The sequence below is a fragment of the Scomber japonicus genome, chromosome 22, assembly GCF_027409825.1.
Source record: "Scomber japonicus isolate fScoJap1 chromosome 22, fScoJap1.pri, whole genome shotgun sequence".
In the NCBI taxonomy this organism is placed as follows: domain Eukaryota; kingdom Metazoa; phylum Chordata; class Actinopteri; order Scombriformes; family Scombridae; genus Scomber; species Scomber japonicus.
In genome coordinates, this window is record NC_070599.1 from 13,717,558 (window position 1) to 13,845,786 (window position 128,229).

Consider the following 128,229-nt stretch of genomic DNA (forward strand, 5'->3'; position numbering starts at 1 on the left):
TTTATTAATATAGTGATAACAGAAGTTATCGCAGGGCTCTTTTCACATGGAGCAGGTCTAGACGGTAATCTTTAATTAATAAAAGGCCCAAAATTCCCCCATGAGCAAGCACTTAGTGATAGCGGTAAGGAGAAACTCCCCTTAACGGGAAGGAACCTCAGACAGTAAGTAGGCAGCCATCTACCTTGATCGGTTGGGTTGAGAGAGAAAGAGGGAAGGAAAGAAAGAGACACAGAGATGCACAGCAACAACAACAATAATAATAGATATATGAATAATAATACTATTGGTAGCAGTGGACATCAAGCTGGACTAAGGGCACAGCAGGTGATCGGCAACCTCTGAGACGAGAAAACCTAAGGAGATGCCAAACCAATACATCCATATAGCCACAAATGTTCACAAAATTTCAACTTGTTAATCATGTCACTGATTATGTATCAGTATTAGATATGGGTGATGGTGATGTACCGGACTACATTATTCAAAACTGTCCCTAAGATTTGTCCCCCTGTGGACAAAATGAAGGACCAGGGCCTGAATACTAAACAAAATGAAGAATATCAACAAAAACTGGGGGGGGGGGGGGGGGAATTATAGCAGAGATGTTATATTGTGTGCATTAAATTACACAGGTGTTCCTAAAAAGTGCTTGGCCATTGCCATGACAATACAAGTAGGCTATAAATAGAAATATAAAATACACTGTAGACTATATACAATAACAACGTGGAAGTGCAACATTCTCATCATTTTCTAATTTGCGTTTGTCCTCAATAAGAAAAAAATTATCCACAAAATATTGCAGCGGGGACAACACATGTTCAAATCAAAGCACCTTCATTTTCAAAGACTCTCCCGGAAGCGTCGCACCTCAATCCGTGTGACTTGACGCTGGTTGAGTTTTGAAGGAGAGCGACTCGTCTCGGCTCCTTGAGAGAAAAGTGAGCCCGCGTTTCTTAATTAGACTGTAGCCTGTCTTTACATCAGCTCCGGGAATGCGCCTTAAAACATAGTTAATACACAGTTAAGAGTGTACTTGATATTAATAATAATTATAATAATAATACAAGGACAGAAACATTGGACGTGATTGTTTCTCCTGGATGCGCGTGAAGAAGTGCACCTGGCTCGCGCGGCTGGACTGAATTTCGTGCCTTAGCCTCTGAGAAAAAAAAAAAAAAAAAAAAAATTAACTTTGTGGAAATATGTAACTGTGACAAATGAGACTGTAACATGGATCAGTCGGCTACTCTCGACATAGAGACGCTAAAGGTAAGTATAATCACGCAAACATGTTGAAATGTCTTTAATTAGAATAAATAATTAACAGGTGGGACGGAAACTAGGCTAAGTATGCAACACGCACGCGAGGTTGAACATTGATTTCTTTTTACGTGGATACATGGATGATGTATGAGTATGTATGAACTGTTTGTGAATGACTTATTTAGCAATGGTGTTGTTTTATTCAGCAGTCCTAACTGGGCTTTCTCATGAGTCCTCTCTGCAACAGGTGCACCCACTGCTTCAATTGTTTCAGTGAAAAATCTCAGCTGATGAAATATAAATGTAAACTGTCTGCTCACTCTATGAGGCTTGCAGTGGTTGCATCTCTCTCCAGGCAGGAATGAGATGATTAATAACCACTGACCAACGCTCAAACACCTCTGAAAAGCTTGCCTGGAGTTCTTTACATATCTCACTCTTGCACTATACCTCATATTCTATGCTTCTTCCTTGAGGAATCGCAGTAATGTGACAGCCTATGAATATTCTGCCTGCATGGTTTCTCATTATCATTCCAGTCTAGCAGGGGAGGCAGTAACCTCTTGGTACAGTGTGTGCATCTCGTCTCCGTGCTGCAGTGCAAAAAAAGCAGCTTGGTGTCAGAAAAACCCACACAGCAGAGCTGCTGTTTGGCTGTGCACTCATGTCCATCCATTGGCCCACTCCACACACACACACACACACACACATACACACACACACAGCTCTGGGCTTAGTGGTTGGGTCACGCTTATCAGTGAAGAAATCACCCCTGCTCACACTGGCTCTGAACTGATCCAGCACTTCCCACTCAGGAGGGACAAGCCTGCAAGTTTTCTTCAGCTCATTTGTCACGTTTAATTGGACTTTTTTGAATTCTAGGGAGTGTACGAATCCACTCTCTCCTCTAATTGAAACAGAGGCTTTGTCTAAGATGCTTTGAGACATTATTTTTGTTGATAATGCTGTGTGCAGCCTGGCACTTCCTCTGCTCGCTCCATCGGCTGATGAATGCAAATGACGCCTATGGGGTGCTGTCCAAAATGGCCCTGTTGGCTCTCCAAGGATTTACTAGGGATTAGCAAAGGAAAGCTAGTGTACTGTGGAGAAGTGTCTGTCTGTTTACATCAGCAGTTTGTCGTCTACTTTCCTCATGCCCTAGCCTTCAGGCAGGAACTGAAAGAGCTGCAAACATTTCGAGACCAGCTCTCCACATTACTGGATGATGCAAAAGGTCAGAGTTGCAGCATGCCGATAAGGTTGGCTTGTTGCACACTTTTGTGTAGCTCTGTACAAATATTTTTCATCAAAGTGCCATCAAAAGCAGAGCCGCAAAAGGAAATTCTCTCTGAAAAAAACCTCTTCAAACAGTCTGTGATGTTCAATCTTGTTGGCTGTGTGCTCTGATTGAACAGCTGCGACCCTCCGTTGTGTCGGACATATTGGAGATCTTTTGATCCCCGCTGCTGCCGCGCTTTACAGTAGTGTTAGCTTGTTGCACCACCATCCGTCCATCCATCAAGAAAGGGCAACCGCTCTGCAAAAAAGAGGAGGCTATTGATGAGCTCTATTGTTACTCCACCAGAGATGATCGAGCCACAAAAATTGGATTTCACATCTTAGGTGGAGAAACTATTGACAGCAGCACCCTCACTTACATGTTTGATTGTCACATCAAGAAAAATGTGACATGGTTACATCTATGCATTGAGTTGTACATTTGAAAAGTCTCCGTCTCTTTGATTGAGTTTACTGTCTAACTGAAAAGCCCACAGAACCAAAATAAAGAGTTGCTTTAACACCTTATGTCAGACATGTGCCATGATTGTATTATGTCTATTGGTTTTTCCTTGTTGCTGCTGCAGCGATTGTGCGGTTCATACAGTACGCAGGCCTGATGAGTGCAGGCTTTTTCAGTCATTAGTGTATCTCAAATGTTTTCTTACCTCCTGCCGTGGCGGCCCTGTGGGACTCCTGTGGCACTGCTGAGCTAGAGAGCGCAAGCCGATTTGCTGATTAACATTATCAGGCATTAATAACATCTCATTTTCTTTCATTAGGGGCTTCCCAGCTGCATTTTGCTGCCTCTGCAGCATGTCACTGTTTGATCAAAACAGCATGTAGAAGATCACCCTCTACGCTAATTGGTGAAGATGAGGCACACTGGCAGTGGGTAGAGACTGCTGGGTAATTGCTTGCTTTGGCTGTATCCAGCTGTAATGTCTGTCGTCAAAGCTCTTAGGACTCCTTTTCTTGGCCAACCACCCCCAAGCAGAGAGGAAAGTGACACAGTCAGATCATAGCACAAGCTTAAAATGGGTTGATGGAATATCATGTGCAAACAAATATGGCCGTACAACAAATCCACAAGGACTTTCCCAGCCCAGCGCAGTGCGTGATCGACAGAGATCAGTGTTTTTATTGTACCTTTTAGAGAAGCAAGTTACTGTGTAGGTGTTTGGCTTCTATGAATAGAAACTGTATGTAATCACGACTTGGGTTGTAGGTGGTAAACCATCCGTGGCTTTGGAGTTGATCCATCTGCTCATGCTAATCTGTTGACATTTGTCTTGAGTGCACTAGAACATGTTTTGATCATTTCAACGCAGATAAATGTGAATAATTGTGCCCAAACAGGTTTGGATGAGGATTCTCAAACAGTGGGGATCAGAGTACATTTTCCAGTCCAAGCATTATTTTGAGTAGAGAGAAAATGACTCTTCTACAAAGTGCTACTTGACTGTTTTTTGGGCCTGAAAGTTTCTGCTTGTGCGCTTGTTGACATGGTTTTATGTTGTCGACTGCGTCATTTACTGTAATGAAGCTAGAGCTGCAAATATCTGTGTTACAATGCATTGATATACTCATTAATATAGTTTCCCCATTAAGGATCAGAGTGCATTTTACTTTCCACAGCAGCTTCATTCTCTCAAATATGACAAACATTGAAATGATGATGAATTATTTTAAAAGAGAGAATGCAGCTAAGGTAGAAACAAACACAAATAAATAACTCTTCATCTTGAGTAACTTTTGGAGATGTGAAAAGGAGCCCATTTGCCAAGAGGGAAAAAAACAACAGAAGAGAAAAGCAGAATTTAGCTTTTTATTATCATTCATGTGGTGACCCCTTAGTCTCATCTTGCAAGGGTCCCACCCCCACAATGTCACTTACAGGGTGTAATGTTTTTTTGTAATAAATCACTGCTTGATATTTCCTTTCGAATGTTGGCTGGTTTCTCATTTGTCCAAATTAAATACAGTTTGATCCAATTTTTATTGAAGATTTAACTAAACTCTAAAAAGGATTTTGATTTAGATTGGTTGAATGTCTAGTAAGAGCTCATTCATTAATGTAGCTGTAGCTTTCAGTTTAATTACATGGGATTTGGGTGATTTATTGAAAATTGTGACATGAGTGAATTTAAGTAGGAATTAATTGGATTTTGTTGTACAGTCTTAGACAGTTGGATCATACAACGTTAAGCAACCATCTGCTCCTACAGTGACCTTTTAATTCACCACTACTCCTGTTTTCTAATGACTATCAGGAGTGTCACCAAAGAAGTGCAAAATGATTAATTGTACAAGTTGAAATTGTTCTACCTGACTTGTGGACATGTGATTATTCAGCCTCTTTCAGCCAACTCCATTGTCTCATAATGTGTTTGCATATAAAGCTGTAACTGTCAGACCTAAACTGATAAATTGGGACCCAACATAGTGTGACATGCATGCACACAGCTTCTTTAGCAATCAATATTTTGTTTCTTAAAAGTCAAAGTTGTTTCTCACACCCGCTGCAGTCGGACACTGCCATCAGTCTAAACAGCCAGCGCGGCGTTCGTGAGAGTCAGCTGTGCCCGGCATGCTGAAACGACAGATTGACAAAACGCCAGCTACTATGCACTCCTCCATTTGCTCTGTGAATAAGCGAGCTTTAGGATGCGTGACTCGACTGGGGTAATATATGCATTGAAACTCTTGCAAAGAAATCACAGGATCCACTTGCGTCGAGAACAGCGGGGTTGCCATAGAAATTACAAGTGCTGACGTTTCCCCTAGCAACAGTGGAATTAAAACAGACTACATCTGTCCAGCAGGGGTATTTCTGTAAGCTAAACGATTGGGTTTTTTTTTTTTATGCTAATAAACTGACACAATGGTCTGTGTAAGTTAGGTGTCTCTCAGAGTGTAGTTAAGTGTAATGATGTAATGTATTGCATCTTGAGTGCTCAGTAATAACTCAGTCATTGGTTTTACTGTGTAAGACTTCTTCTTCCAACACTGTGGAAAGTAGTGAAACTTCTGTGACCCTGCACTGAGACTTTATGTTCGGCCTTTGTGTAAGCACCTCTCATAATGCCTTTCGCCCCTCAGCTGTATCACTGGTTAAATTGGAATCGCTGACATTTCTAGGCCAGCGATATGGGTCATTTGTATTTGCCGCAAAGTCGCAACATCCATTTGTGAGACATCTGCCACTGCCGGCAGATGTGACCCGAACTGCTCGTCCAAAGAAAACAGTCACTTAAGGAGTGGACTCAGTTGTGTGGCAGTGCTAAACCTGTGGGAGGACTCTTGTTAGATGCCACGTTTTAAGAGCGCCACCCTGCATTATGATAGTTCAGGTGTAATGATTGTCCAATCATACATGCTCCTCCAAGGAACACTGTGCATGATGGAAGCTACAGAAAGGATTTGGAGGCTTCAGGAAATGGCATAAATATTATATTTTGGTGGTTTTGTAAATTTAGGCAACTGAAATCTAATCTATTGACATTTTATTCTTCTAGGAGTGTTGTTGGTTACTATTATTGGTTTAATTTAATAGCCAATGGACAGAAGAATAATTGCCAACTGTTTTTGATAGTTGTTTAATCATTTCAGTGCTTGACATTCTCATATTCTAGCTTCCCAAATGGGAGGATTTGCTGCTTCTGTTTATCAAGTATCAGAGTAAACTCAATAACTTTGAGCTTTGACTTTTAGTCAGAGAAAACAAGACATTTGAAGTTTGTCACCTTGGGCTCCAGAAAGTCGTGATTGTCATTTTTTAACTAAAAGAAACTAAAGAAAATACTTCTTACTTGTAGCTGGTGATATAAATCCAAGGTTGCAACGAATGATAACATTATCATTACATTATTTTTTTTAAATTAAATAATGATGTTTAATTCATGTTTGGAACAAGTTGCTGTGATTCTGTGGCTGTTTAAACAGATATAATGTGTACTGCTTTCCCTCTGTAAGCATGCATGTACTGATAGGTTAAACAGATATCAGGATAGTTTCTTTCACTATTTAAAGCTTGGTCGAGTTATTAAGTTCCGTTATGGAAAAGTCACGAACTCAAGTGAGCTGACGAGTCTTTGCTTCCTGTGCTGCAGTTAATGAGAGCCTGTCAGGAACACATACAGTCTAATGATATCTGCCATCAGTGTGTATGCTAATGACATGCTGAATATGAAGAAAGCTTGTGGAGCATGGATCCTGACTTGACATGTGCATGCATTATACTCACTGGAGTCCCTCTGGGAAAGACTGTGCACAGGTGTGTCAATTATGGATGTATGTGTCATGCAATTAAAGCATTCTGCACTGGAACAATAAATTAGTTACTCCTGTGAAAGTATGAGACACTTTTAAATCTGATAATAGGTGGATGCCATAAAACATTCTGCAGCTGCTGGGCATTTTATCTTGGTTTGCACGACCAGGTGCTTTGCTTTATTCATTATCTATGCAGGAGAGTGGTAAGGCAGGCCGCCTCGCTATGAATTCATCCTGACAACAGCTGAGCAGAACAGTTCAGAGCTCAGCCAGCCTTGCACCCCGTGATGGGGAGTTTCACACTGTCAGCCGGCAGACACGATTGGGTGGAGAACAGCAACTGCTCGCCCTCGCCTGGACAACCACACTTGACAGACATCATCCTCTCTGATCTCAGATCAGAGCTCACATGTAGCAGGTTCTTGGAAGCTGGCAGGCACTTAGTTACCCAGTCAGGTTGGAGAACATTTTTCTGGCACCAAATTGGCCCTTTGTTTTATAATCCACCTCCAACTTTTATTAGTACTGAGTGAAAGAAAAAACGTCTGTCATTTCTTCATAATGTGGAAATTTCTTATGTGCTTTAGAGATGCCTTTCAGTTAGCAAAAAAAACATTAGTGGGTTGCCTTGGTTTTAAAGCTCGCCCATGGCAACTGTCTCCATGAGTTTTATATGTTCTGCTGGATGCAACTCCATAAAGACTGTAGTGTGCGTGGCATGTGAAATATTTTCCTGTGAAACATTGATGGGCAGTAACATTATAAAGATATCAGCCCCAAAGGAAGCAGGAAACTGGTCAGCTGCAGGATGCTGCCACAACCCAATCCAAAATGGTAAGAACTGGGTTCCCATTCAAAAATGCTGATTTCGGTTCTGCTTATCGATACCTAAATGTGAGAACTCTTTATTACTGCAAACAAAGGCACAGGGACCCAGTTTGACAAAATGTCAATAAGTAATTGGCAATGGGAGAAAAAAAGCTGATGTGTTTATTAAATCCATAAATCCATACATGATCTTAATTATAAAGAACAGATATAATCAGAAATGTCAAGGAGCTTTCCTTCCAGAACTTTAAGTTAAATTAATCACCCTAGTAACCAGATTTAGCCTCATATTTCTGTTTATTACTTTGACAAAGAATGGCTTTTCCACTCCCAGGCCAGTTATTCCCACAGCTAACTTGTAATCGATGAATCCCGACTGAATCTTGACTGATGATCTCCTATACCAATACTGGAATGAAACACACACGCTTTTTTTCCAGAATGGGCCTTCTGATCTGGTATCTCTTAATAAAATAAAGTCACCCAGATGACCTTGTCTTTTAGGCACAGAGCTTGATGGATTACTTTACTACCAGTTCAATTTCTAGAAGTATGTAGGGGCCGGTGTACCCAGGTATGTCATTACAAGAGTTGTAAACAATGAAAAATAGTAATTTCCTCTGAATAATTCTGCAACCCAGATTTTAAAAATGTTAAAAGTGGGTTCACAGTGTATTACAGATTGAAGTAGACCCTTCTCACTGCATGTAATTACCAAGCATGAATGTTTCAGCTTGTGTAATAATCAGCTTACATTCATATTTAGTAGCACTGCTTTTCAAAAAATTGTAAGATAACACAGTCATGCCTCTGCCCAGAGTCATTGTTAGTTGTGCTTTTTTTCAAGTTAATAACTACTCCTGTGTGTGTGTGTGTGTGTGTGTGTGTGTGTGTGTGTGTGTGTGTGTGTGTGTGTGTGTGTGTGTTTTTCAGATTACCCAGGAGCAGTTTATTCTTGCGTCCCAGTCGCTGCACCTCCAGCGACCAGGCTGTGATGCCGTCTACCCGGTGGGTCTGTACGGCTGGAGGAAACGATGCCTCTATTTCTTTCTGCTGCTGCTGCTGGTCACCATGATAGTTAACATGGCTCTCACTGTCTGGATCATAAAGGTCATGAATTTCTCAGTGGTGAGTACAGTGCTACATCCTCCGAGTTAATAAAGTTGAGCAGTGAGAGTGAGCAGACAGTTATGAATCTGGAATTGAACTGTGGAGACAGTTAACATCATGATACACATATTGATTAGTGAATGTGTGTTTGGCTGCTGTGTTATGAATTCATTTGAGACAACAGTTGGTGGAAGACTTTTTACAACTACTGACAATTAGACTTTTGTGGATAAAGATCCTACTAACTTTCTATAGTGACCCGCTGGCCCTTAAAAAGCCCAAGCCCAAGGTTATGCCTTAATATTTCTTAGTTTTGCTCAACCAACCATCTATAAGCCATAGATATTATATTTTCAATTAAACAGAATTGAGAAATTATGGTTGACTTATTTACTGTGAGTATCATTTAAAGATGAGTTCACTGGAATAAAAGAGGTGGTGTGTGTTTAATTTAAAAACCCTGATATAAGTTCAGTACTATAAATCGAAGAAGAAGAATTGGAATGTCAGCTTAAGCAGCATGACTTAAAGAAAAGTGAAATGCAGAAATACTGAGTCTTTAGTTGAGGTATATTGTGATCTCTTTGTTTAATCCTATTAAACTCTTACAGACTATATATAGCTTACCACTAGCCCTCTAAAGTTGCATAGTTTAAGTAATCAATAAAAAGCTTAGAAATGTGTTATTTTAGGTCCAAGTACTTTCCATCCAGTGCGCAACAAGACTTGATACCAAATTACATTTTTACTGTGTTCTTATGACAGTGTAACATGTATGTCCAAGAAGGAATAAGAATGAATGATAGTGTTAATGTGCATTTGACTACTTTACTGTCTGAAAGTTTGTCTGGAGGAAGTTTGAGTTCACATGCTACATCTTATTTCACAGTTTTCAGTTGTACGTTTAGATCTTCTTTTTTTTGTATCTTTCTCCTTAGTGTTGACTTTCAATACTAATCCTAATGTAAACCCTGGTGTGAAGACTTTTATTCACCATACAAACACCATCTCTTATATTGTGTGCTTTCACTCATCTGAATTTGATGAAGAATTAGAAAAAAACTTGGCAGCAGCAGCGGCTGACACAGGATGTGTTCATCTCCAGCAAAAACCAAACACACAGACTGCCGCGAGTCCCTGTGACATTTTCAGGGACGATGCACACAATTTACCATTTTGTCAACAAACCCTGATGGCAGCATCTCCCCCCCTGTGACGGATGCGTCCCCTGGCTATTGGCTATCACTCCTCTACTTCTTCGCCTCTCATCAATCTGTGTCACGAGCAAAAGACCTTATCAGTGCTGTTGGTGTTGCTCCACAAAATGTACTCTGCTGCTCCCCATCTCTCAGAACATGGGCAGCTCAATAAGAAAACATGTGCCAACCTATACCCCCTTCTACTGGAAGAACAGTACTGTACGTTCTGAGCTGCTGTTTGCCCTTCTGGGTTTATTTGTCACTGACAACCATTTATTGAAACTTGAAGGCTATTGGAGAGAAGTTCTCCAGATTACTGCCACAGCCAAAGACTTTTAGAAGTTAATCTGAACTCCTGGTCCTGTATACAGTAAAGATTTATGATTTAATGTCAGTGGGCAGTCAACCAATAAAAGGTCTGACCATTATCCCACAAATGGGACACCATCTTAAAGAAAAGCTGCCAGGAAACATAGATTGTCAAATTGTTGATTTAAGCAAGAGTATGACCCACATGTTGGGACACATCACACAAACATGAACCTGATGAGGGCTACTGCTACCATCTGGTGTGTCAGGTTAGGACGTCATACACCACTCTTATCAAGGTTCTTATGAAGAAGAGGCTTGTTTAAACTGTAGCTGCAGCCAAAAAAAAAGTCTGTCTGCCAAGTAAGAAGTAGTTTAAAGAGGCACTCCAGTGTTGGAAAGCTCACAAGAGTCTGCTGCTTTAATTTTTTAAGGAAAAAAATCGAAATGAAATGTCCTGACTTTTAGTCACTGCTGTAGGTCAAGCTTCCCATTATGCAACCAATATCATCTGTTTGTTAGACTCTCTGCCTGGTAAATTGCAGGTTGAAACATACACAGTCTACTACCAATCTGAAGTCTCCAGGGTTATTTCATCATACTTTAGACAGCTGTTCCAGTTTGACAGAACACATAATAAAACTGTTTTTACAGGCTGGGTACTAGTCAACATCACTAGTAAATTGAGCTTCTCCTGTAAGATCGATAGGGTTCTCCTTTGCTCAAGTCTTGTTTTCATGTTCATGGCTAAAATAAAAAAATCTTGCTAGAGTTGGAAATCGCACATAAACATTATGTCCTCCAAGGTTAGAGGAAATGTGTTCCTAGGAGTTTGAGATATCCTGCGTAGAGGACAACAAAGTAACAGTGACCGCTTAATCTCTTTGGCAGCATTTATAAATGTTGTGCTTTTCATGCCTGCCTCCCCTCCTAATTCAGCGGAGGCAGCATTCAAAGCACACACAAACATTGCTCAAATTGTACAAAAAAAGCATTTCTCATTGCCCTTCCATTGTGAACAGAATATATTTCACAAGCACGCTTAGATGCTTAACTCCACCGGTCTAAAGATAAGCCAGGTGGGTTGTTTTCATTTCTTTTTAGTTCTCCTTTTTGTCTGGGTGACATATTAAACTTGATCTCTACATGCACCATCGCTGACACCTCGTCCTCTGCTCTGGATCAAAGTGTTAGCACGCAAGTAGCTTTTTAAAGCTCAACTGTGACGAGGCGGATCCACGTCATTCAAACAATCCACAACTCGTGCGTGCTTATTGACGATGCCGGGATAACCTTGGTTGTCCTCTTCAGCTCTGCCTTTTTATTTTAAAGCCTGGAGAACAAAACCTGCCAGCTTTTTTTTTTTGTTTTGTTTTTCCACTGCGCTGCCTGCATCTGTCCATTCCTCTCGCACACTGATGCCTCATCCAGGGCCTTCAGCATGTCACGATCGGACTGTTGTAACTCCCACCTACTCGTCTGACTGACTGCAGCATGTACCTGCCTGCCTGACTCTTCACGCCCACCTCCTCACCTCCATCTCAGCACTGGAGTAACTTTAAAGTCTTGCTGCTGACATACAAAAGGCACTTCCCCACCCTCCTCCTCCTCCTCCTCGTCTTCCTCCTCCACCTCTTTGACCTTGTCCTCCTGTCTGTCCCCAGTCCATGTATGATGGAACCCTCCTTGGCCGTAGTCCGCCTCTATAATTCACTACCTCCACCGGTAGACTCCTCCAACAAGACTCTCGGGGCCCATTTGTACACACATAACCTCACAAAGCTGCCCTCAACCTTCACTTTGCTCATTGTGGTGTGGCAAGACATCATCCTGTCCAATTTCTGCTGAATTATCTACCTACAAAATCAGGTCCAGAATGAATATACCACACAGTTGTCCAGTCATGCTTCATTTTATACAGGATTTGTGATTTTACATTTCCTGAATGTGATGCATTTCCAGCTGTTAAAATGTACTAATTCTGACTGTTTCCCAAGACTGTGTGGGTGTGCAAAGACTGAGCTTGACTGACATCTTCCTCACGCTCCCGTTAAGCTTTCTTGCACCACCTGCAAGAGTGGAACAAGTTACATCTTTATAATTGGCACCTTTTTTATATTCGTTGGTGACCGCACATATTTCCTAGCATATCGCAGCTCCACCCACCTTCAACCTGAACAAAGGTTTAATCATCCACATTTAACCAACAACACATGTGAGTGTGCAGGGGTTTGAAATGGTTTTAGAGGTAGTGAAGGGTGCATAATGATGTGTTCAGGACTCGGGCTTGATGTGGGAGTTAAAGTCAAGAGTTGAGACTTTAATTTTAGTCCAGACTCAGACTCCATCTCTAAATAACTGTTGAAAGAGTTGAAAAGAGATCACGTCAAGTTAAGTGCAGTTTGAATTACACCATGTATAATATAATATATATTACAATATCTACAGTTTCTACTAGTGCTACTACAAATGTAGAAACTACCTCTAAAACTACCAATGTTTCAATATGTATGAAAATACTGCATGTATGTAAAACTACTGCTACAGGTAGTTCTACTATGACAACAAGAGTACTGTTACTAACAATACGTATACTTCTACTGATATTATGAGGACAACTTCTGCTAACAAAACAAGTAGCCTACTATTGTTGAGTAATACTGCTATCAATATCAGTGCAACTATTACTACTACAAGTGCTACTACTAACAATACAAGAACTACTAGTGGCAATGTAAGTACAACAAATACTAACAAAACAAGTATCACTACAAACTGAGTGCTTGTGCTAACAAAACAAGTATTACTACAGACTGAGTGCTAGTGCTAACAAAACAAGTATTACTACAGACTGAGTGCTAGTGCTAACAAAACAAGTATTACTACAAACCGAGTGCTAGTGCTAATAAAACAAGTATTATTACAGACTGAGTGCTAGTGCTGACAAAACAAGTATTACTACAGACTGAGTGCTAGTGCTAACAAAACAAGTATTACTACAAACCGAGTGCTAGTGCTAACAAAACAAGTATTATTACAGACTGAGTGCTAGTGCTGACAAAACAAGTATTACTACAGACTGAGTGCTAGTGCTAACAAAACAAGTATTACTACAAACTTAGTACTAGTGCTAATAAAACAAGTATTATTACAGACTGAGTGCTAGTGCTAATAAAACAAGTATTACTACAAACTTAGTACTAGTGCTAATAAAACAAGAGCACCTAAAACAAAGGGTACATGTCCTTCTACAAAACTACTAACGATACAAGTACTACTGCTAACAGACTAGTACTGGTACTGACAATGAGTACATCTAATACTCACAAACTACTACTACTAATGAGTACTGCTAAGAATGCACAGCTACAACTAATGCAAACAATACAAGTCCCACTACACTAGCAATACAAGTACTACCACTAACTATGAGTACTACTACCAACAATACAAGTACTATTTACTGAGAATTACTGCTAACAATCCGAGTACAATAGATAGAAACAGTAAAATACCTACTACAACTGCTAACAATACAAATACTCCGACTATGAGTACTACTACTATTAATACTGATTACCACTACAGGTACTAACAATGAAATACAATATAACCACTACTATTATAGTACTAACACTACAAGTACTACTAGTACTACCTCTAATAATGTTAATGATAATAATAAAAATGATGATGATGATAGAGACAGCAGCACAAAGCATCCCATATGAATCTACATGAACATCTTTCTGATACTTTCATCCTTGAATCATTTTCATGAGTCTCTCAACATTCACATCCACAGCTGCCACATTAGCCTCGCTCTCCCTCAGTCGGCCTCCCCCTGCGAGCAGCCTGTCACCCCGGCACCGCTGAATGTCTGTGCCATTGTCACCTCGATGTCATGTCCTACTTCTGCGCTGTCACTCAGTGCTGCCTGTCCACGGGCCCGTCTGGCATGCAGCAGCTCCCGCTTTGCCTAATGCAGTCCAACGACATCAGGATTACATTTTTTATGCTCTCGGGAAGCTATAAAACCTTTTCAATTAAATCAGCAATGTTGTCAAGGATGGTATTAAACTTTTGTACATCAGCACTGCACATCTCAATGTCACTGATAAGCACCCTTGATCATGTTTCAGGACGGAATGGGAAACCTTCATTTAAACCAGGACGGGATTCGCCTTGAGGGAATCTCCGAGTTTCTCCTACCTCTCTATGTGAACGAGATCCAGTCCAGAAAGGTAAGTTGCTCCCTTTGCTCCCTCTTACTAACTTTGACTTTCATGTTGGTCAATACTCTGCAGCGCTGATGTTTTAGGAATAACTACTATCGACTGAAACGCATGTGAAAAGCTCTCCTGGAGAAAGATCTTGCCACAGCAGCTGACAAGCTGGTATTGATCTCTGTGTTGAGAAAGTTATGATCAATTCATTAACAACAAAGGCCAACTTCCTTCTGAGCTGAGAATTGACGATGCTTTGATGCCGAGACACAAACACAAGGTTACAAGAGATATTACAGACTTTCCCTGTCCAGTGCTCCTCTCCTCCTCCTCCTCCTCCTCCTCCACCTCCTCCTCCTCCTCCTCATTTCCTGTCATCCTCCAGCAGCGCACTATCAGGGCCTCCCATCGGCAGGAGATAGGTAATAGGCTGCCTCTCGGCTCCTCGCAGGCTACATACAACCCTATAGGACATTACAGACGATTACAGAGGGACCAGAGTCCCCCCGCTGGATTTCCAATCAAGCCCACGAGATAAATTCCCCTCTTCCACTTCCTCTCTTCCTTTTCTCCTCTTTGATGTTTAGTAGATTAACCAACACTGCTCCAGTGCAAAGTTGATCCAAAATTCCCTCTCCCACACGAATCACAGACGCTCAGTTGGATCATCCCCTTTTCAGTGATTAGGCACGGTGCAGAAAGCAATTTCAAGCACTGGAAGCCGAGGTTCCATGTAAATTTGATTTTTGAGGGACGTCGATGGAGGAAGAGGTTTGATAGTGGGTTCAATTTGCCACACCAGATTGAGAAACAACTTGGAATTGCCCTCTCTTGCTCTTTGATGTTCTAGTTGGAGCTAAATGTTGATTTAAATATAACAGTCGTGCACTTTAAGCAAAAGCAAACACCTCAAGGCCACAGCAGACGCCCGAGCCCGAACACAAGCCAATATTTCATCCCCCAGTGCAATACCACCTGCAGACATTTTTACTGTCTTGTTTTACAGACAGGCTGTGCAGTGGCCTCCTTATCTACTGGCACCAGAGATATTTGCAGGACAAAAATCTCCGTGGGTCACTCGATATTTCTCACCTGAGGAAATATGTCAAGCACTGAGAGAGCGAGCAGGGATTATGGTTATCCAATGAGTTTACAGCACAGTGCACAGCGCTGTTTCTCAGTCAGATAACCAGCATTGATCAATAAGCCATTACCACAAACAAACTGTAGTATACCAAAGATATCTTAACTTAAGATATAGTATGATTTTTTTTTTTACAAGCTGCTGTTGAAGCTGAACTCAAAGTAGCGTTCGTTTTACTCTCTTGGATCAATAAGTGCTTTGAATCTTCATCAATAGCTGAAGCGATAATCTGTGAATACCAAGTGGAAATAGCTCCCACTACGTTTTTTTTTGGTTTTGTTTCATTTTGTTTGTTTTTTTGTTTTTTGGCAGTAACTCTGGTAGCTGGCAGCAAACAACAGGCCTAGTAGCCATTTTAAATAAGCATTCCCCGTAGCATGTTGTGAAATGAGAGCACAGAGTTAACTTTGCAAAAATTCTGTTTACGTTGGTGGCACTCGCTATCTCCCCCACTTCCAAAAACACACACACAACAAATGTATTCTGTGGAGTTTTGGATTAACACTTTGAATTTAAGTCGCTGGTCAAAAGGAAAAAAATATGGAATTGTCTTTCCCCCCGGGTGCCACACATTATCAGGATTAGCATGTTTGTTTTTATGATGCATATTATATATCCAATTTGCAGTTAAATTCTGTGTTTGTCAATAATATCAATTCAGTGCATTTCAATACTTCATGAATCGCTACAAAGGCAGCAAAATGTTTGCACTAGTTTGTCAAACAGGTCAGCAAAATGAACAGGAGAGGGGAAAAAGCTTAAAAGTTTTGTGTGACATTGATAATAAATACATTATATAGATATTAAAGCATATATAACTCTACTATAATAATCTTTATTAAATCATAGTAGTTGTATTTTTCTAGAGACTTGTCTGGAGTAATGCAAAGAGTATTGTATTAAAATTTTGTGTAGTTTTTTTTTTCTTTTTTGCTGTTTCTGATTATTTTTCTATTGATCGATTAATGTTTCATCTCCTATAATGTTGCAGCAACAGCTGTTGCAAACAATCAAGGCTGAGGGTTTTTCAACATTTTTCTATATTAGTATCAATGCAATACTTGAGTTTTGGTACCAACAAAATGATAATAATGTTACGGCTGCTGTATGTGATTATTTTCCAATAATTGTTTTGTCTATAAAATACACTGGACCCTACTTTTGGTCATTGACACTTACTTGAGAACCTGGCCAATCAATCAATTATTGGCAACTGAAGGTTGTTCCCAAATGATTTTCAGTTAATTAACAAATCAGTAAATTAGCTAATCATTACAGCTCTATTTTATACTGATACTTTATTTTTAGAAATATAAACATTCTGTTAACATTAACAGAATAAGCCTCATGTCATTCAGCTATTTCATTTTGTCGTAATACAAATGAACCGTGTGGATAATAAGCAGCCTAAAGTAAGCAAAGGAATAAGACTGTGACTCCAACCAAAGCATCCAGTGTCATTTGGATCAACAACCGGGTTTGATACTTTTAAGGTAATAATAATAAGTAAATATCCACAAAGCATCAGCACCAAGGCTTCACACAACTGCTTCTCCAAACTACTGAATTCCTAAGAGTGTGCCTCTGGCAGGTGAGAAGTTCATTTCAAACACTTAAAAATTATATTCAAAAATGAAATTATTGCTTTTGGATGTGAAATGATGAGCACTGTGTGGCACCATGTTTGAAGTTTCCACTATTGGACACTAATTGGACTATGCACTCTCCATGTTATTATAGTTCTTGGTCTCTTTTTACAGCAGCTTTCAGCCACGCCCATACTGAGGTGTCTGTCAAAGCTGACAAGCAGACGAATGGATGGAATATTCTCAACATTATTTTTTTCTCGCCCTGGGGTCTTCTCCTATGCTTGCCTGTCTATCCCTCCACCCATTTATCTATCCATCCCTCCACCTGTCAGCTTTTACAGATGGCACAGTACAGGTAGACTTGAATCACTGTGTGCAAAAAGAGGCCAGCATGAAGACCATGAAAAAGATTGCACGAGTTGGTCATAATATCAAGTGTTTGAAATGCAGTTTACAACTGAAGGTTGAAGCATATGATTTCCACTTAACAACCTTTGAAGGCCACAATGCGGCTGTAATTTCAGGCATGTGAAATCAGTTCGACACTTGAAATTTCACCCGTCTGAAAGCCACAAAACAGCTGTAATTTCAGGCTTTTTGAAATCCATGTCACACTTGAAATTACAGCTTCCAAAGGAACGTTGCATTTATAATTTCAAGTGTTTGTGAAAACAGATGTTTGAACAGGCATTTCATACCCTTTTTTACTGTCTTTACAGGCACAACAAAGTGTACATTCAAGGACAAATTTGTTACATTTGAGCCTTTAGTGTTGCTGTCACAGTTGATGGCAGAACATCTTGGTAAATGCAGTTTTTTGGCCAGCAAATTTTCATTTTGCAAAAAAAAAAAAAAGCAATAAAAATCCTTTTTCATCAAATTGATACGCACTTGTGGAGATATTGTCTGTTTCTCCGACTTGCAGAGAGAAAGTTGTCTTGGCATTCAACTGAAAAAGCTTCTCATATTGTCATACAAAGTTCTATCTTTTGTATTGTTAACAGAAGTATAATAATAGCACCTACTTCAATTTTTGAGCAGGATTTATGTGAAGTAAGAGGGAACAGGGCAGAATCCACACACACCATCTGTTTTGGTAAACGGAAGATAAATGATTCAGTACACTGTATTTCTTTTTTGCAAGTCATATTTCATCTCATTGAGCCGATGCATCATTTGGTTTTCTGGTAGATTCTCTGACTGGAAAGGTATTTCACAAAGCATACAAGTCCCTCAGTTTAGTGCTTTGTCTCGGAATTGCTCCCATTTTAAACGTGCATTAGGGTAATGTCTGGTGCTTTGTAAGGACAACCAAAGTCAGAGAGAGATTTGATGAGCAGCAGTGATATATTTTAGAAGATTGGTCAGTCCGCTTAGATTTGTTGTTTTAGCGTTTTCTTCGAGGGACTTTTTTTAACCAATGTATTCCAGTGATTTTCAAGACATGTATTTTATTTATGTGAAGAAGTACAGGACCTGCTTTCACTGATTAGTTCCTCCTCTCTATTTGAACGTGCTCAGAGAAAAAAATCAGCAGCAAGCGGTGTTTAGCCTGCAGCCTCGGTCTGCCTTTGATTCGATTGCACATGGTTAAAACCCACTGATGCAAACAGTAGGTGAACATAAAGAGGGGGCACAAGGCCAGGGTTGTAGCTACAATCTCTGTACATCTGGGGTCTCTGGATTCAGCTGGGGTCTTCTAGTATTATCACTGCTTTTCACCATATTATTGATGACACTGTGGAGGTCAGCTTTGACAACTCTGTCGCTTCTGGGCAGTAACAATCTGCTGCTTCATTAGAGAGCCACATAAAGGCCTTTGAAAGTCTGTGCATATCATACTAAATATATGCATAGTGAAAACAAAGAATATTAAGAATATAACCAAGTAAAACTGTCAATTTATGATTATTTTGACATTTAACTCTTTAATTTCTTTATATTATTCACCTCTGTGTGGCACAAGAGAATAATATAAAGAAAAGTGAAAACTGTAAAATTGCACCTTTTGCTTTAAATGTAATTGTCTGCCTCAGTCTGATAAACAATGTAGTATGAGGCAATACGGTGCCCAGATACAGTTAATCAAATTTCTGCTGTTCAGACTGTTGGCTCTCGTTATCGTCTCCGGGGACCCTGACTGATCTATAAATAGCATCGGATGCAGGTGTATCTTTACTGGAGTGAAACTTCTCCCTCACCAAGTCTCACCGACTCGTATTGGATAAGCATGACAAAGCCAGTTGAATTCAAGTCTGCAGAAGAGAGCTAAAAACCATCCACTTGTTTAATTGTGACGGTTAAAAAAAAAAAATCAAAGTGTTTCATAGAATATTGCAGCAGCAGCAGCAGCGGAGTCTCAGAGATGTGAGCATCCTTCAACCATCCTTCATTAGGTTGCACAAACCAATTTAATTTGGCTAACAGTATTACACTGAAATACTGGGGCATTTAATAATCAAAATATGGAATATGTCGGCAGCGTGTTAAAAAAGAGCGTGTAGGAGGATGGCTTGTTTGTTGTGAATTTTATATATATATGTATATATATATATATATATATATATATATATATATATATACACACACCTGAGAAAAGAAGAAAGACTTGTTTTCCTATTTCAGGGACAAACCTTTCTTGAATTCTAGTGTCTCACCCACCACCCACAGGGATTAACTGACCTTTTCAACCCTCCCAAGTTGGAGTTTTGACAGAAAAGGGGTTAAGCAGACCTACTGAAGAGGCCGTGGTTGACAAAGCTGGAGAACAGGAGAAATGACTGAAAAACAAGGCCACATTAAACAAGGACAGGAAACTCACACCCCTGTTGTAAATTTGAAGGACATTCAGTGAGCTTTCAGATCAGATCTTCAACACAGCAGGCGTAACACGGCTTTGTGATGAAGGGCTGATGCTGAATATAATAAAGAATAATAAATGAATATCTAAGATAAGCTAAAGCCTGGAGCGTACTTGACATCACTTTTTCTTTATGATGTATTATTAAGCCGTTTACCTATTAAATAAATACCTTCACATATCTAAGAAGTCGTATTACTGTGTTTCTTTGAAGCGAGAGACAGAGGTCAATGTTTAGAAAAGAACTTACGATTAATTTAAGAGCGATTAACTGATTAATTAAATGTTTTCCCCTCAGTGGAAGCGTGGAACCCCTGACGAGTGATTTAAACTATAAGTTGATAATCCTTCAAGCGTGTACCCAGCATGCAATGTGCCTGCTTGCAGTTATATTTAAAGCGGGAGAGATTGAGACACAATTATTGCTTTTTTTTTTAAGCTTGTGACATGTTTTTTTTTTCATGATATTTACAGTATGTGCTCATTTCAGTATGTAAATGAGATTCTGGCACAACAGTAAGATATAAATACGGTTTCAATTATTTTGAATGCAGATATTTGGTTGGATTAAAGTGGCTGGTTAAACCCCTAATCAGTACTCTCCTTCTTAAAAAGTCGACTTATATGCATTCATTTATTTTCCACTCACTTTCAGGAAGGTAGTAGTAGTATCACGTAAGATCTCTTTTTGTTTTTAAATAATTAAATTGAAGCAGTCTGCTGTGCTCTTTGTTTTGGCTGTGATGTTATTCATTGTATGCAGGGAAGCATCCGTTGCCTTACAGCAGCCATGGTAATTTTTCAGTCTGACGGGGCCCAGTGCACCTACAGCAACAGGCTCCATTTATGTGCGTTCACTCTGATCTGCACTTGACCTTCCTCAACAGGCGCAGTCACTAAAAAGCCTTTTATTTGATCCCAAAGAAGTGTTGAGGAATAAGCAACAGCATCTCAGTCACGGCCCCCTCAGGAAACCTGTTAAAGACCTATCAACTCTTTAAAAGGATACTTCAAATCAAAAACCTCAAATTGGTTCACGATCCTGTGCTTTCCGGTAATCCTTCTTTTCATGCTCTGTTTATTTTATATTGCGGAAAAAGAGAGCAGGGAAGGAAAAAGAAGAGAATAACCTGTTAGATAGTTCGATAGTTAGATAGTCTGCTACAATTTGATGCCTCTTGTGGGAAAGCATGAAGTTAATTAAAGCTAGACTCCATCGTAGAATACTTATTAGATATCATTGTCAAACTAAATGCTGATTAATGTAACACCAGCATTTTAAAAAGAAATGTCAAACTAAAATAAATGACTTTTAATTGAATTATGTTGATCCTTACACACATTCATGCTACTTTTGTGCAGTGAGTGAATTGTTTGCATTTTAGACGTGTGTATGGTGTAAATGAGTTCCCTTTATTAAAACTGTGTTAAAGCTGCACTCAACAATATTTTTTATGTTAACAATGGGTCAAATAAATGTCTGTGTCGCTTGTAGTTATGCACCCAGAGTGTTACTAACCATCTCCAATCAACATTATAGAGTGTTGTAGCATCTTTTAGCTCATTGTGTTATTTTTATAGCTAACAACTTTGCTGTTTCGGTTCAGTCTCATCGCTCTTATCAGCGTTGTTTCACAGACGGCAGCTGTTGTCAGTAGAAAAGCTCTGATAAACACACCGTACGTACACCAAACCAAATGGCAGGCAAATTTGGCAACTAGCTGGTGAACATAGTGGAGTGTTTAGCAGCTAAGGAGCCAGATGTTTTGCTCAGGTGCTGGTAGAGACCAAAACTGAGATAAAAAGCTGTATAATAGTGTGGATGAGTAAATAGACTTCACAGGGTGATAATATGTCAGTATTGTGTTACCAGTTTGCCCACAAGTGGCATAAACTCATCCTGTAGAGCTTTAAAACATATCTCTAACACTCTCATGACCTCATACAAGCAACCACATGATCAATAACAAACGTGATATGTATCCAAGGACAACCAGAGATATCAAGCAGAGATGCTTTAAGCAGCTTTATTTTCTCAGTTACAGATAGTGATGTTGGTTTAGTGTGTACATCATAATACTGCCACTATGCACTATTCATAATAATGGTGGTGTCACAATATCACCAAAACAAAGGAACTAATTAGACCTTAAATTTGTTCACTGCATTATGAGCTGTTTTCGCTTTGACAGAATATTACAGAAGCACTGAGAAAGCCTTTTCAATATTCACACAGCAACACTCGCACATGTGCCATCATTCAAATGTCAGACAGCCATAAACTTTCAAAATACAAAACTGCCAAAAAGCAGAACAGGTCCAGATTTAAAATGTCTGCAGTGAAGAAAACACCTACTCCTGTCACTGCTGGAAAACACATATCTACAGCTTAACCACCTTCTCTCTCTTCAAATTCGACTTACACTTCATCATTGGATCATTTTATTTTAATTTGTTCCATTTTTGTGTGTTTTTTTTAAATTCAGCTGGTTATTTCAAGGGAAAATTCACTTTTTACTGCACAGTACAATCCACTCTGTATTGATTCAGTCATACAGAGTTTGGAGATACAAGACGACTACTGAGGATGGAGATTTAAAGAAAAAATCTGTTTTAATACACCTTTTTTTTCATTGTTATAATAACATTGTACCTACTGACTAAAATGAGTTTTGAGAATGTGGCAGCAACCCTGGAGGGAGAGGAATCAAATAAACACTTCTTATTTAAAAGAGAAATTGAAGGATATTGACAGACTTATTACCCAAAACTGTCAGAGTGGCTCCCTGGTTTAACTTAAAACACTAAAAGCTGTGCTAATCAATAAATGGAGAGTGAATATGTATGCTCTTAATATATACTTCTCTGCTTGATGTGTAAATAATCATCTTGTGTTTCTTGCTCAGTCAAATTTTGTTGTAGAAATGTTTCCTTGTTCCCAGATCTCAGACATTCGGTTAGTGGAAAACAACAAATTTAGCCAAGATTGTCGCACTTAGTTCAAAATCTTTTTCTAACATTTTTTTCACCCCTCTGTCTGTATTTCTTTCTCTCTCTTTTTCTCTCTCTCTGTTGACTTCTTTTCCCATTCATGCTTCCCCTAGGACAGCTTGTTGGTTTTGCGGTCAGAAAAGAACGTGACCCTGAACGCCCGAAACAACCAAGGCCAACTAACGGGCCAGCTCACAGTGGGTGAGTCCTCAGTTCTTCCTAATATACACTTTGGCTTTGGCACTTAATCATCTGGGTAACTATATTCTGCTTTTATTTCATCTCTTGATGTACAACGTACTAGAAAGTGATCCTTTATTTAGCTTAGACAGTAAATTGCTTGATCAATCATATTTTAATAAGCAGAACTAAAGCTACAATTCATCTTTGACTTTTCTTAAATAGTCTCTGTGCCCGCAAAAGACTTTCAGACACTAACCTTTGATGCAGTTATTGAAAGGGCAATGGATTCTTCTTATTATCATCAAGTTCCACCATCAGTCAGTCCAAATTACCAAAGTCATTTACATGATTAATGACCACTAAAAAGCAAATGACCTGCTTATTAACATTAATAGCTATTGATTTTAGCCAACATAAGTTGAGAGTTGATGCTGATTTGACAAGACTGGTGATATGACACTTTTTGGTCATGCTTGACCTTCCTCCGAAAATTAGTGCCTGCTTTTGTAGAGAGTGCATTCTCTCTGAAATGAGATGAAACTTGGCGAGAATAATTAAATTCCCCAGCCGTCGCAGCTCATGGATTAATAGAAGAGAGGGGGAATAGGAGAGGGAAGAAAGGGAGACGTTAAAAGTTTCTGCGTGCACATCTGGAAAAAAACACCAAAGTCTGGAGAGCAGGAATTAATATTCTTCACCAGCGGAACAGATTACCGATTTGTCTCCATCCATTGTAAAGCATGGCTGATCCAGCTTTGTTGGGCGCTTTTCATTTGCAGAGCAAGCACTCCACAAAGTATTTCAGATTGCTAATTGTCTTACATGCCCAAAACATAGTTTCCTAAAAGCTGATTTGCAAGTGGAGAAACACATAAAGCAACGTTTATTTGACAGCGACATTTGCATAAAGAGAATTATTGTTAGCATTGCCGATTAATAAAACTTCTGTAGGGTGGAAACTGTTCTCCAGTGCATTTTAAACACATTTAACAGCATGGCTCTACTGATAACAATGTTGGTTCTGAATGAAACATTTCAACAACTATTAGCTGACTTGATAAAGCATCTTTTTACAGATATTAAAAGTCCCCAGAGGATGAACCCGACTGATTTTGGTGTTTGATTAATTGTCATGAAATTTTGTCTTATATCATCTATATCATCTTATCATATACCTCATATTGTACGGGATTCAAGAAGATGACTTCTACTAATTTTGGTGGTCTTCTTTTTTTTTTTTCTCTGGGGCCACCAATAGATAGAGTGAACTTGGTCATTAATTCATGTTAGTTATGAAATACCCTCACATTAATTCTTGGAAACGACACAGTTGGTCTAAAATAACCATAAAGTGATAGAATTCTTACCATCTAAGTCATCCAGTTTTACATCCAGTGCACTCAATAGCGTTTATTGTAGGTATTGAATGGACATCTCTTTTCAGGACCCGAGGCTGTGGAGGCCGAGTGTCAGAGGCTGGAGGTACGAAGCAGAGACGGAGGGAGACTGCTTTTCACTGCAGATGAGGATGAGATCATCATGACAACAGAAAAATTCACTGTTACAGGTAAAAATGTACTGCACTCTCAGTTGCTACGCCTTTTTAATATTAACCTGTCAATCACGGTTATCATGAGCGAACTGTGAACATCAGGGCTGGGCTAACACTTGTTTGCTTTTTCAGTACATATACTTTGAGTATTAGAAATGTGTTTTTCTATTAAACCATTGTTCAGTTGATAAAAGAACTCTTAAATATTTCATGCTGTCTAAACACAAGCAGCTGTGCAAGAACCGTGATGAAAAATTAATCTCATCATCTGTCTCATGTAAGAATGAGTCAAGAAGACTAACAGTGCCTTAACACCAGACCTGTTTGGTTTGTTTTAGCTGGTATGAAAGCAGACAATCAATAAGTGCAGTCATACCACCTGAAAAATCAGCGCACAACAGGACTGTGTGATAGCAGACTTGTGATGTTGGCATAAGTTCAAAAGATAAACTGCTATTACACCCATCTATAATATTCTTATAGACAGTCTTTTTTCTGTTTCATGTATGAGATAAGAGGTCCACTTACAGTTTTGACTAATAATGCCTCATGTCTTTATGAGCTCTTTGACCCCATTTACACCTAGCTTTAAAATGGGTGTCAAACAACCAAGTGTCACATCCTCCACAACAAAAAAAAAGATGGTAGCTATCTGTGAAGCTGGATTTTGCTCTTTTTTTCAAAGCGGGGGAAGAGGCAGACAATTGGTCTCGTCTTGTCTCCATCTACAAGTGTCTTGAATGTAGCTTTCTTGCTAGCTTTGCTGTTAGCTTACCAACTGGCCAACGGATGCTACCTCACTGGTTTGGAAGTGTCACGTCCACACATTGTTGTATGTGGATTGACAACATCCAACATCAAACACTATGTGTAAATAAGTGTAAAGACACCAAATATCCTAAATGAACACATGAGGTGTTGTAAAATGTAGCATGAATTGTTGTGTGTTGCCATGTGGCTTCACGTAGCACTGAAACTGACATTTGATGAGTTACCTGTGAGTCCGCATAACTTAATGGTTAGTAAGTTTTTTATAAGTGAGCATTAACATGAACCATCGTCAGTTCGATACCCAGCCCTAGTAAACACATCCTCTGCTGTAGTGTTGTGAATTATAAAAGTGAACTTTATCGGCAGGCTCAGAAGGCGCCGTGTTTGGACATTCAGTAGAAACTCCGCTGATCCAGGCGAGGGCTTCCGAAGACCTGAAGTAAGTTCATATTCATTGGCTTAACAGAAATTCATTAAAGCTTAATGTCACATTTTCATATCCTGTTCAATTAAAACGAAGATCTTTAAATAATGATGATAAATGTACCATGGCATTTCAAAGTCAGTGCCTGCGCTGCAAAAAACACACACATGGCAGGAACCATTACTCACCAGTATCATTATTCTCAAGCACCTTCTTGTAAACTCAAGCATCCACTGGTCGGCTCGTTATCACACAAATTTAAAACTAAATTTGACCACTATATTAATTTCACAGCTGAGGGGTGAGCTAATTTGTTAGTTATTCTCTTTAGCAGTCAAGAATTGATTAAAGCGTCAGGAGAGCATGGAGAAAGTGGGTAAGGACGGAGACGCGTATATACTCCCATGCATGTGATCCCCACTGCACACACTGCCTGAGGCTCTGAGCCCTGTGTCGGTCCATTAACGAGCTATAACGAGTGCGGTTTGTTGTCCACCTTACTGGTCCTGAAGGGAGGGCTGGGATCAAAGTTGGCAGAAAAAGCAGTGTTCTGGCAGCTAATTCCTTTTGAGTGAGTGGAATACTGATGAGGCTCACTTTAAAGCAGGCACACGTACACACACACACACACACACACACACACACACACACACACACACACTCAAACACTAAACACACACACAGAGGCTCAGCTCAGAGGTGACCATCTGCAATGTGGTCAAAATCTTAACGAGAAGCAATGGAACGAGTAACATTTAAGACACAAAATCTCCAACGTGACGTTAACTTGAATTGGATTCCTTGATTTAAATACATATTTGATCAAAGATATTTAATTTACACATTTAAAAGTTTTATTCTCTTTGACTTGCTCAATTCATGAACATATTTAGTCCTTAAAAATCAATCATTTATACAGACTGTTTCAGAAAAGCACCACCATCATGACCGGCTTCCTTCAACAAAATTACTGAATTACCTTTTATTAAATAAATGTTCCATTTATCTAAAACCCTATTTTGAGTCAAAAAGTTACATTAAAAAAAACTAAATAGCAAGATAGACTACTGTGGACCATTAATTAAATGAAATTAAGCTGTAATTTTGCTGTACTGTGATCTCAGTTGTAGGTGCCATTACTGTGTTGGTGTGTCATTTATAAACCTGGGCAATAATATTCAGGTATTTGTTATGGGTGGCATATTTTAACCACTTTTTAGCAGCATTTATATTTACACACAGGAGATCCTGTAGAACCTGCTACATGTTAAAGTATAGTCATTGCAATGCTGATGTAAAATGGTTATATGTAATCGTATAGTCTCATTTATTATACACTTAGATGTCTTCAAACTACACTCCGCACCACATTATGTTACTGGACCGCAAATAAGAGAACTGCACAGTGTTATATATTAAATGGTTTCTTATTGCAAGGGAAGAAATTATAGATTTGAAGTTTGCTGATCAATAATCATAAGCTTGCAGATGCTGAAAAGTAAAGCAGCTAGGAGGCAAGGGTTTGATCACTCCGCAGCACTTCCAAATCCATCCTGTGGAGCTCAAACACAAGCAGAGCCCTTTAAGGTTTTTTTTTCTTTTCCTTCCCCAAAAGTGATGTAACCAGTTTCATACAAGTGTTTTGAGACTGAATAACATCCACATTCCCATCAATGATTCTGCTGTAGAGGCTGATTTCTGACCACAAATAATCCAAACATCAACATTTTTTACATTCAGTGCAAATGCATTCACTTAGATGAGTGAGGAGCTTATATGCATATGTGTGTGTGTATATAGGGGATACTTGTGCAGTTCCCAGTTGGCATTAGGATTTTGTAATATTACATATATATCTCCACATATGTGTTAAGTATGAAAAAAGATGCACAAATAGTCTGTATTCCTGTTTAATCTGATTTGATATAAACACCCAGTCCAACATCATGGACCAGAAACACGAACAACTCTCTGCACTGTTTCCTTTTTAATGGAAGCAAAGCAGACGTTTTGTCATCAATCAGCCAGACAGTAAATTATGAGCCAGAATAGACTGCTGATTGATTACACGTGTAAATCTAATGTTTCACCCAATATCATGACATCATACTGTATAATTAGGGTGTCAGTGTTGGAAAAAGATTAACCGAGCCGTGTTTTTAGGCTAGGATGACGTCCTGAAAAATGAAATGTAGAAATAATTCTTCAAAATGTACTCTTTGGGTGTTACTTTTTCTCTTTTCCACTTCAGTTAGTTTTGTATGGTGTAAAGAAAATACACATATACAGATTCTTGTGGGACTTTTCATCAACTCCATACTCAGGAAACCTCCCTATCCTTCACTTGAAAGTGTGACATGTTAAACCCACCTTGCAAACTTGCACTCACCACCTCGCCAGTAAAACTCTCCAGGTGATAAAGACATGGCTTGGCTTGCGAAAGTCTCCTCTAAAGGAAGTTCTCTTTGTGATGTGTTTCATTACTCTGCAAGCCAACGGTGATCTGGGAGAAGAACAGAGCAGAGACAAAAATCAAACAAACCCACCTGAGAGCTTCCTCTTCTTGGAAGCACCTGTGCTTCTCCCCCGAGCGCTCTACCTGTGTACACTAACGCTCAAGTTTGTCTCCATTTGTCACCACCATGCTGCTTCTGAATAATTTAATATCCTGAGCAGAAATAGCTCCACTGGTATTTAATTATTATTTTACATGAGTTAGAAGATGTTTTAAAGTTTACTTGGAAGCCTCAATTGTTAATAATTGTACAGGATTGAATCCATGTTTGCTTCAAAGTATGCACAACTTATAAGACATCAAATTAATGAAAGTTAGGAGACTTCTAGATGTAGCAAAAAAAGCAGAACTCCTCTGCACAGTACTATTATTCAGTCTGGTGTTGGTCAAACGTAGGCGTAATGTGAGAGAATTAAACATTAGAAACAGGTTTGCAATATGCAGGAATTGTGCTTAAATAAATAAAACAGCGTGGGCCTTAAAATGAGTTTAAAAACTACATTTATCTTGTTTGCAAAACACTAATCTCACTACAGGGTTGATTAGTAGCTGTTCTGATCTCCCAGATAGAGTTACAGATGTTAAAACTTCATCACAATTACATTAATCTAGCTTTACATTTGTTTTCGAATAAGGATTAAATGAGTGTAAAAAAATGTCTAGAGCTAATTTTGTATGCAGCAAATCCTCAAATCAAATCAATTAAAGACATGATTGAAATAGAAATCATGTCCCTTGTTTGTTTTTTTGTGGTTTTTCAGACCTAAAGGAGAATAGCAGTATTTGTTGAGACACGTTCTGCTGAAATTTGACAATTTTTAGGTCAACAAAGTATGAAGATATGCATAAATTAATAAATACTTGAAGACTTTCCCACCAGAATTGATTCTTTGTGGAGTAGAGAACACTTTCAGACATGTTTATCATTATTATTAATGAATAAAAAATGTAATTGAATATTTGAGTTGATCAATCGTGGTAGAGTTTCCATATTAGCTACTTTTTAACAAAGTTTTCAGGCCTCTTCTTGGACTCAGCATTTCTAAAAACTGCTTCTACAATGCTGCTGAAAACTAGAGAGCATGATTGATTGTGTTGGTGTGAATTACTGAACTTTCAAAGAGAAAAGCTGAGGTCTCTAAAACAAGTGGAGGGCAGTTAAAAATGTGAAGAGATGTCTCAGTTTGTCATTTCCTGCTCTCAGCTTTGCTCAGCTCAGCTCAACGGCTTCATTAACTTCAGTCCCCAGCTGTTGTTAGGCTACGATCAGCTCCCTCTCACCTCACGGTCACCTCTGCAGTTGGAACAATTCGGTTACACTCTCAAAAAAAAAAAAAGGTCCTACGGTCAATCAAGATGAACTGTTGGATATTTGGCTCAGATTTCATGTTTTGGCTTCCACCGCTATAGCTTCCCACTCAGCTCAATGATAAGAGAAACTTGCAACTCGAAATAGAGGCCCAAATATGTAAATATTTCTGTCAATTACATAATCGGATCATTTTGTATCTCGTGGTGAAGGAGGCTGTTCTGATTCCTGATGCACATGTCCCGAATCAGTCTGAACAGGAAGGGAAGCTATGTGAATAATGCTGTGATTTTACTCCTGCAATAACCCCCCATGTGTTACTGCTGTCATCCTTTTTTGTTGAAAGTATTGTAAAGTCAGAGCATCTACTCTCTTGACATGTATGAGGCAAAGATGGCAGATGGATTTGTGATCAGCGCGACAGAAGGAGTCCAGATCTCAATCATGTCAAGAACAGACTTCTGTCTCATAGGCTATAACTAAAACTGCTGCTTAAAGGCCCTACGGGAATTTGTTGTAAGATAAATCTGAGTCAACTGAAAGCAGACCAGACAGCAATTTGAAGGTGTTTTTTTTTTTTAAAGTGCAGAAACCACATGGTGCATTTGCAAGCTTGGCATCACAAAGCAGGAAAACAAGCATTTCATTTTATTTTCTCTACAACTTCAGCTGCTCAAGCCTTCTTCTTGTTTGCAGTGCAGTCAGCAGCGTACTCCTTCTCTCTAGTTGATCTGAGCAGCTTTCAGGACAAGTCTCCGCTGTAGCTGTCCACACCAGAGTGACAGGTTCATTAAGAAGATAAAGGCAGAACAGAACATCTCTTCTTGGTCCCACTTAGCCCTAGTCAGACTGCTCTACCTCCAATTTGGTGGGCTTGAAATGTTGTTCGGCAGGGGTGTATTTTTATCATTCTGACTGCAGCAGAGAAATGTGTTGTTTCTTTGTTAGTGCAATGGTCCTATTTGGCTACGAGAGATATATCTGGACGGCAGAGAACATTATATATAGATACAGTGGAAATAATTGGAATGAAGTTTGAGAGAGAGGCTCATTTACAGTCTTACTCACTCCTCCATCTGTCATTTATAATTAAACAACATCTATCATTATTTCACAAGGTGCAAACAAAATGACAACTACCACGGCTTGAAGGGTGAAGCCAGCGTGGAAGAACCTCAGAGTGCAAAAGCATCACCATTCACTTCAATCCGAGGTAGCAACCCTCACTCCTTATGTTAAAAGGTCCTGGCTCCAAACAGCAAAGATGGCAATTGAGATTAAACACAACTCTGACATCACCTAATAAAGTTGATAGGACAAATGTGCTACTAAACAGTTACTTATTTACACATCAATTAGACATGTAGCAGCATTGGCATTAATTTGGAGTCATGTTCCTAGCTGCTTAAGTAATATTCACTCTCCTTTTAGCTTAATCTTACTCTCCACAAACCCCTGAGGGAAATATCTGGCTCTTTTTAGCTGCTAAATGCTAAACTTTGTCCATTAGCTAGATGCTAACTTCCTCTGTTGGCCATTTGGTGTCCAACAGTTGGTATACATTGGGCTTTTAGAGCTTTTTGGCTTAAAATGACTGCCCACCTGCTCAAAGTCAATAAGAGTGGTGGAAGTGAAGCAAAACAGTAAAGTTGTGAGACAAAAAACTAAAATAGTGAGCTAAAAGATGCTAAAACGCTCTGTAGAACTGAGGTGAACTTTGGAGTTGATAATTTGCTGTGGGTTTGTCACATTACGGCCATTTGATTTCAATTATCAATTGTTCATCAACAATTGACAATTAGGGCAACTTAAAATTGGCAATGGAAGCATTAGACTCTCCAGAGAAACATCTGTTTTTGTTAAATTTCGCAGAGTTGTAGGAATATGAAACTTATCTCTGTCATCTGTGAAGCCCATTGAGACACTGAACGTGATAGTGACCTATAAAAATAAACTTGACTTTCACCTCAGCAATCCTCTCAGCCAACAGAATAGATATGCAGTATTTAAACCAGCATCATCCACTGTGACATCAAGTACGGCCATCAGCACATTTGGTGCTGTGCAGCTCTTTTCTCCCCATAGCTCTGCGATACGGCGACCTTTCTGTGGATGTAAAGGTCATCCTGAATGCAGCGAGAAAAGCCGGTCAGATTTCCCAGCGAATGGGAGAGAGGCTGTCGTAAACAGCCTTTATGACTGCAAATACCACATGGGTTATCTGTAGTGAACGCTTTTCATATCAGTGTTTTCTGGATGGAGCCAGAAACTTGGAGGTATTCTGGGTACAACGAGCTCTTTGGTACTGATGAGGGTTTGCTTCATCAAACTCTGTTATGTCTGTCTAATGATCTGAAGACTGTGACATTTTACAACTAACTGAATTAGGCCCATGTCTCAAATCCTGAGCTGCAACGATTAATTGATGAACAGAAAATTAATTTACAACCATTTTGATAATCAATACATTTAGAGCAAAAATGTCTAAGCTTCCAGCGTCTCATATGTGAGGGTTTGTTGCTGTTTTTCTTATTAAATGTTGACAATAAATTGAAAATCTGAAGGTTTTGGACTGTTAGTCAAACAAAACAAGCAAATTGAAGACATCAATGTGGTCTCTAAGAAATCCTGAATGTATTTCTTTTCACAATTTTGTAACTTTTCATACACTAAATGATTAATCGAGTAAATATTTGGCAGATTTATTGATATTGAAGATAGTTGTTAGGTGCAGCCCAATTCATATCAAGTGTCTTGTTCATTTCAGTGTCCTAGTGTATAATTTCACAGCTCCTTCACAGGTCCTTTTAGGTTTCTCATCATTTCTGGGAAATGAACTGATGCATAACTGAAAATTATTACATTATTATCATTATATGGTAATTTTCTGGAAAGAAGTATGTAATTTGGCACTAATTATAGGGAGAATGTTCAGTTGGGTTTCACTTACCAATTGGTGCACTTAATAGTCTTCGAGTCAAGTCGGTGGACAGCAATTCAATTCAAAAAGTAGGATGAAGTTTCCAGTGATAAATTATAATTTACTGTGTTTTTAAGTGGATGTCTGTCAGCAGTTCTTTCTGGAGACTAACAAATGGTTATCCGGTCAACACAACTAATTTAAATACTTAAACACTCAGAAATGACATTCTAGGAAATGATGGGGCCTCTAAAATCCAGCCATACATTTTATTGGTTTGTGTTCATGAAGAATAGGAGCAAACCTACCTCACTTCACCAGTCATATGTCTTTAACACCTGAGGTAAAAAAGAAAAGAAAAGAATAGAAATAACTAATTACAACAGTGAAAAATCAGAAAAAAATGATTAGAAAATGAAAATATACATCCCAGAAGCACAACCCAAGCAAATGAGTATTGTACCTCCCAGTCAGTCCAGAAACATTCAAGGTAAATGTGTAACAAACACAATTGGGCTTCGATGGGAACATTTTGTGTTATTTCCAGAACATCTGGAGCTCCTGACACTCCCACAGCCAATGAAACTGAGCACCAGTTTCCCAATGTCTTCATTACATTTAATAGTTATCAGGAACATAAAATGATCTAAATCCTGAGCAGTAACAGCTGTAGTTTAAATGATATCTCATTAATAGTAATGGTTACTGTTTCACCACTCAGCAGTAAGCAGCACTAGAAAATACGCTCTCTGTACATGGACATGGAGGTTATCTGAGTAATAAAGCCCCATGAGACATTTTTAATTTAATTTCAATTCATTTATTGCTTTATTTTGGACCACACGAAACAAGCACTCTTGAAAATTGAGCACTTTGTCTTGTGGCAGAACTGCCCAGTCTGTATGTGTGTGTGTGGGGCGACGACAGAGCTGCTTTTGAATGGAGTGAAATATCAGAAACACATCACATATCACTAACTCCTCACTGCACAGCTCAGCACAGAGTGTTTTTAAATGGGTCTTTTAATGACTCATCCATCCAAGCCATGGATAATCAGTTGAATGCTTGAGAAAAAAATTATTGAAACATGCTAAACTGAACAGCACTCAAACACTGATTCTTTTAGCTGGCTAATGAACAACGGTTTGAGCAGGAGAACTGGTGTCTTGTGTTGCTACGGGAGATGGACCGAAGGTGTTATTCTTAAATAATTATATCATTAAATATACTTTTTACAATCAGTTTCTTGTCACTTATCATAATAACTGATCAAATGCACTCTGAAGATCAGGGCAAAAAATGCATATTGGGTATAAACATGTCCTAATAACACTAGGAACAGCTTTTAGGGAGAAAAATGAGCATGAGATGAGTTAAAAAAAAAAGAAAGAAACTGAGCAGACTTCTATCTTCTCCATTCCTGCAGGTCTAGGGCACAAACAGCCTCAGGTCAAAGGCACATTTCACAGATCCTCTGCAAACTGTATCTACTGAAAGCTGATTTAAAGTCAAAGAGGCTCTTCAAATGCAGATGAAATTCATTTGCTTTTCTTTCCCTTTTTTTTCTCCTTATTCCAATAGCGCATAATCCGAAATGTGTGTCACTTTCAGAGGGTAGGGAGATTTAAGCGATTTCAAGACGGCTTCTTGAAGTCTTCCATTTAAAATTCATTGAAAACAGATTTGTGGAAGATGAGGGGGGAGAAAATCAATTTGAAACGGTTATGAGTTATGAAAACAAATTCCATATTGATTGGCTCTTGCACTTATCTTTCCCCATGTAAACAAATAGTCCACGGGAGGAAAATGCAAATTGTGTTCGCCTCAGTGTTGCTGAAGGTCAACATCAGCTGATACAATTACGAACTGTTTAGGAGCCATGCTGGATTAGAATAATGAGAGGAGTTACTTAAACATGAACAGCACCTTCAACTATTCCACAGGTGGTGAAGTCATTTGTCTTAACTAGCAACAGAATACATTAACGTAGCAAAAGAGACATTTTGACTCAATTTTTAAATGTCTCGCTGCTGCAGGTCTGTTATGAAGCAAACAATATGATTGAATTCCATCAACCTGCCCTAAATAAGTAATTACACAGAGATATTCATAAACTATAAACTGAATAACAATCAATTTAACCTTGAATGAGTCTTGTATCCTCAGTGATGTGCTATTAAATCACACTGAAAGGCAAACTTTTAATAATGTAAACATCCGGAAATTATGACCAGAATAAATTGATGAGCTCATGCACTAAATGTCTTAGCTTCTATTCTGGTTGTTTTGTATTTCTTTGCTTTTTCAAAAATCAGGCTGGAGTCTCCAACACGGACCTTGACCATGGAGGCTCCCAGAGGGGTAGAAGTGAGCGCTGCCAATGGGCCGCTGAAAGTCAGCGGTCGAAAGGACCTCCAGCTGGAGTCCACAGAGGGAGAGGTGAGAAGGGTTCAAATGTACTCTGAGCTAAAGGTATGGCTGCAACTAATAATTTTTTTCATTATCAATTCATCAGTCAATTACTTTTCCAATCACCTAAAATGACATAGAACAGATAAATCCTCTTATTTGAGAAAGTGCTTGGCTAGTTTGCTTAATAAGTAACCAATTGAATTAATTAATTATCACAATTGCACTAATTAGTACTAATTAAAAGCTAATTTTTTATGTCCTTATTAGTTTTTATCCCGTATAAAAAAAATTTAACACTTAAAACTTACTTTCTAATAATAATTTCTGATTTGTATTTATTCAATTTGTAGTTTTTATTAATTTTACTAATATTTGTTCTATTTTCATGCAGGACGTTGTTCCTTTTCTATTTTATTGATTGATTATTTGTATAATAACAAGTATTAGGTATGAATTGACTCACTGGAGGAGGTCATGGAGAAGAGAGGAGGTATGAAACTCAGTAGCATCCTGCACAATAAGGACCACCCATTGTTTGGTGTATTTAGTGAACTGAGGAGCTCCTTTAGTATCAGATTAGTGATGCCAAGGTGCTCTACAGAAAGATTAGAAGGTCCTTTTTATACCTGGTGCAGTGAGGTTTTTAATGAACATTGCTTGATGATTGATGTTGATGTGGGGCTTAACTTGACTTAACTTGTACTGCCTGAGCCTGTATGTTTCCTTTCTGTATTTTGGCTGTTTTTGTGAGAAGGTGACCCTCAATTTCCCCCTCCAAGGGATTAATAAAGTACTTCTTATCTTATCTTATCTTAATTCATTCAACATACCATAGTATTTATAGCCTGAGCTTGTTTGCATTGTCTGTCTCTAGCTGGGGTTTAAAAGAATAACAATAAAATACATATTGAACAACACACAACACAAGACAGTCTACCCCATTAACACAATTTCTCTTTTAATTATGCTCTAAATAAAAATGTTGACTAAAAAGTTTCTAATCCTCACTCACCACATCAGTGCTGTTTCACTCCACCTGTCACGTTGTGTTTACTGATTGTGCCGCAGTCATTTATCAGTTCAAGATGGTAATACATCACTTCAGGGCACCTCTGGCAATGTTGTGTAATGACTTCCAGCATACCTGATTTTTTTTTTTTTTTATGTCTAGATTCTGTTAGATGCCAACACCATTCAGCTGGGTAGTCTCCCACTCGGCATCTACACAGCATCTCCCAGCGAGGCCTCCCGGGAACAAGCCCTCTATGAACTGTGTGTCTGCCCCAGCGGCAAGATCTACCTCTCTCCTGCAGAGAGTAGCTCCACCTGCCAGGCCATGAGCAACATCTGCCTCTGGAGTTGACCTGGGACCAGAGTCGAGGGGGCGGGGGGGCGGGGGGGCAGGACACCTTCAGCATCTGTTCTGGAGCTACTGAGTTTGAGATGGGACTCCTCGGTTGGTACATTTGACAGAGAGTGGAACTCACTGGGGCTAAGATGGATGCATCCAAGTCTTCTTCCTGCAGTGGTCTCATTGAGATCAGGACTCTTGTGCCGCTTGCAGTAATGGAGGAACGGCAGCCGGAGCAGCTCTCTGAAATCAGGAATATCTCATACGAACAGAAACATTTACACTACCTTAAATTAGAGTCAGAGGGACACACACCTTTTATTTTTCTACTCTAGGTTTATTGTAGACATGCAGCAACTGACTTCAGGATTAAGAACGAGCGGAAAAGATACATCACAGGTGCCTTCAGCTGTGAAAGAAGTGACTAATACTGAACCTCAGTGTGCCGTCAGAGCGAGATAGTCTGTGATGTTTGAAGTTATGATGGTAGAAAGTGATGTAAGCACAATTCTGTCATGTGTTTTTTCCCCCTAAAGTCCAGATTTCAGACTTTTTTTGAGTAACCTCGATAGATATTTTAGCTTTTTTTCCACTGTTAGCAAGCTGATTGATTTGAAATTAAACATGTTTTTATGTGGCACAAGTTGTACGAGTCAAACACTGTAAACATGAAGTTTTGAATGTTCAGATAAAGTTTGATGAGACTTCTCAACTTTAAGGTAAATATTCTATACTTTTTTCTTGAAGATGTTGCGAGTGCATGAAAAAAATCAAATCTCATCTGAAGGTCCATTTAGTACAGTGGTCTCCAACCCTGCTCCTGGAGAGCTACTGTCCTGCATGTTTTAGGTGTCTCTCCTCTCTAACACACCTGATTCTAATAATTAACTCGTTATCATGCAGCTGAAACTTGTCAATGGGCTTGATAACAAGTTAATAATTAGAATCAGGTGTGTTACAGTGGGGAGCTACCTAAAACATGCAGGACAGTAGCTCTCCAGGAGCACGGTTGGAGACCACTGATTTAGTAGCTCTTCCAGGTGCTTTCAACAATATCAAAAGAGCTTCATCAGGAGACTAATAGGTGGAGTTGTCATTGCAAAGCATTTATAGGACTTCCTGTCCATGTTGGCTTAAAAATAATTTAAATTTAAGGTCCATTTAGTAGCTTTTTCCATTTATTTATTTTTTTTATGTGTCTGACAACTGCAAAAACTCTCCTGAAGATCATGTGATACGATCAAAAGCCATTGAGTTTCTTCTTAACTGCTGTTTCCAAAATCAAAAATTCTTTATCTTTGGGTTTTAAAGCATGTTTATAGTTTGATTACAATTTTCTCACATAGTTGCCTGCTTGTAACATGTACGTAAACCCTTCAATCAGAGTGTGAACTGCGCTTCTCTCCGAGGTATAGATCCAGCGTGGAGTTGGACACGAGAAGCTGGCTGACCTTGGCACCGCAGCTGAGAGCAAAACAGAGAGCCAGTGTGTGTGTGTGTGTGTCAGCGGGACCTGCTGGAGTGCAAAGTCTCGTTCCTCTCTCGTCTTCCTCATCCTCCATCTTCATCAGATGGAGCAGTTTGGTAAGAGGGATGATGGTATTTTAACAAGAGGTTAGTTGCCCTGTGTGCTACCTGCTACCTGCTCACTGCATTTATCTTAAGTAGCATTGAGATTGCTTCTTTTTTTTTTAAACAGCTTCAAAGCTAGACTTGGATTTCGAATTATGACCTTCACAAAATGCTTATGTCTTAATATATTTGTGCCAAAGCTCTTAAACATTTTAGCTGTTTTACCTGTGTGTGCATATGTGTGTGTGTGTGTGCCATATTCTTTCCCTGCAGTGTGGATGTGCATCTCATACACGACAGATGCTTCAGCGTATCACCTGGTGGAGGCTGGAACATGATGAAGGCTTTCCATGGCCACAGGCAATCTGAGAAGAACTGGCCTGAGGAGACTATTTTAGACCCAGTGGTTAAGAAACACAGATATTATCATTGCCTGCTGGTGCACAGTCATGGCTGGGCAGACATAACACATTTTCTGGCTCTAATTAAGCCCAGTGTTGCTTTAAAAAAGAACTAGCTGTTTGTATTTTAATGGCGTTTTCCAAGATTGCGCGTGGTATGTCTTAGCAGCAGGTGTTTTTAAAGATAGTTTAACAGGAGTTATGAATGTTTTATACCTGTATACCTAAAATTATTTTAGCTATTTCATGTTCGCTTCTACATTTCAAGTGAAGACAGGAATTGGCTTGTGCTCGAGCCCGTGACCCTGCTACTAGTCTCACAGCAATCTGTTTTCCTCCATAACTCGGAGACTTGTGGGGCTTTTTAGAAAGTAGCATAAAATCCCTGAACTAATAACAAAGTCCCCTCCATCCATAGCAATACACAAACTCCATTTTTTAGTGAGTAAAATGTGTCATAGGTTATAAGAATCCAACCACCAGCGCACATTAGGGGGGTTGAAAGTCTTTGTTGTTTAGCTGAAGACCTCAGTTTGTGCATTTCTGATTATTTGGTTCCAAGCAGGCACCAGGTTCTTAAGACCTCAGAGTTTTGTGGCTGTTTTTTTAAGCCTTCATACACATATCAATTGAAAAAGTGAATGTGAGTAATAGCTGGTTGACTGAGTGGAGGTTGTGCCAAAGCTTGAATGTGTTTTCAGTTTGTTTTGAAAATGGAGACAGAGCTTTTCAAGTTTGACGTATTGCTGATAGATCACACTGTAGTCAGACTCCCAGAGGAGGACGACTGAGTGACGCATCAAGTCTCATTCATTAAATATAACTGCCTTAAGATACGAACTGATTGATTTTCATTTTTTTAGTGTGCAATGTACCTGATTTAATGAGATAAACAGTTGATCAGTTCTTTTTGTTGAGTTTAGTTCATTAAAATGACTCATTTGTGTCACAGTCAGTATATTTTTAATAAATCCACTGTGACCTTGAGGTATCGTTTTGACATGAGCACCAAGGTCACCTCCTCAGTGGCACTTTATTATTAGAATAAAGCATTAATGAAAGTGTATTTGGCAGATGTGGAGGAATACAGCTGTTGAGATGATTTGTTCAGGTGTAGTTTGGAAAGTTGTGTTTTTCTCAATATTTTATATCATCCTCAATCCACAGGCTGCCTCATGGTTGATGTTCCAACACATTTAAAGGTAATTCCCTAAAATGTTTAATATCTTGAATGCTTCTGATCTAGCTTTGTAAGGAATGAATGTTACAAATGCCTCCCGCCTTACTGGGACTAAAAAAAGTGATGTTTGTGTGATTGGAATTTCCCTGCAGCTTTAATCATGTAATGAGTACACACACCTGTAGTGTAAGTATGTATTACTGTTCATTACTGTGTGTCACATTAAGCTAAAGAAACCCTGCTCAATAAATTACACTGATAATGTCCATTTGTGTGATCTTGTTCCAGGAGCTGCAGAGGATGAGACTGTGTGCAGCTCAGGACTTCACATTTATATTATGGTATGTTTATATAACAATAAGTAACTTGTAGTCTAAGTTCAGTTTCCACTATATACTTTTATACAATATTTAGCTTGTGCTGCCATCTATTGGCAGATATACCTCAAAGCTACATTCGGAAAATATAATCAACTCCTACTGGTCATGATTTATTGGGAATGTATTGACCACTTTAGTATTAATTACATGATCTAATGCTGCATTGAAGTGTCAGAGTAATGTAGATACTAATTAACCAACCAGCTCCCATGTAGCAGGTTTATTGTGTAGTAATATGTTCCACACAAGCAGCTTTATGAATTCAATGAAAAAGGGGTGAGAACTAGTGTTTGTGTGCACTGTACTTGAAGACAAAATCCTGGACATGCAGAGTGGTTTAACCCTTTATTGGGCAAATAATTATATTTGGTAACTTATGTAAATATCCCAAAATATCCTTCCTTCCTTCCCTTCCTCTTTTCCTTTCTCCCTCCCTCGTTCCTTATTTCCTCCGTCCTTCCTTCCATCTGTCCTTCCTCCCTCCCTCCTTCTCTCCTCCCTTCCTTCCTTCCTCCGTCCTTCCTTCCTTCTGTTCTTCCTCCCTCCCTCCCTCCTTCTTTCCTTCCTTCCTTCCATCTGTCCTTCCTCCCTCCTTCTCTCCTCCCTTCCTTCTTTCCTTCCTCCATCCCCCTTTCTTCTTCCTTCCTTCCTTCTTTCTTCCCTTCCTCCCTCCCTCCTTCTCTCTTTCTTTCCTCCCCCCTACCTTCCTTCCCTCCTTTCAATGAGTGTCCTATAAAGGGTTAATACAGTTATGAGACAGAAACTCAGAAAATAACAGAATCTTTAATTCTTGATAAACTCCATTATCAATGAGGGCAACTCTATATAATAACAGAGGACATACCACATCATTGTCAACCTTTGACAGTATTGTAATGTTTGAGACAAATTATCTTAATGTGATTAAACAGTAATTAGTTATGCAATAATGTGTTTTAGAAAAAGGATAAGGATTCCTGCAACACTGTGCATAACTGTAATAAAAGTGGTTGCATATTCAGCATACACTTAATTGTTAAAACACGAACCTGTAATATTTGCCATGAATAATACTTGAAAAAGAAAACCACATAAACTACTTTAGATCACATTCAGTGATTAATACTTGCATTAATATTTAAAATTTGCTACCAAATTAGGATTGGCTTCTGTGGTTCATTATAAAAACATATACCGATATAACTTGAAGAGTACTGCATTTAAGTGATCTGCTTTTATTAAAGGAGGACAGTCACACCCAGGGCACCTTAAAGGCATCTGGTTTCCTTTCAGTAGCTGTAGGGGCCTCTGTAGCTAGGGACATGTCTGTAAGGGCGAAAAGGTCTCTGGTATTCACCTGCATTCCTCCTGTCAGCGTAGTCTCTTTGCCTGTAATCACAGTGTTTGGTAAATAAGATGCCATGTTATATATTAATATGAAAAACATAACCACAAACTACTTTCAAGAGTAAGTTGTCAGTCTTTATAGAATATTCTCAATTTTTCAGGTCCGTACTAAAAGACTAGTAAATATATTGTGTATTAAAGGATGTGTTCCTGATGTGCTTTCAGTGTAAGTGATGGGGAACAAAATGTGAAATCCTCCTCTGCAAAAAAATATATTTAAAAAGGTTTATCTGTAGCTTCAGGAGTGTTTAAGTATCAGTGTCCCTCTTTGAAATACTACACTTCCACTGCAGCTCAGCCAGGAAACACAAGGGATTTTTGTACTAAGAAGACTTTGAAGATATCCTGTTGATTTGAATAATTTGGATGACTGAAGCTTCATAAATGGATTTATTTTTGCATAAAACGAGGACTGAGGATTTCGTCCCTCATCAATTACAACAAAGACACATAAATGGTTCTTCTAAAAGATCGGTATGAAACGGAGGAATGACTACATCAAGCAAGACCAGTGTTCAAATGGGTACTTGACTGTTTTAAGATGGACTTGAAAAAATTATCAAGTTAACCCTTTTAAAAAAGATAAAGCTGGTGGTATTCTTGTGCAGAGCCAAACCACTAATTAACTCATCCTACTTACAAGTATTATGTGTCTCTCATCTTGACTTTGTATTACACTGAACTTTTTCTACAAAGTCTACAGGTGGTGATATTTACTACATCAAGCTAGTGAAGCTCTGTAAACTGAACCGCATTCCTTTGCGTGAATGCGGTTCAGTGACGTCTGCTGGGAAACCCTCTCCTGGTGCTCACTATCTTATCTTTATTATTTCTTTGGAGCCATTTCTGAATTATCTACAGTAGCCGTTGAGCCTCATATCACCCATTGCAACAGAGCTCTACAGCACAGACATAGATAATGTATCACACTATAGATATGAACACAATAAATGTAACTCATGTAAATGGGATGAGTTCATTGTTGGTTTGGCTCGGCACATTAAATATGGTAACAATAAGAAAGAAAATTGCTAATAGAATTACACAGTTACTACTAATTTGCTTTCTTTGTTGAGTTAGATGAGAGGATTAACTTTGTTTCTCTCTAAACCTAAAAAAACAAACATCTCTAAAACTCCCCAATTAATTAACAGGAATCTCTGTGTTGATTTTCAAAAAGGACCTGTAACCATTTCTAAGCAAACAGCTCAGTGCAGTGAATCCCTGAGTCTTGTCAGCACCGTGAGGTTGCCAGACAACCCGTGGAGACACTGCACAGAAGTGCTGAGTAGACGGCTGCTCCAGTCTGTTAATAGACGCTTAACCCCTACTGCTCCATACTGAGACACTTTCTGTGAACTCAACGGTTATAAATCACTCACCACATATTCTCATCTTGCAGGTCTTCCGCTTTGAGGGCAGATTTTGAAATGCCCATGCCGTGAGGAATCCTATCTGGGTATCTCACTGCTATCTTGATGCCCATCAGCTCAAAGCCCTGAAGAAGTAAATGAAGATCACAAACAGTATTACCAGCTGTTCAATGGAAAGTAGCTAAAGCCTACTTTGAAAAGTGGCTGCATGATGTCAGAACTAACATTATACAATATTTAAAGTCAGACTCCAACTAGATTCATCATTAGTTACTATCTCATCATTAAGACTGCAGGGAGCAAATGTATTGGCCCTGATTATTATGAATGACTAGGTAACAGGATTCATTAGGATTAGATCAGATTGGATCAATAACCAACATGTGATAGGTGATTGTCTTGACCTCACAGGACACTCTTATCACTGTAAACACCACTTACATTAAAACGTCGGATTGCTTCATCACAATCCTCTTGTTTTGTAAAGTTAACAAAGGCACATCGTTTGGAGGTCAGCAGCTTCGTACTATAGACGGCTCCAACCCTGAAAGGAGACATACGACGTTAGTGGCAAAGCAGTTATTGCGTTATGTTTTGATCACATGTTGATCTTAAATTACAGGCTAGATGATACATATGTTGTCTTACTTGTTAAACAGGTTGGTTATCATGGACTCGCTCACTTGGTGAAACAAGTTTCCCACCCAAACTGGAAACAGCTCCCTGTAGAAAGAAAACATTTGTGATAATTAGAAGACTTCTCTTGAATAAAAACAAAGTGTTCATGTGCTAGAAAACTTTTGTGGAGATTCTGATGTGATTTTGAGAGGAAACCATCACCATCATCATCATCATCATCATCATCATCATCATCATCATCATCATCATTCATATAACGCAGTCTGAAGTGCATCAAAGCATTTTATTATTTTCCACTCTCCTGGAATTTACCATTTAATTTAAAAAAAAGTGCTGCAATCCTAATTTTCCAGAAAGGATACCAATAACCATAAGTAAACTTTAAGTCAAGCACGTTTCCAATATGAGAACTGGCTGAGTGTAGTAAAAGTAATGAAACATTTTAATACAAGGTTGTGGAAGTAAGATTGCTGCTTCCTACCTTCTTACTCTCTCTTGTTTGTTATTGTTTGACGCCCACTGCTCTCTTGTTTATCCTGCATCATGTCCAAATAAGGTAGAAACTCTGGGATTTTTTTTTTTTTTTGGATGAGCAGAACATGGGAAGAAGTCAAGAGTCATATATGGCTTAGAGCCCTTAGTTTCTGTGTCTTTGTATCGTAGCTGTAATCATTTAAGCTGATAAGTTTGACCGATCACAGATCACTTCTTTGTTCCTTCAGAAACAAATTAGGTTTGTTCTTTGCTTGTTGAGATGAGCTGATGCCGATCTGATTGTACAATCATTTTTAATCTTCTACCCAGCAGTGTTTTATATATCAGTTCATATTCCTGTTTAGTGTGTTTCCGGGCTATTTCCATGACCGTATCATCCAATTAACTTTCATTTATACTTCCTAATTTGGCCCTTTGATGATGGTATCTGTGAATTTAATTCATTAATATTTTGTTAACATCTGTAAAATCTGTATTAAATTCAGTATTGCCCCACTCTGTGCTTTTGTTGCTGTGTGAATAATAGCACAGCAAGTCATACAAGTCACAGAGAGCTGGATCTGCACTGATTTCTATACAGCAGATTAGTCATACATCACAAAGTCATCGCACTGATTCAAAGGCTAACTGTCACATGGCTAGCTTGTAACCTAAGAAATAATGTATAGTTATTTTAAATCATTTAAGGTTTTGAAATGGACAATGTTATTAAGTTAAAACCAAACATTTTACAACATCAGTAAATCATTACTCCACCACAGGATCACACTGTACATCTATTAGTATGTAAGTATCAGAAATCGGGACAGTGCATGTGACTCAATATATACTCACGGTGGTGATCGTTTGTCCTCACTGCTGGTCACGGCCTGCTTGGAAATGGGCTTTGGCTCACTCGGGACATTTGACATATTCTGGACTGGGCCTAAAGGTTTATTCTTTAATGTTGTCGTCGCCTCCTTGGACTGAGGAGGAGGAGGAGTGGGAGGAGGAGGAGGAGGAGGAAAGGCAGGAGCAGGGGTTGTGTTGGCTGAAAGGACTGGAGAGGTTCCGGTGACATTGGCTACTTGAACCGGTGGAAGGGTGCCATTTTGAACAGCTCCTAAACACACAGACGGGTTGTTTACACTGGACCATCAAACACTCACTAAATGTAATGTAACCAGTGACATGCTGGCTCATCACTGACAGTGTGACATGTCAACTGAAGCTACGACATGAGTTTAGACAACATCCTCTACGCAGACGGGCCACAGCAGCATTTGAATATAACCTGTAATAATAAAATCAGACGAGATTCTCACCTGCTTGTTGCTTTAATTTGAACAGCACCTCCAGAGCTTTATTTACTGTGCCGTGAATAATTAAAGCATTTGAGCTTTGCTCCCGAGTGAAACCGTACTCCTGAAAAAGAAACAAAGACCTTCAGTTAATTATCACTACCAGCTTGTCTGATAATATTCTTCCACTTTTCTCTGCATTGTTCTGTTACTGTTGTTAATTTTCAAAATAAAAATGAGATTATACACTTAGTCTGTGTTTTTTTTCTAATGCAACACCAAATTGAACAAATGTATCCAAGGTAGTTGCACATATAACAGTGTTACTGATACACACCATTAGTTGTGTGATCTGTACTCTCATCAGTTCTTGAGCAGCTTCTGCACAGGCGCTGTCCATCTTCAGAACCTCCCTGAAGACCTTGGAAGCCTCTTCATACCTCTGCAGGAAAGAGAGAGAAAAAAAAATTATAAGCATTCCTCTATACACACACACACACACAAAAAAAAAATCAAAGGTCAGGCTTACTGGCTGCCAAAGTAGTCAGCCCTGTTTATTAAATGTTTACAGCAACAGCTAGTAAGAACAACTCTGAGTAAATAACGGGAGCCCGGGAAGGTCAGTGACACTTGGAGTTCATTCAGGCCAAAGTGATGTGACAAAGTCATTCCAACCTGAACAGTGGAAATCTGGTCAAAGGGTAGGTCAGAGAGGGGTGTCACAGTACACACAATCCACACTGATACACACCATTAGTTATGGGTCATAGCTTAATGTACAGTGAGAAAGACCAGCACTTAAAAGAAGCTCATGAGCAGTAATTCCTACTACAAAAAACACCTTGCATTTTTCATGGGAGACCATTTACCTTTAGACCAGCCAGAGCTCTGCCCTTCCTAAACAGGCCTTTAACCCAGCCTGGATACATGCTGAGGGACAGCTCCGCATCTGTCAGGGCCTTCTCATATTCTTGCATCTTTTCAAAACAGAAGGAACGATTGCCAAACAACCTGAAACAGGAAAAGACAGTTAAAATGTTACATAAAAGCAAGTAGATGGTATAAGCTTAAAAGAAAATTTGCCTCCAAGTTAAAAGGATGTGCTCTTACTTAAACTCTGTCGGGTTGTACTTAATTGCATCCGTGAAATACTTCACAGCCATATTATAATTTCCTGCACTTGCATACTGATTTCCAATAACTGCAAAGGGGGAAAAGGAGGAACTTTATTAAAAATGATCAACACAACTGAGTAAATGTGCATGAGATCAGAGAAAAACCTCACCTGCAATATCTGTGCTAATTTTTACATTATCTTCAAATGTGGGGCTGCTAGGTTCGGCAGAGTCCTGCTGAGAAAATAAAAAATACATTTATGAACAACTTCATGTAGCGGACACAGCATCAGTACGACTCAGAACATCCTCTGGTCAGAGTCACCTTTGACCCTCAGATGAGTAAATTGGACCAGGTTTGATATAGAGACAGACAGGGTCTTTCTCTTGGACAAACAAAGATCCCTTATCATTCCATGGGACAAAATCAGTCCGAATGGAATGCTTTGATCTAATTGCAAGGAGGCAATTCAATAATAATTCACTTTGTAAGAATGGGCCAGTTGTCCTCTTCCCCCATAACCCGAGGCGTGAAAAATGACCTTTTACACCCCAAACCCGGAGTGGGGGGGGCAGACTCTGGTCTTCTGACTAAGTCTCATGAGAAGTTTGTGACCCACGTGTTTAAGCCATCCTGTCTTCTATGAAGCAAAACTACATAAAAGTAACAAAAGATAGATTTTGGTCTCTCCTTCGGACGTCATAATTTATCGGAGAGACTTCTTCCATCAGACAAGAGTCACACAGACCACGGTCGTAAACTAAAAAGACACATTCCTGACTTTCCCCCATCTGTGTCTCCTGAAACCACACAGAGCATGAAAGTGAGAAAATTAGTGTTAAGAACTTAAACAAGAACATCTTACAATTACTTATATCCTTATCAATTACCTAAAGAGACCTCCACTGTAACAGCTATTACAGCGATCATAGATAAATGTGTATTTGGAGAACTGTGATTATACTTTCTTACTTACTTTAGTTTACTTACTTACTAAATTTTGGTATGAAAATGTTTGTTTAATGTGAGAAAATGTTACACTGATGTTATGCTTACATTTTGTTGATCAACAATCAATTATCTATCATGGAATAAGTAGAATAACTATGTGTTATGCTTGATCATATTAATCCTCTTCAGGTTTTAATGAATGGCAGCTTGATGAATCAAGTTGATGTCATATCAAAGCCAGAATAATACATCCTGTGTTCTGTGTCAATAGATTATAGTATGCATTTTATAATCAGGATTAAATACTGAATGAATGATGATGATGAAAAGTTTCATGATAAAAAGCTGGAAATCAGATCCTCAGAGTAGCTGTGATGAATCTGATTGGCTGACACACCAGCCCTCCCCAGGGACAAAACCCAGCTGCACCCATTCTGAAACTGTCTTAGCGGATCTGAACCGGGCTTAGCATGACCTGAACCGGGCTTAGCGGACTCAAGCAGCGCTCTGCTCTGCCCATCTTCTCTTTTCTTCACCTCACACATTCTTAACTTAATCTTTACTTATTCTCTATCTAAGTTTTCCTAAGTTTTGTAAACTTGTAACTTTCACCAGCAACGTCCAGAGAAAAGGCTCTTTAAGTAAACGCGTCATTAAGTTTTGCATTCAGCCTGTTTTTGACATTTTTGATGATTTTGACGCTGAGATCTCTCCAGAAAGAGAGCTAGTTAAATTAAACGGTTCCTCCATCTTTCATCAACCTGAGAGAACTTTTTGGGCAGACAAACGCCTGTCAACCCTACGACTCATCATAACCGAGAGGAACACAGTCTGCCAGCGGACAACGACCGGACCAGGCAGTCTGACTAACCCTAACCCATTTATTAGTAGTGTGTAGTTAATAAAACCCATAAAACCCAATCAATGGTGTATGTCTATTCTTTGAAGTGATACAGGGGATCTATTGAACCGTAGAGCCATGAACTTTAGATATTTGACTGATTCAGAAATTTATTGATTTATTAATTATTATGATTTATTGATTTATTAATTGGCTAATCAAACAACCAATTAAGTAAAAATCTTTTTCTTACGAAGGTGGTGACCCTTATTACGAGAGCTATTTTCAATATCTTTAAGATCCATAATCCATTACATTCATGTTAAAAGCACAACTGTTACTTTATAATGGTCAAACTTGGTTGTTCAAATATTCTTTTTTTCTCCAGACAATGAAAATACAATGTCTCACCTTTTTGACAGCATCCTGGTTTTCATTAGGTTTTCCAGGGACTGTTTTAGTTTCTTCTTTAAGTGCAACCTTCTTTTTCTCCTTCCTCTCAGGCCGTGACTGCTCCAATTTACGTCTGGCTATGAGAGCAGCTTTACTCACAAAAGTACTCGTCAGATCCAGCTCCTTAAAAAAGAAAAATCGAAAATCAGATAAGGAGAGACTCAATTTGTCGCCAAACCTTTCTAAATAACATCATCAAAAGTGATTAGATTTAATAAGTCAGCCAAGTACAATACAGGCAACAATTCTACATTATTTCTGTAATGCCATGATTACATTTTAGGCATACTGAATAATAATTTATGAAATGATGGATGGTTTCATTTCAACCTTTTCCATTTTAAGTGCAGTATCATCCAACTCGTATATGGGTTGAATGACACATTCCTTACCCCACCTGTGAGAGTCATAACTATTTAGATCACAGTCACATGGCTTGAGGTGTTTACACAGCTGATTTTGTGCACACTCATCCTTGTGATCGTGTCCATTTGTAACTTGGCTTAGTGCCATAAACAGGTCGGGAATAGTTATGTGTGTACTACAGGTGTTGAAGCAATTGTGTATGTGTATAACAGCAGACTGCAGTGAGCATGCAGGATGCTTGCAGTCAGGAGCATTTCTTCATGTTGGCTGAGGCGTTAACTTTCAAGTGCCTGAATAAACTAGAAGGACCACTCTCTTGTTGTCAGTCCTCTGTTTTCCAGAAATCTCACAACAACTGATAAGACCATAAACTAATCATATAAAGCAGTTGTTACCTCAGAGTCTCCTGAGTCATCCTTGTCACTATCTTTCTCACTGGATTCGTTTTCACTGCCATCGCTGCTCTCCGTATCTTTAGCTGCAGCCGGCTCTTTAACTCTGGTGCTGGCACCATCTTTAGATTTAGCGTTAACTTGTTTTCTCTTGTCTGCTTTAGACAGTTGGGGGTCATCTGTTCCCTGTAAAAACAAACAAAAAAAAAAACGATAAGTCAAAACACAAGTATTGTTGTACATTTTAAAGTGCACAGGATTCCAAGATGTCTTACGCTGAAAAGGTTTATTGAGACTTGATCAAGGAGATTGAAAGAATAATCAGTACACACTGTCCTGATGCTCTCTTCAGTTCTGGAGTTTCGGTCCTCCCGGGATATTCCCGGGATTACAGTAAACCACACAGATCATGATGCTATACTTTAACCATGCCCACATATGGGCAGATCCAACACATCTACAACATATAGAATTTAGTCTACTGGTGTACAGATAAGAACAGTGTCTAGAAACACCACTCTGCGCCCTTGTCCCCCATTCCCCAGGGTTCACAATATCCAACCTCTGACTACTGTTACCTTGTTGGAATTATTGTATACAAGTTATCTCATATTTACCCCTTTCTATAATCATTGATCTTTATAGTCTACAAGCATGCTGTTTTAAAGTTGTTTTTCAGGGCCTTTGACCAACTTGTGACCCTGCTCAGGAAGTCCTGGAAGTGTGTGTGACCACCATTGATTAACTTGTGACTCTGATCAGAAAATCTTTAAAGTGTGTGTCCACCTGAGACCAATATGTGACCGATTTGTGACCGATTTGTGACCGATTTGTGACCCCCATCCTTTAGAGCCAAAATGACTATGTAAATTAGGGAAATCCTGAAACCAATAAAAAGAAAGCGTTCGGCAAAGGTTTGCTCAGAACGGGTTGGAGATTGAAACTGAGCAGATCTCTGGCGTTCTCCTTGCAAGTAGAAACTCTAATCCTGTTGTCTTCTCTCCTTTGTTTGATATTGTAAGTGTTTTAGGTTGCCTGAACCTGACATACCTCTACTCTGTTCAGAGAGAGACAGGCAAACGTATATCTGACCTTGGCTGCTATAGCAACACTATCAGGGTGCCTCCCGTTTTTCCCCAAAGCAGCAGACCTACTGTCTACTGCTGTCTCATAGTCGAGATTTGGTACAGCCTTAAAATGACCTCAAGTTTGACCCAGTGTTTGCCAATCTACAATGTAAGTGATGGAACGTTCCCTGACAAGTATGAAACTTGATGAATTTTAGTTTAGTTGCTAAACTTTTAAAAAGATGTACAGAAATAATCTTTACCTCTTCTTTCTTCACAGGGTTCAGTTTTTCCTGGTCCAATTTCTTCTGACGTCTTCTTTCCTTCTGTTTCTGTTGCACGACAACACACACAAAGAAACTTAAAGTCACCCCTGACCTTGAAGCACACTTTGGACACAACTCCCAGGAACACTACTGATTTTTACCTGTTTCTTAAGCCGCTTCTTCTCAGCCTGTTCTTTGCTTTTTTTCTCATCTTGTAATAATTTGGCTTCTCTTTCAGTATCCTAAAAGAGGAAAGGAGTTGTAAAACTAACATTACATCGATTTCAACCATTTAAACTATGCACAATCACTAATGAAATCATGGACATGACAGAAATAACAGAAGGGAGCTTACACTCTCGTCTTCCTGAAGTTTTATGGAGGGTTGGTGATAATGGGGCTCCCAACCATAGTAGTTACAACGTGGAGACTGACAGTGAGTGCTGGATGTATGGTTCACACTTAATTCTCTATCACTGCTGTCAGGGAAATTGTTTTGACAGTGTACCCAACTGTCAGTTTCATAATCATCATCATCATCATCGTCGGTAACATCTAGATCATCTTCATATTCAATACCTGTTAGGAAAAAGAAAGATGCAACACATTTCATGAGCTAAATTCCTGCATAAATCCTTAACGCAATTTTCACACTGCAAAAAAAATGTATGTAGTGTGATATCTTCTTACCAAGAAGGCCACATCTTATTATCCTTTGCATACGAGGACGTCTCTCAAACATATCCACAACCCGTTGCTAGATAAGAGAGAAAGATAGCAATATGAATGTTAGCTCCATATAGCTGTGTACAACCTTCAGATTAGCTCGACAGCTTCAGCCTTGAAACTTATTCTGCTTATTTAGGCTCCACTTTACTCTAAACAAAAAAACCTGGTGTGTTCCCAGCAGCTGTCTAAATCTGTGTGTCAATTCCAGTACTGGCTGTGACTTGGAGTTGCAGTGAATTTATCGGAACTTTAAGTTTCACTTTCCTTTATCAAGAAAGACAGTCTGACTCACTGGGTCAATAATAAACAGGAGCTTTTTTCCTTACACTGACACATCAGTAAAAATACATGTGAAACCACCGATCTAATTTAGGTCATTGTTTTTTAGAATGAAAAAGACAAAGAAAAATAGTAGTAGCTTGCAGTTGATGAGTCAATAACAATGTGGTTTTCACATTACAGCTGCTGACAAAGCTACAAGATGAGAGAAAGCTTCAGGAAGTGAGCCAGCTGATCATGTAAACAAAGCCTGACTCATCTTTTTATTATTATTACACAGCAAATAAATAAGTTACAGAGGTATCAAATTTATTATCTAGGTTAAACCTTTTAGGAATGTGTATTGGTGTGCAGGATTTTATGTTTTTTGATTTGGCTGCACAGTAATGTGTAGTTTATCATTGGTATATGGTACTCTGGTACGCTTCCTGCAGTGATTTGAGACAAGCTGGAAGCAAACTGCAAGGGTAAAATATGGTGGGGCAGCTGTTAAAACAAAAACAAAAAAAAAAACAACAACAAAAAAAGGTAGTGTAATAGTAATTTCAACTCATTTGTAAAATACCCAACCTCCCACCTTCTCACCAAGCTATCAGACCTTTAAATTCCTTTGCATTTCTACTACCTGAGACACTCATTCAAACCTTGTGTATTTTAATTTAGGTTGTCTAGACCTCTTAATTACACACTTCAGGGGGTCAGTGCAGATACCTGCGAAAGACAAAAGAGTGGGGCTGACCCCACAGAAGCCAAAGGATGTAAATGTTCAAGTTTCCCCATGCTTGGGGTCTTTCTTCATTCAGAACTGCTCGCATGTTTTGTTGATTGACCTTTTCTTTGCAAAGTAAATAAAACCTTGTCGGCCGACATAAGTCTCTATTTCATTCTTCACCACGAGCACAGAATTTCCACGACAGTAGCAATATCCCAAATAAAGATGGCAATAGCCAAAGTAAACCATGTAACTTTTAACCAAGAAAACTGTACATTGCAAATGTTAATAAACTATTTGCCTGTAATGAAAATTGTACCTTTAAGTGTTAATGTTGTTCCTAATTGTAAAAGGGCCTGCTGCAAATCTTAAAAATGCAGTTTGTAGAAATGTCCAATGATCGATTGTTTGTCATTTCACAAAAATACCACCAACAATATTGTGATTCTTTTTATCATGGGGTTAGGTACACACACACACACACACACAGGCCTCTTAATTATTTTGCCCACCCCATTAACATACATACACATAAGAAGGTGTATCTTATTAAGAGCCCATTGAGTGTATATTTATCAGTATTATCAAACCCATATGAGTGTTAGTCATTTGGTGGAGTCACGATGATAACTCAGCTCTTTTATTGTGATAAACTGAAGTCTGAATCATTGTTTAATCTAGAAGTGATTACGTGCACCTTTTACAGTGTCTTCAAACTGGTATTAATCATAGGCACTGTGTTCAAAAGTTATTCTGATGAATCCTTAACAAACGCTCAACTTTGTAGGACTGCTGCAGCAACTTTGAGGGCATATTATATATCATGTAAGCTACGCTATAGCCTGGCAGCAAACATGTGGGCGATTCCCATGCCATGTCTCAACTTTTTCACATGTGTATCAACAGAGGATCATTTCACAGCTATACTTACCACCATTTGGATACCAGTAAACTCTGAAAGAGAGGAAGACACACAAACGTCAAATAAAACTTCACCGAAGATTTTTAAAACTCAAACTAACTTAGTGACGCTTTAGCTTTTGAGCTAAACTCGCTAACAACTTTTTACAAGAAGGAAAAAGAGATTTTCTTACCCGTGTCGTCTCTAAATATCTCCATGGTTTGAAATACACCCCATGCACCGCTTCATATAATCTTAAACTCGAGTTAGTTATACACTAATCACTAAAATTACCATCTTCACACTGCTGTTCCTACTGCTTCGTGTTGCCTCCGCGCTCTCAACAAGTGGCGCTGCCTCACATGAACCCGGATGAAACCTGGAGTTTACAGCACGCATGCGCACTGCAAGTGCCAAAGGCCCATTGCTGCCCCCTACTGGACAAAATCATAATAACAACAACAATAATTATTATTATTAATAATAATAATAACACGAATAACTCTATAATATAAAAATAATAATACATTTATTTTATAGAGTGCTTTTAACAATACAAAGAGAGTTTACAGAATCAAAGACAAATTAAAACAATAAAACCATAACAGAATAGATGAAAACAATCTATAAAAGCAATGCAGAGAAGAAGAAACAATATAGAAAAACAAAACAAATAAAAGAAAACAACAAAACAATCAAACATTAAAAGCAGATTTAAAAAGGTGGGTCTTGAGAAGAGAATTGAATTTGATGATATCATAAGTCATGGAGGGATTTGGGGAGTTATAGAGAATGGGGGCGGCAACTTTTTTTTCATTATTGTTATTGTTAATTAGTAATAGCAACAATAATATTATTATTAGAATTATTATTATTGTTATACTTACACATATATCTGTATTTCTTTTTTATACCATTTCCGTATTGGTATAATTTCATTATATTGTGCTTGCAAAGCTCTATGTAAACTTGATGTTGAAAAGCATATAAATATGAATACAGATTATTATTATTGAACAATTAATTTGTATAGCCTATTTTCCCTTGGGGGTTAAATTATTTTCTTATTTCATGTATTTCTTTGTATCATGATTATATCTGGTGAAACTATATAACTGCTGCTGTACTAATGCAGAATAAATATAATTTATGACATTATGTTATGCAGTATTAACAGTGACACAGGGAAACTAAGATCATGTTAATTCTTTAATGCATCACTCAGTTAATCAGTAGCACGCACAGGCACACTCATACATCACTTATTGAAATATTTCAGGTAAACAAAATCTGTAGTTTTAAACAAAGTACAACCATTAACGGACAGGAAAATAGTTGAATGTGCAAATGTTTCCTTTATAGCATCTATAAAGTTGGCTCATGTCTCCAGAGTTTCTTGAATGACAATCAATGTACATTAAAACCAAAATAATTTTAAACAGTATAATAGTAAATGCAAAGGTGTCCAATACAGTATGTAGTAAGGGAATGCTGTATCTAATTAATCAACATTATTCAGTGGTCAGCACATTTTCTTCCTGTAAAAACAAAATATCAAATAATTTGATAGTATATATTTTCAAGTAGCGTTAATTAAGTCATGGTTGCTCCCAGAGTCCATGTGCCTGTGAATTCCAAACATTAGCATGACAAAGCAGTCTGTGTATGTAATTTATCTTTAAAACCAACATTGAAAAAAATAAAACTTGTGCGATAAGTTACAATCTTTCAGTAACAAAAGTTTAGTTAGTCTTTGATTTAAAACTTTTATCTGGTCTAGATATTATTAATCCACATTATACAATACAATGGATATGCATCACATGGCTTCTTTCACATTTAAGTGAGTGAGAGTGTCGCTTCAGTGCAAGCAGTAGCTCCCTTTTAACTCGCGAAGCAGCCACCTTTGGTCAAGTCATGGAAAATAACCTGGCCTCATCTCTTCGCATGAGAGTTTAAAGGTCAACCCTGAGACACAAACTGTCAGACATTGTTTGTCAGTTACCACATTCTTAAGTAACAGCAACAAAAAGTCTTCATGGTAGCCAGATGTTGGCTAGAAGACTCTTGGAAATAGAAGCTGGGAGAGCCGGCATCAGTCCCTACAGCGGGATAGCTTCACTTTTCACTCTGCAGTCCTTCCGTGACGTACAGAAAAGGCAATGAATCTGTGGTAAACAGAGATGAGGAGGACGATGCTCCCTAAAACCATGCCACAGATGAGGCTGAAAGCCCAACGAGGTCCAACGAGAGTGTACACCTGCGAGACAAACACTGGGCCCAAAGTCCGCGCCCCGCTGCCTGAGGCTGTCAGCCATCCCATGTACACACCCTGCAGAAACAACATATTCAGCGTTCCCAAGCATTAGCATTTATTTTAATTATGGAGGTATCAAACCTATGATCTACTTTTCAGTCTTCTTACCTGAGGCTTGGGTCCAAGGATTTTGGAATATAGCGTGTAGGACATCACGTTGCATGCTGGGTATCCCACCCCAATGAGGACGTCAGAGGTGATGTACTGGGCCAGGTTGATGGCGGGAGTATATTGACACCAGGTCTGTTCAAACGGACAGCCTGTTGGCTCCAAAGAGCTGTTGGAGGCTATCGTAACTTCAGACGTTTGACTGACCATTGAGTTGTTTTTAAGGTCTGTGTTTTGATAAGAAAAACAAGACAAAATGCATTTAATAGTATTCTAGACGCTGCTACACTTGTTTCAATGGCAAAGAGAAGGCAAAGAATAGCCTGTGCAATTAAAACAATCCATACCTGCCCACTGGATTTTGGGGTAGTGGTTTCCCCAGGGAAGCAGAATAAAGAAGCCACAGAATATGATGGCCAAGCCTACGAGCAACACAGGACGATCCCCAACCCTAAGAGGGGAGAAAACATTCCTCCTGATAAACCAAACACAGGAAGTTGAAATACACTCTATATACAACTCAAAGGTGCATGTAAATACCTTTGAGAGGCCACTTTTACAACCAGAAACACCAGGATGGATTCAAATCCAATGCCGCAAATGATGATGCCATTGTACAACACAGCTTCCTTCCTTGTCCAGGCGAACATGTCCATGGACAAAGGGGTGGCTATTCTGAAAAAGATTATAAACATACAAAGAGGCCGGGGTGAAGTAATGATAGAATGTATTCTAGCTTCCCTGTGTCAATACGGTCGGTTATTAAATACATACGTCTCAAAAACAGCAAAGATGAACATGATGATGAAGAAGAGGGCGTTAGAAGTCAGGACCGCTACTTGGTCGATGGTTTCTTCAGTTTCTTCGTTAATGTCAACTCTATCTGCAAGAGAGGGACGAAGAGATCAAAGCCTTCAACCAAGAGAAACTTAACCAATATCCTGCAATAAGCCCGGCATATACTGCAAATTTACTTTACTACATTGATTCTATACTTCTCTAAAAAGGTATTAATACTACAGTGTAAGCACTGTCCACTGAGCTTCCTCAGTAGATAACCGATATAACCTCATTTATTTGTATAATACATCACTACCTGTTTTGATAAAACTTAATAACAGTATACGAATAAAATGTTATTTTAAACCCTTCTTCATTTGTCATTTATGTTAGAAGTCTACATCACTGCTGTGTGTGGGCGGGAAGAGGTAGTAGGAAATGTTACATGCAATTTTTTTTCACAATTTAGTACACATTTTCTATTTTAAATGTGTCTTTATTTTTTTTGTAAATACAGAAAAGGAATTATACCTTCTGATGTGTAGTTGATGGCTCGAATTTGTCTTCCATGGTCGTCAACACGGTGCTCTCTGTAAGTGAGAATCAAAACAGAAACCTCAGCCAATTAAGATCTCTTCATTTATATCAGTGCATGAATTAAAATATTATTTTGATCACTGTCCACACTGATGTATTCAAATTTAAAACATTACAAAATCAAAGATAGAAATTGTTTGTACAGTAAAGTCCAGAAATATTTGGACAGTGACACAGTTTTCATAATTTTGACTGTGTAGGACAATCAAGATGTGACTGAAGTGCAGACTTTCAACTTTAATTCAAGGAGTTGGACTAAAATATGGTTTAAAAATGTTAGGAATTGCAAGCATTTTTATATACAGTCCACTTAATTAAGGGGGCTCAAAAGTATTTGGACAAACTTTAGTATCCATAAATAAAACCTTGTCAAGAATCCTTTGCAGACAATGACTGCCTGAGGTCTGCAGCTGTCTTCAGTTGTTATTTGTTTGTGGGTCTCTCTGCCTTAAGTTTTGTCTTTAGCAAGTGACATCCATGCTCGATCAAGTTGAGATCAAGTGATTGACTCGTCCATTGCAGAATATTTCACTTCTTAGCTTTAAGAAGCTCGTGGGTTGCTTTCATAGTATGTTTTTTAGGTCATTGTCCATCTGTACTGTGAAGCGCCATCCAATCACATTTGCTGAATTTGGGTGAATCTGAGCAGACAGTATATCCCTATATATATCTCAGAACTCATCCTGCTGCTTCTGTCCCCTGTCACATCATCAATAAACACTGGTGACCTATTGCCTTTAGAAGCCATGCATGCCCAACCATCACACTGCCTCCACCATGTTTTACAGATGATGTGGTATGCTTTAGATCATGAGTCATTCCAAGGCTTGTCCACACTTTTTTTTACATCTGTCCAAAGAATGCTGTTCTTGAACTGTGCTGCAGATGTTTAGTCTAATCTGGGTTTTTTATTTTTGAGGTTTATGAATGGTTTTCTCCTTGAGATAAACCATCTGTATTTGCTCTCGTGAAGTATTCTCTTTATGGCAGACTTGAATAATGATATGTCTACCTCCTGGAGAGTGTTCTTCACTTAGCTGGAGGTTGTAAAGGGGTTTTCCTTGACCATGGAAAGGATCCTGCAATCATCCACCACTGCTGTCTTCTGTGGACGTCCAGGTCTTTCCCCCCTCAGAATGTACCAGACTGTTCATTTAGACACTCCTAATGTTCTTGGGATCTCTCTGATGAAATTTTTGTGGTATTTGCAGCTTAAGGATGACCTGTTCCACTTGCATACAGAGCTCTTTTGATTGCATAATGTAGATGTTCACAGGAGCAGCTTACAAAAGCAAAGACCACACCTGGAATCAAGTCCGGACCTTTTACCTACTTAATTGATGATGAAATAAAAGCATTTTTCCAGACCTGTCCATGAAACAGCCCTCAAAAAAAGAATGTGGTACATATTTAAGAACTGTAATTCCTAAACCCTTCCTCCAATTTGAATGTGAATAACCTCAAATCAAAGCTAAGAGTCTGCACTTTAAACCCATATTCACTATATAGCTGAAAGTAGAAGAGGTTTAGGGTAAACGGCTATATATGGATCTAACTGCCTTACCTCAGCACAAGAACTACCAGCAGGGCGTTTATGAGGCCAAAGAACGCAGCCAGTAAAGCCGGGGCAGTGTACATGTTGAGCTGTAGGTCGATGATCTTCACTGTGAAACCGTGCTCACCGACAAATGACAGGCATGCCTGCAGAGCTGACCATACACAAAGATATATAAATGTCAAAAAATAAACACATTACACACCACAGCTGCAGCACTGCTCTCTATATTGCATGTTGACCTTTTTTCTTAAATCTTTAAATAATGGGAACAATACAGGCATCTTTACCTGGTCCTAGGATGAACCCCAGGGCTTGACATGCACTCATATTTGCCATGGCATTAGTCCTCTCCTTCAGTGATGTAGCTCCAGCTACATATGACCGCACCACAGCAACATTACCTGCCATGACAACAACAGATTTAAGCCTAGGAGATATGTGTTGCAACATCAACAACAACACTGTATGTCACAACAGAGTCTAATTACACATAACAATTTAAGAGCATATAATGTACCTGCTCCGAAGCCCACAAAGGCTCTGGACATAAGCATGTGGATCTTGTTATTGGTTTTGGGCAGGTATGCATAGGCGTAGTAGATGTTGGCTGACAAATTGATGATAATGGAGCACACCAGTGGATCCCTGCGTGGTCGATAATTGGACCACAGGCCAAAAATTGGTGAGGCCACCATCTGACCGAGGCTGTAGGCTGCCACTACCCAGCCCAGGAAGGTAGCATTGGCACTATCATCAATCTACAAAAGAAAGCAAGGTTTGAAGGAAGACCCAGAAGACACAGGATACAGTTAACTTCATATGACATTATGATGAAAAGGCTACAACACAAACAAATGAGACAATTGAAAAATGTTTGGAGTCCACTTATTGCTACATACAGTTACATTTGACATTTGACACATACCCAAAATATACTATGCACTACTATTTAGACTCTAGTGTAGCACTTCTGCAAATCCAAAATTATGCCCCTGTTTGTTGTTTCTTTCACTTCCTTTTAACACAAAAAAACAAACACTCATTGTATGAAATGACTTAAGCAGGAACAGCCAACATCTTTAAACCAAGAAAATGAGACATACATACCTTTTGCAAATATGGCCACAGTGATGTGATGACAATAGTGAAACCTAAAGAGGCAAACAAACCATAGATGATTGGTGATTGATAGTGTGCATAAGTCTCAGAGCTGCTGTGTGTTTTGTTAACATTTTGAGACCCTAATGAAGTCTAAATCCACTGTAAGAAATGGACATCCCCCTCACCCACACTGCTGAGGAACATGGTGAAGTACATGACTCTGATAGACCTCCACCGACTCTTGTAATCTTCATCATGAGAGTCATCACTGCACACAGGTAAAAGGACAGGGGAAGAGAAAGTGATTTAGGGTTATTGATGTCGGCTGATACACATGACAGACTGAAAAAGAGAACACAATAAACTAATTTGAACTCATATGGCTTGCATAACGCATGACCCACACGGTACAGGGCTAGTGCAGCTCCCTGTTGAATGTTTACCTCACCTGGAAAACAGTTTCTAATTTGTTTGTTTGCTATTGAACTCTGCACTCACCTGCTTGCATCATCCCTCAGCAAAGGAGTAGTATCGTCAGAGTCAACAAGTTGAGGCATTTTCTACTTTAAAAAACAGCAACCCAGCAAAATATATGGCGTTGTTGTAGACGGTGAAGATGTAGATCAGTGTCGTTAAGCTGCCATCTAGCCGGGTCAGTGAACTAATGTTAGCTACACTTGGACCTTACGCTTACAACTCTTACGAAAAGCTATGGAAAGCTAGCAGCTAAAGATAGCAACTTAAACTATCATTGCGCATTCTTATATACGCGTTGACATAACTAATACCACACATAATGTTAAGTGGAGTCCTTTCCAGCCGACGGTGAAGTCCATATACGACAGTAAGCCCCACAAAAACTAACAAAATTGGACTATGGTATCAAAGTCAGCTCTAGACGTCACGACCGTCAGCGATATTTTCCTTTCTAGGATAGCGAAGGCATGGCCCGCCCTACTCTGCCTCTGATTGGCTTACCGTGATATTATTTCCCTAATTTTAACCAATATTACTCTTCATACCTAAACCCAACCAATGACGGTAAAGAGATATAGCCAATCAGAGGCATAATAGGGCGGGTTGTGACTTCACTGTCCTAGAAAACATAATTTGGCCCACCGTCAAGTCAAAAAAACTGGAAACAATATATTCCGGTTAATTTCTTTCTAAATAAAGTATATCAGAATTAAAAAATATGTTACATCTAACATTCCAAGAATCTCTGCTCATTTTTTAATATCTGTTTCATTGTTTTATTTATTTGGTTCGTATTTCAACAGTGTTACAATGTATTTCACATGAACAAGATAAATAACATCTTCAAACAAGCAAAGGAAAAACATTTTTGACCGAAAAAGTAAGATGAAGTTTTAGTTTAATACCTTTTGTTATCTCATACAATAACAAACAACACATAACAATAGTCCCAAAATGTCAAAATCAATTCATCACCATGCCCATGCCCCAGTTTTATATTTCTTTGCAGTTATTTTATTATTTGTTCACTTTTTATGTTATCTGTGCAGACTGTAACCAACTCTACACATTTATTTTGTAGCCGCTATCGTTCAACATCCGGGCTCGTGCTGGTGTTTAATGTTTAGCTTGACGCAACAGACTCACGTGAGATTCACAAACCTCACAACAATACTCCTGTATGTTAAAACATCTGGCGCATCTGTGTGTAATAACAGTCACCTATTTGTGACAAAAATAGGATCAGGGGTACTTTATTAAATTCCTTACTTTGAAACACCGTGTTGCAGATTTCCTGCATTAGTTAAATAGATTAAGAATAGATTTATCGTAAAAGTTATAAACATATACATTCTTCTGTAAACGTGCGGATAAAGTTTTGAAAATGCAAGGAGACCTATTTAAGGGTCAACATTTTGAAAAAGGTCTACATTTTGAGATATGCTCATAAACCCAATTCATGAGTTGTAATAATAATAATTTTACTAATTTAAAAAAGCTACATTATGGTTTTATGACTGAATACTGTTGTACATGTCTGCATGAAGGTAAATACACTTTGAAGTGCTGATGCTTTGCTATGATTGTGTGTGCAGATTATTTGCATTTTTTCACACTACCTTCTTTTCAATCTTTTAAGTTGTATCATGGTATTACAGTGTCTGTGTGTAATCGTGATTGTGATTGACAGCTTTCTAAATACAATCAATCAATTTGAGATCCTGTGGTTATTTTGGGGGGGGGGGGTGTTTCACTTTACAATCCAGTTTAAGAAAACACAGCAAAATGTCATTCACTTTAATAAGTACAGGTAGTATTTACAGTATGTACACAATAACACAATACTAATGTTCTAATCACTACTGTATACTTTTCATAGATTATTAAGTAGAAACTAGATTAAGAACTGTCTGTAACCTGAATGTAACCTGTGTGTAACCTGAATGTACAACCTAGAACTGGACAAGATCTATTGCCACCAACTTTATGATCTCAAAATGGTTCAATAGTGGTTCCAAGGCTGGAGTATTATAGAGATGAAGAGAAGGACTGAATTGTTGTTTTGAATAAATCTTTCTGTGCATATTGATGTTCACAGGAATGTATACAGGCTGAATATGTAATGCACATTTTGATACTATTATCAAAACTTTATTTACCGTAGATCTTATTGTGGGTTAGAAGGGTTTCTGTTTCTGTCTTTGTGTGTTATATTGTTGTTATGTGTATGAACGTTTGTTCATCAAGAAATTGTGATAAAAAAAAGAAAAAAAAACTGTCTGTTGTAGCCACTTCCTGAGCAGAACTGTCAGTGTTGTATGCGCCCCTTGAAAAGTGGAAGTAAAAGAAACTCTCCTCAAAAGCCTTGTGAGGATTCATTTCTTTTGTTCATGGAGAATCTACACTAAAACCAGCCCAACATGACGCCATGAGGATATAAGGATCTGGAGTTGCATTGAGAAGGTTATATTTCACCCTGGACTTGCAGCAGTATACGGGTAGGTCGAGAATTCAATGTGCGGTTTATAAATCACAAAATCAGCTTTTATTCTGCTGTTTTTATGGAAGTTGTGTTATCGTAAGCTCACTATTGCAAACCCTAGTGGGCTTTGGAGACTTTTCTGATGTTAAAGTTCATTTAACACAAATTATGAATTGTGTCATTTGTATTATTCCTCCCTTTTTATATGTGTAGGCCTACATAAGACCCACATGTGCTATGTGGTAGCTCTTTGTGCATGTCTGTATAGTTCTGTCACTGATTAGTATTCTTCATATCTGTTTTATACTTATGAGTTCCTTTATCTATTATTTTTTATATGTTTTACTCTCCATTCTCATCCTTATTAAAATCAGAATTATTATTGTTACTTTTTTGTGCCAGGCTTGATAGTAGTGCATCTTCAATTACTGCAGCATCCTGGGTTTGATGAAATATGCCAAAAATGCCAAAAGTTTGATCATTTTCTGCTTTTCCTCATCTTAAACTACAGAAAATTGAATCAGATTGTTGGTCAGACAAAACAAGACTTGATGACTTCACCTTGGAAAAATGAAAATATAATGAATTTAAACTAGGACATTGTGATGGGCATTTTTTTCACAGTTGATGCTTTACAGACCAAAGTGATGAACTCACTTTGTTGGAGCAGTCCTCCAGCTGCTTTGTACATATAAAATAAAACAATTAACAATATAGGGCACAATCATCAATAATTATAATTAAGGCTGCAAGCAGCGATGAATGGGCCCTGGCCCCCCCACGCATGTCGGGCTGTGGCTCAGTTGGAGAATGTAGCATCACCAAGGTCTTATGTCTCAGCTGAGATGATTTCAGGTGTAAATACTTACGATTATGGGAGTAATTATTGAAAGAATGAAGCAAGAGACTTCCTGTTGCCAATAGTTTGATTAAAAATGGCCGACTTCCTGTTGGTGTTAGGGTATGTGTCCAAGAGACTTTTTTGGTGCGTCTTGACATGATGAACGTGTACCGAGTTTCGTTTCTCTATGTCAATCTGTGGCGAGGGGCTCGATGCTTGATAATGTTCAATTAGCACCTGGCTGATAAGGGCACAAGGTTTGTGGTCATTTCTTTTTATGTCATGTTTAATGCCTAGCTCTAATTGTGGTGTCTGTCATAGTTTGATGCAGTTTTATGATTATGTGTTTTAGCTAACAGGAATGCCAATTAGCATCTTATCGGTTTAGATTAAAGGAGATAAAGCCAGTTATTTCATAGATTCGTTTATTAATGCAAAGATGTATTTTGTGTTTTTATATTAGCTTTAAAATATATGGTTAAAACTGCATATTTGACACAAAATGACTTCAAGATTGAACTTGATTTCAAGTTAAATATGATTGTACATACAGCGCTCTATTAGAGGTTGTCTTTAGGTTAAAATGGGTTAAAAAAATAATTGTAACAGTTAAAAATACATCATTTCATTTGGGTGAATCTTGTAAGGCTATGATATGATAAGTTCATCGTTATAAAGAAAGATAATTATTTCATTTTTGTCTTCTTCCGTAGCAGGGGGGCAAAGAAGCAGTGTCTCGGGCAGCCATCTTCAACTCATTCCACAAAGGGCCATGTGGCTGCAGGTTTTCATTCCAACCAAGCAGGAGCACACCTGGCTCAATTCATTTAATCAGCTGAACTCACTCTTCAGTCAGCTGATTGGTGTGCATGTGTGCTCCTGCTTGGTTGGAATGAAAACCTGCAGCCACATGGCCCTTTGTGGAATGAGTTGAAGATGCCTGGTCTAGGGTATGTGCTGTCTCTGGTAATGCTCTTAGCCTTCCGGATGCAGCAGGTCTGGAAGATGTCCTCTAGTCTGGGGAGCTGAGTGCCGATGATCCTCTCTGCAGTCTTGATGATGCGCTGGAGAGCTTTCCTGTTGTCTGTGGTGCAACCAGAGTACCATACTGTGATGCAGTATGTGAGGACTGACTCGATGGCTGACCTGTAAAAGCTCACCAGCAGCTGTTGTGGGAGGCATGCCCTCTTCAAGCACCTCAGGAAGTGAAGCCTTTGAAGTCCTTTCTTGGCCGTTATCGTGGTGTTGACGGTCCAGGTCAGGTCATGGCTGATGTTGACCCCAAGGTACTTGATGTTCTGCTTCTGTTTCCACCTTAAGTCCAGAATCATCTCCTTTGTCTTTGCTGCATTGAGGATTAGGTTGTTTTCTCAGCTCCACCTCACCAGGTTCTCTACTTCTGTCCTGTAGGCGGCCTCGTCATTTGACGTGATCCTGCCTACCACAATGGTGTCGTCTGCAAACTTCAAGATGGTGATGGCCACGTGGGTGGGTTTGCAGTCCAGAGTGTAGAGGTTAAAGGGGCTCAACAGACAGCCCTGTGGTGCACTGATGTTCAGGGTGATGCTAGAGGAGACCTGTCTCCCCATGTGCACAGTCTGTGGTCGGCCTGTGAGGAAGTCCAGGACCGAGCTGCTCAGGTGTGTGTTGAGGCCTAGTTGGTCCAGCTTGGTGGCCAGTTTATGGGGGGGGGGGGCTGGTCCAGGTGTGTCAGGGCGGTGTGGAGGGTTAGTGACACTGCGTCCGGTGGTGATGAAATGCTCAAAGCATTTCATCACCACCGGTGTCAGGGCCACCGGCCGATAGTAATTGGAAGTGTCAAACTCACTGTGAATGGTAAGTATCACGAAAATGGGGGAAAACCCCACAAAAGTAGATTATGTAACTGACTTTTAATCAAATATTCTTCTTTGTCCTCCTCTGTCTCTCCCCAGAAACGGGAGCTCCCTCTACTCTGTCAGTAATGTTGAAAGATAAAATGGCGAATGTGAGCTGTGACTCTGAAGGCTGGCATCCAGAGCCATGGCTGCGCTGGTCGGTCCAGAAACAGGATCTGACCCCCAAAGGCCTGCAGCACAGCCTAGATTCTTCTGATCTTCAGTCAGTCCACAGCTGGATTCTTGTCTCCGACTCCTCTGAAGTTTCCTGCTCAGAGGCAAAAGAGGCAAGACTGCTCCTGCACCTCCTCACAATGAGGGTAAAGATCATTGTTTGTATGTGTGCAATATATTGTCTTTTTTCTCTTTTTCCCCAAAAATACACTTTTTTCCTTTTTATTCAGAGTCAGGATCCTCAGCAGTGGGGGTCTGGGTGGCCTTTGGTGTCCTCATTCTCCTGATTGCTGTGTTAGCTTCACTTGGACTGTTGCACTTCAGAAAGAGAGGTAAGTGTTTGATTTTCATCAGATGGCATAATCTGCCTGGGTACATTGTATACATCATGTCAGGACCATAACAAAGCCCATATTTAAAAAAAAAATTGAAATCACCTTTAATTTTATAACATGATTGTGCCGATTATTTGTTATTCATATTTTTTTATACAATTTTCCTTTTCAATCATTTATACTATTATGTCCACAATGTAAAATTCACATTATTAGCAAAACTTACAGGAGAGAAAAGAATTTAGATCAGAGGATCTCCACACACACACACACAAAAGAAGGATTCAGGGCTTCCGTAGACATAACTATATATTTTTACCGGACCGTTTGACCTAATAACTTCATAGCAACAATAAATATACGACTAATATGGAGGAACCCATGCCAATATCCCGTCAACTCCTTATATCCGCCCCGCGGCCCCCGCCCCCCTCCCTCCTCCGTCATTCCCAATGTAGTGATGGGAACGGCAGTTCTTTTTACTGTACTGAATCTTTAGAATCCGTTCATTAAAATGATTCGTTCAAAAGATTCGTTCACCGAATCGTTCAGTGCTCTCCAACTTCCTGAACTGATAAACAGCCAAATAATCCGTCATTCAGTTCATGATTCAGCCCTGAGGTTCACGTTCACTTACTGAGGGACGGTGCGTTCAAGGACTATATTATACAATCATTCGCAGGAGACGCAGCGCTGCTTATACATGCACTAAAAATATTACACAGGGAAAGTGTCCTCTGTGCACGGTAAAATAACATAACATGATGCTACACTGATGTTAGCAACACAGTGCTAATGTTAGCAGTACATGTACTGAACGTGAATCAGCTCCTCAGCCCTCAGTGCCCTGAGTCAGTGAGTGACTGACACAGCGCCACTTTCAGCAGTTCGCGAACGTGATTCGTTCGCGAACGATTCATTGAACGACATGCTGAGGACGTGAATCTCGTTCACGTACTATGCTGAAAGTGGGCTGAATCATGAACTGAATGACGGCGAATCACGTTCGCGAACGAATTATTGAACGACATGCTGAGGACATGAATCTCGTTCACGTACTGTGCTGAAAGTGGCGCTGTGTCAGTCACTCACTGACTAAGGGACGTTCAGTACCTGTACCGCTAACTGCTATTGGCATGAAAGCGTATCCCCGCAAAGGGGAAACAGAATCACTCAGAGTCAGTCAAAGTGTTGTCGTTCACTGATTGATTCGTTCGCAGTCAACGAGTGAGTGAGTCGCGGCAGTTCCACTCCCGACCGGCAGCCATGCTCGCGGCTGAGCTCAACTGAACTGAACTGAGAAAGGAACGAATCAGTTCATGAAGTGATTCAGTTCACTTCGTTCACTCAAAAGATTCGTTCGTTCAAACGACACGTTCGCAAACGACACAACACTGTGCCACTGTCCGCGCCAGAAAGTGAAAGTAAAGATCATTTTCTGGAAAACGAGGATTAATTTAGTTTTTTTTCCCCCGTTTTTTTTAACGAAAATTAAAAATAGACGATAAGGATTCCTTTCCGTCTGCAGGACTTGATCTGGAGTTGCATTAAGGTTTTTTTTCACCCCGGACTTGAAGCAGGATATGGGTAGGCCGAGGATTCAATACGCGGTTTATGAATCACAAACTCATCTTCTATTCTGCTGTTTTTATGGTAGTTGTGTTGTTAAAGCTCAACTGCGAGCTGCAGTGGGTTTGGAGACTATCCTGACATTACATTTCATTAAACACAAATAATGAATTGCGTCATTTTTATTCCTCCTATTTTCCAGGTGGAAGTCTACAGCAGACCCACAGGTGCTTTGTGGTAGCTCTTTGTGCATTTCTGTATAGCTCTCTTCCTGGTAAGTGTTCTTCACATCTGTTTTATACTTATGAGTTCCTTTATCTGTTATTTTGTATATCTTACTCTCCATTCTCACCAGTTTTTCCCTAACATGCTGACTGTTTTTTGTGTGTGCCTGACTTCATGTTTTTCCATTAAAGAGCAACTTTGTGCTATAACTTAGCAACGTATGATTTATTGTAGGGGATCATCAAATAGTTTTCAATAAGGTCACTAGGGGGCGATATTGCATATGGTCGGCTCTACGCCTCAAATCAAAATTTTGGAAGTTGAGAAAGCATTTTAATATACTCACAAAATTAATATACATTACATGTTGACAAAATAATCTGCAGTAGCGGAAAAATCCGCCGAAAAAGGGACACATACGATAGCCTACAGTGTAGGCTTCCCTCTCATCTCTCTGTCCCTCTGCTGTGCGTGTATTCGCAGGCTGCCCTGCTCAGACACACACCCGCACACACCCCTCAGCCCCCAGTAAACATCCAATCACTGTTGCATTATGCAAATGAGCCAAGACGTACCCTGACAGTTTGTGTCAGGTCTCAGCACTGCCACGGAGTGGGTTAACCCTCCTGTTGTGCTCAGGTCAAGGAAGGAACGAACAAAATGAGGAAGGAACGAAGGAAGGGAGGAAAGAGGAAGGAAGGAAGCGGTGAAAAAAGGAAATGTGGAATGAAGGAAGTAACGAAGGAAGGAAGGAGAAAAAGAGGAAGGAAGTAAGGAGAGGAAAGAAGGAATGAGGAAGGAAGGAAGGACGGAAGGAGAGAAGGAAGGAAGGAAGGAAGGAAGGAACAGTCAAAAGAGATAGGGTCAATTTGACCCGGGAGCACAACAGGAGGGTTAAGGGGACTTTGAAGGAGCAGCAGCATTACAAGCATAGAGATGAGTGTCCACGTCCACTTCATGTGACAAACTAAAGACAAGTGACTTGTGTCTGACCGACCCTTTATACAGTCTATGGACGGACCCCTACGTAAAGCCCCGCCCCAGGCTGTAGGTCTGTACTGTTTTTTTAATAATCACAGCAGCTAGTAATACTGTACCTTTAGCATCAGCAAGCACTGATTCACTGATTCTCCCTCTATCCCCTCAACAAGTGCTCCCCCAAAGCAGCCTGTTAAGCTGCCAACAAAAAAAACCCAAACAAACAAAAAAGTTCTGCTGTATATCTGTTGTGTTTTATAAAATAGTTTGAGAAGATTTTTTACTATTATTCATAAGACTACCTTTCAGTTTTGTAAATATTAACTAGTGTGTGAAGTCCTACTTTAGGTTAAAATTTATTTGAGAATTAGGCCATCCAGTTAAGGGAAATGTTATGTTGGTTGATAAAATCTGGATGAAGGATGTCTTATTTTATTTTATTTTATTTTTATTTTTCAGTTTCCCCCCTTGTGGGATTGCCACCTTATTGTGGTCAGGGGGTTTACATGCCTCAGTTAGTCTTCAGGTGGGATACCCAAGTTGGACAGGTCTGACAGTAGAGGCCTGACAAAGTGCAATCCACTTCTCCAGGTTGGGGTTGTTACTATAAGCACAGAAAAAAAGTGCTGGAGCATGATGTGTACACATGATGCCCCCTTCACATTTCTGACTACCCCCTCATATATGCCTGCCTAGAACTGGCCCTGGCCAAATATTTGTTGGTTTCAGGTTGTAAAATGTGATCATTTTCTGCTTTTCCTCATCTTAAACTACAGTAAACTAATCAGATTGTTAGTTAGACAAAACAAGACTTGATGACTTTGCCTTGGAAAAATGAAAGTGTAATGAAATGAAACTAGGATATTGTGATTGACATTTTTTCACAGATGTTTTACAGATAATGAACTGAATACAAGTTGGTGGATAATTGTTTGTCTTATCTGAGATTTGATTTGAATTGTCACTAAAACATGAACTAAAATGAATATTTCACTGTTTTATAGTTTCAAGTAATTTGGTGGTCTTGACGAAGACTGCAGTCTCAGCGGACAGCAGCCATGCAATTACATTACCATGCTGGCTCAATCCATCACAAAGTGCAGAGAATCTGGAGGTACGTTGGTACCTTGGTGATAACTTTGATGCCCCAATCATGTTCTACCGGGCAAAACAGTTTGAAGTGACACCGTACCAGGGCAGAGTGGAGTTTGGCTTAAAGGATGCTGCATCTGGCGGGCTGAAGACAGGTGATGTGAGCCTGAAACTGTTAAGTGCCACACTTAAGGACGAAGGAGACTACACTTGTTACGTCAGCGGCGATCAGGGTTATGACAATGCAAAGGTCAAACTCACTGTGACTAGTGAGTATCATGAAAGTGAAAAAAATACCCAAAAGTAGATTATATATCCAACTTTTAATCAAATGCTCTTCATCTTCCTCCTCCATCCCTCTTACTCTCCTCAGAAACGGGAGACCCCCCTATTCTGTCAGTAGTGAAGGAAGGTAAAATGGCGAATGTGAGCTGTGACTCTGAAGGCTGGCATCCAGAGCCACGGCTGCGCTGGTCGGTCCAAAAACAGGATCTGACCCCCAAAGGCCTGCAGCACAGCCTAGGTTCTTCAGGTCTTCAGTCAGTCCACAGCTGGATTCTTGTCCCCTACTCCTCTGACGTTTCCTGCTTAGTAGGACTCTCTGATGAAGGGGCAAAAGAGGCAAGACTGCTCCTGGTACCTCCTCAGGAAGAGGGTAAAGATAATTGTTTGTATGTATGCATTATATTGTCTTTTTTCTCTTTTTTTCCCTACAAATTTTTTTTTCTTTTTTATTCAGAGCCAGGATCCTCAGTAGTGGGGGGCTGGGTGGCCTTTGGTGTTGTCCTGATTCTCCTGATTGCTGTGTTAGCTTCACTTGGACTGTTGTACTTCAGAAAGAGAAGTAAGTGTTTGATTTTCTTTAGATGGCATAATCTGCCTGGGTACATTACGTACATCATCTCAGGACCATAATAAAGTCCAAAATTTAAAAAAATCAAGATTGATATATCTCAAAAATATGAACTCTTAATAAAAAATAAATAGTTAATAGAATAAATGGTTGTTTCTGTGGTGTTTAAGGTAGGTGTGCAACTAACAATTATTCCCATTCTTGTTTAATTTGCTGTTTATTCTTTTTATTAAGCAATGATCCTTTAGTCTATAAAAATTTCCTAAGGCCAAAAACGATCAATTCACTCTCATATATGAGAAAAGACTACAGTAGATCTTCATGCTTGAAGAAATACATGAAGAATTGATTGACTATAAAAACATTTTGTAATATCTGTTGATTCATCCACTTTTTAATTTCAGTTCTGTTTTTGGGAAAGACAGACAAACCAGGGAGTGATGAAGGTGAGAAAGACCACATGGTCACATTGAGTACACTGTTTATGATTAATAAGTGTAATAAAATAAAATGAATGTGTTACAATTTTCTGTATTTTCTTTCCAGAGAATCGGGAACTTCTACCAAAAGGTAAGGATGAACTCACTCTGTCATTGTTCATATGATCAAAGCACATCACTATCAGTGCACTGAAGCACAAAACTACAGTTATACATTTTAATAGGAACAGACACTTGTTATAGCTTGGAGTGTAATATGTCTTATATATATCTTTACTTTGTCTTTATCACAGATGTGGTCCAGTCAACAGATCTGTCAAGATTTATCAATTCTTATGGTAATAACTTGATATTGTTGAGAATCACACTTAATTACTTGAATGTTGTTCTAACCTGACTTTTTTAAAAATGTTATTCTCATCTCATTTTCAACAGTAAATGTTAAACTTGAGGGGACAGGAAGCCCATATCTCACAATCAAGGATGGTAAACTGAGAGACGTAACGGGTAAATTTCCTGCTGAACAAAAGGTTACCTGTCTCACTGCAATTAAAGGAACACCTGGCTTTTCTTCTGGACAGAAGTACTGGGAGGTTTCTTTGGGGAACAATGAAGTGGGGACTAAAAAGTCCTGGTGGGTCGGGGTTACAAGTGCTGCTAACATCCCTCGTGAGCCTGAAGTTCCCATAACTGCATCTAATGGTTTCTGGTTCCTGTCCTCTTCTCCTGACAGAGAAGACAGCTTGCAGATTAGTGCAGAAACAAATGTATTGGTCCTGGTCTCTTCGAGACCTCAGACGGTTGGCGTGTTTGTGAATTATGACAGCGGAGAGCTTTCCTTTTATGATGTGGAACGTCAGTGTCTCATTGCCAGTGTAACAACTTCATTCAGAGGTGAAGTCTTTCCCTTTTTCAATCCTGGTATAGGTGACGCAGCACCTATGGAGATACTGCAGAAACCAGTACCGCATCAATCTAGTGACATGACAAACTCTGGATGAAACACCACTTTCTTAAAACACTATGGAAAGGCAGTAAGATGATAACAATCAGGATCTGTTGTTTATTTCAGCTCTGTACTTTTATCCTGTGCTGAGGGAGAAAAAACGTTCCAAATTTAGCCTTTACATTATTCTGTTCAAGAAAATTAATCACCCACCCATCGTTTATAAAATATCAGTAGTTACGTTAAAGCTAAAATGTTAATGGTGACACTATCTCAAACTCCATACCAATGCATGATCAGGTCATTTGAAACTCAATTGCTGTAGATCTACTATTAAGTGTATTTTAGACAGTCTTGACATCATAACTACAATCCTAATATTAACATAATTTTATTGTCATTTAGCCTTTATTGTAATTGTACTTTTGCTTTGTAATTGTTATTTGAACTCAATTTGATTTGAGTCAAATTGAGTCTGATTGAGTTTGAGCCAATTGATTTTCTTATTTGTATTTCACTAAAAGTTTAATTTTTATGCCACTACAAGTAAACATGCACTGACATTTACACATATATTGTTTAAACACTAATTATAAGGGGTTGATCATATAAACACTAATTACAATGGGTTTATCATATAAAGCCATAATTGATTGTATTGTTACCTCCATGTACTGAGCATATATCAGTGGTCAGCTGTGTGTCCTGTTGGTGCTATTATTATTATCGTCTGAATTTCTGTTGCCAACTTTAAAAACAAACGCAACACAACAAAACGCTCCAATGCAGTACAAGTTGGTAAGACCAAGTATCCAGAACACTACTACAAAAGCGAAATTCTGGTTTCATGACTGAATATTGTACGTCTGCGTGAAGGTAGATATACTTTGAAGTGTTGATGTGTTGTATTTGACTTTTTATTTGTAATCACCTTTGCTATGATTGTGTGTGCAGATTATTTGTATTTCTTCACTATTTTCCCTGTCAATCCTTTAAGCTATAAAATGGTTTTACAGTGTCTGTGTGTAATTATTATGATTGACAGCTTTCTCAATAAAATCAATCAATTTGAGATCCTGTGTTTGGGGTGTGTGTGTGTGTGTGTGTGTGTGTTTGGGGGGGTAGGGTTCTCTATTTTCTTTGCAAGTCTGTGTCCACAATGTAAAATTCACTTTACAATCCAGTTTAAGAAAACACAGCAAAATGTCATTCACTTTAATAAGTACAGGTAGTATTTACAGTATGTACACAATAACACAATACTAATGTTCTAATCACTACTGTATACTTTTCATAGATTAAGTATTTACACTGTGAATAAGACCATATTGTTGACTCTGAAATAATGTTTTTTTTTCCCATTCTGATACACAATAAATTCAAGTAAGCGTGCCTTGATACATACTAGTCTGACTATGATCATGGTATAGAGGTACGAAAGAACCCCTTCACAGGTGTATCATGGTCCATAGTCCAGAGTTCAGATGACATTTAGTCTCTCTGTGGGGATTTTTAAGAATTTGGACGCATTAGTTCCTTCCTCCAAAAAGCTTTACTTTACTTTACTGTTCATGTTTGGTCATCAGCTTTCAGTGGAAGTGAACACTAGATTAGGAACTGTCTGTTGTAGCCACTTCCTGAGCAGAACTGTCATTGTTGTATGGGCCCCTTGAAAAGTGGAAGTAAAAGAAACTCTCCACAAAAGCCTTGTGAGGATTCATTTCTTTTGTTCCAAGTCCTCGGAGAATCTACACTAAAACCAGCCCAACATGACGCCATGAGGATATAAGGAGTTGCATTGAAAAGGTTATATTTCACCCTGGACTTGCAGCAGTGTACGGGTAGGTCGAGAATTCAATGTGCAGTTTATAAATCACAAAATCAGCTTTTATTCTGCTGTTTTTATGGAAGTTGTGTTATCGTAAGCTCACTATTTCAAACCCTAGTGGGCTTTGGAGACTTTTCTGATGTTAAAATTAATTTAATACAAATTATGAATTGTGTCATTTGTATTATTCCACCCTTTTTATATGCCTACATAAGACCCACATGTGCTATGTGGTCGCTCTTTGTGCATGTCTGTATAGTTCTGTCACTGATTAGTATTCTTCACATCTGTTTTAAAAAAGTGTGTCTATCTGACGGGAGGAAAACAGATAATGTTCAATTAGCACCTGGCTGATAAGGGCACAATGTGGTCATTTCTTGTTATGTCATGTTTAATGCCTAGCTCTAATTGTGGTGTCTGTCATAGTTTAATGCAGTTTTATGATTATGTGTTTTAGCTAGCAGGAATGCCAATTAGCATCTTATCGGTTTAGATTAAAGGAGATAAAGTTATTTCATTGATTTGTTTATTAATGCAAAGGTGTATTTTGTGTTTTTATATTATCTTTAAAATATATGGTTAAAACTGCATATTTGACACAAAATGACAGATTAAAAACTACTTTGATTTCAAGTTAAATATGATTGTACATACAGCGCTCTATTCGAAGTTGTCTTTAGGTTAAAATGGGTTAAAAAATAATTGTAACAGTTAAAAATACATAATTTCATTTGGGTGAATCTTGTAAGGCTATGATATGATAAGTTCATCGTTATAAAGAAAGATAATTATTTTATTTTTGTCTTCTTTCGTAGCTCTTACGGTGTGTTCAAAGTGTACAAGGTTCGTGAAGATAAACACAATGAACCATCAGTTAAAGAGTATGACCATCATTCAGCCGGGGATGCTACAGATGGAGTTCAGCAGTGTAACAGCTCTGTGGTAGAAGGTGTTTTTTAGTCTCGTTGTGCGAGCGCTCAGTATTCTGTAGCGCCTTCCTGAGGGCAGGGGACAAAGAAGCAGTGTCTAGGGTGTGTGCTGCCTCTGGTAATGCTCTTAGCCTTCTGGATGCAGCAGGTCTGGAAGATGTCCTCTAGTCTATGGAGCTGAGTGCCGATGATCCTCTCTGCAGTCTTGATGATGCGCTGGAGATCTTTCCTGTTGTCTGTGGTGCAACTAGAGTACCATACTGTGATTCAGTATGTGAGGACTGACTCGATGGCTGACCTGTAAAAGCTCACCAGCAGCTGTTGTGGGGGGTGTGCCCTCTTCAAGCACCTCAGGAAGTGAAGCCTTTGAAGTCCTTTCTTGGCCGTCATCGTGGTGTTGACGGTCCAGGTCAGGTCATGGCTGATGTTGACCCAGAGGTACTTGATGTTCTGCTTCTGTTTCCTCCTGAAGTCCAGAATCATCTCCTTTGTCTCTGTTCTTTAAGCATCCCAGTACAAGATGCTCAAAGCATTTCATCACCACCGGTGTCAGGGCCACCAGCCGATAGTAATTGGAAGTGTCAAACTCACTGTGAATGATAAGTATCACGAAAATGGGGGGAAACCCCACAAAAGTAGATTATGTAACTGACTTTTAATCAAATATTCTTCATTGTCCTCCTCTGTCTCTTCACAGAAACGGGAGCCCCCCCAATTCTGTCAGTAGTGTTGAAAGATAAAATGGCGAATGTGAGCTGTGACTCTGAAGGTTGGCATCCAGAGCCACGGCTACACTGGTCGGACCAGAAACAGGATCTGACCCCCAAAGGCCTGCAGCACAGCCTAGGTTCTTCAGGTCTTCAGTCAGTCCACAGCTGGATTCTTGTCTCCAACTCCTCTGAAGTTTCCTGCTCAGAGGCAAAAGAGGCAAGACTGCTCCTGCACCTCCTCACAAAGAGGGTAAAGATAATTATTTGTATGTGTGCAATATATTGTCTTTTTTCTCTTTTCCCCCATAAATACACCTTTTTCCTTTTTATTTAGAGTCAGGATCCTCAGCAGTGGGGGTCTGGGTGGCCTTTGGTGTCCTGATACTCCTGATTGCTGTGTTAGCTTCACTTGGACTGTTGCACTTCAGGAAGAGAGGTAAGTGTTTGATTTTCATGCATAATCTGCTATCTGATGATTTTCAGGACCATAATAAAGCCCTTTTTTTAAATCAAGACTGATCCATAGATATGAACACAAAATTAAATAAATCCATTTAATTTCTTCACACATTTAAATTTTTGGTTGAAATCACCTTTAATTTTATTTGATATTATGATTGTGCCCATTATTTGTTATTCATATTTTTTATACAATTTTCCTTTTCAATCATTTATGCTATGATGTCCACAATGTAAAGTTCACATTATTAGCAAAACTTACAGGAGAGAAGAGAATTTAGATCAGAGTTAGAGGATCTCCAAAAAAAAAAAGAAAAGAAGGATTCTCAGCTACCTGTCAGGGCTTCCGTAGCTACATATTGTCAAACTAGATATTTTTACCAGACAGTTTGACATAATAACTTCATAGCAACAATAAATATACGACTAATATGGAGGAATCTATGCCAATAGCCACTTACTTATGATCCCGTCATTCCTTAAATCCGCCCCCTACGCCATTTCCGATATCCTGCGTCCACTGTCAGCGCCAGTTGGAAAGTGAAAGTAAAGACAATTCTCTCCAGGAAAACCTTACGAAGATTAATTTAGGGTTTTCTTCCCGGGTTTTTGACGAATCTACACTAAAAAGACACCAATCTGACGCAATACGATATAAGGATTCATTTCCGTCTGCAGGACTTGATCTGGAGTTGCATTAAGAAGGTTTTATTTCACCCTGGACTTGAAGCAGGACATGGGTAGGCCGAGGATTCAATACGCCTTTATATGAATCACAAAGTCATCTTCTATTCTGTTGTTTTTATGGTAGTTGTGTTGTTAAAGATCGACTGCGAGCTGCAGTGAGGTTTGGAGACTATCCTGACATTACATTTCATTAAACACAAATAATGAATTGCGTCATTTTTATTCCTCCTATTTTCCAGGTGGAAGTCTACAGCAGACCCACAGGTGCTTTATGGTAGCTCTTTGTGCATTTTTGTATAGCTCTCTTCCTGGTAAGTATTCTTCACATCTGTTTTATACTTATGAGTTCCCTTATCTCTTATTTTGTATATCTCACTCTCCATTCTCACCAGTTTTTCCCTAACATGCTGACTGTTTTTTGTGTGTGCCTGACTTCATGTTTTTCCATTAAAGAGCAACTTTGTGCTATAACTCAGCAACATATGATTTATTGTAGGGGAACATCAAATAGTTTTCAATAAGGTCACTAGGGGGCGATATTGCATCTTCAGTTGCTGCAGCATCCTGGGTTTGATTAAATTTGGCCAAAACGCCAAATATTTGTTGGTTTCAGGTAGTAAAATGTGATAATATTCTGCTTTTCCTCATCTTAAACTACAGTAAACTAATCAGATTATTAGTCAGACAAAACAAGACTTGATGACTTCACCTTGGAAAAATGAAAGTGTAATGAAATGAAACTAGGATATTGTGATTGGCATTTTTTCACAGATGTTTTACAGATAATGAACTTGAATACAAGTTGGTGGATAATTGTTTGTCTTATCTGAGATTTGATTTGAATTGTCACTAAAACATGAACTAAAATGAATGTTTTACTGTTTTATAGTTTCAAGTAATTTGGTGGTCTTGACGAAGACTGCAGTCTCAGCGGACAGCGGCCATGCAATTATATTACCATGCTGGCTCAGTCCATCACAAAGTGCAGAGAATCTGGAGGTACGTTGGTACCTTGGTGATAACTTTGATGCCCCAATCATGTTCTACCGGGCAAAACAGTTTGAAGTGACACCGTACCAGGGCAGAGTGGAGTTTGGCTTAAAGGATGCTACATCTGGCGGGCTGAAGACAGGTGATGTAAGCCTGAAACTGTTAAGTGCCACACTTAAGGACGAAGGAGACTACACTTGTTACGTCAGCAGCGATCAGGGTTATGACAATGCAAAGGTCAAACTCACTGTGACTAGTGAGTATCATGAAAGTGAAAAAAATACCCAAAAGTAGATTTTATATCCAACTTTTAATCAAATACTCTTCATCTTCCTCCTCCGTCCCTCTTACTCTCCTCAGAAACGGGAGACCTCCCTACTCTGTCAGTTGAGTTGAAAGATAACATGGCGAATGTGAGCTGTAGCTCTAAAGGTTGGCATCCAGAGCCACGGCTGCGCTGGTCGGTCCAAAAACAGGATCTGACCCCCAAAGGCCTGCAGCACAGCCTAGATTCTTCAGGTCTTCAGTCAGTCCACAGCTGGATTCTTGTCCCCTACTCCTCTGAAGTTTCCTGCTCAGTAGGACTCTCTGATGAAGGGGCAAAAGAGTCAAGACTGTTCCTGGTACCTCCTCGGAAAGAGGGTAAAGGTAATTGTTTGTATGTATGCATTATATTGTCTGTTTTCTCTTTTTTTCCGTACAAATTTTTTTTTTCTTTTTTATTCAGAGCCAGGATCCCCAGCAGCGGGGGGCTGGGTGGCATTTGGTTTTGTCTTGTTTCTCCTGATTGCTGTGTTAGCTTCACTTGGACTGTTTTACTTCAGAAAGAGAGGTAAGTGTTTGGTTTTCTTTAGATGACATAATCTGCCTGGGTACATTACGTACATCATTTCAGAACCAAAACAAAAATCAAGATTGATGTATCTCACAGATATGAACTCGAAATGAAAATTAAATAAATCCATAGTTGTTTCTGTGGTGTTTAAGGTACGTGTGCAACTAACAATTATTCCCATTCTTGTTTAATCTGCTGTTTATTCTTTTTATTAATCAATGATCCTTTAGTCTATAAAATGACAGAAAAACGTTCAATTCACTCTCATATATGAGAAAAGACTGCAGTAGATCTTCATGCTTGAAGAAGTACATGAAGAATTGATTGACTATAAAACCATTTTGGAATTACATATCTTTTGATTCATCCACTTTTTAATTTCAGGTCTGTTTTTGGAAAAGACAGACACACCACGGAGTGATGAAGGTGAGAAAGATCACATGGTCACATTGAGTACACTATTTATGATTAATAAGTGTAATAAAATGAAATGAATGTGTTACAATTTTCTGTATTTTCTTTCCAGAGAATCGCGATCTTCTACCAAAAGGTAAGGATTAACTCACTCTGTCATTGTTCATATGATCAAAGCACATCACTATCTGTGCACTGAAGCACAAAACTACAGTTATACATTTTAATAGGAGCAGACACTTGTTATAGCTTGGAGTGTAATATGTCTTATATATATCTTTACTTTGTCTTTATCACAGATGTGGTCCAGCCAACAGATCTGTCAACATGTATGAAATCTTACGGTAATAACTTGATATTGTTGAGAATCACACTTAATTACTTGAATGTTGTTCTAACCTGACTTTTAAAAAAATGTTATTCTCATCTCATTTTCAATTTTCAACAGTAAATGTTAAACTTGAGGGGACAGGAAGCGAATATCTCACAATCAAGGATGGTATACTGAGAGACGCAACAGGTCAATTTACTGCTGGACAAAAGGTTACCTGTCTCACTGCAATTAAAGGAACACCTGGCTTCTCTTCTGGACAGCACTACTGGGAGGTTTCTTTGGGGAAAAATGGAGTGGAGACAAAAAAGTCCTGGTGGGTCGGGGTTACAAATGCTGCTGATTTCCCTCGTGACTCTGAAGTAACTGCATCTAATGGTTTCTGGTTCCTGTCCTCTTCTCCCGACAGAGATGCGAGCTTGCAGATTAGTGCAGAAACAAATGTATTCGATGTCTCTTTAAGACCTCAGACGGTTGGCGTGTTTGTGAATTATGGCAGCGGAGAGCTTTCCTTTTATGATGTGGAACGTCAGTGTCTCATTGCCAGTGTAACGGCTTCATTCAGACGTAAAGTCTTTCCCTTTTTCAATCCTGGTATAGGTGACGCAGCACCTATGCAGATACTGCAGAAATCAGTACTGGATCAATCTAGTGGCACGACAAACTCTGGATGAAACACCACTTTCTTAAAACGCTATGGAAAGGCAGTAAGATGATAACAATCAGGATCTGTTGTTTATTTCAGCTCTGTACTGTTATCCCCTGCTGAGGGAGAAAAAACGTTCCAAATTTAGCCTTTACATTATTCTGTTCAAGAAAATTAATTACTTAAACAGATGTCACCCACCCATCGTTTATAAAATATCAGTAGTTACATTAAATCTAAAATGTTAATGGTGACACTATCTCAAACTCCATACCAATGCATGATCAGGTCATTTGAAACTCAATTGCTGTAGATCTACTATTAAGTGTATTGACATCATAACTACAACCCTAATATTAACATAATTATATTGTCATTTAGACTGTATTGTAATTGCACTTTTGCTTTGTAAGTTTTTATTTGAACTCAATTTGAACTTATTTGTATTTCAATGTACGTTTAATTTTTATGCCACTACAAGTAAACACGCACTGACATTTACACATATATTGTTTAAACACTAATTATAATGGGTTGATCATATAAAGCCATAATTGATTGTATTGTTACCTCCATGTACTGAGCATATATCAGTGGTCAGCTGTGTTCTGTTGGTGCTATTATTATTATCTACTGAATTTCTGTTGCCAACTTTAAAAACAAACGCAACACAACAAAACGCTCCAATGTAGTACAAGTTGGTAAGACCAAGTATCCAGAACACTAAAACAAAAGCGAAATTCTGGTTTCATGACTGAATATTGTACATGTCTGCATGAAGGCAGATATACTTTGAAGCGTTGATGTGTTGTATTTGACTTTTTATTTGTAATCACCTTTGCTATGATTGTGTGTGCAGATTATTTGTATTTCTTCACTATTACCTCTGTCAATCCTTTAAGCTATAAAATGGTTTTACAGTGTCTGTGTGTAATTATTATGATTGACAGCTTTCTCAATAAAATCTAAAAATCAATCAATTTGAGATCCTGTGTTTGGGGGGGGGGGGTCTCTATTTTCTTTGCAACACTATGTCCACAATGTAAAATTCACTTTACAATCCAGTTTAAGAAAACACAGCAAAATGTCATTCACTTTAATAAGTACAGGTAGTATTTACAGTATGTACACAATAACACAATACTAATGTTCTAATCACTACTGTATACTTTTCATAGATTAAGTATTTACACTGTGAATAAGACCATATTGTTGACTCTGAAATAATGTTTTTTTTTTCCCATTCTGATACACAATAAATTCAAGTAAGCGTGCCTTGATACATACTAGTCTGACTATGATCATGGTATAGAGGTACGAAAGAACCCCTTCACAGGTGCATCATGGTCCATAGTCCAGAGTTCAGATGACATGTAGTCTCTCTGTGGGGATTTTTAAGGATTGGAACCATTAGTTCCTTCTTCCAAAAAGCTTTACACATTCATGTTTGGTCATCAGCCTTCAGTGGTAGTGAACACAAGATGCGGAACTGTCTGTTGTAGCCACCTCCTAAGCAGAACTGTCAGTGCCCCTGTCAGCGCCCCTTGAAAAGTGGAAGTAAAAGAAACTCTCCACAAACGCCTTGTGAGGATTCATTTCTTTTGTTTCAAGTCTACGGAGAATCTACACTAAAACCAACCCAACATGACGCCATGAGGATATAAGGATCTGGAGTTGCATTGAGAAGGTTATATTTCACCCTGGACTTGCAGCAGTATACGGGTAGGTCGAGAATTCAATGTGCAGTTTATAAATCACAAAATCAGCTTTTATTCTGCTGTTTTTATGGAAGTTGTGTTATCGTAAGCTCACTATTGCAAACCCTAGTGGGCTTTGGAGACTTTTCTGATGTTAAAGTTCATTTAATACAAATTACGAATTGTGTCATATGAAAGCTATTATTCCTCCCTTTTTATATGTGTAGGACTACATAAGACCCACGTGTGGTAGCTCTTTGTACAACTTTGGTGAGTTATGGGGCACGTTTAGGGGGGCAAAAAGGCCATCATCGTGAGGAGAAAAAAAAAGAATAATCCGGACAGATACAATAGGGTGTGTGCTGTCTCTGGTAATGCTCTTAGCCTTCCGGATGCAGCAGGTCTGGAAGATGTCCTCTAGTCTGGGGAGCTGAGTGCCGATGATCCTCTCTGCAGTCTTGATGATGCGCTGGAGAGCTTTCCTGTTTTCTGTGGTGCAACTACAGTACCATACTGTGATGCAGTATGTGAGGACTGACTCGATGGCTGACCTGTAAAAGCTCACCAGCAGCTGTTGTGGGGGGTGTGCCCTCTTCAAGCACCTCAGGAAGTGAAGCCTTTGAAGTCCTTTCTTGGCCGTCATCGTGGTGTTGACGGTCCAGGTCAGGTCATGGCTGATGTTGACCCCAAGGTACTTGATGTTCTGCTTCTGTTTCCTCCTGAAGTCCAGAATCATCTCCTTTGTCTTTGCTGCATTGAGGTTTAGGTTGTTTTCTCAGCTCCAGCTCACCAGGTTCTCTACCTCTGTCCTGTAGGCGGTCTCGTCATTTAACGTGATCCTGCCACCACCACCGTGATCCTGGTGTCGTCTGCAAACTTCAAGATGGTGTTGGCCACGTGGGTGGGTTTGCAGTCCAGAGTGTAGACGTTAAAGAGGAAGGGGCTCAACAGACAGCCCTGTGGTGCACCAATGTTCAGGGTGATGCTAGAGGAGACGTGTCTCCCCATGCGCTCAGTCTGTGGTCGGCCTGAGGAAGTCCAGGACCCAGCTGCTCAGGTGTGTGTTGAGGCCTAGGTGGTCCAGCTTGGTGGCTAGTTTATGGGGGGGGGGGGGGGGAGATTAACATCCGCACATAACTGTCCCGCTGGTCCAGATGTGTCAGGGCGGTGTGGAGGGTTAGTGACACTGCGTCCTCAGTCGACCTGTTTGCCCTATAGGCAAATTGGTGGTCTAGGGAGGGGGGGATGCTGTTCTTTAAGCGTCCCAGTACAAGATGCTCAAAGCATTTCATCACCACCGGTGTCAGGGCCACCGGCCGATAGTAATTGGAAGTGTCAAACTCACTGTGAATGGTAAGTATCACGAAATTGGGGGTGAAACCCCACAAAAGTAGATTATGTAACTGACTTTTAATCAAATATTCTTCATTGTCCTCCTCTGTCTCTGCTCAGAAACGGGAGCCCCTCCAATTCTGTTAGTAGTGTTGAAAGATAAAATGGCGAATGTGAGCTGTGACCCTGAAGGCTGGCATCCAGAGCCACGGCTACACTGGTCGGACCAGAAACAAGATCTGACCCCCAAAGGCCTGCAGCACAGCCTAGATTCTTCAGGTCTTCAGTCAGTCCACAGCTGGATTCTTGTCAACTACTCCTCTGAAGTTTCCTGCTCAGAGGCAAAAGAGGCAAGACTGCTCCTGCACCTCCTCACAAAGAGGGTAAAGATAATTATTTGTATGTGTGCAATATATTGTCTTTTTTCTCTTTTCCCCCATAAATACACCTTTTTCCTTTTTATTTAGAGTCAGGATCCTCAGCAGTGGGGGTCTGGGTGGCCTTTGGTGTCCTGATACTCCTGATTGCTGTGTTAGCTTCACTTGGACTGTTGCACTTCAGAAAGAGAGGTAAGTGTTTGATTTTCATGCATAATCTGCTATCTGATGATTTTCAGGACCATAATAAAGCCCTTTTTTTAAAATCAAGATTGATCCATAGATATGAACACAAAATTAAATAAATCCATTTAATTTCTTCACACATTTAAATTTTTGGTTGAAATCACCTTTAATTTTATTTCATATTATGATTGTGCCAATTATTTGTTATTCATATTTTGTATACAATTTTCCTTTTCAATCATTTATGCTATGATGTCCACAATGTAAAATTCACATTATTAGCAAAACTTACAGGAGAGAAGAGAATTTAGATCAGAGTTAGAGGATCTCCAAAAAAAAAGAAAAGAAGGATTCTCACCTACCTATCAGGGCTTCCGTAGCTACATATTGTCAAACTAGATATTTTTACCGGACAGTTTGACATAATAACTTCATAGCAACGACAAATATACGACTAATATGGAGGAATCTATGCCAATAGCCACTGACTTATGATCCCGTCAACTCCTTAAATCCGCCCCCTACGCCATTCCCGATATCCTGCGTCCACTGTCCGCGCCAGTTGGAAAGTGAAAGTAAAGACAATTCTCTCCAGGAAAACCTTACGAAGATTAATTTAGGGTTTTCTTCCCGGGTTTTTGACGAATCTACACTAAAAAGACACCAATCTGACGCAATACGACATAAGGATTCATTTCCGTCTGCAGGACTTGATCTGGAGTTGCATTAAGAAGGTTTTATTTTACCCCGGACTTGAAGCAGGATATGGGTAGGCCGAGGATTCAATACGCGGTTTATGAATCACAAAGTCATCTTCTATTCTGCTGTTTTTATGGTAGTTGTGTTGTTAAAGCTCGACTGCGAGCTGCAGTGGGGTTTGGAGACTATCCTGACATTACATTTCATTAAACACAAATAACGAATTGTGTCATTTTTATTCCTCCTATTTTCCAGGTGGAAGTCTACAGCAGACCAACAGGTGCTTTGTGGTAGCTCTTTGTGCATTTCTGTATAGCTCTCTTCCTGGTAAGTATTCTTTACATCTGTTTTATACTTATGAGTTCCCTTATCTTATCTCTCCATTCTCACCAGTTTTTCTCTAACACTCTCCATTCTCACCAGTTTTTCTCTAACATGCTGACTGTTTTTTGTGTGTGCCGGACTTCATGTTTTTCCATTAAAGAGAAACTTTGTGCTATAACTCAGCAACATATGATTTATTGTAGGGGGATCATCAAATAGTTTTCAATAAGGTCACTAGGGGGCGATATTGCATCTTCAGCCTCTGCAGCATCCTTGGTTTGATTAAATTTGGCCAAAACGCCAAATATTTGTTGGTTTCAGGTTGTAAAATGTGATAATTTTCTGCTTTTCCTCATCTTAAACTACAGTAAACTAACCAGATTGTTAGTCAGACAAAACTGTGATTGGCATTTTTTCACAGATGTTTTACAGATAATGAACTAAATACAAGTTGGTGGATAATTGTTTATCTTATCTGAGATTTGATTTGAACTGTCACTAAAAACTGAAGAAAATTTCTAAAACATGAACTAAAATTAATGTTTTACTGTTTTATAGTTTCAAGTAATTTGGTGGTCTTGACGAAGACTGCAGTCTCAGCGGACAGCGGTCATGCAATTACATTACCATGCTGGCTCAGTCCATCACAAAGTGCAGAGAATCTGGAGGTACGTTGGTACCTTGGTGATAACTTTGATGACCCAATCATGTTCTACCGGGCAAAAAGGTTAGAAGTGACACCGCACTAGGGCAGAGTGGAGTTTGGCTTAAAGGATGCTACATCTGGCGGGCTGAAGACAGGTGATGTAAGCCTGAAACTGTTAAGTGCCACACTAAAGGACGAAGGAGACTACACTTGTTACGTCAGCAGCGATCAGGGTTATGACAATGCAAAGGTCAAACTCACTGTGAGGAGTGAGTATCTTGAAAGTGAAAAAAATACCCAAAAGTAGATTTTATATCCAACTTTTAATCAAATACTCTTCATCTTCCTCCTCCATCCCTCTTACTCTCCTCAGAAACTGGAGACCCCCCTATTCTGTCAGTAGTATTCAAAGATAACATGGCGAATGTGAGCTGTAGCTCTAAAGGCTGGCATCCAGAACCACGGCTGCGCTGGTCGGATCAGAAACAGGATCTGACCCCCAGAGGCCTGCAGCACAGCCTAGATTCTTCAGGTCTTCAGTCAGTCCACAGCTGGATTCTTGTCCCCTACTCCTCTGAAGTTTCCTGCTCAGTAGGACTCTCTGATGAAGGGGCAAAAGAGGCAAGACTGTTCCTGGTACCTCCTCAGAAAGAGGGTAAAGATAATTGTTTGTATGTATGCAATATATTGTCTTTTTTCTCTTTTTTTCCCTACAATTTTTTTTTTCTTTTTTATTCAGAGCCAGGATCCCCAGCAGCGGGGGGCTGGGTGGCATTTGGTGTCCTGATTCTCCTGATTGCTGTGTTAGCTTCACTTGGACTGTTGTACTTCAGAAAGAGAGGTAAGTGTTTGGTTTTCTTTAGATGACATAATCTGCCTGGGTACATTACGTACATCATTTCAGGACCAAAACAAAAATCAAGATTGATGTATCTCATAGTTATGAACTCGAAATGAAAATTAAATAAATCCATAGTTGTTTCTGTAGTGTTTAAGGTAGGTGTGCAACTAACAATTATTCCCATTCTTGTTTAATCTGCTGTTTATTCTTTTTATTAATCAATGATCCTTTAGTCTATAAAATGACAGAAAAACGTTCAATTCACTCTCATATATGAGAAAAGACTGCAGTAGATCTTCATGCTTGAAGAAGTACATGAAGAATTGATTGACAATAAAAACATTTTGGAATTACATTTCTGTTGATTCATCCACTTTTTAATTTCAGGTCTGTTTTTGGGAAAGACAGACACACCACGGAGTGATGAAGGTGAGAAAGACCACATGGTCACATTGAGTACACTGTTTATAAGTGTAATAAAATAAAATGAATGTGTAAACAATTTTCTGTATTTCCTTTGCAGAGAATCGGGAACTTCTACGAGGTAAGGATTAACTCACTCTGTCATTGTTCATATGATCAAAGTACATCACTATCTGTGCACTGAAGCACAAAAGTACAGTTATACATTTTAATAGGAACAGACACTTATTATAGCTTGGAGTGTAATATGTCTTATATATATCTTTACTTTGTCTTTATCACAGATGTGGTCCAGCCAATAGATCTGTCAAGATTTATCCCTTATTACGGTAATAACTTGATATTGTTGAGAATCACACTTAATTACTTGAATGTTGTTCTAACCTGACTTTTTTTAAAATGTTATTCTCATCTCATTTTCAATTTTCAACAGTAAATGTTAAACTTGAGGGGACAGGAAGCCAATATCTTACAATCAAGGATGGTAAACTGAGAGACGCACCAGATAAATTTCCTGTTGGACAAAAGGTTACCTGTCTCACTGCAATTAAAGGAACACCTGGCTTCTCTTCTGGACGACATTACTGGGAGGTTTCTTTGAAGAAAAATGGATTGGAGACTAAAAAGTCCTGGTGGGTCGGGGTTACAAGTGCTGCTAACATCCCTTGTGACTCTGAAGTTCCATCTAATGGCTTCTGGTTCCTGTCCTCTTCTCCTGACAGAGAAGCGAGCTTGCAGATTAGTGCAGAAACAAATGTATTGGTCCCTGTCTCTTCAAGACCTCAGACGGTTGGCGTGTTTGTGAATTATGACAGCGGAGAGCTTTCCTTTTATGATGTGGAACGTCAGTGTCTCATTGCCAGTGTAACTTCATTCAGTGGTGAAGTCTTTCCCCTTTTCAATCCTGGTATAGGTGACAAGGCACCTATGGAGATACTGCAGAAACCAGTACCAGATCAATCTAGTGGCACGACAAACTCTGGATGAAACACCACTTTCTTAAAACACTATGGAAAGACAGTAAGATGATAACAATCAGGATCTGTTGTTTATTTCAGCTCTGTACTTTTATCCTGTACTGAGGGAGAAAAAAACTTTCCAAATTTAGCCTTTACATTATTCTGTTCAAGAAAAGTAATCACCCACCCATCGTTTATATAACATCAGTAGTTACGTTAAAGCTAAAATGTTAATGGTGACACTATCTCAAACTCCATACCAATGCATGATCAGGTCATTTGAAACTCAATTGCTGTAGATCTACTATTAAGTGTATTGACATCATAACTCTTAAGAAATCATAAATATTAACATAATTATATTGTCATTTAGACTGTATTGTAATTGTACTTTTGCTTTGTAATTTTTTATTTGAACTCAATTTGAACTTATTTGTATTTCAATGTACATTTAATTTTTATGCCACTACAAGTAAACATGCACTGACATTTACACACATATATTGTTTAAACACTAATTATAAGGGGTTTACCATATAAACACTAATTACAATGGGTTTATCATATAAAGCCATAATTGATTGTATCGTTACTTCCATGTACTGAGCATATATCAGTGGTCAGCTGTGTCCTGTTGGTGCTATTATTATTATCTACTGAATTTCTGTTGCCAACTTTAAAAACAAACGCAACACAACAAAACGCTCCAATGTAGTACAAGTTGGTAACGCCAAGTATCCAGAACACTAAAACAAAAGTGAAATTCTGGTTTCATGACTGAATATTGTACATGTCTGCGTGAAGGCAGATATACTTTGAAGCGTTGATGTGTTGTATTTGACTTTTTATTTGTAATCACCTTTGCTATGATTGTGTGTGCAGATTATTTGTATTTCTTCACTATTACCTCTGTCAATCCTTTAAGCTATAAAATGGATTTACAGTGTCTGTGTGCAATTATTGTGATTGACAGCTTTCTCGATACAATCAATCAATTTGAGATCCTGTGTTTGGGGGGGGGGGGGGGGGGGGGGTTCTCTATTTTCTTTGCAACACTCACAATCTAAAATTCACTTTACAATCCAGTTTAAGAAAACACAGCAAAATGTCATTCACTTTAATAAGTACAGGTAGTATTTACAGTATGTACACAATAACACAATACTAATGTTCTAATCACTACTGTATACTTTTCATAGATTAAGTATTTACACTGTGAATAAGACCATATTGTTGACTCTGAAATAATGTTTTTTTTTGCCCATTCTGATACACAATAAATGTGGGGGGGGGGGGGGGGGGGTTAAAGGCGGAGCTATAGTCTATGAATAACATCTGCACATAACTGTCCCGCTGGTATAGGTGTGTCAGGGCGGTGTGGAGGGTTAGTGACACTGCGTCCTCAGTCGACCTGTTTGCCCTATAGGCAAATTGGTGGTCTAGGGAGGGGGGGGATGCTGTTCTTTAAGCGTCCCAGTACAAGATGCTCAAAACATTTCATCACCACCAGTGTCAGGGCCACCGGCCGATAGTAATTGGAAGTGTCAAACTCACTGTGAATGGTTGTATCACGAAAATGGGGGGAAAAATCCCACAAAAGTAGATTATGTAACTGACTTTTAATCAAATATTCTTCTTTGTCCTCCTCTGTCTCTCCCCAGAAACGGGAGCTCCCTCTACTCTGTCAGTAATGTTGAAAGATAAAATGGCGAATGTGAGCTGTGACTCTAAAGGCTGGCATCCAGAGCCATGGCTGCGCTGGTCGGTCCAGAAACAGGATCTGACCCCCAAAGGCCTGCAGCACAGCCTAGATTCTTCAGGTCTTCAGTCAGTCCACAGCTGGATTCTTGTCTCCAACTCCTCTGAAGTTTCCTGCTCAGAGGCAAAAGAGGCAAGACTGCTCCTGCACCTCCTCACAAAGAGGGTAAAGATAATCGTTTGTATGTGTGCAATATATTGTATTTTTTCTCTTTTCCCCCAAAAATACACTTTTTTCCTTTTTATTCAGAGTCAGGATCCTCAGCAGTGGGGGTCTGGGTGGCATTTGGTGTCCTGATTCTCCTGATTGCTGTGTTAGCTTCACTTGGACTGTTTTACTTCAAAAAGAGAGGTAAGTGTTTGATTTTCATCAGATGGCATAATCTGCCATCTGATGATTTTCAGGACCATAATAAAGCCCTTTTTTTAAATCAAGATTGATCCATAGATATGAACACAAAATTAAATAAATCCGTTTAATTTTCTTCACACATTTGGTTTTTTGGTTGAAATCACCTTTAATTTGATAATATGATTGTGCCGATTATTTGTTATTCATATTTTTTATACAATTTTCCTTTTCAATCATTTATGCTATGATGTCCAATTTATACGAATCTAACTAAAAACTACAAATCTACAAAACATCCCAATTCGAGGCAATACCATATAGTCTAAGGATTCCTTTCCATCTGCAGGACTTGATCTGGAGTTGCATTAAGAAGGTTTTATTTCACCCCGGACTTGAAGCAGGATATGGGTAGGCCGAGGATTCAATACGCGGTTTATGAATCACAAAATCATCTTCTATTCTGTTGTTTTTATGGTAGTTGTGTTGTTAAAGCTCGACTGCGAGCTGCAGTGAGGTTTGGAGACTATCCTGACATTACATTTCATTAAAGACAATTAATGAATTGCGTCATTTTTATTCCTCCTATTTTCCAGGTGGAAGCCTACAGCAGACCCACAGGTGCTTTGTGGTAGCTCTTTGTGCATTTCTGTATAGCTCTCTTCCTGGTAAGTATTCTTCACATCTGTTTTATACTTATGAGTTCCCTTATCTCTTATTTTGTATATCTTACTCTCCATTCTCACCAGTTTTTCCCTAACATGCTGACTGTTTTTTGTGTGTGCCTGACTTCGTGTTTTTCCATTAAAGAGCAACTTTGTGCTATAACTCAGCAACATATGATTTATTGCAGGGGATCATCAAATAGTTAGTAAGGTCACTAGGGGGCGATATTGCATCTTAAGTTGCTGCAGCATCCTGGGTTTGATTAAATTTGGCCAAAACGCCGAATATTTGTTGGTTTCAGGTAGTAAAATGTGATAATATTCTGCTTTTCCTCATCTTAAACTACAGTAAACTAATCAGATTGTTAGTTAGACAAAACAAGACTTGATGACTTCACCTTGGAAAAATGAAAGTGTAATGAAATGAAACTAGGATATTGTGATTGGCATTTTTTCACAGATGTTTTACAGATAATGAACTTGAATACAAGTTGGTGGATAATTGTTTGTCTTATCTGAGATTTGATTTGAATTGTCACTAAAAACATGAACTAAAATGAATGTTTTACTGTTTTATAGTTTCAAGTAATTTGGTGGTCTTGACGAAGACTGCAGTCTCAGCGGACAGCGGCCATGCAATTACATTACCATGCTGGCTCAGTCCATCACAAAGTGCAGAGAATCTGGAGGTACGTTGGTACCTTGGTGATAACTTTGATGCCCCAATCATGTTCTACCGGGCAAAAAGGTTGGAAGTGACACCGTACCAGGGCAGAGTGGAGTTTGGCTTAAAGGATGCTACATCTGGCGGGCTGAAGACAGGTGATGTAAGCCTGAAACTCCTCAGAAAGAGGGTAAAGATAATTGTTTGTATGTATGCAATATAGTGTCTTTTTTCTCTTTTTTTCCCTACAAATTTTTTTTTTCTTTTTTATTCAGAGCCAGGATCCTCAGCAGTGGGGGGCTGGGTGGCATTTGGTGTCCTGATTCTCCTGATTGCTGTGTTAGCTTCACTTGGACTGTTGTACTTCAGAAAGAGAGGTAAGTGTTTGGTTTTCTTTAGATGACATAATCTGCCTGGGTACATTACGTACATCATTTCAGGACCAAAACAAAAATCAAGATTGATGTATTTCACAGATATGAACTCGAAATGAAAATTAAATAAATCCATAGTTGTTTCTGTAGTGTTTAAGGTAGGTGTGCAACTAAGAATTATTCACATTCTTGTTTAATCTGCTGTTTATTCTTTTTTATTAATCAATGATCCTTTAGTCTATAAAATGACAGAAAAATGTTCAATTCACTCTCATATATGAGAAAAGACTGCAGTAGATCTTCATGCTTGAAGAAGTACATGAAGAATTGATTGACAATAAAAACATTTTGGAATTACATATCTTTTGATTCATCCACTTTTTAATTTCAGTTCTGATTTTGGGAAAGGCAAACAAACCAGGGAGTGATGAAGGTGAGAAAGACCACATGGTCACATTGAGTACACTGTTTATAATTAATAAGTGTAATAAAATAAAATGAATGTGTAAACAATTTTCTGTATTTTCTTTCCAGAGAATCGGGAACTTCTACGAAAAGGTAAGGATTAACTCACTCTGTCATTGTTCATATGATCAAAGTACATCACTATCTGTGCACTGAAGCACAAAACTACAGTTATACATTTTAATAGGAACAGACACTTATTATAGCTTGGAGTGTAATATGTCTTATATATATCTTTACTCTGTCTTTATCACAGATGTGGTCCAGCCAACAGATCTGTCAACATGTATGAAATCTTACGGTAATAACTTGATATTGTTGAGAATCACACTTAATTACTTGAATGTTGTTCTAACCTGACTTTTTAAAAAATGTTATTCTCATCTCATTTTCAATTTTCAACAGTAAAGGTTCAACTTGAGGGGACAAGAAGCCAATATCTCACAATCAAGGATGGTATACTGAGAGACGCACCAGATAAATTTACTGTTGGACAAAAGGTTACCTGTCTCACTGCAATTAAAGGAACACCTGGCTTCTCTTCTGGACAGCACTACTGGGAGGTTTCTTTGGGGAAAAGTGGAGTGGAGAGTAAAAAGTCCTGGTGGGTCGGGGTTACAAGTGCTCCTAACATCCCTCGTGAGTCTGAAGTTCCCATAACTGCATCTAAAGGTTTCTGGTTCCTGTCCTCTTCTCGTGAGAGAGAAGCGAGCTTGCAGATTAGTGCAGAAACAAATGTATTGGTCCCTGTCTCTTCAAGACCTCAGACGGTTGGCGTGTTTGTGAATTATGACAGCGGAGAGCTTTCCTTTTATGATGTGGAACGTCAGTGTCTCATTGCCAGTGTAACAGCTTCATTCAGAGATGAAGTCTTTCCCTTTTTCAATCCTGGTATAGGTGACGCAGCACCTATGGCGATTCTGCAGAAATCAATACTGGATCAATCTAGTGGCACGACAAACTCTGGATGAAACATCACTTTCTTAAAACACTATGGAAAGGCAGTAAGATGATAACAATCAGGATCTGTTGTTTATTTCAGCTCTGTACTGTTATCCTCTTCTGAGGGAGAAAAAACGTTCCAAATTTAGCCTTTACATTATTCTGTTCAAGAAAATGAATTACTTAAACAGACGTCACCCACCCATCGTTTATAAAATATCAGTAGTTACATTAAATCTAAAATGTTAATGGTGACACTATCTCAAACTCCATACCAATGCATGATCAGGTCATTTGAAACTCAATTGCTGTAGATCTACTATTAAGTGTATTTTAGACAGTCTTGACATCATAACTACAACCCTAATATTAACATAATTATATTGTCATTTAGACTGTATTGTAATTGCACTTTTGCTTTGTAATTTTTTATTTGAACTCAATTTGAACTTATTTGTATTTCAATGTACGTTTAATTTTTATGGCACTACAAGTAAACATGCACTGACATTTACACATATATTGTTTAAACACTAATTATAAGGGGTTGATCATATAAACACTAATTACAATGGGTTTATCATATAAAGCCATAATTGATTGTATTGTTACGTCCATGTACTGAGCATATATCAGTGGTCAGCTGTGTGTCCTGTTGGTGCTATTATTATTATCTACTGAATTTCTGTTGCCAACTTTAAAAACAAACGCAACACAACAAAACGCTCCAATGTAGTACAAGTTGGTAACGCCAAGTATCCAGAACACTACTACAAAAGTGAAATTCTGGTTTCATGACTGAATATTGTACATGTCTGCATGAAGGCAGATATACTTTGAAGCGTTGATGTGTTGTATTTGACTTTTTATTTGTAATCACCTTTGCTATGATTGTGTGTGCAGATTATTTGTATTTCTTCACTATTACCTCTGTCAATCCTTTAAGCTATAAAATGGTTTTACAGTGCCTGTGTGTAATTATTATGATTGACAGCTTTCTCAATAAAATCTAAAAATCAATCAATTTGAGATCCTGTGTTTGGGGGGGTTCTCTATTTTCTTTGCAACACTCTGTGTCCACAATGTAAAATTCACTTTACAATCCAGTTTAAGAAAACACAGCAAAATGTCATTCACTTTAATAAGTACAGGTAGTATTTACAGTATGTACACAATAACACAATACTAATGTTCTAATCACTACTGTATACTTTTCATAGATTAAGTATTTACACTGTGAATAAGACCATATTGTTGACTCTGAAATAATGTTTTTTTTTCCCATTCTGATACACAATAAATTCAAGTAAGCGTGCCTTGATACATACTAGTCTGACTATGATCATGGTATAGAGGTACGAAAGAACCCCTTCACAGGTGCATCATGGTCCAGGACTTTGAAGAATACTTTTTAATAATACACTTGTCAGTTGGGAGCCATGGGGGGGTGGGGGGGGCACAATGTCAGTCAGTATCAACACAAACTATACAGGTTCATACATGTCTAGAGTTCAGATGACATGTAGTCTGTCTGTGGGGATTTTTAAGGATTGGAACCATTGGTTTCTTCTTCTGAAAAGCTTTACACATTCATGTTTGGTCATCAGCCTTCAGTGGAAGCAAATACTAGACTCAGAACTGTCTGTTGTAGCGTGTCCTGATGGTCTAGTGGTCTAAAGCGCATACCGCATCACTCTGGAAACCTTTGCTGCATGTCACCTCTTCCCATATTTCCTACCACTCTCCACTGTCAACTATTTAATAAAGTTAAAAAACACATAAAAATAATCTTTAAAAAAAAGGATTCACTGTCTGAACTCATATTCACACTTACATCTTCACAACAGATCTTAAAAACAAACAAAGGGCATCCCCGACATTGCGTACGAATGTCCTGCAATTGGAGAAACCTATTTGTCTTCTTAGCTTAGTCAGTTTTATTACACTAATCCCTTAAAACCAGGGTGATGACACTGGGAATGCATCTAACTGCACCCTTAAAAGAAAGGAAAAAGAGAAGCTGCACTCCACCACGACCCAGAGTTTTGTCTCTTCTTTGTGATTGCTGGTGGTTTATACATTATGGTATATGTCCTCTTTTGGCCCTCAGTCTTTGACCTAGCAGACCGAGGCGGCGCTTTCCCTCCTCCCCTGCTTCTTCAGCAGCTGGATACGGTTGTGCACATAAAACTTGATAGCCCTCCAGTCTCGCTGGTTGCTCACCAGCAGGGGGCAGAGTTCTAGGCAGCGCTCGCAATCCGCCTTTGCAGGAACGCGCAGCTCCATGAGGTTTCTTTTTAGGTGAGTCTCTACTGCTACACGCTCCGCCTCTGACCAGGGACGCTTCAGTACGCCACGCTTCCCTGTGAGATGGAGAGGGAGATATAGATCTAAATGGAGATATTTTTGCACACATGAGACTAAGTTAATCACAGACTGTTATTGACAGACGTTTACCTGATTTGGGTGGAATACATCTCCTCTTATGAACATTGGCTAGTGTTGGGCTGACTGGTGATGGCATAGGTGCTCTCTTCTTCCGTGGGGGTCGCCCTGGTCCTTTCTTCTTCACCATCACCTCAGGCTTCTCCTTCACTTCTTCCTTCTCTTCTTCTGCCACCGATTCTTCTGAAAAGGAGTCTGCCGAGTTGCCAGACATAACTGAAGAAAAGGGATAACATTTTCAGGGAACAGTTATGGAGAACTGCAGTGCTGGTAATTATCTACTATTAACTGTTAATCATTACGAAATAGTAACAGACAAGGTTTGCTTCACTGGGAAGAATCTTGAAATATTCCAGTCAATGGCTTCAAGTAGTTGTAGGCACTACATGATACAGATTATTATTATTATTAAGATATAGTTTATTGTCACAATGGGAAATTTGCCTTGGACATCAGTGTCTCCAGTATGAAATCACAGCAAAACAATAGAGGTTACAACATTAGGATTCAGGTACAGTCAGTTGAATATTACATGAAATTAATAAATCAAACACACAAAAATCCATTCCTGGCTGAGACTATTACGCATGCAGTCATAGCTTGTTCTAGGTATTAGGGCTGTCACTTTTTCAAAAAATCAAGTTCAAATGAAACCAAAATGACCCGCAATTCGTTTGAATGAATTTGAGTGTGCACTCCCCTCCCCCGCACATGCCAGGCTGAATGTGCCGAATAATATGCAGTCAAACAACACTGTACATTTGACACTGCTCCACTCGTCTATGGTGCCTCGGCCTCCACTGGCTCAGTGGGGTTGGAAAGCCCACAGATTTGTTGTCGTTGAAGATGGCTGCCTTCTACAAAGTCAACAAACAGCTTTATCTTTGTGACTTTGCCGTCCATGGTGTGGAACTCAAAAAACGTCCAACCGCATCTTTTCAGACGTTTTGGTGTCATGACTGTCCCCTCAGGACGCCACTGCTCACTACTGTGTCCTCCATTTAAAAAAAGACAACCCTACAGTAACACTAGCTTAGTTTACTAATAGGTCAATAGGGCATGCAAAAGGTCAAGCAAGTGAAGTTTTAGAGCGCCCTCTGCTGGATCACTAGGAGAACTACTTCAGCCTACATTTTGAACCTAGCCCTGGTTTGTTATTCAGATTAAAGTGGGAAAAAGCAGCAGGTCTGTTGGGCAGCTGAGTAAAGGGAAGTTTGTGGAAGAAGGAGTAGGGGATTAATCAGGCAGCAGAGGGGAAGGCGACAAATTGCCCTGTCATATTGGTGGAAATGTTTATTTTGCCAATGCCAATATTTAATTCTAAAGTCATTATTGGCCAATACCAGTGATGTACGGATATTCTTGCTTGATATACATCCCTACAAAATTCCAGCCATAATCTAAATCATTAAAAAAGAGGAGTAACGTGCACTGAACTGCATCAAATATCTGCTAATCAGCCCAAAAGGCTTCTACAGAGGAAGCAAGGTACAAGATGTGACTCCTTACCGTCCAACTCAAGGCAGATGTGCTTCAGGCTCATCCCACGGAATAGCACGCCCTCCTTCTCTCCATAAAGAACAACGCGACCCACACGACCCATCAGTGCTGGATCCCGAATGATACTAGAACAGTTCTGGGTCACGTGGTACTCTCGTTCCAAGAAGTCCTCTAGGCGTTTGGTTGCAGCACCCTGATCCTCACCCTCATCTAACAGTAGCAGTTGGGTAAGGATGGCTACCTGTCGACGCACACGTGTCGCCGTCATTGTTCCGGGGTTTTTGGCCCCACTGGCTCGTGCCAGGTTTCTCAGCAGGTCTGTGCCCCGGAGTGGGGTGGCAGGAGAATGGTAGGGCCGGGAGAAGACGTAGGGGCTCTCCGGGTCCACACCCACATTGGGGCTAGTTTGAAGAAGTAGGTCCAAGCAGGACTCACAGTGTGGTGGAAGAATAAGCGGCTGGATGCGTCCACGCTTCCCCAAAACACCAGCCCGAGGAAGCTGACAGAGGACCTGGCGCTCAAATGGGGACAGGAGGGCTTCCATACCAGAGGGGGGGCTGTTGCTGGAAATTGGTTGGGGGGTGATCCGCTTGCGGTAGTCCTCGACAGTGAGCTTGGCTACCTCACATTCACGGTGGCGGTTGTAGAGGATGAGCAGGGAGAGGCTGGAATGGCAGAGCTGGCGCCAGGACTCGGCAGAATGAGGAGAACGAGTTAAAGAAAGGAAAGAGGCATGCTGCTGCTGGCGGAGGTAGAGGACTAAACAGGAGAGGGACGAGAGCAGCGGAGACATGTGATGCCTTTGTGAACTGGAAATGGAAGAGAAAAACAAATTATTTCACATAGCAGCGGATCATAATGTGTCACCCAACAACCAAAAACAAAAACAATAAATAATTAATTTACCAAAAATAGTGTCAGAGGTATAACTGTTAAACAATTCTCCAAGCGCACCTTACAATCTCTCCATTCTTCTCTTCTGGTGCTTCATCTTCTCCTTCTCCACTCAGCTCTAGATCTTCTTCTGGATCTATGTCTGGCTCTGGAGTAGGAGGTGGAACCAGCTCCTCTTGACTCCTCAAGCTCTCCACCTCCACCTTTTGCTGCTCTTCAAGCTTTTCTCTCTTCATCCTCCGACCTCTTCTGGGAGTCGACGGAGGAGGTGGTGACGGACTCTTTACCCGGGACACCATCGGGGATGCTGAGCGTTTCGTGTTGGCCGGCGGTAAGCTAGGCCCCTTTTTGGTGGCTGTGGGCTGACCCGAAGAAGGTGGCGAAAGCGAGAGTGAGAATGAAACGGCGTTTGTGCTCGATCGGGTAGCTGGTGATTCCCTCTCCCTGGAGAAGAGAGAGGGTGGCGCTGGGTTGGAGGCAGATGGCTGAGGGACAGCGAAGGAATGACTGTGAGTAGGGGCCGTGGAGGACGACGAGGGGTGAGGGTGTGAAGCGCTGCCATTAGAGGAGTTGTGCGTGTGGAGGTGCGCCAGCTCCATGGCTGTCCTGACCTCTGGTTGGTTGGCGTGGTGCTTCTCCAGATGGCGTGCCAGAGAGCGATAGTGGCGGCCGCAGTACGGGCAGTGCTGCCGCCGGCTCACTGTAGCACCACTAGTGCCACCAATGTTTATGTTAATGTTGTTGTTGATATTGGTGGTTGGGGGTGCCAGCGCACTGACCGGGGCCTGGGACTGGGATCTGACGGGGGATGTAACAGGTGCTGGGTGGGAAAATGATGAGCAGGGACGCCCGGGTCCTCTAGAGGCGGGGGGCGCGGTCTTTTTTTTTGAATTGACTACAGCAGGGATCTTGCGCTTCTTTCGGCGGCGAAGCATTCTGCCCCTTATCTCCTCCATTTCTTCCTCTTCATCGTCGTCGTCATCATCATCATCTTCCTCCTCTTCGTCCTCCTCGCGGTCTGAGTCACTGGGCTCAGAATGGGTGAGAGGAGAGGAAGAGGGTGATAATGACCAGGAGGGGGTAAGGTAATCAGAAACGGAGAGGGACAGCGGGTGGGGGCCGGCCTCTTCCTCCTGGTGAGATGCACATTAAAAGAAACTCATTAACCGACTTAACTCACATTAGCATGAACATAATGATTCAGGACACGTAGTTGCTCACCATGGCATTTTCGCCCCAGTCTGTCAGGCTGTAGTCCACTGTGATTTCCTCCCCTTTAGCGATGTCTCGAATTGCTATGACCACTAACCGCACCTGGGTCCCACAGTGCACTTCTCGAATCCGGCAGTTGGGCGGCGGATGGAAAAGCACCGGCCCCCTAACACCGCTCGCCCCCTCCTCCCCCAGCTCTGGCACACTGGTAAACATAAATGGTCATTAGGAATGTGGACCCCTTACCTAAAAAAACATTTGTCTGAACTGTTGCCATGGTAATGAGTCCTCCTTACCAGAGTTGAGCAGGATCCGGCAGGTAGTAGGGGCTGCCAGGTGGAGGGAGACGATCTTCTGCGCCCTCTGGGTACTGGCCATCACCTGTGACAGAGTGGACTGTTAAAATCCAGCACGTCTTACCTGCCCATCACCAAATATGGGCCTCATGTTTTAAAGATGTAAGGTGGCTCTCCTCACTACAATAACCTGCTAATTACAATATGGTACATAAGCACATAAGCACAAAAACTGGATAAAAACACCAACAGCAGGTGACAAAATCTGTGTGTGTGTGTGTGTGTGTGTGTTTCTATATATACCAGGGCTGTAGCTGTGTTCTGACATGCTTTCCTCCTCCTCATCTTCTGTTACATACACTCGGTCACACACCTTCACAGGTGTCCCCTTCCTTTTTCTCCCACACACGCGGCTGTAAAAACAAAACCAGGGTTTTCATTTAGCGTAATGATATGCTCAGACAAAGAGGACTTCCCTTCTGTAAATAATCTGATGGAGGGCATCCAAAATTAGCTGTGGTAAAGCAGCACTTTCATCTGTTCAGAGAACATTTCTACCAGGTAGGTGACTCATACAAAACAATAATAAGGTTATGAACTACTTTACTATTGATGATGGCAGCAGAAGTGTTATCTTTCCAGTTAAAAAAAATGTGAGTGTCTTTTATTCAACAAGCAATTAAAACAAAGACATTTGGCAAAACCTGCTGATTCTGGCATATGGTGTTTAGCAGAAGAAAGACAAGCACCATATATATATATTTTTTCTTTTTCTTTTTCAATATTAATTCATCTAATTATTTTCTTAATCGACTGTCAAAAAAAAAAAAATACTCCCCAACAAAAATGTGTTTGTTTTGTCCATCCAACAATCTATAGAAGATTATGTTTACCTCCACATAAAACAACAATTAATCAACAACTTCTTGTTTCAGCTGTAGTCCTTTTAAAATATCTGTTACCAGCTTTACAGTGATTATATCCAAAGCATCATCCTTGGATTTATAATTAATATATTTCAGCAGCGCATCACTGCTCAGACATTGACTAATAAACACTACTGTACACTATCAGCTTAAGAACATATCCAGAGTGAAGGGTTTTATGTCTCATACAGACCAGAAGTTGATTCATGCTTTCATCTCAAGTAGACTTGACTAATGTAACGGTCTTCTGACTGGACTCCCACAAAAAAGCATTAAACAGCTGCAGCTTGAGTTTTAACCAGAACAAAGAGATCAGAGCACATTACTCCAGTTCTAAAGTCTTTAAATTGGCTCCCAGTCAGCTATAGAATAGATTTTAAAGTTCTGCTACTGGTCTACAAACCAGCGAGCTCTGAGATCTACTGACTCAGGTCAGATAGTTGAGCCCAGAGTTCAAACTAAACATGGTGAAGCAGCTTTTAGCTGTTATGCTGCACACAACTGGAACAAACTACCAGCACAACTGAAATCAGCCCCAACTGTGAACATTTTTAAATCCAGGTTAAAAACACTTCTCTTCTCCTGTGCTTATGATTGAGCTCTTTTAAAGCACTTTAAATTTGAATCTTTCATTTGCACTGTATGTCCTTTTAATCATTTTAAAGCAAATCATTATTTAATGCTGCAACCTTATATTTAATGCTCTATTCTGGTATTGTATTTCTCTCTCTATTTTTCTGTACTTTGTTTTTATTTTATTTTTATTGTTAGTTGGGTGGGGGTGGGGGGGTGGGGGGGGGGTTAACTGTATGTTTTAATGTTAGGGTTTTATTTTTTTATTTCTCAAATTTCATGTTATGTTTTTTGTTTCCAGTTCTTACTGTTAAATGTTTGTTTTATGTAAAGTACATTGAGTTGCCATTGTGTATGAAATGTGCTATATATAAAAGATACCTTGTCTTGCCTATAAACATGGGAGCTGCTGAGAAAGCTGATAGAACTTTCTTGATCATCCTTGGGGATTTTTTTAATAAATCAAAATATTAAAAAAATAGCTCCACCCCTTAATCCAACCACGTCAGACTGCATAAAATACATTTACTGAAATCTGATCAGCATAACAAAGCAGCGTTAATTCATTCACTCAGGTGACAAGTCAAATGTTTTTCAGGTGATTTTAGTTGGTGGTCATCAACTTTGTTTACTCAAAGCCCAGCAGCCACGAGTCCTAACCTGCAGCAGCTGAGCGATGAGACCCTAACATCACTAATGCTGACAATAAAATGTTTAGGGGTCTGCAATGTGAACAATCAGACACATGACAGGGCTCATCGTGTATAAGACAGCAAATAGGTGGGTAGCTTGTTGCAGGAGCTGATGTTGATTGCAGCTGGGTGCATGCTAACATTAATGCTAAACCAAAGCTAGCCAGTTAGCTTCCAGCAGCTAACGCTACACTTCGCTGCCGTCAAAACATCAAAAAAAAAAGTAGGGGAAAAAAAGAGGACTGCGGATTAAAATGCGACCCGAGGAAAGACACGGGCTCACATGTCACAACCGCTGCAACCCCAACCCCTCCACCAAAACCCAAACAAAAAAATCACTTTCAATGCTCCGTTTTTTTTCCTGCAATATTAACGCTGAAATCATGCACGCCAATAAAGGCTAACCAAACAAACGTGCACGATAACAGCGCGGCTCGCATTTAGCTCTCAAACCCCCCGGTGGAAAAAAACACCACTGCGCCGGGCTCACTCACCCCCGAGGCGGCGGAGGTTTGCTCCCATCCCCGTCGCTGTCGAGGGTCGGTGGCTCCCGGTAGTCAAAAGGCGACCGTACATTCTCCGCCATTAGGACTCCCTTCCCTACCTCTTGCGCTCCGGTAGATTGCACAACGCGCATGTGCACAACATCCTTTGGGGCTCTAATGGTAAAATGGTGAAATGGGGTGCACCCCCTCCTCTCTAAAGACAATATAGACCCGTCTGCAACCTCTACATCAAAGTGTGCCAAATGCACCCGCTGCAAAAAAAATTATAAAAAATACACACTGCACTATTGATTTTAGACCCTTTTTGAGGATGCTGAAGCACCCCTAAATTTGATCTCAGCACCCCTAAAGATAAATAAATTAATATTGTCTTTCTCTCAGGGTTCATTAACTATCTTAGAGTTCTCTCTGTAGAAATCTTTATTCTGAACCATTATTATTATACATTATAGTAGACCACTCGATTATGTATTCATATTTTTTGTTGTAATTGACTTTATTCAGTGAAATTAGTCATTTAGCACTTTCAGGGCATTGTATGTCACATTCTCATAGGAGCTGAGCCCCTCTAAAGGTCTGATCCTAGAATCACCTCCACACACTGAGATTAAAAATTAGAGTAAGTTCAATCAAGAAAAACAAACATAATAAAAGACAATTAATACATCTCTAAACAATATATGGATTAACATAAAACAAAAAAGAAAAACCCCAATTAAAGCCTGAATGAAGCGTTCAGTTGAAAGAACAGTCCCATAAATAAAGGCTTTGCAAGTTAGGCTGTGTGAAATTCCACAGTGAGCATATTCCCATTGAAAAGACATTTAAAACAGGTTAAAAGGTGAAAGTTTATGCCACCAACTATTTAAAGGTGTTGATTAAACATTTACATTCAACCCATCTTCAACAGGATTTGCAATAGGTACTGGCTTTCAACAGAGAAACGTGGATGTGATTTCTTAATTAGGCTCTAAAATAATGATAGGTTATTATTTGCACATTATAGAGGATAAAAAAACTCACTATTGCAAATTCCAGTGAAATATGGTCTAACAAAGGATGAGTTTCACTATGGATTTCAAAGATCAGTCTCCCATGACACAGACAACTGCACTTACCACTCAGCCAAAACTCAGCGTTGCCATAGATACAGACCTACAGCTCTTTATATACCTGTGTAACAGACAATGATGTAACTTCCCTGCCACGAGTCCTGATTTTTTTGCAAAATTTTATAGGAGATAAATATTTGTAAAAACACTATTTGTACTTTAAATACCATATAGTTGACTCTATTAGGATACTGAAAGGTTTAAATCATCTTAATTCATGCAAGAAAAACTTCTCTGGTCAGTAACATTCAAGGCCAAAGTATATGCCCACATTTGGTCATTCCAGTAATGTATTAATATATTATAGTATGTATTTATATTAGTAATAATATATTTTGCAATCTGCCTAAAAATGTATGCCTTGAAATAAAAAATAGCCCAGAATAACTATTAGTATTGCACATTCAATGTACCCGGTATATGTCACCAACATATATGACTGTTCCACATTAGTAAAACCAGCTGCCCCAGATTTCAAACCACATTTTCTAAAGTGGAACAATGACTGAAAAAAAGGTTCACCACATCATAGCATATTTTTAGACATGAATATAGACAATCTGATAACAATCAGCAATATTTCTTTATTTATGACACATGTATATCCTTAAAATTCAATTACCCAGAATCCTTTGTCACTCACATTGGAATGGACTTCACAGCACCTCCTGTTGTCTATATGGCATCACATGTGTACAGTTGTGTGATTTCAATTACATGACACCCCTGGTTTAATTTGACAGCAGCCCTTATTATTAGTATTTGATAGAAAAAAGAGATAGATGCATCCCACATTTGGCAGTGTCCCACATTTCACTTATTCACCCTTTGAGCCAGTGCGCCCCCCCCAGGTCCTCTGGAATGAGTGTTTTAGTTGTTCCAAAGTGCAGGACCATAAAACCTTCGGTGAGGCAGCTTTTAGCTTTTATGCTCCGAGCAGCTGGAACTGTCTGCCTGCAGATCTGAAAGCAGCTGGAAGTGAAATCTTTGAACATAAACTTAATACCTGCCTCTTCAGCCTGGCTTTTCATTAAGAATGATTTAGACATTATTTACTACTTGTTTTATTCTTATCATGTTGTAAAAAAATATATATATCTCATTCTTAGTCACTGTCTGTACTGTCCTCCACCATGCATGTAGATTTTTTTTATTGGATAACTATACATATATATTCTGTTAATATACACACATTACTCTTCTTCTCTTTCTAATACTGTTATATTTGTGTTTATGTTTAAAGTTCATGTTTATTTCCTTTTCTGTTTACATCTGGCCCAAACTGAATTCCTTCTACTTGCTACTTGGTAAATTAACTTGATACAGAAAGTTCCTTATAAGGCTGAAATTGATGTAAAAATATTCAGAGTAAAAGCCCTGCATTTAAAGTCCTATTTAAGTCAAAGAGTTCAGAGATCAGCAAAATGTAAAGTATCTAACATAAAAGTATGGATTCTGTGGAATTAGGTCATCTCTGATAATATTAATGCATTATCATATAAATCACATTTTACTGCTGTGGCTTCTAATTTTAACTACTTCATATTACAGTTACGTATTTTATTCTCAACCACACAAAAATTCACTAAATAAATATTGGGGATTGAAAGAGAATAAACAAAGTTCTGCAGCACAAACTTGTCTAACTTGAACAGCTATTTAGAGAGGGAAATGTCTCCTCTGACATGTGACGTCAATCTGATTTTTGTGTGAGGGTTCACAAGCCGGATAGGAGGCAAGTCAGTGGTTTATGCAATACTTGAAAAGCAGCTAGTTGTTACAGCTGTCAGATAAACATGATGGAGTAAGAAGTACAATATTTCATTATGACATCTGGTAGAGTTAAGTAAAGTACAAGTACCTCAAAATTAAATACAGTATATGAGTGACTACATGATTCAATATGTAGTTTCTTATGCTCTATATCTGATTGGTGTTGATTGTACTTCTCAAGCAGCATAACAGCTTCCAAATCTCAAATAAGTATGTTCACAAATTTGCACACACATGCTCATCAGACTAACAGGTCTAGATTGGTTGATTTTGCAATTATTGTTAATATAATCCTTTTTTTACAAATACAGCGTGCACAATAAATAAAGCTCATGACCACAAAACACATGGGTTAATATTGGGTTTTTAATTTTCACTGCACATCCAGTTATTCATCACAGTGATAAAAGAAAAGCATGGCATTAAGAAATTCACCACACCAGCCAGTCTGGAAGTCACAGCTCATATCACCCAGTGTGTCCATGCTGTGTCTAGCATTGAACACTACAGTGATGTTGTTGCGGTGCAGAGTGTTTGATACTTTTGGCTACACACAGCAAAATCCTACTATAAAATATCAGTCTAGTGTTAACACAGTGGTTCTCAAACTGTGTTCAGGCCCCCCCTCTTTTTTTTGCTCATTTTGTCACTATTCCCCCCCACACAGTTAATATTTGGTAACATTTTAATGCAGGCGTACATTCTTTTTCGGCTACCAAAAAAAGGGGCGGGCTCGACAGAAGAAGTTTGACAACCACCGCTCTAATAGTTCAAAAATGATAAACAGTGTAGCAGCACATTCAAGTATAACATCAGGAGAACTTGGTGACCAGAGCAGCAAACATGACACTTGATCATCACAGAAACCAAAAAAACAACACAAGCAGTTATAGTCTATACACGAGAACAAGAAAACGTATATTTGGAATTATTTCGATTAGAAGTGTTAATGAGGTGTTTACATTGAAAGCTAGGTGACCTATTAAAATAGCAAACGTCTAGAGATTGAGCTGCACAACAGTCACAGTTTATCAGTCATGTATTTTTGGCTACATTCTAGCAGTTAGTTGGAGTGTTACGAACAGAAGATAATTAGTCATCAAAGATAAATCCACTTTTAAATAAAATAAATTAAACACGGTATACAAAAAAAAAAAAAAAAGAAGTCATTTTCAAAACAGTCTAACTCTGCCACCGCACAAAGCAAACCAACCTTTATACAGTTAAAAGTCTGCACTCGCTTCTTTGTCAAAAAAGGAAATAGCAACTGTGGCGAACTAGAGGTCATTTTAGCACTTGCTGTGGAAATACCAACGTCTGGGGAGAAACGTCTGCTGAGCTTTGTTACAAGGAGCTTAGTTGTGATTTTAGTTAAGCAGTGTGGGTTTTAACCTCTAGTATTCACACAGTATTTAATTTTGGAATATGTCAAAGGGAAAGCTGGCTGTTAGTGTCGAGTTCATTCATTCATTCATTTCTTTGTAGTTGATGCTGGAAAGAAACAAAGATTAGATCTCTTCTGTTCCTTCCCTCTCTTTGTGTAAAACGTGGAGGGTCTGCGCAGCGTTGTCAGCCCAGTGGACGAGCTCCTGTAGCACTCGAAAGGTCCACATTTTGAGGGCAAAAGCTCCCACAACACCATCGACTTCCTACACAGGAGAGAGAGTAAGTTAACATCCACTGATTCTCAATGCACACAAGTAATCTGAACAGTTGGAATAGTGTGTACATGTGTATTAGCTCTTGAAACATTTTTATTCATTTTCTATCCTGCACTCAAACAAGTGTAGTGTTGTCTGGCTGACATAATAACCATGAGGGGGGGGGCCTTTGATCTTCAAGCAGAAGTGACAGTGACAGTAGGCAGCAATGAAAATTGAACACAGAGGTCAGCTCGATCGGAGCAACAGAAACACATGGCAACAGCAGGTGAAAACACAGCCAATATGGCCATTTTTTACATGAACATACAGTATTTATATTTTGTTCCTAGGCCTCAATTCAATTATAAGATTTTCTGGGCTATCTGGGGTATTCAGTTGGTTAAAGTCTGCTACCTCACTACTAGATGCCACTAAATTCTTACACACTGCTCCTTTAAGCGAGTGAATTGAATCTTTGTTCCCAACATTAGCTATATTCACATAAAGGTGTTATTCATGTCATTCAGGATTTAGTCACACCCTCACTGAAGATTAAAGTTTTCCATTTTACTATTATGTCATTTAAACATAATTGAGCTCTGGCAGCTCGGAAATCCCCTACTTTGTGGGGTCCTTTTATGCTTTATGAGTCATGTTTGTTGTATATATGTTGTTTAATTATTGTTATGTCATAATAAATGCAGGTAAGTTTAATGTGTAAGTGACCAACTGAATTGGGTAGAGAAGGAGAGTGCTCCTCGTCCACCTGTATGACACCTTAATAATACCACAGAAATGTGTGGTTTGAAAGTAGATAGATGTACATATTTTGTTATGATTTGGGTTTTTTCCGTTTGGTTTTGTATGCATTACTGGAAGATATGTTTTTATGTTCGAGTGTGTTTTTTGTTTCTTTTAATCACATATGGGACCTAAATATGACAAATACAGTACCTCGTTACACTGGTGGTCTGGGCTGACTTCCAGGGTCACGTCCTCAGTCTCAGCCAGAGCTTTGGTACTGTGGAGCAAGTGCTCCAGTCGGGCTCGTACAGTCTTCCTCATGGTCTCGTAGTCGCCCTCCATCTCACCCCATTCCTCGTCTTCCTTTGCAATGACACAGTGGATCAGGCCCAGGCACTGCCGCAGAGCCGCGTGCAGCAGCTGCACCTGCTCCTCGGTGCTGGGCTCCTCCGAGTCTGGGGTCAGGGACACGATGCGGCCGCCGCTTGGGGTGTGGTCTGACAAGAAGGTCTCCTTCGCTTTCTGAAAGGGTAAAAAAAAAAGGGGGGGGGGGGGGGGGTTGATTTTGAGTGCAAAGCAGATACAAGGTGCCACTGGCCTTGCACTTGTGACTTTAATTTTAGTTTAGATCAATTACAAATCTAACACTAAGTGACAACCATATTGATTATATTGATCAATTTAAAAGATGTTCTAAGAGGAAGAAGAGGCACAGATGCAGCAGAAGGGAAAAAAAATCCAATACACTCTATCCATTAGGCACCCCTGGGGAAAATGGAGGGGTGAGGGGTGGTGGGTGAGGTGGGGGGCGCGCTTTCAGTATGATTACACTCTGCACCACAGCATCCCGTTTAACACCTAAGTGAACACTAGTGGGTTGTAAATGTGTATATATATATAGAAGAAAAAGTCACATATATAATTTAAATACACGACAGGTAGCTAGCTGCGCCGGTGCAAAAACAAAGCTCGCTCGCATTAACGTCACAAGTAACGGGGAGGGGAGTGTGTCTCTCTCACCGCCTGACAAGTACGAGGTCAACATAACGGGAATGTAAACTCATAACTCACGTATAGCTGGAGAAGATTATTGCATTCGTGGTGTAGTAACCGGGCAAGAGCCACCGCTCGCCCCGTCCGCGACGGACCAGGCACCGGCGTGTCCAGCACGGTTATCTGCCTCTCCTCCTGCTCTGCCATTTGCTCTCCGGTCCTGTTTGTAGCGGTGGGTTAGCAGCGAGCTGGACACGGACCGAGCAGGAAAATAAGTCCACCCCCGGGCTCCCACCGCCCCCACCACCACCACCACCCGCAACGTCGTCAATGTTGGCAACGAAACAACGTATTTACACCACAAATCTTTTTTACAGGATACTTTATCAGTGTGAGCACGTGAGCATGTCGGTGTTCATGTTGGCACGCACGAGCTCGTCGGTAGGGGATTTAATTGGTTCCGCAACAAGCCACAGGGGCGTTTTTTAAGGGGACGCACTGGGGACTTTTTTTTTTTTTTTTTACTTTTTCTCCCAAAAAACGTCACCAAGTGGCCCACCCATCCCTTCACAAACAATAAAAGAAAACCTCAAAAGCATTTCATCCCTTTGTTTATTTAAAAATATATAAAAATGTAATTTCATTTTCACTTCAGTCATAAAATGACTCTTTCTCCATGTAGTATGTTGAGCTTTTACCAGAAGGGAAATTATGTTGTTTTACATTTTTATTGTGGAGAATTTTAATGGATAACATAATTACTGATAACATAGTCTGGGCTTAGGAATTTGTTTCTTCAATTTCGATTAAAATATTTACCTGAAAAGAAATAGACTATATGAACACATTTAATTAGCCTATGCTCTTTGAAAAAATACCACACCCACAAATTAAAATATATGTGTAAATTAAAAACTCTAACCCTGCTTTTTTTGTTATTCTTTAAAGGACCTCTTCACAATTTGTCTTGTGACCCAAATTAAAATTGACTTACCATTAGAAGATTAATCAATCAATGTCTTTTTTACTGACAAAGTCCCTCTTTTTCTCACTATACTGTGATTTTTTGGTCCCCATCATTTACATTGAAAACACATTTGAAGGGGATCTTTTAATTACCATTATGAAACTTGTAAAACTATCCTTTAATGAAACATGTGATCTTTTTTTTGTCATCAATATGTTAACGACTTCTTTCTCTCTGATAAATTGCTTGCTTTGAATTGAGAGGGACACATAGGGACACTATTGTAAAGAGCGATACTGAAAGGGTTAACCTGCATGTGGAGGAGGGAGGAGGAAACCCGGCACTGGATGAGTCGCCTCTAAAACAGGATGGAGTTCAGGTGTGAGTCTGTTTTCCTTGCCTGACCTTTGGCAGAATACTGAGCTCCTTTGTTTAGAGGATAGCGGCTTGACCCACAGTGATATGTGAAGCCTTGTAATAATGTTGGAATTTGTTGAGTCTGAATTGTTTGGTAATATGGTTGCTTAGAAATTATGTTACTATTATTTCTTCCTTAGTTAATTATAGTTTTGTATATTTAATCATCTCAATCTTAATCTTCTATCACAAGATCTGACTTGCCCACCTAAGGTTGGAAACTGCTTGTCATCTTAACCCTTTCTTATGCACACAGACCATATAGTTACATCTACTTGTGCAGTGTGTCTCGAGCAGCTAGAGCAGGAGGTAGAACAGGTTGTCCACTAATCAGATGGTCGTTGACTTGATCCCTGAGTCTGCTTCCCAACAGCAATAGTCAATCCCATCAATTGGTGCTTTGTGAGATCTCGGCCCTTCCATCTCTAGAAGCTGGAGACTCACAAGGCTTCAGTGAGTTTGTGGGCATGTTGTAAGAACAAACAGGACAAGCTGACTTACTCAACCCCTCTCATGTTAACAACCTTTTGGTCATGTTACCAACCGATCAAGTTGCCAGTTACGCCCAGTACTCATGCTCTGCCCATCCTGGTTCCCCTTACAAGCTTCTAAATGTTCTTCCTGGTTAGAAACAGAAGCTGGGTGTCAGGTGATAAACATGTTAATAGCAGCAGATGGATGTGGCCAAATCAACACCCAAGGAGGAGGACACCTGTCAAGTAGAGTTATTTGACAGCTATTACATTTCATGGGGAAAATTCAGAGAAAACTTTTCTCATGACAAAAACAAAAACTTGCTGTTGGCAATGGAGTCATATAATGTAGATTTTCCAGTTGCAACCTTGAGAAACTCTGTGTGGGTTGTGGAAATACCTCTGAATTTTCCATGAGGTTAACCAAAGGTAATCTCAGACCTTTCATATCTAATCCGCTGAAGCTGCAGTTCAAAGCTCTGTTGAAGTAGTTACATGACGTTGAGCTACAAAGGATGACACTTAGAAACATGAATGGGCTTCATAGGGTGCCAAAGTACCTCATCCTTAGGTAACCAAGACTTTTGAAGAAAGTGTTCTTCAATATCCCTTCTGCCCTTTACTTCCCAGAAGAAATTCCTAATAAAGGATCACATCTAATCAGCTTGGCCTGGCTGACCAAAATGATCCTGAACAGGTTTTTCATTGATTCCAGCACAGTCAGGGTATTCCTATTCAGTCATTCAACAGAGTCAAGCCTGTCCTGCTTTTAGATTTAGGTCATTTTCACCTTCTCTGTCCCATTCAGAAGGTTCATCTTGGTCCAGGTTATAACAATGCTTATGGTGGCCTCCAAGGTCCTACACTCCTCTGTGCTGACCCCCAAAAGGATCAACTGAAATCCATCCTGAAACAAAAATCCAAAATCCTGTTCCTGCAAAATTGCTCCATCCAGTGTGATCTTCATCAGGACGTGCAGAAACCATGTCCAAGTCATTTCCCATACCGGAGCAACATGTCCAGTACATGATCAAAGCAAAAAGCTACAGCTCTTCAACCAGCAAGCGTACCAACTACACTCCTGATGAACGTGCTCGCTTTGAAAAATTCAGTGGATGTGGGAAGACAGTAAGTTGTTCTTGAATTACAAGCTTCCTGTTATGGGTGTAGAAGAGGTACACAATATCCTTCTAGTACCAAGAATGCTGACCTTCCTCTCTCTTGATTCATTTATTCATTTTTTATTCAGGAAGGTTTTATCATTAAAGATTCACTTTGAATTAAATGTGCAGTACAAATCAAATCCATTATCATTATTGTTTTACTTACTTACTTTACTTTATGATGATGGTCCAGTTCTGCTTAGTCTTCACCTCATGGGGCGGCCAGACACATCCATGCCATAGAGCTCCAAGCAGGGATGGCGTCTATTGCAGAGCTCCATCAGACTCCATCCTGACCTATACAACATCAAACATTACCTCCCCTCTTTCCAATAATGTAAAGAGTGATCGGCTTGCCTAGCACATAAAAAACCACAACCTTCTGCAGCACTCCACAGGACACAATGCAATATTTATGTGTATATGATTGTGGTTGATTGCGCATACTGAATCATTGTTTAATTATACTGGTATTAATAGTGTTTCCAGATAATTGTCCACCAGAGAACACTGCCTGGTGTATATTTCAGCCTTGTGTACTTTTATATTTGTCAAAATAACCAACAAAGACTTCAGAACATAATTTGTTTATTATAGTTATTCTGAACACATTTCCTGATAAATTAGGATTATAAGCTTAAGAGTGCTCAGTAGTAGTGGCAGTGTACAGAGGTATATTTTATTCTCAAACATTGCTTTAAAAGAAGACTGACATTTTTTTAATGCTGATTTAGACAATTACATCATGTTTTCTAATCATAAAACTGCTACCTGCATAATCTTGACTGTAAAAAAAATTAAAATCAAGGAACTGTAAGTACAAAGTGGAAGTGAAACAATATTGAGGTTGAGGAAAATGAACATATACAGCCAAACAAGGAGAGATCTGTTTTACAAAATGCAGTAACCTTCATTGCTTTGATTTGTTGGGTATGGTAAATGAATCCAATAGACTCCATGTGTTTACCTGAGCCTCCTGAAAATGGCTTTTCATACAGAGGTTTAGCTTGATTTAGAAAATGTTTAAATCAAGCTTAGAAAAACGTAGAAAATTTCAGATTGTGGATGTATTCTTTGAAAAAATCTAAACCGAGGGAGAGAACAGAAGAAATTTGTGTACAAATACAGAATAGAAATTCAATAAAATGTGTTACTTGGGTTACCTTGCTACAACGGCTCTTTTACAGACTCCCTCTTTTTGTTTGTAGTTGGTGCTTCTAATACATTTAACATACATAATTGAAGCAATCTAAATAATGCCAATGATACTCATCTGTTCACTTTGCAAAGAGAAGCATATAAACACAACAGGGATACCAGGGGCACATACAGTACATTTTTAAAAGACTTCCTGTTTATCTTTCAGTCTTCTATAAATGTCTTATCTGTAATGGAAACACATATACAAATACATGGTGACAAAGCCAAAAAGTTATAAAATATTGATCAAGTGGTAATAGATGTGTGTTATCTACATTATAAATCATACTCCCTGATAAAAAGTAGCTCTGCGTACTTTAGCTAGATAAGTGACCACTACATTAAAACAAATTCTATTATTTCAAATATTTGTCAGCTTATTAACTTATGACAGGTCCCTCAGTCTTTCGTCCCTTCCTTAAATCATAACTGCCTTATTATTTGTGTCTCCTTCAGTTTACTGTACAAAGTTCAACTTCTACTCATTTTGTGAGTGTGTGTCTACATTAAACTATCACCTTGGACCTCGGTGCACTGTAACAGAATCTGTCTTTCACTCTCTCTCTCCCAAACAATTCCCTCATCTTCCTTCCTCCTGTCCGAGTTACCCTCCCACATCATTTCCCCTACATCCTGATGACTGTCACCGACCACCACCCTGTCCCACAGCTCGCCCTCTCCGGGCAACTGTACATCTTCATCAGTTTCCCTCCCCCACTGCACGGCCTGCTGGGGACCCATAGTGGCTGTGGAGGCCAGGGTGGTGACGGAGCTCAGGGTGAGGAGGGTGCTCTGGGGATACGCTGAGGCCATGGGTGTGACAGTGTTGGCAGGAAAGGTGGAGAGCTGGATGAGCTGCTGGTGGCTGGTGTTGGAGAGTTGAGCGGGAGGAGAGGTGGTGAGATGGAGCAAGGTGGGGGTTTGCTGCTCGTGCCCCACCCGCACCACGTGATGTGTGGGCAGTTGGAGGAACTGGCCCTGAGATACATTAATCTGAGTCTGTGGAGCGAGCGGGAGCACCACCTGCTGCAATGGAGTGAGCGTGCTACTCATCGCTTTCTGAGTATCCTGGCTTATAGAGGGCTGGTCAACTGAGGTGAGCATCGGGACAGTCTCGGAGATGGTCTCTGGAAGAGTCTCTGGCACAATCTCTGAGACTGTCTCTGGGATTGAGGTGGGACAGTTTATTACTGAGCCCCCATTAGCTGCCATGGCTTCAGCTATTAACACCTCAGGGTGGCTTTTAGCTTTGTGGGCAACAACAGAGTCCTTTTTCTCAAACTTTCTGTTGCAAATGGAGCAAGAGAACTGGTAGGAGGCTTCTGCATCATGCTTCTTCATGTGCCAGTTCAAGGAGGCCTTCTGACGGCAAGTGAAGCCACAGATTTCACACCTGCCACAGGGTGGAGACAAAGAACAGGTTATACTACAAAGTGACTTCATGTTTCATATGTGACACTTGACCTCCACATACACTGAATCTTATTATGGACTATAAAAAAAGCAACAACAAAATAAAGATTTAAAAATAAGATCTTCCTTGTCCACAGCACACATTGTGACATGGTATTACAAAAAGTAATGCCTCTCCTCTACTCACTGTATTGGCTTCTCTCCTGTGTGGATCATCCTGTGCACCGCCAGGTTGTGGGAGCTCTTGAAAGCACGGGCACAAAACTCACAGATGTAGTCCCTTTGATCTGAAAGACAGATCACAAACAGAAATGAGAAAACTACATGATACAAAAGAAACGGAAAGGTTTTTAATTACCAGTCTAGGTCCTGCTAGACATGCAAGCAGCTGGTCTACATTATTTTCATAACAAAATGCAAATAAACAGAAGGTGCAGTCCCACTCCTAACAATGTGTAAATAAACATCTGTGGCCTAACATCACCTGTGTGGTGCTTAGCGTGGCGCAAAAGCTGCTTCTGCAGACGAAACAATCGCCCACACGAGGGGTGATCACACACATACTTCTTTTTCAGCAAGTGTTGGTATTTTATATGGTGCTGAAATTAAAAGATGAGAGAAAAAAGAAGTAAGTGCAATGACAGTCCTTTACAGACGAAATTATTTAAATCATTTCAAACATTTAATATTTTTTTACATAACAGTAAACAAACTGCCTCTGATGCTTTACAGCTTAAGGTAAATTCAAGAATGCATTAAACACTATGCAGTTCTGTATATCTATTATATTTCCTAGTTACTGTGGCCATTATACAGGGCCAAATGCTAGACAGACAGTGCCATTACAAATATTTGGTGTTGTCATGGTTACAGTTGACAGGATGGCAGACCTGTAGGTAGCGTGGGTGAGCTAAAACGGTACCACAGCCCTCGATTTCACAGCGGACATACTGCACTGGTGGCTTCTTCCTGTGATGACAGAAAAAGAGGAAACAAGTTTAATAATCAAATAATATGAGTCATCTGTAGTAAATAAGAGAATTAAACCTCTCACCTTCGTTTAGGCGGTCGAGGTGTTTTGTCATCTTTTTGCTGTCTACCTCGCCTAAAATGAAAACAAATTCAATTAGGGATAGGAAGCTTCGTCATCAATTAAACTCAGGTTGCTATGATTGCATTATAAAACAATAATGAACTGCAATGAGCGATGAGTCAGACTGAGATTACATATGTGAGCAGGTCACTGTGAATGCCAAACCAGTCACATTTCCTCAAGATTTCACTGTGTGATATCAAATACGACAAGTGGCCTTTTCTCCGTCTCTAGGCAGCAACATGTATTGTGATTTTGTGTGTTTTGTATTATTTTCTCCACACATTTTTTTCAAAGTGTTTACTCATTCTATGCTTTCCTTACACTAATTATCCATCCACACTTTACTTACTTCCTTGGTGGCTCTGTGTTATCTTCCACTTCATCTTCACTTTGCAGAGTGACCTCAGGTGATTCCTCCGTCTTAATGTCATTTTCTTCTTCATCTTTATCTGACTCCTCTTTCTTAACCTCCTCTTGTTGTAACAATGCTTGTCGCCTTGATTTTTCCCTGAGGAATAAAGAGAAAAAGGCATAACCTACTTAAGAAACAATCATCCTGATGGTTTTCTTAATACAATAAACTTCAATACAAGTAACTCTCATGACTAATACTCATTACAGAGAGGCAGCGAGCTCAACATACGTTGTCGTCTCAGGCTGGCAGATGACATCATCTGTTATGTCATCAACTCTCAACGGGGAGTCCTCATGGAGAGCCGCATCTGGATCTGCAACGCTAATATGGACATCAACACCTTACTGACCACAATGAAATTCACATAATCAAATCAAACAGAAACCCAACATTTCCTCTGCTGCTCATTTAATACATTTTATACCACTCACCTGTCACTACCATTCAAAGTGCTGGCCTCCTCTCCTGAAAAACAGATGCAAAAATTTTGTATTTTAAGCTTGATATGATTGCTCTTGGTAAATATCTGGCAGTGTAATTTCATGACATTTACAATAGTTTTGAAAAGAGCATACATGGTCTTTGTCTTACCACATGATGAAGGCTCTATCTCTGCTTCAGGCTTGCATGCTGTTGTTGTTGTTGTTGCTGCTGCTGCTGCTGTGGTGCGTGGGGCTCTGGTCAGAGGTCTCTGATTACCCTTTCTAGACTTGGACAGCTTTGGTCCCAAAGTGCATTTGGAAGCTGTGACAGACAACATACATATTAATGTCAAATGAATTAAAATTGCTGTAATATAACTAACTAATAAGTGGGACAGACTTATGTACCTTTTTTGGATGTGGATTTCTTCTCGGTGGTACTATGTGAGAGAGAAAAGGTCTACAGTAAGAGACAGCCTCATATAAATAAAAAATGATTTAACACAATACACTATGTGACCTTTGACAATGAAAAGAGTAACATGCAAAAGGGGAACAGACGGGAAAACACACATGCACACAACTTATTTGTTGTGGTTTCAGTGGTTAACCTATAGCTTTAAGAAACCCCAGTGATATAAACACTTCCGACGGTCACAGCCTTGAGCCTCCTTGCAGTGCAGCCTCCAATAGCACCCAGTAATGATTATTAACTCACACAAGCTTCTTGCCAGTAATGTAGATAACATATCTCGCTGCAAGGACGTGTGCACAGAGTGCGTTAGTTAAGGTGTCTTAGTGTGCGCACTTACTACACGACAGGTGCGCTTTTGGAGCGAGATCCTGCAGGTCTCCCTCGTCCACGATGCAGACTTTCAGTTTTTTTCTGGCAAGTTGCACTCTTGGACTCATCAGTCCTGCCAGCTACAGGCCCCCTGGCTCGCAAAACACGCACAGGACCCCCGGTGTCTGATCGAGAGTCACCGGAGTCCGGGGAGGTCACTGAGGCTTTTATCCGTCTCTTGCTCTCCCTTCTGCCGCTGGATGGTTCAGGCGAGTCCGGGGATGGTTGTACGGCCTCCGTTCGGTCTCCGGTTCCCCCTGTCCCAGGATCACTACCCGAAACCCCATCGTCACCCGAGTCCATGTCGCTCCTATCAAACTGTTCTGACCCTTACTAACTGTGGGTATTAATTGGTAATGAACATTTGAAAATGTATGAAGACCGCTGAAGGCCCCAGTGAGACCAGTTTTGTTAGCTTGGTCAAGAGTGAATTTTCAGTCACTACGAAAGCATTTCATTAACTAACTTATTAAGATAAAAAGTTGCGTTGTATGAATAATAACATTTTTTACAGACATTCAGCATTATATTCTTCTTAAAGCTATAGCAAACCTCAAATTTCTTTGGCCGATGCCAGCAGTGTTTGGGAAGCGTCTCCTTTAAGACTAGTAGCAACAGCACGGGTATGCGAAGGTGTTAGTTTGAACTCACAGGCTTCCATATTAATTACGAGGGTGGTTCTGGGACATGTAGTTATCACATGCATAACTCATAAATACATTTCACATTAACGCAGTTTATTGAATAATGAATATACATAATTAATACTACTGTTAATTGTATAGCCTTACGATGTGAATCCTAGTGACATATGCATATAATCTCAGGAACTTTTTTGTATTGCTGTGTCAATTTTAATTTCTCCCAAGGTTATCAATAAAGATACGTCTTATCTTATCTTAATACTTAAATGCTACCATTAACTATAAAGTTGAAAAAATCTAATAGCATTATACCCTCTTTTATTATACAGCGCACATGAATTATATTCTAAAATAATGTCCTTTATTAAAATAACATAGAAGAGGGATCAGTATCTGAATCTGTTTATTAGCCAAGTAGCCTATACAAGCATAAAAAGAGTTAGTCTTGGCATTTGCTCCCATAACCACAACACAGAAGAATAAAACATTTAAAAAAGCATTGAGGAAGATCATCATAATAATAAAATAAACAAAGCAGTACTAACATTACATGACAAATGTAAAATCTATTTACAGAATGTAATAATAGTTAATAAATATTGCCATACAAAAGAAATATGAAATGTGCTACGGATCAAGAAATAGTCACAAGTGCAAAAATTAAATGTGACGTGGAATAAATGATTAAATTATGCAACAGTGGAAGTTGAATGCAATGTACAAAGTTAAGTCCAGTTTAATGAAATATATGAAAGTGACAAGTGCAGGAATTAAACAAGGGATGGAAAATCTAAAGTCCAGTTTGACCATTTGCTTGCACTCTGCCTGACCCTGCAGGAGTACAACTGATCAATGTGGGGGCGGGGGAGTTTGCAGGCATCAGCTAATGCATAAAGTTTATCGCAGGTGTTGCTGTGTCACAACATTTCTTAGTAAGTGGACAATAGACATGCATGGTGGAGAAAAGTAAAGACTCTCTTCACATGAGAATGACAACAGTGTAGGAGGGTTAGGTGTGGTACAGATTAAGAGGCTGAGGTTTGAAGGTTGAAAAATGCCGACACTTCCTCTTTTGTATTATGCTATTAAAACTCTATAATTACCTTTTGCATTCTTCACAGGGCACATATGCAACCAGTCTTGTTTTTCGGGTTCAAACCTTTTTTTTTTAAAAACACAGGTGTCATCTAATAAAGCTGGTGACTAATGTAATCATGAAATGGTGGCTCATAAATAGTTTGTTAATTAATTCAAGGTAATGCCGAGGTGCCTCATGAAGAAGCATGAAGATAAAACAGACTTAATTATTTTTGTGGCCAAAGACAAATGATTAAAAGTGAGCTACCCATGTTAAAGATACACCCAAGCCAGAAATATTTACTGACTTGAATTTCTAAAATCTACCACCTACTGTACCATCATTTTAAAATGTAGCTACATTGAAGGATCTCAGGAATTTTAGCTCACTTTTATTTTCATTTATTTTAAAATCCTACTTATGCCTTTTTATATTGCTTTGTGATTCCTTTCTTTATAAATGAATCACATACATCTTTTCATGACTTATTACTACATTTGTTGTCAAAAGGTCCTGTACAAATAAACTTGCCCTACCTAAAAGCCTGACTGCTCCAGTGTAGCTGCTCAGTGGCCAACAGATGCACTGGGCAGCTTCCAGGTGTGAATTTGTGTACCTGTGTGAGTGTTCAAATGGATATTCTTGGAAAAGCTGCTTTGTCAATGTTTCACAGACACAAAAACTTAAAAAAAATAAAATGTAGGATTGGTTCCCAAACAAAATATATTTGTGTTGTTTCTGAACTTGAGTCTCAACACCAAACAAATGCTGCATGAAATATCATCAACTATAAGACTCAGGACAAAGAATTCTGATGAATGCGTTGTATCGGGGTGCAATATTTATTATCATCATATTTATAGCAAACTGCACATTTTATATGGTGAGGACTGGCAACAGCTTCCTCAGCAAATACCCACTTGCTTTGTCATGTTTACCAAAGAAGAACAAGTCAGGTTATCAGTTATCAAGTTATGAGCAGGCTATTATAAGAAATAATGAATATGCACACCCAGGAAAGCGTCCTCTCTACTTAATACACCTACACACCTACATACAGCAGCCCATGCGTGTCACATTGCTCATCACTTCCCTAAGGTGGAGTGACGGGTGAAACTGGTTTTAGGAAACATCCTGAGTACTTATTTAGCTTTGTTTGCCCTTATCTTTGTACAGAAGATTCATGCAAGATGTCAGATCGTTGGGGTTGACAGGTGAGTCTGATTTTTAGATATTATGACTGACAATCGTTAGATATTTTGAACTAGTTTGAACTCCTTCATCGGCCTGGGCAGGATGCAGTTTACAAGTTGTACAAGTTTAATATAGCATGAGTTTTCAGAATGTTTGATTCATTATTTAAATATGAATCATTAGAAGTTTTGTGCATGTAAAAAGTGTAAAGGGGAAGTATAAGGAGTAATGTATGTCAGGTGTGTGTGCGTGTATCTGTATATGTTGAACAGGACAAGATCCGTGTCCCCAATTTAGAAAAGGCTGTTTTTTGGGTCAGTTAAGGTTGGGGCAAGTCTCTAGGAAATGAATGTAAGTCTATGTAATGTGGTAAAGTGACTATGATCTGGTATGTGTGAAAGAGTGTGTGCATAGAAATTAAATTAATAAAGGTATACGATAGTCTGCAGTATAACTTGCTAAACATATCTTGATTTGCCTGAGTGATTAGTATTTCTCTGTGCCTCCTGGAAAGACTGGACATTTTTGTTATTTGTTTTGCCTGCTGAACCATACAATGAATCATATATATGGAGAGATGCCACCTAATGGAAAAAATGTCCCTGTTATATCATGTTATTCACATCTCATTTCTTTATTTTTGTTATTGTGTGTTGCTTCAGCAAGGGCAGTAAAAGCAGGAAGCATTTAGTATTAAATATACTCCTTCCTCAAATGGAACTGACAAAAGTTTTGTTACTACTACCAAACTTGACAAATAAATTGACCTCACAAAAAAATATAAAGCTACAGGGACTTATAGGGAGTTATTGTCCAGTATTGTGTTTGCAGAAAAATCCCACATATTACTACTGAAATAAACAATAGCTGTGTGACATTGAGCCAGCATTCAAAATGCCAAAGTCCTGTAACTCGATTGCCTAAATTTAATGCGGCTATTAAGTTTTGATAATTATACCTGTGCTTCTCTTGCTGTGACATTTCAAAATGTCTGGACATACTGACCTGTTGCATTGGACTGAATAACATAGCAAAGGTATTTTCTTGCTTTGTGGCCGTAATTAATATTTTGTAAATTTCCCTGTAGTTATTTATATCTTATTAGTTTTTCAATACAAACCTTGTGCTACTGAATCTTGCAATAAATTAACCAGCTCTTCATCTGGCAGCGGTACAAAATAAATAATAAAATTGATGCTTTTGAGGAATTGTTTCCAGAAACATCATTTCCCCTGTGGCTCAACCCAGTCTCACAAGAATTTTCCAATTTTTGAATGGCACTTGAGTAGATTGCCTTAGCTCTGTATAGCCTACAAACATTGATAAAATATGTTTTCTCCCTTTTAATCTAATTTTCGTCTTTGGCAAGTGCTCATGGGGTAAGCAGTATAATGCTGTGTGTTGGATGGTTCTACCCTCCCTGTCGTTCATTAATGGTAATGGATAATTCCTGATGATGGACACCTTGTCTGGCATTATCCCTTATGTAAATAATAAGAGATGAATGCCTTGAATGTGTTGCTTTTTGTCTTTGGTTATTAGATATGCTTGCTGCTCATGGATAACAGTCACTTGTCACCATGAATGGGGAATTTATTTTAAGCCTGCTGACAGGTGAGTTAGTTTGTAGCACATCAGTTGTTCCATGACATGTTCACTGATAAATCATATGTAAATGCCATCTGATGTCAAACATGTATAATATACAAGTTTACAAATCTACAGATTAAATTTTGTGATTATTTCATGAACTGGCATGAGTATGGGTTTTCATAGCTCTGTATAGCCTGCAAACATTGATACAAGATGTTTTCCTCCCTTTTCAACAAGCCCACATTAGCTATTGACCATTAGTGATTTAAGAAGTCTTTCCCTTTATAGCATTAAACATTACAAGGGAGTGGGAAAAACTACTGCATCGTTAGATACAGGGTAATGTAAGGAGTGCTCAAATCAAAGATTACTTAGACTACTTAACCTTGACCGACATTGGATCCCTAGCTGGTTAAATGAAGAGAACTTCTGTTTGATAACTACTGATTTAGGAAATAAGTGCACAACCCAAAACAAACACCTATAGTACATGTATGCATTTCCCAGCAAAAAAGATATGTTTATACTTCAGTTTCATTGGGGTTTGTTTGTTTGTTTGTTTATTAGGATCCCCATTAGCAATTGTGCTGGGCAATAGCTACAGTAAAATTAATTAAAAACCTCTATTTTTTCTTCTCAGTCTTCTGCTCACTTCACCTCAGGGTCACAGCCCCCACTGAGACTCCAGTAATTAACTCAACAGATGCTTTGACCACTAAAGTAGCAGAGGTAAGTGAGCTTTCAACAACTCAGCCATTCAGGCAACATTCGACTGCACCAAAAGCATGGACAACTCCAGCGACTCCACCCAGAGAAACAAATACATTTTCTCCAGCTCGGAAAACAGCATCCAGCAAAGAAAAAACAAAAGGGCCTTCACTATTGGCAAATTTAACTGGCGCCAAAAGAGTAACATCAGACCCAGTTCAAGAAATAAATGTAACATCAACAGTGGAAATTCCCAGTCAAAACACAAACATTGCCAATGAAAGAAGCACTGTTTCTCACAGTACAACTGTGACTGTTCGCAATGAACCTGCTGAAACCGGTCTGTCAAGTGATACGACCACAAGCAATCCTGCTTCAGAGTCATCCGTGGTTAAACCTAGCACCTCTGGTACTCCCACAGTGGAGCAGAATGTGTCAGGACTGACAAATCCCTCAGCAGAAACAGTAACTCCTACTCAGATCTATGATGACTCCACACAAACCTTTTCAGGATCACCCAAAGCTCAGTCTAGCCAAGCTGTGACAATGGTAGAGGTCACCTCCCCTTCACCAGAGTCAACTGAGGTAAATACACTGGTACCCAGTGACACCCCTTTGACATCAGAGAATGAAACTCCGACAACTGCAACCCTGAGCTCTTCAAAAAATTCTCAGAATGTTAATCCATCCACAATCATTTTAATTACTGCTGAGCCAACAACACCTGAGGCTTCAGATGTCATAGATCACAGTACAGCAACCAGCACTCCACATTTATCACAAACTGATCCAAGTACATCAGCACTCACATTACAAGACCAAACACAGACAGAAGAGGAGCCAGCTTTTAGTGCAAGTGTAGCTACAAAACCCAGCACATTGCCAATACAATATACTGTATCAATGACAACAATGTCTGATCTAACTTTACCGATACAGACAACTATGACTTCACCATCTCAACAACAAATCACTGAATCTGTACCTGCAATGTCCAGCACAACACCTCCACAAACAGTTGTATTAACCACAATGTACTCTGCAACAACATCAGCTAACTTAGCACGAGGTACATCATCTACAGCAAGAATAGCACTGCCCACAGCTGAACAACCAACACAACCTACTACCTCTATCACAAGATTAACCAGAACACTGACAGAACATACAATAGAACCCAGCACAACATCAGCTGTTGAAGCCACAACACCACTCACCTCTGTAACCAATGCATCATCACAAAGTGCCACATCATCCATACCCATTAAAACGTTGTCACCAAACAGTGAGTCAGTGGCGCCAGTAACCCTAACCCTTACAACATCAACACAAATGAGAGGATCTGCGTCAGCATTGTCCACAGCAACACAAACACAATCTGACCAACCCACAATAGAATCAGACATCACTGAAACTACACTAACCATGGACACACCACAACAAACTACAGTTAGCAAAACAACAGCACCAAAAACCATGATTCATACATCACAATCAACACAACAAAAACAAATAGATGTAATAACAATTAACACCACAACAAACACATCTACAAAAAAATCAACTCAATCAACTTCAGGACAAACTACAGCTTCAACAACAACTGAAACTACATCATCGATGGTAACACCACCACAAAGTACAGTTGTAACCACAGGATCAACAACTCCAATACAAAATAATATATCTGAAACAACAGAACCAGTTACACCTACATTAACAATGGTATCATCCACAGCTGTAAAACAAGGTACTGGAACAACAACAATTCACAACACAACACTAACACACAGTGGATCAGTGACTACACAAACACAAACACCAATGACATTCACAACACAAACTACAAGATCTGTGGATACACTTTCCACAAGTACACCAACACCATCTATTTCACCACCACAAAGATCAACACAAACTACTGTAATCACACAACCAACAGCTCCAGCAGAAGCTGCAACACCTACATCAACCAACTCAGTCACCTCACAAACATTGGCATCATCCACAGATGCAAAAATAAGTACTGAATTAAAAACAAGTCATAGCACAACACCAACAGACCATAAATCAGTGACTACACCAACACGAACACCAGAAACAGAAAAGGCATCATCTTGGGTAACACCAAGGCAAACTACAGTTGATAAAAGAACAGCAGAATCACAAACAACAATTCATACACTGAAATCAACAGGACTAAAACAAAACAACGAAACAACATTTCATAGCACAACGCCACAAAACACCAGCTCAATAATTGTTCAAACAAATGCAAAAGCATCCACAACAGCATCAACCACAAATTTAAAAAAATATTCCACACCCAAAACAGATTCACCACAATCAACAACTCCAGTACAAACTACAATTACTGTAACAAGTGGATCTCCAAAAGAAATCTCAACTAACACTCATGCATCAACACCAAATCATATAACATCTACAAAAAGTCCAGTGTCAAAAACAACAGCGTCCACAACAATGCTAACTCAATCTATGACATCTTCAACGGAAACAATATTCACACCATCAGCAGACATTATAGTATCAACAACAAATAAAAGAGAACAAGTGATACCTTTTACAACATCATCACAGATCCCTTCAACACAAACTACATCATCTGTAACAACAGAACCACAAACCACAGCTGATGAAAGAGAGACAAGAACAACAAAAACTACAATACAATCAGCCACATCACAAACTACAGCATCATTAACTATGGTACCATCCACAGCTGTAAAACAAAGTACAGTATCAACAACAATTCACAGTACAACACCAACACACCATGGATCAGTGACCACACCAACACAAACAGCAGAATCCATAGAAAATGCATTCACAACACACACTACAACATCTGCAGAAACAATATCTATAGCAACACAAAAACAACTAAGTTCACCCACAACAGAATTGTCAAGAACATCAACTGAAACTACTTCATCTGTGGTAACAGCACCGCAAAGTACAGTTGTAACCACAGGATCAGCAACTCCTACACAACGTACAATATCTCAAACAACAGAACCAGTTACATCTACATTAACAATGGTATCATCCACAGCTGTAAAACAAGGTACTGGAACAACAACAATTCACGGCAAAACACCAACACACAGTGGATCGGTGACTACACAAACACCAATGACATTCACAACACAAACACCAATGACATTCACAACACATATGGCAAGATCTGTGAAAACACTTTTCACAAGTTCACCAACACAATCTATTTCACCACCACAAAGATCTACACAAACTACAACTGTAACCAAACAACCAACAGCTCCAGCAGAAGCTGTAACATCTACATCAACCAACTCGGTCACCTCACAAACATTGGCATCATCCACAGTTACGAAAATAAGTACTGAATTAAAAACAAGTCATAGCACAACACCAACAGACCATAAATCAGTGACTACACCAACACGAACACCAGAAACAGAAAAGGCATCATCTTGGGTAAAAGATTCACCACAATCAACAACTCCAGTACAAACTACAGTTATTGTAACAAGTGGATCTCCAAAAGAAATATCAACTAACACTCATGCATCAACACCAAATCATATAACATCTACAAAAAGTCAAGTGTCAAAAACAACAGCGTCCACAACAATGCTAACTCAATCTATGACATCTTCAACAGAAACAATATTCACAACATCAGCAGACATTATAGTATCAACAACAAATAAAAGAGAACACGTGATACCTTTTACAACACCATCACAGATCCCTTCAACACAAACTACATCATCTGTAACAACAGAACCACAAACCACAGCTGATGATAGAGAGACAAGAACAACAAAAACTACAATACAATCAGCCACATCACAAACTGCAGCATCATTAACTATGGTACCATCCACAGCTGTAAAACAAAGTACAGTATCAACAACAATTCACAGTACAACACCAACACACCATGGATCAGTGACCACACCAACACAAACAGCAGAATCAATAGGAAATGCATTCACAACACAAACTACAACATCTGCAGAAACAATATCCACAGCAACACAAAAACAACTAAGTTCACCCACAACAGAATTGTCAAGAACATCAACTGAAACTACTTCATCTGTGGTAACACCACCACAAAGTACAGTTGTAACCACAGGATCAGCAACTCCTACACAAAGTACAATATCTCAAACAAACGAACCAGTTACATCTACATCATTAACAATGATATCATCCACAGCCGTAAAACAAGGTACTGGAACAACAACAATTCACAGCAACACAACATTAACACACAGTGGATCAGTGACTACACCAACACAAACACCAATGACATTCACAACACAAACTACAAGATCTGTGGATACACTTTCCACAAGTACACCAACACAATCTATTTCACCACCACAGATATCTACACAAACTACAACTGTAACCAAACAACCAACAGCTCCAGCAGAAGCGGCAACACCTACATCAACCAACTCAGTCACCTCACAAACATTGGCATCATCCACAGATGCAAAAATAAGTACTGAATTAAAAACAAGTCATAGCACAACACCAACAGACCATAAATCAGTGACTACACCAACACGAACACAAGGAACTGAAAAAGCATCATCTTGGGTAACACCAAGGCAAACTACAGTTAATAAAAGAACAGCAGAATCACAAACAACAATTCATACACTGAAATCAACAGGACTAAAACAAAACAACGAAACAACATTTCGTAGCACAACACCACAAAACACCAGCTCAATAATTGTTCAAACAAATGCAAAAACAACCACAACAGCATCGATCTCAAATTTGAAACAATATTCCACACCCAAAACAGATTCACCACAATCAACAACTCCAGTACAAACTACAGTTACTGTAACAAGTGGATCTCCAAAAGAAATCTCAACTAACACTCATGCATCAACATCAAATCATATAACATCTACAAAAAGTCCAGTGTCAAAAACAACAGCGTCCACAACAATGCTAACTCAATCTATGACATCTTCAACAGAAACAATATTCACAACATCAGCAGACATTATAGAGTCAACAACAAATAAAACAGAAAAAGTGATACCTTTTACAACACCATCGCAGATCCCTTCAACACAAACTACATCATCTGTAACAACAGAACCACAAACCACAGCTGATGAAAGAGAGACAAGAACAACAAAAACTACAATACAATCAGCCACATCACAAACTACAGCATCATTAACTATGGTACCATCCACAGCTGTAAAACAAAGTACAGTATCAACAACAATTCACAGTACAACACCAACACACCATGGATCAGTGACCACACCAACACAAACAGCAGAATCAATAGGAAATGCATTCACAACACAAACTACAACATCAGCAGAAACAATATCCACAGCAACACAACAACAACTAAGTCCACCCCCAACAGAACTGTCAAGAAAATCAACTGAAACTACTTCATCTGTGGTAACACCACCGCAAAGTACAGTTGTAACCACAGGATCAGCAACTCCTACACAAAGTACAATATCTCAACCAAACGAACCAGTTACATCTACATCATTAACAATGATATCATCCACAGCTGTAAAACAAGGTACTGGAACAACAACAATTCACAGCAACACAACACTAACACACAGTGGATCAGTGACTACACAAACAAAAAAACCAACGACATTCACAACACAAACTACAAGATCTGTGGATATACTTTCCACAAGTACACCAACACAATCTATTTCACCACCACAAAGATCTACACAAACTACAACTGTAACCAAACAACCAACAGCTCCAGCAGAAGCTGCAACACCTACATCAACCAACTCAGTCACCTCACAAACATTGGCATCATCCACAGTTACGAAAATAAGTACTGAATTAAAAACAAGTCATAGCACAACACCAACAGACCATAAATCAGTGACTACACCAACACAAACACCAGAAACAGAAAAGGCATCATCTTGGGTAACACCAAGGCAATCTACAGTTGATGAGAGAACAGCAGAATCACAAACAACAATTCATACACTGAAATCAACAGGACTAAAACAAAACAACGAAACAACATTTCACAGCACAACACCACAAAACACCAGCTCAATAATTGTTCAAACAAATGCAAAAACATCCACAACAGCATCAACCACAAATTTAACCGAATATTCCACACCCAAAACAGATTCACCACAATCAACAACTCCAGTACAAACTACAGTTACTGTAACAAGTGGATCTCCAAAAGAAATCTCAACTAACACTCATGCATCAATACCAAATCATATAACATCTACAAAAAGTCCAGTGTCAAAAACAACAGCGTCCACAACAATGCTAACTCAATCTATGACATCATCAACAGAAACAATATTCACAACATCAGCAGACATTATAGTATCAACAACAAATAAAAGAGAACAAGTGATACCTTTTACAACACCATCACAGATACCTTCAACACAAACTACATCATCTGTAACAACAGAACCACAAACCACAGCTGATGATAGAGAGACAAGAACAACAAAAACTACAATACAATCAGCCACATCACAAACTACACCATCATTAACTATGGTACCATCCACAGCTGTAAAACAAAGTACAGTATCAACAACAATTCACAGTACAACACCAACACACCATGGATCAGTGACCACACCAACACAAACAGCAGAATCAATAGGAAATGCATTCACAACACAAACTACAACATCTGC

At 39.3% G+C, this 128,229-nt stretch overlaps 8 protein-coding genes across 12 annotated transcripts; 4 read left to right on the forward strand and 4 right to left on the reverse strand.

Annotated features, from left to right (window-relative positions):
* Nucleotides 1-1,236: 1,236 nt before the first annotated feature.
* On the forward strand, nucleotides 1,237-36,527 carry LOC128383326 (zeta-sarcoglycan-like). Of its 3 annotated transcripts, XM_053342943.1 has the most exons (8): nucleotides 1,237-1,275; nucleotides 8,584-8,778; nucleotides 14,411-14,512; nucleotides 23,192-23,279; nucleotides 24,706-24,828; nucleotides 25,951-26,023; nucleotides 35,068-35,191; nucleotides 36,336-36,527. In XM_053342943.1, the coding sequence occupies exons 1-8, from the start codon at nucleotides 1,237-1,239 to the stop codon at nucleotides 36,525-36,527; spliced, it is 936 nt and encodes a 311-aa protein (XP_053198918.1). The 3 variants fall into 3 exon arrangements, with proteins under 3 accessions (XP_053198918.1, XP_053198920.1, XP_053198919.1); XM_053342945.1 differs by lacking the exon at nucleotides 24,706-24,828; XM_053342944.1 differs by lacking the exon at nucleotides 14,411-14,512.
* Nucleotides 36,528-40,988: 4,461 nt separating this feature from the next.
* LOC128383325 (leiomodin-1-like) lies at nucleotides 40,989-53,624 on the reverse strand. 3 transcript variants are annotated; one of them, XM_053342941.1, is made up of 18 exons: nucleotides 53,488-53,624; nucleotides 53,325-53,347; nucleotides 51,364-51,430; nucleotides 51,029-51,252; nucleotides 50,835-50,915; nucleotides 50,671-50,739; nucleotides 49,344-49,526; nucleotides 48,541-48,705; nucleotides 46,507-46,570; nucleotides 46,332-46,422; nucleotides 46,091-46,232; nucleotides 45,559-45,663; nucleotides 45,246-45,345; nucleotides 44,776-45,043; nucleotides 43,456-43,530; nucleotides 43,249-43,351; nucleotides 42,817-42,932; nucleotides 40,989-41,416 (listed from the first exon to the last, which is right to left on the reverse strand). In XM_053342941.1, exons 1-18 carry the CDS (start codon nucleotides 53,510-53,512, stop codon nucleotides 41,317-41,319), a joined length of 2,001 nt encoding a protein of 666 aa, XP_053198916.1. In that variant the 5' UTR covers nucleotides 53,513-53,624; the 3' UTR covers nucleotides 40,989-41,316. The 3 variants fall into 3 exon arrangements, with proteins under 3 accessions (XP_053198916.1, XP_053198917.1, XP_053198915.1); XM_053342942.1 differs by having other exon boundaries at nucleotides 40,989-41,323; nucleotides 46,507-46,573; XM_053342940.1 differs by having other exon boundaries at nucleotides 46,507-46,573.
* Nucleotides 53,625-54,490: 866 nt separating this feature from the next.
* On the reverse strand, nucleotides 54,491-60,617 carry mfsd8 (major facilitator superfamily domain containing 8). The gene is made up of 13 exons (XM_053343568.1): nucleotides 60,549-60,617; nucleotides 60,254-60,318; nucleotides 59,941-60,023; nucleotides 59,762-59,805; nucleotides 59,172-59,412; nucleotides 58,942-59,055; nucleotides 58,661-58,805; nucleotides 57,031-57,089; nucleotides 56,494-56,602; nucleotides 56,260-56,394; nucleotides 56,067-56,170; nucleotides 55,720-55,946; nucleotides 54,491-55,626 (listed from the first exon to the last, which is right to left on the reverse strand). Exons 2-13 carry the CDS (start codon nucleotides 60,310-60,312, stop codon nucleotides 55,420-55,422), a joined length of 1,527 nt encoding a protein of 508 aa, XP_053199543.1. The 5' UTR covers nucleotides 60,313-60,318; nucleotides 60,549-60,617; the 3' UTR covers nucleotides 54,491-55,419.
* Nucleotides 60,618-62,550: 1,933 nt separating this feature from the next.
* On the forward strand, nucleotides 62,551-72,490 carry LOC128383463 (butyrophilin subfamily 1 member A1-like). Its single transcript, XM_053343081.1, has 10 exons — nucleotides 62,551-62,572; nucleotides 62,674-62,730; nucleotides 67,713-67,784; nucleotides 69,718-70,074; nucleotides 70,179-70,460; nucleotides 70,545-70,649; nucleotides 71,063-71,104; nucleotides 71,205-71,228; nucleotides 71,392-71,436; nucleotides 71,534-72,490. The coding sequence occupies exons 1-10, from the start codon at nucleotides 62,551-62,553 to the stop codon at nucleotides 72,097-72,099; spliced, it is 1,572 nt and encodes a 523-aa protein (XP_053199056.1). The 3' UTR covers nucleotides 72,100-72,490.
* Nucleotides 72,491-76,571: 4,081 nt separating this feature from the next.
* On the forward strand, nucleotides 76,572-84,195 carry LOC128383464 (butyrophilin subfamily 2 member A2-like). The gene is made up of 6 exons (XM_053343082.1): nucleotides 76,572-76,710; nucleotides 76,897-76,968; nucleotides 77,547-77,903; nucleotides 78,008-78,289; nucleotides 83,370-83,471; nucleotides 84,173-84,195. The coding sequence occupies exons 1-6, from the start codon at nucleotides 76,707-76,709 to the stop codon at nucleotides 84,193-84,195; spliced, it is 840 nt and encodes a 279-aa protein (XP_053199057.1). The 5' UTR covers nucleotides 76,572-76,706.
* Nucleotides 84,160-92,699, forward strand: cabz01076234.2. Its single transcript, XM_053343083.1, is given in 9 exon segments — nucleotides 84,160-84,234; nucleotides 84,420-84,491; nucleotides 85,047-85,403; nucleotides 85,508-85,789; nucleotides 91,069-91,170; nucleotides 91,559-91,600; nucleotides 91,702-91,725; nucleotides 91,889-91,933; nucleotides 92,038-92,699. Coding segments are annotated over 9 exon segments (1,494 nt in total). The 5' UTR covers nucleotides 84,160-84,230; the 3' UTR covers nucleotides 92,604-92,699.
* A 929-nt stretch (nucleotides 92,700-93,628) lies between these two features.
* LOC128383732 (uncharacterized) lies at nucleotides 93,629-101,724 on the reverse strand. Its single transcript, XM_053343324.1, has 8 exons — nucleotides 101,607-101,724; nucleotides 99,225-99,334; nucleotides 98,922-99,006; nucleotides 98,635-98,830; nucleotides 97,474-98,546; nucleotides 96,529-97,328; nucleotides 95,032-95,235; nucleotides 93,629-94,937 (listed from the first exon to the last, which is right to left on the reverse strand). The coding sequence occupies exons 1-8, from the start codon at nucleotides 101,696-101,698 to the stop codon at nucleotides 94,693-94,695; spliced, it is 2,805 nt and encodes a 934-aa protein (XP_053199299.1). The 5' UTR covers nucleotides 101,699-101,724; the 3' UTR covers nucleotides 93,629-94,692.
* A 10,554-nt stretch (nucleotides 101,725-112,278) lies between these two features.
* LOC128383757 (E3 ubiquitin-protein ligase ZFP91-like) lies at nucleotides 112,279-116,916 on the reverse strand. Its single transcript, XM_053343345.1, has 11 exons — nucleotides 116,262-116,916; nucleotides 115,858-115,889; nucleotides 115,619-115,771; nucleotides 115,459-115,492; nucleotides 115,256-115,348; nucleotides 114,962-115,120; nucleotides 114,571-114,621; nucleotides 114,407-114,485; nucleotides 114,001-114,115; nucleotides 113,704-113,803; nucleotides 112,279-113,496 (listed from the first exon to the last, which is right to left on the reverse strand). The coding sequence occupies exons 1-11, from the start codon at nucleotides 116,594-116,596 to the stop codon at nucleotides 112,605-112,607; spliced, it is 2,043 nt and encodes a 680-aa protein (XP_053199320.1). The 5' UTR covers nucleotides 116,597-116,916; the 3' UTR covers nucleotides 112,279-112,604.
* Nucleotides 116,917-128,229: the final 11,313 nt, after the last annotated feature.

What these genes read in the sequence shown, in the direction of transcription:
- LOC128383326 (XM_053342943.1), top strand. Translation starts at nt 1,237, where the DNA reads ATGGATCAGTCGGCTACTCTCGACATAGAGACGCTAAAG. An exon ending in ACGAGATCCAGTCCAGAAAG is followed by an intron (nt 14,513 to 23,191) that starts GTAAGTTGCTCC and finishes TGCTTCCCCTAG; the next exon opens with GACAGCTTGTTGGTTTTGCG. An exon ending in TGGAGTCCACAGAGGGAGAG is followed by an intron (nt 35,192 to 36,335) that starts GTGAGAAGGGTT and finishes TTTTATGTCTAG; the next exon opens with ATTCTGTTAGATGCCAACAC.
- LOC128383325 (XM_053342940.1), bottom strand. Translation starts at nt 53,512, where the DNA reads ATGGAGATATTTAGAGACGACACGG. An exon ending in TTACTGGTATCCAAATGGTG is followed by an intron (nt 51,431 to 53,324) that starts GTAAGTATAGCT and finishes TCTCTTATCTAG; the next exon opens with CAACGGGTTGTGGATATGTT. An exon ending in ACCCTGTGAAGAAAGAAGAG is followed by an intron (nt 49,527 to 50,670) that starts GTAAAGATTATT and finishes TTGTTTTTACAG; the next exon opens with GGAACAGATGACCCCCAACT.
- mfsd8 (XM_053343568.1), bottom strand. Translation starts at nt 60,312, where the DNA reads ATGCCTCAACTTGTTGACTCTGACGATACTACTCCTTTGCTGAGGGAT. An exon ending in CCCCAAAATCCAGTGGGCAG is followed by an intron (nt 55,947 to 56,066) that starts GTATGGATTGTT and finishes ATCAAAACACAG; the next exon opens with ACCTTAAAAACAACTCAATG. An exon ending in TCCTTGGACCCAAGCCTCAG is followed by an intron (nt 55,627 to 55,719) that starts GTAAGAAGACTG and finishes TTGTTTCTGCAG; the next exon opens with GGTGTGTACATGGGATGGCT.
- LOC128383463 (XM_053343081.1), top strand. Translation starts at nt 62,551, where the DNA reads ATGCGCCCCTTGAAAAGTGGAA. An exon ending in GGTACCTCCTCAGGAAGAGG is followed by an intron (nt 70,461 to 70,544) that starts GTAAAGATAATT and finishes TTTTTTATTCAG; the next exon opens with AGCCAGGATCCTCAGTAGTG. An exon ending in CAAACCAGGGAGTGATGAAG is followed by an intron (nt 71,105 to 71,204) that starts GTGAGAAAGACC and finishes TTTTCTTTCCAG; the next exon opens with AGAATCGGGAACTTCTACCA.
- LOC128383464 (XM_053343082.1), top strand. An exon ending in GGTCAAACTCACTGTGACTA is followed by an intron (nt 77,904 to 78,007) that starts GTGAGTATCATG and finishes TACTCTCCTCAG; the next exon opens with AAACGGGAGACCTCCCTACT. An exon ending in GTTGCACTTCAGAAAGAGAG is followed by an intron (nt 83,472 to 84,172) that starts GTAAGTGTTTGA and finishes TTCCGTCTGCAG; the next exon opens with GACTTGATCTGGAGTTGCAT.
- LOC128383732 (XM_053343324.1), bottom strand. Translation starts at nt 101,698, where the DNA reads ATGGCGGAGAATGTACGGTCGCCTTTTGACTACCGGGAGCCACCGACC. An exon ending in AAGAATGGAGAGATTGTAAG is followed by an intron (nt 97,329 to 97,473) that starts GTGCGCTTGGAG and finishes TTCCATTTCCAG; the next exon opens with TTCACAAAGGCATCACATGT. An exon ending in CATCTGCCTTGAGTTGGACG is followed by an intron (nt 95,236 to 96,528) that starts GTAAGGAGTCAC and finishes CCTTTTCTTCAG; the next exon opens with TTATGTCTGGCAACTCGGCA.
- LOC128383757 (XM_053343345.1), bottom strand. Translation starts at nt 116,596, where the DNA reads ATGGACTCGGGTGACGATGGGGTTTCGGGTAGTGATCCTGGGACAGGG. An exon ending in TGCCAGCCTGAGACGACAAC is followed by an intron (nt 115,121 to 115,255) that starts GTATGTTGAGCT and finishes TTTATTCCTCAG; the next exon opens with GGAAAAATCAAGGCGACAAG. An exon ending in CCACGCTAAGCACCACACAG is followed by an intron (nt 113,804 to 114,000) that starts GTGATGTTAGGC and finishes TCTGTCTTTCAG; the next exon opens with ATCAAAGGGACTACATCTGT.